Source organism: Paramormyrops kingsleyae, chromosome 9, assembly GCF_048594095.1.
Source record: "Paramormyrops kingsleyae isolate MSU_618 chromosome 9, PKINGS_0.4, whole genome shotgun sequence".
Lineage (NCBI taxonomy): Eukaryota > Metazoa > Chordata > Actinopteri > Osteoglossiformes > Mormyridae > Paramormyrops > Paramormyrops kingsleyae.
Genome location: NC_132805.1, coordinates 2,661,866 through 2,783,733, shown reverse-complemented (window position 1 = coordinate 2,783,733; position 121,868 = coordinate 2,661,866). Strand labels below are relative to the sequence as shown.

At 43.0% G+C, this 121,868-nt stretch overlaps 5 protein-coding genes and 2 long non-coding RNA genes across 14 annotated transcripts; 2 read left to right on the top strand and 5 right to left on the bottom strand.

Annotated features, from left to right (window-relative positions):
- Nucleotides 1–8,296: 8,296 nt before the first annotated feature.
- On the bottom strand, nt 8,297–12,090 carry LOC140592541 (alpha-(1,3)-fucosyltransferase 7-like). Its single transcript, XM_072716035.1, has 2 exons — nt 11,888–12,090; nt 8,297–10,157 (listed from the first exon to the last, which is right to left on the bottom strand). The coding sequence occupies exons 1-2, from the start codon at nt 11,892–11,894 to the stop codon at nt 9,097–9,099; spliced, it is 1,068 nt and encodes a 355-aa protein (XP_072572136.1). The 5' UTR covers nt 11,895–12,090; the 3' UTR covers nt 8,297–9,096.
- Nucleotides 12,091–14,090: 2,000 nt separating this feature from the next.
- LOC111839092 (uncharacterized) lies at nt 14,091–20,587 on the bottom strand. The gene is made up of 4 exons (XR_011992860.1): nt 20,528–20,587; nt 15,720–15,824; nt 15,008–15,052; nt 14,091–14,914 (listed from the first exon to the last, which is right to left on the bottom strand). It is a non-coding gene; the product is annotated as an uncharacterized lncRNA (long non-coding RNA).
- Nucleotides 20,588–22,541: 1,954 nt separating this feature from the next.
- LOC140592539 (alpha-(1,3)-fucosyltransferase 7-like) lies at nt 22,542–28,435 on the bottom strand. Of its 2 annotated transcripts, XM_072716031.1 has the most exons (3): nt 28,148–28,433; nt 27,299–27,903; nt 22,542–25,769 (listed from the first exon to the last, which is right to left on the bottom strand). In XM_072716031.1, the coding sequence occupies exons 2-3, from the start codon at nt 27,303–27,305 to the stop codon at nt 24,706–24,708; spliced, it is 1,071 nt and encodes a 356-aa protein (XP_072572132.1). In that variant the 5' UTR covers nt 27,306–27,903; nt 28,148–28,433; the 3' UTR covers nt 22,542–24,705. The 2 variants fall into 2 exon arrangements, with proteins under 2 accessions (XP_072572132.1, XP_072572133.1); XM_072716032.1 differs by lacking the exon at nt 27,299–27,903 and having other exon boundaries at nt 28,148–28,435.
- A 3,469-nt stretch (nt 28,436–31,904) lies between these two features.
- LOC140592540 (uncharacterized) lies at nt 31,905–40,439 on the top strand. Of its 2 annotated transcripts, none has more exons than XR_011992859.1 (2): nt 31,905–32,260; nt 34,083–40,439. It is a non-coding gene; the product is annotated as an uncharacterized lncRNA (long non-coding RNA). The 2 variants fall into 2 exon arrangements; XR_011992858.1 differs by having other exon boundaries at nt 34,010–40,439.
- A 1,051-nt stretch (nt 40,440–41,490) lies between these two features.
- On the top strand, nt 41,491–58,043 carry ica1 (islet cell autoantigen 1). Of its 3 annotated transcripts, none has more exons than XM_023802716.2 (14): nt 41,491–41,651; nt 44,066–44,113; nt 44,220–44,391; nt 45,543–45,615; nt 45,896–46,019; nt 48,948–49,146; nt 49,571–49,696; nt 49,821–49,919; nt 51,458–51,567; nt 51,888–51,937; nt 52,153–52,227; nt 53,891–54,154; nt 55,249–55,332; nt 55,530–58,043. In XM_023802716.2, the coding sequence occupies exons 2-14, from the start codon at nt 44,097–44,099 to the stop codon at nt 55,649–55,651; spliced, it is 1,515 nt and encodes a 504-aa protein (XP_023658484.1). In that variant the 5' UTR covers nt 41,491–41,651; nt 44,066–44,096; the 3' UTR covers nt 55,652–58,043. The 3 variants fall into 3 exon arrangements, with proteins under 3 accessions (XP_023658484.1, XP_023658485.1, XP_023658486.1); XM_023802717.2 differs by lacking the exon at nt 41,491–41,651 and adding an exon at nt 41,660–41,934; XM_023802718.2 differs by lacking the exon at nt 41,491–41,651 and adding an exon at nt 41,985–42,857.
- A 140-nt stretch (nt 58,044–58,183) lies between these two features.
- Nucleotides 58,184–86,344, bottom strand: glcci1b (glucocorticoid induced 1b). 3 transcript variants are annotated; one of them, XM_023802614.2, is made up of 8 exons: nt 85,640–86,344; nt 76,844–76,995; nt 71,180–71,266; nt 65,684–65,803; nt 63,725–63,871; nt 63,279–63,462; nt 62,715–62,835; nt 58,184–60,588 (listed from the first exon to the last, which is right to left on the bottom strand). In XM_023802614.2, exons 1-8 carry the CDS (start codon nt 85,980–85,982, stop codon nt 60,258–60,260), a joined length of 1,485 nt encoding a protein of 494 aa, XP_023658382.2. In that variant the 5' UTR covers nt 85,983–86,344; the 3' UTR covers nt 58,184–60,257. The 3 variants fall into 3 exon arrangements, with proteins under 3 accessions (XP_023658382.2, XP_023658380.2, XP_023658381.2); XM_023802612.2 differs by having other exon boundaries at nt 76,844–76,998; nt 85,640–86,343; XM_023802613.2 differs by having other exon boundaries at nt 65,684–65,800; nt 76,844–76,998; nt 85,640–86,343.
- Nucleotides 86,345–95,388: 9,044 nt separating this feature from the next.
- mios (missing oocyte, meiosis regulator, homolog (Drosophila)) lies at nt 95,389–105,674 on the bottom strand. 2 transcript variants are annotated; one of them, XM_023802603.2, is made up of 11 exons: nt 105,561–105,674; nt 103,441–104,802; nt 102,198–102,299; nt 100,871–101,125; nt 99,705–99,874; nt 99,148–99,213; nt 98,538–98,696; nt 98,206–98,358; nt 97,652–97,856; nt 97,332–97,461; nt 95,389–96,699 (listed from the first exon to the last, which is right to left on the bottom strand). In XM_023802603.2, exons 2-11 carry the CDS (start codon nt 104,744–104,746, stop codon nt 96,609–96,611), a joined length of 2,637 nt encoding a protein of 878 aa, XP_023658371.2. In that variant the 5' UTR covers nt 104,747–104,802; nt 105,561–105,674; the 3' UTR covers nt 95,389–96,608. The 2 variants fall into 2 exon arrangements, with proteins under 2 accessions (XP_023658371.2, XP_023658372.2); XM_023802604.2 differs by lacking the exon at nt 105,561–105,674 and adding an exon at nt 105,251–105,552.
- Between the last annotated feature and the right edge of the window lie 16,194 nt (nt 105,675–121,868).

Below are 121,868 nucleotides of genomic sequence, written 5' to 3'. Positions count from 1 at the left end.
TTTTCTTTTACTACACTTTTGAACACTGCCAAATGGTGCTGAATGTGCAAGTTGACTTTTAACCTAAATTAAATTACAGGTCTAGTCACCCACAGGGATTATTTGGCACAACATTTTAATGTGATGGGTGTGTCTGCTTACTCGCCCCTAACTGGTGGAAACGAGGACGGCACGCTGACACAGCCACAGCCACTCGGAGCGTGTTTCAGCCTGTTTCTGTACTTTGTTTTCATGGCTGTCAGTTGAGAAAAATTCTCGCACAGATACGTGGAGTGGAAGGGCAAATTTGTTTTAACTGCCATCTCACTCAGCTGGGGATATTCCTCATAACATGACAGCCAGACCTTGGACAGGAACAGCCGGCCGAATCTCGACTGTAACCCAGCATCGCACAAGAGCTCCAAAAGTTTATCCTGGAACCATACCTGTCAAGTTTTGGATTTGAAAATAAGGGAAATTTTCCGCCACCCACCGCGAGCCATCCCACCACCCCAACCAAGCTCCAGTATCCCTTACATTTTAAGACAGGTGTACAAGAAATCTAAAATAACCACTTGTCATTTACATTTTATTTTCATTACACATTTTCTTTTAATTTCTCATGTTCACTCGTGGCTCTCTGGCATTCACTAATGACTTATTATACAGATTTGTTACAGACATTGTATCCTTGTTGAAGTCGTCACAGAAGGTGAAAGTAACGTTGTTTTTGGCACACAGCATTGCCATTTTAACCTCTGCATTTATGACCTGGTTAATGTTGTAAATGCTGTAAATGCTACTGCAGGTGGCAGTTCTCGCGAGGCTACTGACAGTTCAGTTTGGAGATGCAGAGGATTTTTTTTTTAATGATATTATAATACAGGAGATTTACGGGAAAATACTAATACGGGAGGACGGCGGGAAAGAGGGGTAAAATACGGTAGTTTCCCAGCCAAAATGGGAGACTTGACAGCTATGTCTGGACCACAGGTGGCAGATCGCTCATCTCTGGATTGGCTAATTGTGAATGGCTCCTGACATTTGTCTATGTCATGGGAAAGAATGTATGACGGCTTTATAAGTTTTTCATTGTCTGGTAAATTACTTTTCAGCACTGGTGACCAATACATTGCGTTTTCTTTTGAAGAAGTCATCTGATGTATCTTTTGGTAACACTTTATAATACTGTTCCGTAGTTAACAGGTAAATATGCAGGAAGTAAGCAGCAACAAAGGAGTAGCGCTTCATTAACACCTAAATTGGTACTATTAACTACTAAGGAGTTATGCTTAATTACTCAATAGGTAATAGTGAACTAATTATTATAGTAGTTCTCTATTACTTCATTAGGAACTATTGAGTATTGCTGGTCTCATTGGGAATTATGTACTAGCTATGGATTATTTCTAATAACTACTAGTTACCTATCTTTTAGATGTGCATGTTTTGTTTCCAAATGCTGGTGTAATTTAGATGGTTTCAGTTGACTGGCACGGGCCACATCCTGGGACACCGTTCCTCACATCTTTGCTCTTGATTCATTCCCCACTCCAGCTTACAATCACATTTGAAGTTTCCAACTGTATTGTTGCATATTCGGTTGAGACCACAAGATGGCTTACTTCCTTTGCATTCCTCAATGTCCGCACAACTACCAACTCCAATTCCCATGAGGCCTGCAGAGCAGTGACATTGTTCTTGTTCAAGGGAAGTCTTTCAACACGTGGAATTTCCATGGCATGTCATGTTGTAGTCCTTGTACTGAAGGTACACTGTAAAAAAATATTTTTTGTGATTGTAAATAAAGATAGTATAATTTAAGTACATTTTAGGTTTTGATGTAATTCATTGCACTTGAATACATAGTATTCAAATAGAGTAAACTCAAATGGAAATCCCCAAGCATTATTTACTTTGTATTTTGTCATTTAATTAACTAATGCAAAAATGGCAAACTCAAGTAAAGCTTACTCCACGAAGCCAGGCAATCTATGTGCATGCTCCCTTGGGTCAGAAGTGGCGCGCAGAAGCAAAGAAAACCAACGGATCTTTTCTCGAAGAAGGTTTATACACGGTAAGTTATGAAATATTTGTTTATTGGTCAATTTAGTTACGGTTGCATTAAAGTATAGGGCTATTAAGCTGTCCTGGTGGTTAAAGATTTAACCATAGACTGTAAATTAACGCATTGATAGAGTTGACTTTGCTAAACAACCAATTTGCACAAACATAAGTTATTAGCAAATAGCATCTGTGTCGAAAACAATTGTGTTGTATTTTACATGTAATCTATGGAGAACTTTAACCCCCTGGGGCCTGAGGCCTCTTTTCCACTTTCGAGGTAGTCTGTCATGCCTTGACATTTTAAAATATTTCACCTATCTAAAAAACATTTATCCCAAAGTGTTACATTTGCTTTTATTCAGCACAAACTCAGCACCAATAATCTGAGACCTCTTAGAATGTTATTATTCTATTTTTTTATTAAAATCAACTTTAAACATATAGTTTTCAAAAACCTATTTTCAGACATGCTGAGAAATTGTAAAAAATCACATTATAGACATTTCTAGGTAAGACTTTTGAGCTCTGAAGCTTATAGACACAGGGGTTGGCTACACATAGGTGAAAGTGACATTCTGAAATTTTATGTAGTTTGATTACTAAAGTGTTAGTACTTTAGAGTGACTGAAATTAACTTTGCGGAGCGGCGCGTCGTGACAAATGGCAATACAACCCAATTGCTTGTGTGTTCACCTGTGTGAATAAATAATCTATGAATTATAATATTAAGACCTGCTAAGGACCAGATTATTTTCTATGGTGTCCTGATGCATAAAACCTTAGAATTGAGAAACTTTATTTTTCACACGACTGCACCTATAAATAGTAAAACCAGAGAAGCATCATTTTGCAGTTGTCTCTTAATTTTTTCAAGAGCTGTATGTACAGGATTTAAGTGACTCTATACTGAAAAAAACTTGGAGTAGGATTTACTTGAAAAAAGCTTGGAAACAATTTTCACTCAGAAAAGACAAGTAAAATTACAAAAATTTGCAAAGTAAAAACTACAATATAACTTAAGAATTAATTAAAGTTTCTAAAAGTTAAGTTTACTTGGAAATTGTCCCTGATTAGCTCGTGCCACGACTTGACGAAGGACTTAAGAAGAACAAAGAACAAAAGGGACTTTATTAAATCAAAACTAAGCAGGGACTGGAAAATAAACAGGACCGCAAGGGATGCAAAAGGGGAAGACTGGTACAGGGAAGGTGTGACATCAATGATTAGACTGGGAATGACAAGCAAATAACTAAATATGTAGGTAACAGGCGTTTCAAAGGGTAATACGCAACAGGCGTAGCTCATCAGAGCCACGTTAGGGAGGAGACAGGAAAGTGAGGCGGACCTGACGGGCAGGATGTAACAGCGAGTTCTTTAAAGAACTGAACCCACTTCACTGGAACAGTAATTAACTAACAATCAGGCAAAAAGCATAACTGCAAACATTCAAGCCTCTCAAATCTGATGGGATCCAGAATATGTATATATTTATACACATATTTAAAAAATAATAAAATAAAGCAAGTTTCAGATTCATATTAAACAAACACCAATGAATAGCAGTTGATTTTTTTGCCCAAGATTGCTTTTGAGAACACCTGAAGGACATGAATCAGAGCTTCACTTGTACGTCCAAGCTGTTTTGGACGGGCAGCAGAAGGGAACACCAATAGCATCACTTTCGGGATTGCAATGCCCTGTTCAGCTGTCGAAAATAAAAGATTTACGTATTGGGGGTAGATCATGCATTACTGCCTTTTAGAGGTGAGGTGCCACACAATTCCAATTAGTTTATTGCTTATTATGCCCAAAACACGCCCCTATATAATCGAGAAAGGTAGGACAACCTTTTTGTGCCTTGCGCTGGGAGAAGGGTTGAATTGCAGTGTGGGGTGTTCCGGTAAAAACAGGAATGCCCTCGACAGGAACGCCTCTCATCTCTTTCATTGGTTCTAATGCCATTATGGTTAACACGAATGCCCACACCGGGAATCAAATTTTACTGTGGTCTTCCTACTTTGTATGTATTAAAAGCATTTTCTCATGAGAGACAGCGAATATAGATAGTTGTCGTTGGCCTACAATGCAACTTCAACTGGTTAACTTGGTTGAATGCCATTCACATTATGATGCTGCTACTGTTGTTTATACTGCCGTTAGCATGTTTGTTTTAGACAGTGAATATCGTACATCTAGACCAGCGCTACTTGTTCCTGATCCTCATGTTGCCTTGCCCTACACATGTATTTCCTACTTCAACCCACCTGATCAGGTGTTCTGGGGTAGGAAGTACCTGTGCAGGACAGGGGGTCGCAAGGAAAAGGACTATGAACCTGTGTTCTGGACATTTAAAAAAGCGTGGCACACAGGAGGAATGGCACGGTCAGGGCATGACAGAAACCCCCCCCCCCCCCCCCCCCCCAAAGGCGTGCACACCAGGTGCACCCAACAGGACCAGGGGGGCCAGATAGGACACAATGCAGAACCCAGGGGCAGACCGGACAACACCACAAGGGAGACAAGAGCAAGAACATCAACGGGGCAACAGGAACATCACCAACACGCAGAACAAGCACACAACACCAACTGACAAACCACAGGGAACACAGACACACACAGGGGCACCAAAGATGGAAACACAAGACCTGGGGAAACCAAAGGAAAAGAAGACAGAAGTGGAACACAACCAGGGGACAGACCAACAAGAGGGACAAGCCCACCAGGAGGCACAGAACTAGGGGAAACACCCACAGGAGGAACAAAACTAGTAGGGGGCACACCGACTGGGGGAATGAAGGGACCAGGAGGAAACAAAAGCGGAACAGACAGACGTGGAGCTAACACAGGGGGGGACACCGACAGGGGGGTCAGACTAAACTGCAACTAAATGTAAATAAAGACAGCACCGACAGGTTGTCCCAGAAAACCAGGAGGAGCAAAAAGGCAACGGGTGGGGGAGCCAGGGAGTCAGAGGGACCCCAAGCAGGCATGAAGCAGGAGCAGGCAGAAACACTGGTGACCATGAGGCAAGAGCCTCCCATGCTGCAGATGGGAGGCATGGCCAGATCCAGGGTGGGGTCGAAGGAGCGGCTGACGAATGGCCGAGTGGGCGGGACGTCCAAAGAACCTGTAGGGCACGTACCCGAAACTCCTGAACTTACGGCACGTAACACTTACGGTACATATCTGAAACATACTTATAGGACACGCCCCAATACCTTAATGTGATCTTCAAACGTTCGGGCATAGCAGAGGACATCACCTAAATATGAGATGCAGCATTCGTCCCACAGTGTATCCAGCATTTCCTCCATGCTTCTCTGGAATGCTGCAGGAGCATTACAAAGTCCAAAAGGAATGTGCCCCTACTCATAAAGGCCCCATGGGGTGATGAATGCAGTCATGTGTCGTGACCCCTCTGCAACGAAGTCCTGATGGTAGGTCTTCCCCTGATCCAAAATCGAGAACCAGCTGAACCCACCGAGCGTATCAATCAGATCTTGGGTCTGTGGAAGGGGGTGTCTGTCTGGTACAGTCTTCTGGTTTTGAAGTCTGTAATTGATGCATAATCTCAAGCTTCCATCCTTCTTGCGGACACAGACCACTGGAGCAGAGTATGGGGGTTTTGATTTTATTACCCACTTCTATGCCAATAGGTCCTGAATATATTCCTTGACTTCGTTATAGAGAGGTCTGGGTATAGCTGCAAAGGAACACTGTATTGCAATGTCATCCTTCAGATTTATTGTCATTTGGAGGCTTGGAATACACCCAATGTCTTTGTCATCCAGAGCAAATGCATCAGACTCCTCATACAGCATTTTTACCACAATTGCATGTTGCTCAGTATTTAAATGACTCAAATCAACAGGGGGATGCCACAACTGGGACAGCTTCTCTGTTTGATCCACGTCATTTTCACCAACAGGAACAGGTAAGTTGACAGTGTTGACCTCAATGTTTTCTGTTTGACCTGTTTCCATTACCTTCTTGACTGACTGGATGCTGTCCGGCACCATAAAACTGTTCAATGCAACATTGTACTGTGTGTAGTTACATGCTGGGATTTCAACATAAGGTTGTCTGCTGTGGTGCATTTCTACCAGGCCACTAAGATCTAACTGCTGCAGCCTCAGGTCAGAGTGGTTAGCCTCAAAGAAAGCCACAGGCTGGGTGAAATCAGCAGGCACCTTACATCTGATGCAGTGCCATGCAGCCAGGATTAATGATGACTTCATGTCGACCCATCCTAACCAGTGAATGGTCATGAATGGGCTCTTGAGTCTGCAAGTTCACAATTGTCTCAACTCTGTTACTTTCAATCTGCATGGCTTCCTTCAACAATTTAGCAATTACAGCGACAACTTCAATTTCACCCTCTTGTCCCAAAATGAGCTCTTGGATCACGCTGAACCCCAATATCGGTTTCACCAAGCTCACATGGCTGATTAGAAAAGGTACCCTGATGACCAAATTTGGATCTTCATTTCCAGGCAGGTTAAAGGTGAGTTCAAACCATCCCTCATATGGTTTCGGCTCACCATTAGCTGCTGTAAGATCCAGTTCTCCGTCTCCAAGGAACTCACTGAGAGGTCGAATTTCCTGTTGAGGTAAGTATTTTTGTTTCCAGGAGCAGTCTATAATACTAACCTGAGCGGCAGAATCGAGAAGAACAGTCACGCATATCCGCTCAGATTACATTTTAACAAACATTTTTCCCCAATTAGCTTTGCTACCCTCTGTGTTGTGAACATGACATCAGTTGATGTGGAAGAGAGAATGGTAGGATTGTGGTCAAGCTGTGCTGGTTTACTGATATCTAAGTGGGACTGAATTCTACAATCAGCCATAGGCTGCCCCTGGGCTATGACCGAGGTGCGTTTCCTGGTAACTTTAAATCTTTAAGCACCCAACAGCACGGTGTCCCTCTTCACCACAAGCAAAGCAGTGATTACAGTTGGTATGTTTGTTGGCTATGCAGTGAGGGCAGCTGGATGACCTTTCCTTTTTCACTGGTCTGCTTTGTTTGTTAGAATAACGACAGGAACACTGGTGCTGAAGCTCAGGGTTAGGTGGCTTTACCGCTGCTGTAGCATTTGACTATAGAGAGTTTACTACCTGAGTCAGGGCATGTACTTGAGCGCTCAGCTCATGAATCAGCTCATCTTTCACACTGGTTTCAGTGTTACTCTTGTCTTTGTTCACATACCCAGCATTAGTCTCAGTACTTTGTATGTGAGCTGTTTTTTGGGCGAGTGTCACACCCCAAACACCGTTTTCTCTCACTTTCCTCACTAGTTGTTTTGATAACCTGTCTTAGTATTGCATCATCAGGGACAGCAGGGCCAGCGAGAACTCCCACCTCATATAAGAACATAAGAACATAAGAACATATTGTCATGCTTCTCATTTAAACCATGATAAATTGTGCGAAGGAAAACATTTTGTGCCGTTTTAGCCTCGTACTTCACATCGGAATCTGTCTGCTGAGATGTAAAGATCACCTTTTGTTTTGGAACTTTGGGTCTTGGTCAGGTGTCCGTGGAACCTCCGTCGCAAGCTGGAACAACTCATCAGCAAAAAGATGGAAAAGTCTTTTCTTCACAGCCCAAACCAGCTTCTTCCTCTTGTTGTCTGCCATTGTGGATGTTTATCAGATGCCCTTGGTTCTCTAAGTCCCTTAGTGCCCTGGATTCGAACAGCCCCTAGCTAGCACAACACGGTTCCATAATTTAAGATCATGTATGATCTATTTTATATTATATAATATTATTTTCAGAACCACAATGACTGTAATACAATGGGCGCATTACGTGCTCAATTTTGGCATTAGTGCATGAGCTGAAGACCAAATATAACCAAAGTGCTTCAAACAATAATTACCACAGACATTGGCTGTACATTAATTTACACAAACAAATAAAATGAAATGGTTTACAAACATGTCATTCTTTCTCTTTTTTTCCGAGCTTAGTGGAAACTTCTGGAACGTGACGGACGTTAACAAAACGCAGCGCGACTGCACAGTTCACACAATGTTCGCAAATAACAAAACAGCTTATCTAAATCACCTTACAAGAACCTTAAGAACAAAAAAAAAACATGGTACAATGCCACAATGTAGTGTACTGGAACTGAAAACGAAATAAATTCGTACTAACTCAAAAAATTATGGCAGCCGCCATTTTGGTTCCATCAAATGAAGTCAAATATCTCCACTGTGTTGAAATATTCACAAAATACCATAACACAAAGGTGCCACTTTGTCTTTGTTCAACATTTTTAATTTTCTACTGTTTCTAAATTATGAAAAAGTTACAGTATGAGTTTCTATTATTCAAGAAATTGAAATAGATGGTACAGTTGTCAGCTTTGATTTGAGAAATTAGACATAAAAAAATTGGACTAATTCAACATACATATAAATAGTCTACGTAAAAGCAGAACACAGCAACATTACATTACAGCACATTACCCAGGTAGAAAAATATTCATATAGACAGCGTTAATAATTAACATCAACAGTAATATCAACAGCTGTGAAATGTCTACAGATTGTCGTTAACATTCTGTAATGCATTAGTCATAATTATTTAGTAATTAAGGCTTGATTTTTAAATGATTAGATATATAGATTAGCTTATGCTATTTAATAAAACAGGTACGACATTACAATAAGCCTCACTTTTGCCACTTGTAAATGGTAGTAACTTATTAATAAAAAGATACCTGTGTTATAACTTGTTTAAAATTGTCAAAAATTGTGTTACAACCTAATTAATAACCAGATCATAAACCATTTGTAAACCCTTTATATGGGGAGCCTTATTGTAAAGTGGCATCCAAATACACTATTGGCCAGTTTCCCAGTCAAGGATTAAGCCTAAGCCTAGACTAGCTTTGAGTTTCAATGGTGAATCTCCATTGATACTGCAATTTAGTCCAAGACTGGGCTTAATCCTTGTTTGGGAAACTGGCCCTATATCTTGTTTTTTTCTCATGGCTGTAGGAATGCAGCCCAGGTCTCCAGCTTGCTGTCCTGGTTTAAGTTCATGGTTCATGCTTGGACCAGGAATCCAGGTCATCATAGATCTTTCTGGGTGGCAGGCGTTCATATATTTCACATATCTTGCAAAATCGCTCCTGCCAGCTGTAGTACCTTTTAACATCATAATCACTGCGCCAACGGAAGTATGAGTTGTATCGCTCTTTGTCTGAGGCTAACTCGTTTAAGAAAGTGGCCAGTTCTGTAATGGAGGCAAAGTCGTCCACGTGGATGAAGGAGTCTTTAGGAATGTAGGCCTCGTAGTTAGCTCGAGGTGGGCCCAACACCACCGGCACAGTGCCAGCCAGAAAGGCATTGTACCACAGCTTCTCTGTTATGTAGTCTCTATGCAGTGAGTTCTCAAAGGCCAGGTAGAAGTAGCACTGAGAAATAATAGGTAACACCTGGTCGTCATTTAGTGGCTTATTAGCCCATCGTCCATAAACCTCCACAGGGATCAGGCTCTTCAGACTCATGTACACTCCAGATCTTTTGTGACTTGACTGGTAGTTGCTGACCACCCAGCAGGCCATGGTTTTCTTAGCAGGGATAGTATAATTACCTTTGGTTGTTCTGGGAACCAGCTCCCCATAGGGTACGGAGATGTCAGCATCATTCTGGTATGACATGGTCCAGTTGAACACGCCTCCATAACGTCTCAGGTCCCCATTATGGGTTGGAGACTCCAGGGAAAACCACACCCACTTTTGTGCTGGTGGGCGAGGAAGGTCAAGGGGCAGCTTGGTAACTCCATTTTGCAGTTCACGGTTGTAGATCACCACGTCAGCCTGAGAGAAGAGACTGCGGCTGTCCACAAGGTTGCAGTCAGGGACATGGTAACTATCCCAGCACTCGTCCTTCCGCAATGTGGAGGTCTGTCCAAAGGGCCAAGTCCAGATAAGAATGGTGACGTTGCTGCGTACTGTCTCCCGCCATCTTCCACTGATAGACCACTTGTATGAGACGCTGCAACTGATGATAAAGACCAGGGCGAGAACCAAAAAGACATGGAACTTTCTGCATTTCTTGAAATCCATGGATGACACTGCAGAGGCAGCATTTGACACTGTGGGTTAAGCAGGATGTGTTAGGAAGCAGACAGACCTTATTAAGGTCTAGACTTCAGGTAAGAGCATTTCAGTAGAACAATATAATTGGGAAACTTTATCAAGATATAAATATTCTTAAAAGTACATTTTTCATTCTCATAATGGCAATTTGTACCATGGACACAACCTTTAATGGACAAGACTTTTCTGAATTTCAAGACAAATCAGTTCAATAAGTGTTTTGTAATTAAGTTTCCATTATAATAATCAATTCAATTCAGTTTACTTTTATATAGCACTGGTAACACCACAGTCACTCCAAGGCACTTGGTAAGAGTATGTTGTATCCATTACAACAGTACATCAATTGCACAAAATGTTGCGTGTAAGAGGGAAAACCAGAAGACAACTGAGTAGAGGGATCAAAAACTCCCAAGTAGGGAGTAACCCCCCCCCGGGGATGTTAGCATTATATAAAAGAGTGAAGATGGGCCTGCTTTAATAAAAGCAAGGTGTAGCCCGTGGTCACAGTCAGGGTCCATCAGTGAGCCAGCTCTCCATGCAGGTCTGTGTTAGATGATAGGCATCTAAGATGTCATGGTTTTTAAAACACATTCACAATGTCACAGACAATAAGCCACACCCACAATGTCAAGGTTTGTAAGCCACACCCAGTCATGTGTTGTAAGCCACAGTCACGCTTCCCTGATCGTCTCATCGGTTTATCAGATACACCAGTGATCCGTTTCCTGTTTGATCAGTGACATACTAGTTCTTTTCATCACTTCCTTGTGAGGTTTTCTGAGTATCTGCCATAGTGAGTATTTCTGTGATTTCCATTGTTAGCTGCCTTTCTTTATCAGCCTTCTACCTGCTTCTTGCCGTTGTCATTTCAATTCCGATTCTGCTGCTGTTCTGTCCTGTCCTGTTTTTTTGATGATTGCCTGTTTGCAACTTCAAGTTGTGATCCTGTTTTGTCTTTGGTTAATACATGGCCAAGAAACGCTCCAGACGTCGACCTTTATTACTGCATTACGATCATCCATTATGTGTAAACAGAATATTGTGGTTAAGCTTACAGTAGCTGGGTCTAGTTGTATTGAAATGCAGGAATGCACCAGGAAGCCCCAGAATACTCAGAGACACTGCAGACAATTTAGCAACTGAGGTCAGCAGTGCAGAAATTATGAACTTACTAATACTTAAATAATTAAGAATTTCCTGGTTCTTTTATTTTTATGTTAACATGTCATCAAGTAAAACATATTTTAAACAAAACAATAATGATGTGAATAAGAAAAAGGTTGTAACGTGTTTTTCTCAAAAAATGTATATATAACACCAGAAACACCATCATTTCTTTTACTGTAATATATATAATTATATCCTGCTGGTCACGTCCGCCTGACCCTCCTGCTCCTCCCTAATGTGACCCTCATAGGCTGTGCTTGTTGCTTGTTAGTCTTTGTATCTAAGTACCTATGTGTCTCATTATCCCCAGTCCGGTCATTAATGTGCTTCCTCCTGTAAGCCCGTGTCCTTCCCCATACTACAGTAGCCTTCTCGTTTAATATAAATAAAATTCACCTTCTTTTTTGTGCACTAATTCTGTACTTTGTTTTGTTACCTCCATTTCAATCACTTGAAAAGCAGAACTTCAATATAAGTAACTGATCAGCTCTAAGTTGAACATGAAGGTGGCTTCTCCCTGACGAGGTGTGTAATCTGTAGCTTCCTCTCCGCTTACCTGCCATGTCGCCTTTGTGCTGATGACCAGTCTGTAGTCAGTGCCTGGACTCTGGGCTCCTTTATCTATCTCACCTCAGGTTATGGGCTTCCAGAGAGGAGCTGGACATCTCATCACACATGCACAAGTGAAAAGTGTATTCTATGGTGTCTTATGGCGTCTCTCTCTCTCTCTCTCTCTCTCTCTCTCTCTCTCTCTCTCTCTTGCTCTCTCGCTCTCTTTCTTACTCATGATAACTCAAATTCCACAAGTGAAAAACCATACATTCCAGTGGAACTTGCTATAACAGTCAGTTATATGAGTTTATATTTTTATTTGTACTGTATTCTTTTTCTAACGACTTTTAAAGTCTAATAATGGTCTTTCATGTAAAAAAAAAATATTGTAAATCAATATCAGATAAAGTAATTTAATTTCTGAACTTAATAAATAAGTGTAAAAACATCAATAGATATATAGAAATCTTATGGAACCAGTTTCACAGTCACAAAAATGGCAGGGAGTCACACACTTGTGTAAGAGGGGAATGGTGTAGATGTGAGGCAAATATAGGAATCAGTCTTAGATTCATCTGAAGCTATTTTACTAAAAATTCAAATAAATAAAAATAAAATAATAAAAAAAGAATATAAATAGATAGAAGATATAGATAGATAGAGTTAGAAATCTAGCAATCCAGATAGTGATACACCTTACTGGCTGCTACAAGGCCAAATTTATGGGTTAGTACATTATGCCCTTCATCAGAAGAGTGTTGGTTTAAATCCCATGGGCCCTTGAAAAAGGTCCTTAACCCCATTTGCTATAAAGGCCTGGCAGAGCCTATACTTTTTCACTTGTTCATTGCTTTGGATATATGCTCTGTTACTTGTCTTATATGAAGTACTGGCCACTATGGGATTGTATAACCTGTTTGTTCCAGATTCTAATCTGTCTGTCAGTTCTTGTGACTGGTACAGTATGATAAGGTACAGGATGCAATGTGACGTCATCCCTGCTTTGCTTACAGTACAAAGCAGTGTTTATGCTAACGAAAGAACTGCCAGTTTATGCTGATTGACTACTGAGAAATTGAAGGTTTATACTCACTAGCCTCTGCAAAGAGAGAAAAGACTAAGTGCAGTTCCACTGTCGCCAAGTTTCTCCTGTTTCCTATCATAGTCATGGTGCCAACATAAGTATGACTCATATCATAGTTCGCGATTAGCCATCAGGTTCATGAAGTGGGCTGCATGTTTAGTGAATTTGACTCTCTGGGAATGCTTAGTAAGCTCGAGGTGAGCACCTTTTAACTGGCTCGCTGTAGGAATGAAGATGTCTGAGGCAGCTCAAGGGGCGACATGGGCCTGTTTGAAGGGCACCACATTAGCCCAACTCCTCCACATCAGCCAGCTCTGGTTGTCCAAGAAGTGGCAGCATGTTCAGCTCTGCATACACCTCCCTTTATGCTTTGAGTATAAAACGGAGACCAGTGCCATAACATGATGGGGAGGTTGCAAGGGTATCAATCCACATCTCATCCATCAATGATTTTAAATGCCCCTTTGTTCTGGACTCAGACAGGGCCCATGTGTGCCAATCGAGCACCCCCAGCAAGATCTAGCAAACACCGCCTGCTCCTCACCAAGAAAAGTAGGGTTGCAGTGGACCTCTCACTGCAGCATCTACACTAAGCAGTGGGCGTATAATGCTTTTTTGCTGCATAGTTTCCTATCTGGTGAATAATCTGTGTGTATGGTCTTTCCTGTTTTACTGCATTTTTCATGGCCCAGTGAGCTGTTGTCGACTGCAACAACTGCAGTCTTTGTGACAGAGGTAAATTATTCTTTAGAATTTATAAAATTGTAAAAAAATTAAAAAGATGAAGTTTTATTTAGTGAACGCTGTCAAGCATGCTTACACAACATGTCATACTGAGAAGATCCTTAACAGTGCCAGAAGTAAGCTAATGAACTAAAATTGTTTGGTTTTTAAAAAACATACCCTAAATGCCATTCTCATCCTTTCACGTTCAAATCAGCCACTATATATAACAGAGGGACCATTGACTGGGCACCTATAATGAACTTGGGACACAACAGTGTGAAGAGTCTCAGCATCACAGGCATCAAGAGAGGACTGCAATGAGGATTCTCTTATGTGCAATCATAAGATTGTCTTGCACATGGCTAAAGCCAAAACAAAATGGAGCCAGAACATTCAATTCAATTCAATTCAATTTTATTTTATTTATATAGCGCATTATCACAACATTACATTGTCTCAATGCGCTTTACATTTCTGCCTCGTAAGGACCCCCCATTGAGTAAGCCAAAGGCAACGGTGGCAAGGAAAAACTCCCTAAGAGGAAGAAACCTTGGGAGGAACCAGACCCAAAGGGGGAGCCCATCCTCCAGGGGCCGGCAGATGAGTCAAACAAACAAGATGAAATGACTAAGCTAATACAGACAAGATTAAATGACTAAGCTAATACAGGGGTTGAAATATATGTCTCAATGCAGCGGCCGACCGGTGCAGGCACGTGGTGCTTGATGCACGATGGCAGGATTAATAGACACACAGCCGCAGGATGGATGGCGAGGCATCGTGTTGAGCCAAGGGCAGGCAGGTTGGAGGGTAGTTGCCGGAGGTGGAGGTAGTTGTCTTGCAGGCCGCAGAGGCATAAACTCTTCAACGACATTGTGCTCCATGGAGCACACCCCAGAAGGGGTGAGGGAGGAAGTAAGAATAATTGTGTATTAGCCAGAGTTGAGGAAACCAGAGGCAGTGCAAGCAAAATGATCGAGTGCAATATTCGTCTAGGCTCCGGCAGATCTGAGTATAGCAGCATGAGAAAGAGGGAGAGACATCACCTTTGTTCAAACTGAAGTCTTCCTCAGCATTCATTGCTTGGTTCTCCTGCAGAACCTTCCCAACATCTTCCTCTATCATGCTCAGTATCTAGGGCAGCTGGACCAGACCAATGAGTTGTTGTTGATTGTCAATGTACCACTGACTGGCTGTTTTCATGTGTGCAATGACAGATACCTTAGACATGAATAAAGATTTGGTTTATTATTTATGTAAATGTGTTTTATGCAATTATTATTGATATATTAAAACCAGAATGAAAAAACGTACTTCTGCTTTTCCCGGTGTTAATGCATCCTCACATTCATCCTGTACCTGCAAAACATAACACTTAGTTACAGTTATCTGTCACCTGGTTATTTCAGAGCAGTACTCTTAACCTCCCTGGAAAAAACTGAATTGGACCACATTGGATTATTTTCAGACATCCCACATTTTCTGTAGTTCCAGAAGTCTACTGCATACAGCTTCTTGACACCCTCAGATGACACAGAACATCACAAGAATGTGTTTTGTGTGTGCAGGAGTCAGTGTGAGACTGAGGGGGAATTCTGATTGGCCTCTCTTTGTGCTAAGTAAACCTGCATGATTTCTCTGTATGTGGGATAAACAAACACACCTTAGGGTCCCACTTAGATTCACCTAATTTGTGACTACATCCCATAACTTTTATTTGTGCTACCGTCCATTACAATCTTTCCATCACAAAGGAGTTTTCCAAATTTTAGATGTTTAAGTGCTATCAAATACCGTAGTGTTACCTCTCTGAATTGAGTTTTTCTGGGTTGGATGTCTGAATTTGTACCAGCTTCCAAAAAGATGTGAATGAGCCAGATAAGTTGACATGATATATTGAGCATTAATGCTGTTTTTACTTTCTATGAGATTTATAGCAGAGCACTGATGGCACCTCTGCTGGGAGAGTTTCTGAAATTTCCCGCTCGAGTGAAACGTATTCAATAAATTGTAAATGTGTACTTGCGCTGTCTCTTCAAGCTTTCTTTTGCGTAGGCGGAATACAGGCTGCCATTCACCACTCAAAAAAGCCTTGGACTCCTCTGTCCAGTGGGCAAAGAGCTTGCCATGGCTGAAAAAAGGAAATAGATCAAGTAAATAAATAAAATCCAAATGCAACTACTATAAGAAACATGGAAGGTGTAGGATCACACATGCACATATCACAGAGCTTAAATTCCAGGTGGCCTGACACAAGGCCCAGCCCGGTACAAGAGGTACACATTGACCTAGGGACCAAAGGGGGGTTAGTGACCCCCCCCCCCACACACACACACACACAGATAACCAGGGAGGCCAGCACTCCAACTTATATTGCCCAAAGATTTAGGGACCTACAGACAGCAGAGTGGACCTCAAGGACAGGGGTCCCTCGACTTGGCACACAACCCCCTCGTCATGTTTACCATTACATAATGCAAATAAGACAATAGATGAATATATGATGAATATTAAGCATGAAATTTGTACTAGTGCTTACCTATGAATATAGCAAAATATTTAACCCACATGTCCTCTGCAGTTTTTGTATCCACCCATAAATACTCTTTCATTTGCTTCGGTGTTACCCACAACGTTTGAAAAACCAAATAATTAATGATGTCCTCAAGGGACAGTGGGTGGTCACTTTGCTTTCAGTGAGTAAACCATAGACCTACTTGACTTGCTTGCATTCACACTAGGGTGACCACTTGTCTGGATTTCAGATGGACAGTTCAGATTTACAGCCCTCTGACTGCTGTTAGTTGTCCTCTTTTAGCCCCCTTGTCCTCCAGTTCCTCTCCCCCCTACCTGCCTCCTTGTAAATAACTAGGGAAACTATCTCTTAGTCAAGATGGTGCCAGAGGTGGTCACCTTGTCATGTTGCTCCGTTATTTGTTTTTGTTTGTTTGTTTTATAATATTCTTAGTTCCAATCCAAACAGGATCTCTTATACCAGAAATAATTTACATAACATGCAGAACACTTGTCAACAAGAAGTTCCTGCAGATACGGCTACAATTCTTGATTCTTTGGGGATTTTAGTCCGTGAAGTGGAGACCTGGTGAAATGAAGGAAACGAAGAAAGCATGCGAGTGTTCAGCTGGCCTTTCGGAACAAAAGACTACGCTCACTGCTAGTGGTAATTATCTTTGCAAACCTGCAATCTTTGAGTAATAAACTGGACAAGTTATGACTACTGATGAGGATGAAATATGACTTTACAATTTCACTTGTTTTCTGCTTTACAAAAATCTGGGTATCTCAGTAGAAAGGAATATCCCAGACTCTTTACTAATCATCCTAGGGGACTTTCTAAGGAAATAACTACCAAAATACTGGCAGCATGTCACCTGTGCTACCAGATAAGTTAAAATTCCTGGCCATTGCTACAGCGTGATTTAGCCCTTTGGTGTCTGAGGTCTCTCGACATTTGCTTTTATTCAGCACAAACTCGGCACTGATGAGTCTAACACCAGGTTATTTTCAGTCCATAGCGCAGCTGCCCATTCCTAGGCTCTGCTGGTTAGTACAGAGATCATGAAGCACTTTCTGAAAATGCTCCGGGTGTGAATCAATATACTAGTCACATTGCATTAAAGAAAATGAGCAGATGGATGGCCATTTCTGGAGGGTTGGCCTGGACCGCGTGGCATCCTGGGGGATCGCCGGCTGGGATCCCAAGGAGTTTCGCACATGTGCTGGGTGCGGCAACGCGCTGCATCAGCCTGACCTGACCGGATTGCATTAAAAAAGAGCGGCACTGGTTAGGATTCCTTTTGGTGTTGTCTCGGATGATTGGGATACCTGCTGCTGGTCAAGGAGGTGATATGGGAAGGGGAGCTGCTGCCCTGCAGAGGGCAGGAGTAGAAAAGGAAAGCAGGGAACAGGAGACCCAAAGGACTCAGCAAAAACACTGTATGAATGGAAGCAATGCCTCGTACTGGGTGCAAGAGCAGGCAGGGATTTAAAGGGCACAGGACAGATGCAGGCACTAATTGGGGCAATAAGGAGGATACACCTCACGGGGCATGGAAATCACAATGTATTAACAAATAATAACATGATTGAATATGCGATTAATCACACGATTAATCACTCAGTTTATGCGATTAATCGTGAAGAGAAAATTAATCAATCCCAGGCTGCAGCATTTCTAGTTCACAAAACAAGCAGATCTACTTCCCTTCTTCTTACAACTTTCGCTTTTGCTTCTATTGTCACAAACAATGTTAAAGCCATTAATTACAACCATGGAGTTTGGCTAGTAGCACTGGCTTTTGACAGGGGATGCACATCCAGCAGGTCCTGTCATGTGTAAGTGAACAGCAGTGCCTGCTCAAATATACTGCCATCCATGAGTGGAATAAGCATACCAACAATGATAAACAGCAGGACAACATTCCTGTGGCGGAACTAAAGTGTTACAACTCATCCCATCTGTTGGATTACTTGTAATACCTGCTAGGAAGGTATGTTTGAATGCAATTGATTGAAAAACAAGTATGATGAAGAAATTTACTTTAATGCCACGAAAACACGCACTGCTGTAAATCTTCACAGCATATCCAAACTCTGAAAATTTGTGGGAGACCATCTGCTGATAATATGATAAAAAGACTGAAGCAGTGTTATATTTAATCCCACATTAGGACCTGAGTGCAGCCATGTGGCGGGTGGTACCTCAGCACCACACCAGTTCAAATGGACCAGTGAGAGTTTTTTTCCAGTGGATGGAGTGCCAATCCTGCCACCAACGCCCAAGTTTTCCCCTGAAAGTTGGAGGAGCTCCTCATAGGGCTGGATGTAGATTAACGTCACACCCAGGACGAAGAATTTGCAGGTTAAGGGCCTTGCTCAATCACCCAATGGAGTAAAATTACTCTGGGCATTTACGGGATTTAGAAAAAAAGATAACTAATTTTGTCTGTTTGCCCTTAAGATACTTAAAAGTATTACACTTCCATGATAATTTTAGACACACTGTAAAGTCACGTTAATGAAACGTGGTGACAGGGTCAGCACCCATCTGACCCTGTCCTATGTGTTCTGTGACCAGGAGGTGGCTGGCCAGCCTGTTCCCTCCTCCATCTTTTAGTCCCTTAGCCCTAGTGTGTTCTCCCTGTTCAGACTGCCCCATAGCTCAGTGGGTTGAGTGCCTGGCTCAGAAACCATTAACTGTCTGATGGTTAATGGTTTCTGGCTCAGAAACCATTAACTGCTTGAGACTCACCTGTTTATTTGCATTTACTGTTTTTGTTTCTGTTACTTTGTTTCCCAGTTATAGGTTTGCCTGCTTTTTGTCCTGTTCGCTTCCAGTCCTGTTTGTATTTTAGTTCCATGTTACTTATCCTAGTGTAGTATTCCCAGTGCGGTTTGTGTTTACTAGTTCAGTGTTTGTTAGGAATCCCTTGTTCTGTCCTTATTATTGTAAGTGGCCCCATCTGTTGCTTGTTGTTCTGTCTCGGTTGACTGCTCAGTTGTCATGTTCCAGACCTACCCTCTCGTTAGTCAGTAACCTGTTTCCATTTAAGTGCCTGCATCAGTTCTGTTCTTTAGTTAGTTATTGTATGTGATTCTGTGTTTGTTATGCTGCCTGATTTCTGAGTTATGTGGCCTGTACTACGAAGCGGGGTTACTGGCTTATCGGGGTAACTTTGTGAGTAACTTGATGACGTGTGGTGTAACTTCGCGATTAACCCGTACTACGAAAGGTGGGTAGGTTTTAGTCGAGACATGCTGCTATGGCAATTTACACTAAGTCTCATACCTGTTCCGAGCAGTTTTTGTTCTTGGTTAAGTCGAGGTTTCTGCGTAAGCCAGCCCTATATGAGCACCGCCCCTCCAACTACAATTTCTCCAAAGACAATGCCGACGTACCTGATCCATACCACATTGGCGCGCGAATCGTGAGGGGCTCTCTCTGTTAATATGTATGAAATGGAGCAATGGCATATAATATGCATTCAATGTATTAATTAATAACTGTTAGAAAGTTATTCTGAAAACCCAAGGGGCGTGCATTGTTCCCTGTTGTCCACTGATCAAAGCACACTTCATTAGATGTGCCTGTCTTGTCTAGTTTTAAAGTTATTAACCCATTCATGTGTTGTCCTATTGCACAGTATACGGATACATTCGAACATTCAAAAATTAATTAAAATTCGTACGTAAAGCAATATGAAAAACAAAGGGGTGTGCAACAGTTGCCATGAGCACAAAATGCTAAACCACCATGTCATTATAGCTGAAAGGACCTATTATATTAGCTATTAAACTGATTTGGCACAAATCACGAAATGGTTTGAAGTGCAAAAATAATGTGTGCATCGATGTCTGTGTACCGGACATCACGATTCTGTCATTAAAAATGCCCCACCTGACTTCTATTAAAAGTTATTAAAGGCAGAAAACTGAATATGGAATATGAGGCTAACTTAACCGCGGTGACAGGTTCCTAGTCGTTTTCTCACTACACAAATGCATCTGTTTTGTCCTGTTGTAAATCATTTAATTGTTTGTTAAACAATGGCTCACCTTCTATTAAGTGTCATATGAACCGACACCTTTTTATTATTAGCTGTAAAGCATAGAAACACACTATTAAGTGGAGGCTAGACACAACAAACCTTTCATAATGAGTAGAAATATAAACACATAGCCCTACCACTTGACATGATGTTTTTATATTTCATCTTGCTGCCACATACGCTTTCCTCTACTATTGCATTTGAAATCGGATCAGTTAATTTATTGATAACATTAGGTTTACAATATGAGTAACATCACACAAACCCCAATGCAGTTAACACCGATGTAACAAATCAACTTCTTAACTGGCATTGTAGTACTGATTCGGGTTGTCTCAGTCAGTGCTATTTTGTCAACCCCGTGTCCGCAAATTAACTGCAGGGTAAATCTGATTTGGTTAAGCCCCCTTCGTAGTACAGGCCACTGTTCTCTAGGGGGTATTCCATGAAAGTAGCTAAAGAAAGCCAGACTTTCCCGAAAAAGTCACACTCAAACTAGCGCCATCTCTAAAATTAGCCTTATTTCATTCCGCTAATGCAGTTCAGCTTTAATTAATCGAGGCTCATACAAGACAGACTTGCAGTCTCACTTAGTGCGCACACCCGAGATATTTAAGAAGCCCAGATGAATGGATGAACAATAGATCAATCAAATGAGTCGGAAAGTGTATAAAACAAGAGCGTTTTTTTTTCACCGCAGAACAAACGCTGCTGATGGAGCTGTACGAAAAATGCAAAGATGTAATCGCTAAAAAGGCAATACTGTGGCCATAAATACAGCCAGGGAGTTGGCTTGGCAATGAAAGTTTTTAGTTTGATCCCCGTAACCACCGGGGAACCTGCTGGGTTGAGTTCACCTGTCATTCTTACTGTATAATGCTATTCTGTATTATTTGATCTCTAGAAAATACTTTCAATCGCATCCTTGTGAAATGTTCTGCACAAATAAGCGTATCTTGTCTTTGCTATTTTACTCATAAACTTTCAAAGTACACAATGACTAAAAATATAAAAATATCTTCCTGTTCATATTATTTTAACCGATTTTTTTTTCAGTTTCAGTCATTGCATTTCATGTTTGACCTTTGTAATATGGGTATGTTTTTACTTGAATTATTTTGTAATTAATTAGAATGTTGAGAATTTTTTTTATGGGCTTTATTATATCTATTACACGACATAGCCTAAGTAGTGAGAGCGCGGAATTTCGTCCCAACAGAACGATCTTTTGGGAATCTGTTCCCACACGTCGGACGTTCTTTGAGACAACGCTTTACTAAGCGAGACAGTTAACCTGGTCCGGAGCAGACTTGTTCACTCGCCTAAGTTACCATGGTAGCTCAGCAGGGATTCATTTAAGACACGTTGATGGAACGAAATTCCCACTTAAATGAGCCAGACTTGTCGAAATAAGTCAGACTTTCCCTTAAGCCTGCTTCATGGAAAACCCCCCTAGTTCCCTTTGTGGGTCTTCTATGGTTCAGTTAATAGTGTTTTATCCCTGTTTAGTTTTAGACCCTTGTGGTCCCATTGCTTTGTAGTTTACCCCAGTGTGTTCTGTTTTCATTAATAAACCCCATGTTGTCTTGTGAGCCGACAGTAGATTACCTTCTTTCCTGTCTGCTCCATGCTGCACCGTAACAGTGTGCATTGGATGTTATATATTGCAAAAAAAAAAAACTATAAAAGAAAATTGTTGTTTCTGAAACGAAGTTTAAATGTCAAATACTTTACATTATCGTTTTAAAATACTTTTTAGTTAATGTAATGACTTGTTTATCCTTGGTCCTCTTTTGTGCAATGTAGGCCTAAATTTCGACACAGAACCAGCGGCAACCGTGAGGCAAGAGCCAGAGGGACAGATAACCAACGAGGTAGAGCAGGGGGAACTGCAGGCGACTGATGAGCAGGAGCAAGGGGAAGCCGCAGGTGACCAGACTCCAGAAAGACAAACAAGGAAGCTGAAATACACTGAATCATTAGACAGGACTAAAGACAGCTGGTAACCAGGAGGATTCCACACGAGGTAAATGAGGGGGCGTGGCACACAGGAGGAACGGCACAATCAGGGCATGACACTATTGGAGTGCTGGAACATTATAATCAGGTGTGACAGATTACAGTTGGTCCTAAATTGTAAATTATTCATACATCCATAAAACAAACACAACGAATAACTAAGTGTACTGTAGTTAACCAAAAAGGCTACATATACAGTACGATTGTACTGTAAAACAAGGATAGCTAAATGTTCATAAGGCAATTGCATGGCAAACCAGTTGTTTTAGCACTTTATTTGCACATTTTTATTTATACAATCCTAGCATCCATCCTCTGATTCAGGAGCACTGCAAGCACATTACTCAGTGATTTGCTGTTGCTCTCATACTTCCATAATAAATAACTGCATGTCTGACATATAATTACAAACAAATTAAAAGGGAGCCCAAAACCCCTCATCCTCTGATCCACTCTCAAAGATGTGTTCAGTCAAAACAGAATGAAGCGTTATTGCCTCAGCAGCTTCATGATATTCCATGGAATGGAATGAACTTGTCCAAGGAATTTATCACCGTTCTCTGTGTACCAGGAGTATGCAGCACGGACATTACTCATGATCCTTGATTCCTATTTTAAATAGAAAGAAGATGAAATGGAGAAATACATGGTGTGCAAAAAATCAGTCTTTTTTAGAATCATGTTTATAAACACTCTATACTTCTACATATGAATTCAATATTTCTTGAACAATTACAAATTTACCAAACGGCACAAGCTAATATTGTTCATATACACTGTGAGAAAGACAGTGATGGAATACTGTTGTGCAGGTGGGATACCACTTTTGCATAATCCCCCTTGTAATATGGGCAAAAGGGACAATGTAAAAGATGGTAATTAGCTGCAGGTCATCTCGCTGGAAGTGGAATTTCTCATTGACAAGTGATGCTGAAAGAGTTGTTTACAGCAATAAGCAATATGTCATTACTGTAAATAACTAATCGTGCTTACCGTATCATTTACACATCTTGTACTGTTCTGTACATACTGCATTTATATCCCTGTGCTGACACACACTCGTGCACTTTTATACATTTATAAACAACAAATTCACATTGTATATAACAGCTAGACTGTACTGACAAACTGTGTATGTATCTGCTGTGGAGACAAATTCCCTGTATATGGGAACATACTTGGCCAAATAAATCGGATTTTGATTCTGGTGTCTAATGTTAATTGTCAGTTTATATTTTGATTAGCATGCGCATTTGTAATCGGCACATCATCAGTGTCATGATTTAACCTTAGTTTTAGTTTAATTTAAACTGTAGATTGTTGGCTGTAGCAACACAGACAGCTCACAAGAAGTCTTCCTCAAACAAGGACATGAGTAGCTTCTGGTGCAAAACGTAAGTAAAGCTCAAGTAAAGGAAATTCAATAGGGTGGTTGCTTCCACATTACAAAATAAGGTAAATCGAGCTTTGTTGTGGGTATGATTTGGAAAGGTTTGGCACACATTGTGAAAATAAAATATAGATTTTGTTGAAATTTGTATTTTTTCTGAGAAAATATTATGAACCATAATTGATAATTTGTTTAGAAAAATGGGATTGTCCTCTGAAATACTGCCAGTCACATTTTAGCCATTCTGGGTTTGTTTTGGATGGGTTTGGCCCACAGGGACACCGAAGTGCATAATTTCCTCAGTAAAGCTTGTTAGGTTCCATCAAATTAAGTCAAATATCTCCACTGTGTTGAAATATTCTCAAAATACCATAACAGAAAGTTGCCACTTTGTTCAACATTTTCAATTTTCTACTGTTTCTAAATTATGGAAAAGTTATGAGTTTCAATTATTCAAGAAATTGAAATAGATGGTACAGTTGTCAGCTTTGATTTGAGAAATTAGAAATTTGAAAATTGGACTAATTCAACATACACATAAATAGTCTACGTAAAAGCAGAACACAGCAACATTACATTACAGCACATTACCCAGGTAGAAAAATATTAATATAGACAGCGTTAATAATTAACATCAACAGTAATATCAACAGCTGTGAAATGTCTACAGATTGTTGTTAACATTCTGTAATGCATTAGTCATAGTTATTTAGTAATTAAGGCTTGATTTTTAGATGATTAAATATATAGATTAGCTTATGCTATTTAATAAAACAGGTACGACATTACAATAAGCCTCACTTTTGCCACTTGTAAATGGTAGTAACTCATTAATAAAAAGATACCTGTGTTATAACTTGTTTAAAATTGTGTTACAACCTAATTAATAACCAGATCATAAACCATTTGTAAACCCTTTATATGGGGAGCCTTATTGTAAAGTGGTACCCAAATCCACATACACTATATCTTGTTTTTTTCTCACGGCTGTAGGAATGCAGCCCAGGTCTCCAGCTTGCTGTCCTGGTTTAAGTTCATGGTTCATGCTTGGACCAGGAATCCAGGTCATCATAGATCTTTCTGGGTGGCAGGCGTTCATATATTTCACATATCTTGCAAAATTGCTCCTGCCAGCTGTGGTACCTTTTAACATCATAATCACTGCGCCAACGGAAGTATGAGTTGTATCGCTCTTTGTCTGAGGCTAACTCGTTTAAGAAAGTGGCCAGTTCTGTAATGGAGGCAAAGTCGTCCACGTGGATGAAGGAGTCTTTAGGAATGTAGGCCTCGTAGTTAGCTCGAGGTGGGCCCAACACCACCGGCACAGTGCCAGCCAGAAAGGCATTGTACCACAGCTTCTCTGTTATGTAGTCTGTATGCTCTGAGTTCTCAAAGGCCAGGTAGAAGTAGCACTGAGAAATAGTAGGTAACACCTGGTCGTCATTTAGTGGCTTATTAGCCCATCGTCCATAAACCTCCACAGGGATCAAGCTCTTCAGACTCATGTATACTTTAGATCTTTTGTGACTTGACTGGTAGTTGCTGACCACCCAGCAGACCAGGGTTTTCTTAGCAGGGATAGTATAATTACCTTTGGTTGTTCTGGGAACCAGCTCCCCATAGGGTACGGAGATGTCAGCATCATTCCTGTATGTCATGGTCCAGTTGAACAGGCCTCCATAACGTCTCAGGTCCCCATTATGGGCTGGAGACTCCAGGGAAAACCACACCCACTTTTGTGCTGGCAGGCGAGGAAGGTCAAGGGGCAGCTTGGAAACGCCATTTTGCAGTTCACGGTTGTGGTAGATCACCACGTCAGCCTGAGAGAAGACACTGCGGTTGTCCACAAGGTTGCAGCCAGAGACATGGAAACTGTCCCAGCACTCGTCCCTCTGCAATGTGGAGATGTCTCCAAAGGGCCAGTGCCAGATCAGAATGTTCACCTTCCTGCGTACTGCCTCCTGCCATATTCCACTGATCGACCACTTGTATGAGACGCTGCAACTGACGACAAAGACCAGGACGAGAACCAAAAAGACATGGAACTTTCTGCATTTCTTGAAGTCCATGGATGACACTGCAGAGGCATCATTTGACACTGTGGGTTAAGCAGGATGTGTTAGGAAGCAGACAGACCTTTTTAAGGTCTAGACTTCAGGTAAGAGCATTTCAGTAGAACAATATAATTGGGAAACTTTATCAAGATATAAATATTCTTAAACGTACATTCTTCATTCTCATAATGGCAATTTGTAACATGGACACAACTTTAAATGGACAAGACTTTACTGAATTTTAAGACAACTCAGCTAAATACGTTTTTTGTAATTAAGTTTCCATTATAATAATCAATTCAATTCAGTTTACTTTTATATAGCACTGGTAAGAACACAGTCACTCCAAGGCACTTGGTAAGAGTATGTTGTATCCATTACAACAGTACATCAATTGAACAAAATGGTGCATGAAACAGGGGAAAGAGAAAGAGGGAAAACCAGAAGACAACTGAGTAGAGGAATCAAAAACTCATGTTAGCATTATAGAAAAGAGAGAAGATGAACCTGTTTTAAGAAAATAAGGGTGTAACCTGTCAAGGTTTGTAAGCCACACCCATGAATTCATGTGTTGTAAGCCACATTCATGCTTCCCTGATCAGTGACATACTAGTTCTTTCCATCACTTCCTTGTGAGGTTTTCTGAGTCTCTGCCATAGTGAGTATTTCTGTGATTTCCATTGTTAGCTGCCTTTCTTTATCAGCCTTCTACCTGCTTCTTGCCGTTGTCATTTCAATTCCGATTCTGCTGCTGTTCTGTCCTGTCCTGTTTTTTTGATGATTGCCTGTTTGCAACTTCAAGTTGTGATCCTGTTTTGTCTTTGGTTAATAAATGGCCAAGAAACGCTCCAGACGTCGACCTTTATTACTGCATTACGATCATCCATTATGTGTAAACAGAATATTGTGGTTAAGCTTACAGTAGCTGGGTCTAGTTGTATTGAAATGCAGGAATGCACCAGGAAGCCCCAGAATACTCAGAGACACTGCAGACAATTTAGCAACTGAGGTCAGCAGTGCAGAAATTATGAAATTATTTTTATGTTAAAATGTCATCAAGTAAAACATATTTTAAACAAAACAATAATTATGTGAATAAAATTATAAATAAGAAAAAGGTTGTAACGTGTTTTTCTCAAAAAATTTATATATAACACCAGAAAAGAGGCAAATATTACATCATTTCTTTTACTGTAATATATATAATTATATCCTGCTGGTCACGTCCGCCTGACCCTCCTGCTCCTCCCTAATGTGACCCTCATAGGCTGTGCTTGTTGCTTGTTAGTCTTTGTATCTAAGTACCTATGTGTCTCATTATCCCCAGTCCGGTCATTAATGTGCTTCCTCCTGTAAGCCCGTGTCCTTCCCCATACTACAGTAGCCTTCTCGTTTAATATAAAGAAAATTCACCTTCTTTTTTGTGCACTAATTCTGTACTTTGTTTTGTTACCTCCATTTCAATCACTTGAAAAGCAGAACTTCAATATAAGTAACTGATCAGCTCTAAGTTGAACATGAAGGTGGCTTCTCCCTGACGAGGTGTGTAATCTGTAGCTTCCTCTCCGCTTACCTGCCATGTCGCCTTTGTGCTGATGACCAGTCTGTAGTCAGTGCCTGGACTCTGGGCTCCTTTATCTATCTCACCTCAGGTTATGGGCTTCCAGAGAGGAGCTGGACATCTCATCACACATACACAAGTGAAAAGTGTATTCTATGTCTTAGTCTCTCTCTCTCTCTCTCTCTCTCTCTCTTTCTTACTCATGATAACTCAAATTCCACAAGTGAAAAACCATACATACCAGTGGAACTTGCTATACCAGTCAGTTATATGAGTTTATATTTTTATTTGCACTGTATTCTTTTTCTAAAGTCTATTAAAGTCTAATAATGGTATTTAATGTAAAAAAAATTGTACATCAATATCAGACAAAGTAATGTAATTTCTGAACTTAATAAATAAGTGTAAAAACATTGATAAATAAATAGAAATCTTGTGGAACCAGTTTCACAGTCACAAAAAATGGCAGGGAGTCACACACTTGTGTAACCCCTGTTTTACACTGGATGCGTGTCCGCTGCGGTGCGACTGCGCTGCATTCCCATTCTGTCCGAGGCCGTCCGCCAATTCGCACTGGACGCGTTTGTGGTCCGTACAGTATATGATCCGACGCGCCGCTGGTTTGCGAGATCACATGATCACGGGAGAATAACATTTAACATCAACCCATTATGTGGATTTAACATAACATAACAATGTGGATTTAACATAACATTTATCTATGTTTCTATGGATAAAATAATGTGTCCGTACCATGTAGGTTACTTAACACTTTATTAGGAGTTTACAAGTACTTCACAGTACAGGTTACTTTCATTAAAAATCAAGTATATACATAGTTAACTGGAAGATTCAACTTACCGTCAAATCCCAAAACTTCTGAAGTTTCACTCCACGCCTTCTCCTTTCTACTAATATATCCTTCTAAAAAGGATGTCTGGGGTCGTACACAATTCCGTGTTTCTCCACCTCCAAAATTAATTTTTCCTCGTCCATGATGTGACGGAGAATTGGCGCATGCGCTCTGTGTTGCGTTCGTGATCCGTATCCATCAAAAATAGACTTGATGCGCATCTCGACGGACTGCCGGACGTGTGACGGAAGAGAGACGCAACGCAGCGGATCTGGTGTAAACTGATGCATTGACTTAATTGGCGGCGATTGCCTGCGGCTGCCGTGTCGGAAACGCACCGCAGCGGATACGCATCCAGTGGTAATCAGGGGTAAATCAGGGATAAAACGGAGGGGGGGTGCAGATGCCAGACAAATACAGGAATCAGTCTTAGATTCAGCTGAAGCTATTTCACTAAAAATTACATTTTTTACAGAATTTTACTAAGAATTCAAACCAAGGTCCTTAAGCCCAGTTGCTAAAAAGGACTGGCGGAACCCACATTCTCAGTTGTCCATTGCTTTGGATATACACTCTATTGTTTGTCTTATATGAGGTACTGGCAATTATGGGATGTAGAACCTGTTTGTTGCAGATTCTAATCTGTCAAGTTCTTTGTCACTGGTATGATAAGGTACAGGGTGTCGTGGAGTCATACCTGCTTTTCTTACAAAGCATTGTTTATGCTGACGAAAGAACTGCCAGTTCATGCTCACTGACTAGTCAGTATTTGACAGTTTAGAAACTGGTTCGAAAGAAAAGATTATGGATTAAGATTAAGAAGTGGCAGTATGTTCAGCCCTGCATACACCTCCCTTTATGCTTTGAGTATTAAATGCAGGCCAAAGCCATAACATGACGGGGAGGCGCAATGCTATCAATCCACATCTCATCCATCAATGATTTTAAATGCCCCTTTGTTCTGGACTCAGACAGGGCCCATGTGTGCCAATTGAGCACCCCCAGCAAGATCTAGCAAACACCGCCTGCTCCTCACCAAGAAAAGTAGGGTTGCAGGTGACCTCACACTGCAGCATGTACGGTCTGTCCTGTTTTACTGCATTTGTCATGGCCCAGTGTGCTGTTGTCAGCTGCAACAATTGCAGTGTTTGTGACAGAGGTAAATTATTCTTTAGGATTCCTAAAATTGTAAAAATAAAAAAGATGAAGATTTATTTAGTGAGCACTGTCAGCAATGCTTACACGACATGTCAAATGCAACCCATACTGAGAAGAACCTTAACACTGGGAGAGTTTGTGGAGATCACTGTATAATTTTTAAGAATAACATTAAAATTATTACTGTTTCTATGGGTCTGTTACCGTAGATAACAGTACTGGGTTTCATTAGCTGGTGAACATTGGTTTAGTTTTTGTTAGAACGGTGATGCTACTGCATCTCAAAATCCCCAGTCTGTTTATGGTTGTGGCGACTGATTAGACTTGTTTGTACTTTTATGACTTTTTTTGCTACATAACGTATGAGAGGTAAGCTGATTAAATAAAATGGGTTGGTATTAAAAAAAACATGCCTTAAACCCCATTCTCATCCTTTCACACTGGGCTAATCAACCACTATATAGCCTATAAGGGAGAGACCATTGACTGGGCACCAATAATCAACATATAGGACACAGCAGTGTGAAGAGTCTCATCATCATAGGAATCAAGAGACGACTGCAGTGAGGATTCTCATGTGCAATGATACCAGATTTGTTGTATTAACATTATATGACACATGACTGTAACATTAACACTGCAGCACATGGTTATCTTCCAGTCTGTAGTAGAGAAGGGTTGTGATGTTGTAGTATGGAGTAGTCACCCGTTGAGCAGATACTGTAGTACAAAATGAATACAAGTAATAGGAAGTACTCCTGGGGAGTATTTTTCGTACGTGGATTACTCGTTTAGCTGAATGTATTTTTTGACGATTTGGCATGATCCTGGATCTGATTATTTTGGAAATTCTTGGACGCTGGATGTGTTGACATAGCAGCATATCCAAATCCTCAAACCTGCTTGGAGCAGGTTTGTTCTGTGTAAACAAGGATTGATTGGCTCGCACACATAATCAGTGTCCGTGCGTTGAAATCCAGTCAGTCGTGGCCTCCCCATTGATATCAATTGATATCGGTGTGCAAATTATAAGAAGAGGGTTTTGCGTGATCAGAGAGCGTCTTGCGCGATCGGCAAGATCCTTTATTGATCCATAATCTTTTCTTTCTAACAAGTTTCTAAACTGTCAATATATATATGATTTTTTATGTCAACAATTCTTTAAATAGTGATATACCAATATTTACCAGTTTGAAGTATATATACATTACATTAGCCATCTCCTATGCAGTCGAACAATAACTAGCCTAATTGAGGACGGCGATTGGATGGACGTCAATTGGGGTACCGACTGGAGCTTGACACAAGTCCAGGGGGTTTCCTACATAGAGGATCCTGTAGGCAGAAGGTATGGAAGCCCGTTTCCGCCACCGGGGAAAAAAATAATATAACATTTAAGTCGAAATTTCGACTTAGTTATCTTATTGTTATTTAGAGATATTATCTCGAAATTTCGACTTATTATCTCGAAATAACGAGATAACTATCTCGAAATTTCGACTTAGTATCTCGAAACAAGTTTCTAGCTTTAATAACTTTTCACAGAAGGTGGTGCGTTTTTCGATACACACCGATTATTTTTGCGCTTCAAACCATTCCGTGATTTGTGCGAAATCGTGTTAATAGCTATATTATTATAGGTGCTGTCAGCTGTAATGACATGGTGGTTTAGCATTTTAGGCTCTTGGCGACTGATGCAAACCCCTTTGTTTCCCAGATTGCTTTACGTACGAATTTTAATTAATTTTTGAATGTTCGAATGTATTAGCTGTGAAAAAAAATGAGACAGTCATGTCCTATGAAGTGCATGGATCAGGGAGACCTGGTGGACAATGCACACCCCTTGGATTTTCAAGATCACTTTCTGTCTAACAGTTAATTATTATTACATTTTATCCATATTACATGCCATTGCTCCATTTCATACATATTGACAGTTAATTGATAACACAAATTAATCCATAAGTAAGTTGTAAAGTGTGATTTAGGCAGTGCACCGTGGGACAAAGCAAATGTATCACAGCTGAATTGCTTGATTACGTGTTTCGTAATCGGTGTGCATCGTTGTCTGTGAAGTCAACAACACGATTCTGTCATTAAAAACACCCCACCTTCCGTGAAAAGTTCTTAAAGCTAGAAACTTGTTTCGAGATACTAAGTCGAAATTTCGAGATAGTTATCTCGTTATTTCGAGATAACAAGTGGAAATTTCGAGATAGTTATCTCGTTATTTCGAGATAAGAAGTCGAAATTTCTACTTAAATTTTATATTATTTTTCTCCCCGGTGGCGGAAACGGGCTTCCATACAGAAGGGAGCGTCTGCAAATAATAATAATAATATGTGAACACCTTACAATCCATTACATTTATTTATTATTGTCTTTTTAAAGTTACGTTAAGCCTTTTCCTTATCATGGTCGCCAATGGAGGGGAAAACGCTTAACTTAAGATGAAGTCCATATTCCTAATATTTCGGTTTTGATTTTTTGTCAGGTGAAAGTAGTGGCGGCTGGCCTATAGGGGGCGCTCGGGCGCCGCCCTCCCAGATGTGGGGGGAAATATAAAATATATAAAAATAAATATATATATATATATTTTTTTTATCAATGTCAGTTTTACTTAATAGTGTGTGCCTACATGCAATCTGAATTATTTAAACCCTATTTCCACCAACTGACTCATTCAACAGTGAATTTCCACCGACAGATTTCCACCAATCATTTCTCTTCTTGGGCGCTCATCAAAGCGCCCCAGAAGTGGCGAAATAGCCAATCGTGTATGGTTGCTAGGCGAAAATAAAGATTTGGCCTATCAGCATCGCCGAATTAAATGGTTTTGGGGCGCTGGAAATTTAGCCCCTGCTACAGAAAATGCGGGAAAGCTTTGGATTGCTCTCAGGTCAGTCAGTCAGAGAGAGATGATGGTGACGGCGATTGTTGAGGGGCAGCTTCCACCAAATTCGGTGAGCTCGTTATTGAATTATCCTTTTGCGAGAAGGACGATGGTGGAAAAAATCCACGTTAAAGAGCTGGGACCCGACAAGCCCGAAATAACTGTAGCTGTAAATTGTTAATTTACTTTATCTGTGAAACTGCAGTTTTTTAGAAGGAAATTAAATTATGATTGTGAAATTGTTGTAATTTTCTGACTGTTCATTTGAATGCTTATACTGGACTGGGAAGGTAAATCTATTGGTACGCCAGCCCCACCAAGAATTTTTTTCACCAGCCGCCACTGGGTGAAAGTCTTTATGACCAGATAGATGTGTGAGAAATTTGGTGATTATTGGTCGCTATTTTGGTACATTAAACCACATTAAGCTTTTTCACATTAAGCGTTTTAATGTCCCTGGTAAAGTGACTGTATTTCCAGAACAGTGCTGTGATTTGCAGTGTTCATCTTTTCCACAGAATAATTAAACCAGCTCGATTGGGAGTCTTGAGTTGCGGTGCATTTATATAACACAACGAAAGATCACGCCGGTTACACATGCAGCATTAGCTGTATGTTACCTATTGTTTTTGCCTTTCTTACTGAAATTGTTTTATTATTATAAACACTGTACGTTATTTAACTTAACACAACCGCAGCTTATGTGATAGTGTTTCATGTTTTATTGTTCTCTGCTAATTTAAATGGGGTTTTATTTGCTGACAAAATGACACCATCTAGTGGACTTACAAGGAATTTGACTCAGGTAGTTGTACTCTAGCAGAGAAAGTGTACATGTGTACAATAAGTAACTGTGCTGGTAGGGGTGGGCGCTACACCAGTGACGTCATAGTTATTACCTGCGTGATTGTGCGCCACGATATGGATTTGCACTATACCATGCAGTAGCACTGTGAGAAGTCTACAGCCTAATTATACAACAGCCTATTTATAAAAAATAAAGCGTTTTATATTTTCTTCAAAGCATCAGTTGTAATCTGAATACTTGTCCTTATATAGTATATAAGGACTCATATATGTAATTGTCTTATCTAAATTATGTAATTTTTCTATTACACACTGTGATGGGGTGCTGCGATAGCAAATTAAATAAAAAATAAACAGATTTTTTGTAATTATACACATTAAACAAAACAACCTGGTTACATACATATAGTAGCAAATTAAAAAAATAAAACATATTCACTAAATCAGCATGTTGTGCATGATAAAACGTACACAAAGGATGTGACAGCTGGTTCACTGTTCATGGGCATGATAGCAGGTGGATAGAAACTGTTCGCATGTTGGCTTGATTTGGCTCACAGTGATTTGTAGCATCTACAAGATAGAAGCAATTGAAAGAATTTGTGTCCAGGGTGTCAGGGGTTAGCAATGATTTTTCCTGCTTGTTTCTTGACTTGGGAGGCATACAGGTCCTGGAGAGTGGGCAAAGGGTTAGGGTTAGGGTCCTGGAGGGTGTGCAAAGGGTTAGGGTTAGGGTCCTGGAGGGTGGGCATAGGGTTAGGGTCCTGGAGGGTGGGCATAGGGTTAGGGTTAGGGTCCTGGAGGGTGGGCATAGGGTTAGGGTTAGGGTCCTGGAGGGTGTGCATAGGGTTAGGGTTAGGGTCCTGGAGGGTGTGCATAGGGTTAGGGTTAGGGTCCTGGAGGGTGGGCAAAGGGTTAGGGTTAGGGTCCTGGAGGGTGGGCAGAGGGGACCCAGTGATCTTTTCAGCAGTCCCGATTGTCCTTTGAAGCCAGTGATTGTTTCGTTGGATAGGTGATCTAAACCAGACTGTGATGGACATGCAAAGAACAGACTCAATGGTTGCCGTGTACAATTGAATCAACAGCTCCTGTGGCAGGTTGAACTTCCTCAGACAGGACAGAGTGATTTTGGGATGCAGGGCACCATGATGGAGCAGTGGTGTAGCCGGCGACAGTCCACAGGGAAGATGACTTCTGGTGAGATGTTTCTTCATCTTCCTGTGCCTCCCAGGGGAAGTGAAGGTAGCTCTGCTGGGCTCAGTCTTCCAGGTCAGCTGCAAATGGCCCTAGACTTTCAGGAGGGAACTTAGCTGTGGACAGACGCCTGCACTGTGGCTTTCAACCAGATTCACATGGCACTCTCCAATGGACCTGAAGGGGAGCATGTAGTTGCGTATTTCAGCAAAATGCTAAGTAGGCACGACCGCAACTACTACATGACCTGATGGGACCTGCAGGTCTGTAAGAACTTCTGTCCCTACCTCTGCAGTCAGCGGTTCTGGCTGAGGATGGACCACACATCCCTCACGTAACTCCTGAGCTCCCTCAGTCCGGAGGAACAGCTGGCCCGCTGGCTGGAGGTGCTGGCAGAGATTGACTTTGAGGTCCAGCATCATCCCAGGAAACTGCATCAGAATGCAAATGCTGGCCCTGCATCACCATAGACCAGGGGTCACCAACCTTTCTGAAACTGAGAGCTACTTCACGGGTACTGAGCCATACGAAGGGCTACCAGTTTAGGTTTAGGTCCTAAACTTATCTAAACTTCATGTTTAAAACATGTTTTAAATGCTTTTTTTTAAAAAAAGATATTGTCATTTTCAAATCTATATAAATGCAAATGTGATTAAAGAACAATAGCAACAGGATAAAATAAAATTTTAGATGCTGCTCACTGGTGAGTTGTGCTATTTTTAGAACAGGTTCGGGGGCGGCTCATGTGGTCCTGGGGGGCATCCTGGTGCCCCCTGCCATAGATTGTAGCTACTGCTGCCAGGTGGAGGAGTGTGACCAACTCCCCGAGTTGATGGCTGCTGCCTACACAGCACCAGACAGCGGGGGCTGCCAGGATATCGATCCCCAGCAGCTCATCCCAGAGCAGCACAGTGACCCCATGCTGGTCAGGGTGAGGAAGTAGCTGGACGGGGGGGGCGACCTGGCTGGAAGGTGACCGAGGCCTTCCGCTCCCAATGGAGCACGAGGGTCTGCTCTTCCGGCGCCGGCAATCAGCGGGCAGTGCAGGGGAGCTGCTATATCTGCTGGTGCCCCAGACCCTGCACCCCATCTTGCTGAGGCTGGAGCATGAAGCCATCGGGGCCAGGCACTTCGAGGTTAAAAAGGTGACGGGGAAGCTGTGGCAGCACTTCAACTGGCCCCACTGCCAGTCCCAGGCTCCCCTGCAGCCGTACATAGCGGGCACCCCCATGGAGCGCGTAGGGCGGGATGTCCTGAGCCCCTTTCCCTGTACCAAGGCTGGGAACCGCTACATATTCATGACTGTGGGTTACTTAATGATGTGGCTGGAGGCATATGCGGTTTGTGACCAGAATGTCACCACCATGGCAGTGAAACTCCTAGACCCCATAAGGAGCTGCACAGCTACCAGGGGAGAAACTTCAAGGCGCCGGTGTTTGCCAGGGTCTGCCGGCAGTTAGGGATCATGAAGACTCACACCACCCAAGAGAGCAGCAGCTGCACCCCCGCCCCCCTCATGCTTGGCCGTGAGCTGTGGACACCAGTGGAGCTAGGGTTCGGCTCAACCCCTAAACCGGAGCTGCTGGTGACACCAGGACTGCACTGCCAGTTCCAGGAGTGTGTGTGGACTGTACATGAGTTGGCCAGGCAATATATGGACATGGCCACGGTCAGACAGAACCAGGCCTATGACCAAGCCACTGCCATGGACAGGTCTTTAAGCCTGGGAACTCTATTTCAATGTACTGCCCCATCAGGAAGAGGAGGCGGTGGTCCAGGCTGGACAGCCACTGGCAGGGCTCCAGGGAGGTTCTGGAGTGAACCTCCAACGTGGACTTCAGGGTGTTGCATTGCGATTGCCTGGGTCTGTACCAGGCCCAGGCCTCCTCAGAGCAACCTTGTCCAGGACAAGGGGTGAGTATTCCAGCAGCTGGATGTGATTCAGACGGTGGGAGACCTGAGGTCTTGCCGTCCAGGAGGATTCAGCATTGTTCAGAGCACTACTGGGACTCTGTCGGTGACACAGGATGGGGAACCACCAAGGAGGGCAGAGCAGTGTTCGGAATACCCATCAGGCAACGCAGCATGCTGTACTGGTGGCAAATGTAAATGATGTAAATAGCTTTATATATATCACGTATTGTGTTATTTTGCCATATGTAATGTCATGTGTAGTGTTAATGTTAACTGTTGTAAATGGTGGGGTGTGTGTGTGTGTCACGATCCACGGGGAAGCAGGCGACAGATGCCATGAATATAGACAAAAGGGTTTTTATTTCCGGGACGACACACGTAACATCACAATGACCGGACTGGGGAAACAAACGGAAACGCGGACTAAATACAACGGACTAATTGACAACGATCAGGAACAGCTGGTAAACACGGGGAATCCACATGCGGTTAACGAGGGGGCGTGGCACACAAGAGGAGCGGACGATCGGGGCATGACAGTGTGTGTGTGTGTTTGTGTGTGTGCACCCACTGTGTGTAGTATGTGAAGTCAGGACGGTCAGCACAGTGGGCAGTGTGTGTGTGTTAGAATGGATGGCATACATCATTAAATGCCATTTTTGCATTTTCCTGCACTTGAGTCTGGCTTGGTGCTATTCTGCACACATGTCCAACACCTGTGTCACAATATTAATGTTAATTCATTAGTTAAATTGTTAGCACTACTAAAACGTCCTTTATACATGCTTAGTGATATGTTCAGTTTAGCTCAGCATTAACTTAGAAATAATCTACAGCTATTCCTGAGAGGTTGTGTAGCATGCACTGGTGCAGCGTGTTGCCATACCCATCACATGACGAAACACCTACGATCGCGTGGCACATGGAAGGAGCGGACGATCAGGGCAGGACACATTGTTTGGATACATTTATTTTCTTACTTTACAAATTACTGTTTTGATAAATGTGCTTAGATGTGTATAGTACAGTATATGCTCTTCTTATTTTATCCGGTTCATTTTATGTTTAAAAGCTAAAAAAAAACGTGTAATTTTTTGGGGCCAGGAACCAATTAATTGGTTTTCCATTATTTCTTATGGGGAAAATTCAATCACAACTCAAACTTTTTAGGATTCGATCCGGAGTTCTGAACGGATTAAATTTGAGTTCTGATGTACCACTGTACAAGCAGTGCAGTGAAACAGATTAACTTTTATCAACAGGTTTAAAGTAATTAGTCTAGGCTTGGGCGATAGTATACGGTAATATGGCATACCGAAATATATAACAATCCTTACAACAAAATTGGCCGGAAACTCCCACTCGGTGAATTTTATCACCAAGATTTCAAAAAGCTGGATTAGTGCTGCTTTTTAAAATACCATATACCTCGGTATAATGTCTGGACAGTATGAAAAATTAGATATGCGGGTATCTCCTAATCTCTTTATACAACTGCTCACCATAACTTCTACAACAACAACTATTATTCCTGTACGTTTTGGCCATTGAATGCTAATCTGTGTAAGTCCACGCTGCCACCTACGGGAGATACCTAATCAATTACCTTGCACATGCACGGCTGTTGTGCACAGATGCACAAGGTTTCTGCTAGACTTAAAAACTTGGGCTACATGCACACTGAGCACAGCCGTCCACAGCCAATCCATGATGACCAAATTTATGTATGAATTGGCCATTACCATCATGGGTTGAAGCGTCCAACGTTGTTAGACATTTTGAATTGTGTTTTTTTCCCTTGTTAATTATCTTTTGTTCATGTTACTCAGTATTGGTCCTTGTTTCGTGTTTTAGATCCGGGTCATCCCTATTTCTCTTGCGTTAGTATTTCCTGGTGTTTCAGTGCCTTACGATTGTTGTTATGATGACCCTAACCTGTTCCTTGTTGCCCCTAGTCTTTAGTGTTTAGTTAATTAGTTACAGCTCACACATGTCCCTTGTTCAAAGACGATTCTGCCGTGCTTCCAGTGAGCCTCCCATTCTGCAATGTTAATCCTTCTGACTATCACCAGCTCCAGGTTACCTGGCCTGAGACTCGTCCCCCCTCCAAAGCAGGTATGAAGAACTGCTCAAAGACCCTGGCACTCGAAGGTCTCCTGAGGCGATGAGCACACCCAAATAGTTAGGGGATTGGGTGATGGAGCTTTCCCCAAGAGTTGGAAGCCTGGGAGGTAGGATGACACGGAGGGTTGTTTGCTTGCCATGGAGGATATGGTAAGAGCCCCAGCCACCAGGCATCCCTCACACCCTGAGAGTGTCTGGGTCTGACTGCACCTGAGAACTTCCAGTCCTGCTCCTTGCCAGATGAGGTGGCCTGTCCTCACTCAGTCCTTCATCAAAGTACCCCAAGACAAGGAAGAACTGGGAATCTCTGACGATATGATGCATTCCCTATAACTTGGAACTTGAAATTTTCTGACGTCCTTTTTTTGTTATTTAAATATCTATTGTTTTCAAAAATAGGTACACAGCAGCTCCATGGCTAATACCAGTGAGGGAACACAGGGAAGGTAAAGCATCCTAATGACACTGCCCCATTGCTAACAGAAATACGGGATTCACTTACAAAGTCCATATTGTTTTTCAGCTGCCTCTTAATAAAAATCTTACTGACAATTTATATGGTTCACAACAGTTTGACAAACTTCTATTACAGTTGATCCTCTATCCCCCATCCTAGCTAACATCAGCTCATAGCAGGCAGTCTCCATCATAAATGCTATTGTGATTGTGATAGGGCTACTTTTATGGCTGTATGAAGTGCTCTTTCACCATGGTACACAAAACCACAATTAAATTATTTATTCTATAGGCAACACTTCAAATGTGGCATTAATTATGAATAACAGTGACATGCACAGACTGTTCAGGCAGGTGCTGGAACAGGGGGGAGCGGGAGGATGGGGGTATGGTCTATTGGTACTTTTTGCTGCCGTAAATATCCGTGATCGCTTGGGGGGTAGGGCCAGGATTCCAGTATATTCTGTTTATGTTAACATGCTGGGTAATTCATACTGAAATATTAAGTTGTATTGTTAAGGCTTACGCTATGTATATGAATTTATGTGAATTCAATTCCATTTTCATTCAAGTTTCATCTATTCAAAGTCGAATTGCGATTCTGCACCGTGTGTTCAATCAATTTATGAATTGAATTTGATTTTCAAGGTCATTCTCAGGTCAGTTCTGAGTGGTACAGTAGATATCCCTGTTATGTACTCAAATGCCACACAGGTGTTACAACAACGAGCCCCATTTGCGCTAATTTATAGTTGACTTTATAGTTTTGTAGGTGCTTTACAACGACAGCCTACAGAACAAAACAGATATAAGAAAACCCTGAAAAATAAACTGAAATATTAAACTCACTCAAAGTAGATGTTAAATCCCCCAGCAGTAAGACAAAACGTGTTGGAAAATAATCAAAGAATGAACATCCATTTCGGTCTGTGGAATGTCAAAGACATCAGCCATAGCTACAGCTACTGTACACAGGAGTTACCCAGCCCACATTACCTGAGTTGTCTTTCTCCATATGTCGTACTGTACTTTATATAGGTCCCCTTTAAGCATCACTGCCGCTGATCTCTTGGGTGAACCTTACCGCCTGTGGTGATGGCAAACTTTGTTCACTCCCTTCCACGTGAAGCAGAGTGTTGCAGGATAAGCCAGGGTGTATTTTGCATTCATCTCTTGCAGTAGTTTTCTTTTCTCTGCCAATTGTTTTGACATGTCCAGAAAGACAGAGGTTCTACGGCCCATCCACTTCATCGCTCCTTCTCTCTTGCAGCCTTTAAGACCTTCTCCTGAGCTGACGATTGTAGAAATTTAATCAGGATTATTCTGGGTGGACAGTTGATGATTATTGAGCTGTGGACCAGGAGAGCGGTGTGCTCTCTCAATCTCAGATTCACCATTTACCTCGATGCTGAGCCCTGTAGACAAAATTCTTTGTATGCAGCCAGTTATACAGTATTTCCAGCTTCAATGCCCACTCTCACTCCAAGTCTCACATTATTACGGCGGCTCCAATTCTCCATTTCTCCAAAGAATGTGCATACATTGTTTTGTTCTGTTTTCCTGCTCCGACCAACTGTTGAGTGACATCTTCCATGGTACAAACGCAGCCTTCGCTGTCCATGAGACGCTCTTGAATAGCGCTTATTCTGTTATTTATATTCCATTTGTTTCTCTAATGGTTGAAATGTCTGAAGCTTTGGTATGTAATGTCACATTAATTTTACTGACTTTGACGAATAAATTTTCCATACCTACGTGTTGGTCTCCATTGTTGGCCTGCTAGATCCCACAATTTAGGTCAGGTGTGTTGTTCAAAAAAATTTGATGTATTTGTTGACATTTTAGTGTGGGTCCTGGATGTTTCTGGTAATTTAGACAAGACTTAAATACAACCAGAGAATAACTAAAAGAAAAACCGTGCATAAGAATATTTTGATTTATTGGCGGTGTAATGGAGAACTCCTACTGTAAATGCAGCCATCCTGCATCGTGACCCCACATGACTCTTCAACCTCCTACTTGAAAAAATACATTAGAACGACTGCATAGATTGCATTTGTAGTGCAAATTTATGCAAGCTAATCCATAAGTGTATGCAATGTATCAACAGTGCTCACACTGAAAGTGAGTGGTGGATAGAGTATATGTGTGTATCCTGCACTGGACTGGTTCAGGGTGTTCTCCTGCCGTATGCCCTATACTGCCTGGGAAAGGCTCCAGCCTTCTCACACCCTTGTTCTGGATAAGCCATTGGACGACTGAAGGACAGAACACTAATAAATAAACTGAATATAATGTAGTGAGGGCGGAGTAGCGGGAGCATATTAGCATTTCCCCGCTTGCTCGCGAGCCTTGTAAACAGTCCATGTGCATGTCTTGCTGTAAACAGCTGGTCTGCGGACCCGATTGTCACGTGCGCCCTTACAGTATCTGTGTTTGTATATTACCCACCTTGTGTGTCACCGTCCGGCGTCGATCCCCCCCACCCCCCGGCTTTCCCTGTAACATGTTTGAGTTGTGGATGTGATGTGTGTGCAGTCCTTGAAAATACTGTAATTACAGAGTACTTTTCTCAACTGGTGTCCTATCCTTCGTTTATGCCCCCGCGACGCCTGGGTCTGCCGGTTGTTATACAGTTACATTGCTCAGATATGCACTCCTTCAACTGTCTTTCGAATTTTCCATCAGTTACGTTAAACAGTATAACTGTATAGCAGTAGTTTGCTGAGCAGAAGGGTGTACTTGCAGTGTTTGCTTACCCCAGGTGCACCATGCACCCACCCCATGGACGCGCTCGGCTGCACGCATGACGTCAGCTGATTCCCGCGGCATTGCTGTAACGTTACTGTACGTACTCCGACAACCGGCGTTACCGAATATAGCCTGTCAAAGGCAAATTTAATGATGATGGCCGAACGCTAATCGGAAACAATAATTTCACGTTAAAGTGGCGTGAACGTCATCGGGTGAGTAGGTGTTGTGTACGTAGGCTTGGCAGTCGTGAGCTCTTTAACAGCCCGCAGCGATCGGTGTGTATGCGGTGAGGGGAGCAGGTCCTGTTTATTTTGGTGCGGCTGAATGGGCAAACGTGGCCGCTGCGGATGGAGTAAATGAAAGCCACGGTGAATATCTAGGAAAAATATGCCGCACGATCGTTAATTGCGGGAGAAGAAACGGCGAGCGTGAGAAGATGCCCGCAGGAGGGGTCTGCTGGTCGGTGTAGGGGGATGACAGCAGGCCTGTATATATGTATGTGTTTTATTTTTCCGCTTTTTTGCGCGCACACGCCCTCTTTCTGCAGCCTCATTGCCGTTCACGAAACGTCCATTGTGCTTCTGTTGGCAGCCCGATTTTCTTGAAGTCATCATATCAATTGGGAAGTATTTATTTTAAGTCGTTGAATCGTTTGACGTGTTATTCAACGTTGCAGTGTTATAAAATGTATATTTTAGAATATGCGGCCTGCTAGATGCCACGATTCAGTTTCAGTTACAAACAGCATATCATGGCTTTACTGGAAAGACTGGAAAAGACTTGGCCCAGACGTTCTGTTTTTCCAAGGTTACGTTGGGAACATTAAATATGTTAAATCAGTCCTGTAGTTTACAGACAGATAAAGTCGGTCATTATTAGGGGCTCAGCTGTACTCACTCTTTTAAAGGTCTTGTAAATAATACCATATTTTGTTCGCGATTAATCAAGAGGCTGAAAGCCTAGCATCATGTTTAAATACTGGGAAGCTATATATATTTACTGGACTACAGTAAATAACATCTACACTGTAGGCTGTTGGACAGGCCCGCATGTTCTGGACTTATTAAGCTTAAGGCGTATGGCCCTGAAGACACAGCTTACAGTATTTTCATGCAGAATGAATTAGAAATTGAGCTGAATTAAATGAAGGAGTGTATGATATCTCACAGGCTTAGTGATCGTAACAAAGGCAGAAATAATATTAGAGGAACATTCCTAATGATATAGTTTACTACTACTATTTAAATGTAAGGAATTGCTGAAGTCTTCTTCCTCATATGAATCTGAAGTATAGTGTTTAATAGGTAGGTGTAGAATGAGCAAGGCAGTATTTGTTTAGAGAAGGCGTGGTGAGCATACAGTACACGGAAATGTCATTTCACCGGGATGGGATGGTGTTGCTCGCTACAAAAGACGTGGTAAGATATGTGTTAAGATAAATATTTTCAATATTTAACGTACCACCGACAAGCAAGCTGTTAGAATGCTTTGGAGGATATAACTAATATGTTAGTATAATTAACCATGTACGTCATATTAATTAGACTAATAAGTGTAGAACAATACTTTTAAAGGTTTGTATTAAGAGAAAATGAAATTCATTTGACTCAATCGGTAGTAATACTTTCTACAATCAGGCACATTCAGGTACTGAATGATTTACGGTGGAGAAATTGAATAAAAATGATTACCTCAGATAGATCCTTAATCACTACCCTTGTGAAAAAATAGTGTACTAACAGTGCTTTGATCACTAGAAGTGTAATAAAAATGCATTCTCTTTACACATTTTTTTATACACTGACATTATACTTCTGTGTACTTTTAGAAAATATATTTTGCATTTAAACATAATTAAGTACACTGAAGCACACTTGAATAAAAGTATATCTATAATTAAATACACTTTAGTACAGGATATAACACACTTAATAGACTTTGCTGAAAGTATATTTTCTGTGCTAAGTGTATTTTTTTAGTAAATACTTTAATACACTATTTTTTCACAAGGGTATCCTACAGTACAGTATGTAATGTACGTGTCACTAAACTGGGATTATTAGTATTTTTGCCCCTATCTCTATGTCGATGTAGCCAAAGTTATCAGACTTTATGAAGCAGGCCTAGTACTGAAACTCTTGAAAGGCTATTTGGATGCGCGATAGCCGCATTCCTGCGAAATTCCGTCCCCAGTAGATCGTATCCCAGTAACGGGGCTGCTGTGGCTTCCCAGCAGTCAGCCTTGTCATTGGGGTTTCTGCCCAGGTGGGCAGTTGACCTTGCAAGTGTTGTCTGCACATTTATATCTACTGCAAACTGGGGGCGTGACCAAAAGCGCACGAGAAAAGCCTTTTGGGAATAACGTCACGTTTTGTTCATTCGCGCACTTCACGGGCTGCTGCGGATTCTCATAAAATGTTGCTTTATGAATAATTTACTTAATGTTTGTTGATTTTTTATTGAATTGCTAGCAAAGTAATTTCGATGTTATTTATGCAAATTCGGCTAAATCGAATACATTACATCAGATTTTCAGTTCATTGTGACAAGCTTTCGAATGTGTCCCCACTCCGAAAATATTTGGCAGGTGGATTGATCTTGCACTGTTTTTTTTTTTATTTGACAGAATCAACTCATCTTCCAGATCTTGTGAAAACATGGAGGGATGGAATTAGTGAGTGCACCGCAATGCCCTGAAAACAACTTCATTTAGATGCACGGCAGAAGTTGCATCAGTGGCTGTTGGCTATAACAGTGTCCACTTTCTGGTGTGTTTGCAGCGGACATTCCCGCGAGTACTATGACCGCTTCGTCCAAAGCCAGGACTCCTCGGTTGTGAACAAGTTTCAGCAGAAGTACTGGAAGACCAAGCAGACGCTCATCAGAGTGACAGGGAAGAAGGAAGATGAGCACGTCGTGGCCTCAGATGCTGACCTCGATGCAAAGCTCGAGGTGAGCACCTTCCAACTGCTGTGTGCCCCTACTGACATCTGTAATCGCAAGATGCAAACTGTAATCATCACTGACTCCGCGATATTTTACACATTTATAAATCGGAGCAGAACGCTCTGTCTTCTTTTAAATCTTAAACAACTAGTGCCAGTTTTATTCAATTGACAACACGTGACAAACCACCTCAGGGATGAGAACCCGAGTGCAGCCGTGTGGCAGGTGATACCTCAGCACCATACTAGTCTGAATGGACCAGTGTGAGGTTTTTTTTCCAGTGACTGGAGTGCCAATCCTACCACCAACCCCGAAGTTATTCCCTGTAAGTTGGAGGACCTCCTTACAGAGCTGAATGTAGAGTAACGTCATACCCAGGATGAAGCAATTGCAGGTTAAGGGCCCAACATAGTATTAACACTCCAGGCATTTATGGGATTTGAACTAGCAACCTTCCAGTTGCTGGCACAGATCCCTAGCCTCAGAGCCACCACTCTGCCCTCTGTATATAGATGTCTGTATTGTGTTAGTAGTAGATAGCAGGAGGTACAAATGGACAAGGGGCTCAGGTTAGATTTAATAAGTCAGGATATGTTATGTTGATACCATCAATGGGATTGTAATCAGTCACTAGGCACATATATACACACTTGCACACTATGGACCGTTTTAGAGATGTCACTTAGCTTAACTGCTGTTATGGGATGTGATTCCTGTCGCTCTCCGTTGTGGAGGTCTGAGAAAACCCAACGTGCCACCTGTAACATAGGTTTGAATTTCATTACTGTTGTCTAGTAAGGTCATCATTTTGGGATTAGAGTTTTCCCCATAGAAATGAATGGAGAGTCCCCACATAGATATAATTACAAACTTGTGTGTGTGTGTATACACTACTGAAAAAAACACTTTAGAGCAAAAGTTCTTAAAACAGTTTAGACGAACCACTGAAGTTGCGCAGTGTTTTCATGAGCTTCATGCATGTGTTCATTATTACAAACCATTGTATTTATCTCCTATTTTTAATAGGCTTTGTGGCAGTCCATTCTTAAGTACAAGTTCTCCGTGACCCAGGGACTTATTGTATTTCATTAGCGTCACACAGGTACAGTTCATGTCAGATTTTACATCTGAGGGATGCTTCGGTGTCTCCGGATTAGGTGTTCCACTCGATCCAGAGAACATGCATGGAGCTTCTCAAGGTCATTGAGCAATACCAGAGGAGGATCTGCTGTGAGTATTACATCCCCCATGCATCCACAGGAGGGGGCTTCACAAATACGTATCGTGAAGAAATCCGTAACGGTCATTAGGATGTTTTCCCTCCAAGAGCTTGCTGAGAAACATTGCAGTATAAGTGCTCTCGAAGAGTCTTAATGACCTGAATATATCGGAACCACCTCAGATGTTTCCTGATTCCAACTTTACATTAAAACCCTCGACCTGTTCTGCTTCATCATTTTCTTTTTCTTGTTCATAACTGACCGTTTTTTTCCTCTCGCACCATCTCAAGTTTTGTCCCAGGAGGAAAATGAACTGGGACGCTTTCTCCGATCTCAGGGGTCCCAGGATCGAACCCGAGCAGGGAAGATCATGCAGGCCACGGGGAAGGCCCTTTGCTTTTCATCTCAGCAAAGGTAGAACCCTGTTGTACTCATGTGGATCCACTGCGGAGGCTCAGAACTCGTCATGTAGCTTCCCGAGTCTTTCACTTCGGTCACGAGACATTATTCCATGTTTTAATTCGGGTATCACTTCCCCTCGGACCTTACTTTGAGACTGGAGACAACAGAGGCCTTTATTTTTTAATTTGAACTGTTGTTTAATGCTCTGAAGTAAAGCAACTTCCTAGATAGGCACACTAACATCCATGTTTGCAATCCTCCTCAGCCCTTAAGCGCACAGTACTGCCCAGAAGTACCCAGCTATGTAAATATACAATCATGAATATTTTAAAAGTGTATGAATAACACATGATCTTCTGATTGGAATCACCTGTTAAGCACGGTTACATAGTGTTTTATATACAATTTTTCTATAGCTTTATGGAGCTTTATTACCAAAAATTAAGTTTGGTAATTGTTAATAGGTCTGTACTCGTGATTAGGGTTTCATTTTAAATGTAATGTGTAAGTTTATTTGCAAGGACTGAAGGATTGTATTGGGATTTTTGAATGCCAGTTATATAAGAACATAAGAACTATACAAACGAGAGGAGGCCATTCGGCCCATCGAGCTCGCTTGGGGAGAACTTAACTAATAGCTCAGAGTTGTTAAAATCTTATCTAGCTCTGATTTAAAGGAACCCAAGGATTCAGCTTGCACTACGTTATCAGGAAGACTATTCCATACTCTGACTACACGCTGTGTAAAGAAGTGCTTCCTTAAATCCAGTTTGAAATGTTCTCCCGCTAATTTCCACCTATGGCCACGAGTTCTTGTATTTGAACTAATGCTGAAGTAACTATTCGGTTGAACAGCATCCAAACCTGTTAGAATCTTATAGACCTGGATCATGTCCCCCCTCAGTCTCCTTTGCTTGAGGCTGAACAGATTTAGCTCAAATAACCTTTCCTCGTATGACATTCCTCTAAGACCAGGAATCATTCTTGTGGCCCTACGCTGCACCTTTTCTAAGGCCGCTATGTCCTTTTTAAGATATGGTGACCAAACCTGTACACAATATTCTAGGTGAGGTCTCACCAAGGAATTGTATAATCTTAGCATTACCTCCCTTGACTTAAACTCCACACACCTGGAGATGTACCCCAACATCCTATTGGCCTTTTTTATTGCTTCCCCACACTGGCGAGAATGAGACATGGAAGCATCAACATACACACCAAGGTCTTTCTCATAATCAGCTACCTTTATTTCAGTAGGTCCCATAAAATACCTGTACTTTATATTTCTGCTCCCTACATGGAGTACCTTACATTTGTCTATGTTAAATTTCATCTGCCAGGTGTCAGCCCAGTCACTAATTAAATTAAGATCCCGCTGTAGCTGCTGAGCCGCTAGTTCAGTATCTGCTACACCACCCACCTTGGTGTCATCTGCAAATTTCACCAGTTTACTGTATATATTGGTGTCTATATCATTTATGTAAATTAGGAACAAAAGTGGTCCTAAAATTGAACCCTGCGGTACCCCACTATGAACGCAGGCCCACTGTGACATCGAGCCTCTTATAACTACTCGCTGCTTCCTATCCGTTAACCAGTTATCAATCCAAGTCGCTACAGTTCCTAAAATACCTGTCGCTTTGAGTTTAAGTGAGAGCCTCTTGTGGGGAACAACATCAAAAGCCTTTTGGAAATCTAAATAGATGACATCATAGGCCTTCTTATCATCAACTTCCTGAGTAGCTTCCTCAAAAAACTCCAACAGATTTGTTAAACAGGATCTACCTCTCCTAAATCCATGCTGGCTATCCCTCAAAATGTTATTTGAGTCCAGGTAATCTACCATTTTCTCTTTGATTATAGCCTCCATAACTTTACCAGTTATACAAGTTAGACTGATTGGCCTATAGTTTGACAAATTACTTCTATCCCCTTTTTTGAAAATGGGCGTTATGTTGGCATGCTTCCAATCAGAAGGTACCACACCTTCAGATAAGGATTTTTGAAACAGTAATGTTAAGGGTCGGCAAATAATATCCCTCATCTCTTTTAACACTATAGGTAAGATGCCATCAGGGCCCTGTGATTTATTTATTTTGAGCTTAGCTAGGCTTTGCAAAACATCAGCTTCAGTTATATATATATTAGTTATAGACGATGTTGAATTAGTAATAAGAACTGGTAAGTTACTAGTGTCCTCGACAGTGAATACCCGTGCAAAACTATCATTGAACTCATTTACTATGTCAATGTCGTTTTCAATTATAAGACCCTTACTATCCTGCAGATTAGTAATTTCAGCTTTTAGAGCTCTTTTAGAGTTAAAATACTGGAAGAAACTTTTAACGTCATCCTTAGCCTCCAATGCGATCTTCCTTTCGACATTCCTTTTAGCTCGTCTAATGTCATTTTTTAATTCAGCCTGTAGATTTAGATACTCTTGCTTTATTATGTCATCATCAGTTATTTTCCATCTCTGGAACAAAGCCCTTTTCCTCCTTACTTTATACTTTATGTCCCTATTAAACCACCTAGGTTGCAATTTCCTAGATTTATTCTTGCTAGAAACAGGTATGAAGTCCTCTTGTACTTGCAATAATGTGCTTTTAAAAAATTCCCATGCCTCTTCAACAGTTTTGTTATTTAACTCCATCCAGTTCACGGTTTCTAGTTTTAATCTCATACAATTGAAGTTAGCCTTCCTAACATTATATATTTTTGATTTGGACTTTGCTCTTCGGGCACTAAACTTAACCTCAAATTTAACCATGTTATGATCGCTACTGTCAAGTGGTTCTAAAACATCTAATTTACCAATCCTGTCCTGGTTATTAGACAAAATGTTCAGTAGACCTATCTCAAGGCTACCTCTGAGTCTGCATCCAGTTTAAGCGTAATTTCACGTGGAAAGCCATTGTTTTTAACCACCACATTCTCTAGGTTGTCCCTGCGTAGCCCGCTGTGCCGGCTCTACCAGGAGGTGGAGACCTTCCGGTACCGAGCCATATCGGACACCTGGCTCACGGTGAACCGGATGGAACAGTCCAGAACCGAGTATCGGGGAGCCCTGCTCTGGATGAAGGATGTGTCCCAAGAGCTGGACCCCGACACGTACAAGCAGATGGAGAAGTTCCGCAAGGTCTGGTATTAATGGGCTCTCATCCATCCATCCATCCATGTGTTAATTTAAAACGTCTTATTTAAAGCGGAAACCCAAAGATGATGTCTTGTGATTGTCATTGGTCGACTACAGAGTATAAATTTTAAAACTAGGCCACCAAATCTTTAGTAAATTAATTGTAGCTCTTTGGGTCGTTAAAGGGGGAAGCTGTGTGTTTCCTCTCTGCAAAGTAAATAAATTTTAGACCAAACGTATGTGAGAGAATTTTGCCACTAGGTGGAGCCAGATCCTAGGAGATGAGTATAATATCAGAAAGTTGAGAACAGTGCTATTTCACTTACATTAATCAGTTCTTAAGGTATATAATGTTTAGAACAAAGTAATCAGTGATAGATCTATATATATGTGTATGTATGTATATTATATGTACATTTTGGGTTAGGTCCAAGCACAAGTGCGTCTCACGAAAACAGGCTTTGACAAACTGAAGAATGATGTCTGCCAGAAAGTGGACTTACTGGGCGCAAGTCGGTGTAACCTTCTCTCCCATGTCCTGACCACTTACCAGGTACAGTATACAAGCACAGCGGACGCAGCTTGGGTTTACCTTTCCTGATGTGTCGTGATTGGCCATTACGTTGAGTTCTATGTGTGAATCGTACACATTGTACGATATTGTCTCCTGATTGTAGACAACCCTCCTGCATTTCTGGGAGAAGACTTCCCACACTATGGCAGCTATTCACGAGAGCTTCAAGGGCTACCAGCCATACGAGTTCACAACTCTCAAGGTACAGTAAATATGTTGTTCAAAGATTCAGATGGCCGGTCATCAGATGTAAAATTTTTATTGTCAGATACTGTATGATCTGAGGAACACAGTGAATTTCTTATGCTACAGTTGCAGAGCAGGGGACAGGTACTTGGGGGGGGGGGGCAGTGGAACAAACAACAGTGCAATACAGGACAACAGCAGTGCAAGAAGAAACAAGACAGTGCAATATCAGAAGTGACTATAAACATGTAATAAATAGGTGATGCATCAGGGAGTGTGCAAATAGCCACAGAGCTGGTACAGTAATCATAACAAGACACAGAAAGTACGATGAATTATATCTGTGTTACAATAGTTCAAACCGGTTTATAACAGTACTGCGAGTCTCTGAGTTTGGCAACTAACTATTGTAATTGTCTAATGTGAACTTTTACCTGATTTCTCATTGGACCAGTTAGGATTTTTTGATTCCGAATATAAATGATCAAATGGGTTCTTCATTCTGAAGGAAGTGCTTGCTGATCTAATGCAGGTGTGTACAGCTGAACTGAAGAGTTACATGGCAGAGGAACAGTGTTTTATTTTATATTTCACCTCCAGGAGCCCTGAAACATCACACTCGGTCCATCAGCTAGGAAATAATACATTTCTCTTTTTTCCACTTCAGAATTTTTTGCTCTTTTAACTTTCTTTTTTCCCTCTGCCTTGGTCCTTCACTTTTTATCGACCTGAAATTTGCATTGATAACTCATGTTTATTTGGGAATTTGTGCGTTTTGTATTATTCTCTTATTACCATGGTTACACTTACCAAGTCCGTTGGCGGGGTCTTTGGGGTACCCCAAGGCTCTGTTTTGGAACCACTTCTCTTTTCTCCTTGCTCGCTCTTCAGGTCATCCCCAGGCTCTGTATGATCACGGTTGACGATGCCTAAAGATCCATTGTGATACTCAGGATTCTTCCTAGACTGTCAGCTTGACATCTTTATACGTTCATTAAAGCCATAAACTAATTAGGCCTCAGACAAACTTCAGCTACAATGAGCAGGAATGATCAGTTTAAACTTCCTGCCTATCTTGTTTATTTGTGATTTATTCAAGCCAGTCTTGTCTGATTATATTCCAAGAATTTGTCAGTCTCCAGTAATTTTTAACTCATTTTCTGAATTTGGCTCTTTGACCATGGAAAATCAGACACATGTGTTATTACTTACTAATGCAACTCAAGCTTATCTTACCTTTTTACCAAATCAGCATGTGACCAAATTATTGCACTTGTAATATGACTGTTCTACACTACATGAGCTGCATGACATACTTCATTGTACTTCAGTAATACTAATGTATAATTACTGATATTGTAATGTATTAATGTAGCCAGTTTCTTTACAGAGTTAAAGACAGTTCTTTTTCTTAACTCTCCTCATTAGACTTGACTACTTTGAAATCCTAGTTTCTAGGTTAGAATGAAAGACAGATGGAAACAGGAGTGGAGAGACCGAATGGCATGTATGTATAATTCATAAAATGTCAGCCACTTTGCTGTTGTTCTTCAGACATTACAGGATCCCATAAACAAACTCATGGATCAGGAAGCAAGGAAAAAGGGAAAGAAAAAAACGAAGGGAAAGCCGGAAGAGGAAAAACCATCAGATCTGAATGAGGAGTAAGTTCAAATATTTGTGTGTTTACCCCTTGTCATAACATTTAGTAATTTAATTTTCAATGTGTAATTCAACCAAGTAATTCTAAATGAAGGCAGAATTAAACAGAAACCCACTTGCTGAAACACATAATAAAAGTTTTGACCATATAAACACAGATTTCACAAGTATGTAATGTATATTTGAGTATATGCTATCCCTGTGTGTTTATACCAAGCATGCTGAGATTAGAAGCTTAGTTTTTATTAGGCTTTTTACAACCAATGTAATCCATAAATTTTCACCACTAAGAACTAAAATGCATTCCTCTTTTTTTCTACAGACTTGTTTCGATAGATGATGAAAATCACAATAAAGGGTCAGATCAAGCCGGTACTATAAATTATGCTGTGTTTGTCATGACTATTTTTTATGTGGCTTTTTTTACTGTAAATATGTCTTTTCATGCATTAATTTTAATTCTCATTGAATTCTCAGAGATGTACTTTAGCAGCATGGGGTTCCATCTTTTTGGTTTTCGTTGGTTTAGTTTTCAGGAGTAAAGAGCATGTGTGTATAAAGTACCTTTTCTTTTTGTATTAATCCAGGTGAAGTTGGTGCTGAGGACAGTTTGGAGCAGAATTTTTTCGAAGATGTAAACACAAGTCAGAAGCAAAACGCAGGTAACAACAGTCTCTGTGCTGAATTTCTGTACTGGGCGCCTCTGTGCTTTGATTGTATATCTGAAATCAGAGGTGGATGAATAACAGGAAAGCTGTGTAGAGCACAGTACCACATCAGACGTTACTGAGCGGCATTTGCCATCAGTGTGACTGATTCTGCTAATGCTGTTATGAGTTAGCGCTTCCTGTTTTCACGTCTTATACGGCGTGTAAAGAGATTTACGGATCATGTCAATGTGTGGCATTGCGTCGGCCCCTCTGCCCATAAACGCACCATCTCTCTTCTGAACAGCAGGGTGTTTCACGTTACTGTTGCATTGTTAAGTTTGAATCACTGCTTTTCAGGCCAGTGTGGCTGCACCATGGCAACCAGATTAAATTAAGCTCCGCTTTTTTGATGTCTTATTGTTTCCATTAATTGCTGCCTAATTAAAGAGTGTGGTCAATTTTCATTCAGGGCTGCAATCATGAGGATAATTCAGGCATGGGTTACAGGAATTGAGCTAATCATGGCAAATCTTTCAAAGGCATGAAGACATGTTGCACTGTCTGTTTCTGAAGATTACTGGATATTTCATTCAAGTAAATGCAGCCTTCAATCTGTGAAATGCGGCTGTTAAAATTCTATGTTATAGAAATACAAATGTGTAAATATATTCACTTGATGCATAATAATGAGTATTTGATTCACTAAAAGTATTCTCTCTGTTTTGGAAAAAATCCAGGCATCATATCTGGTCGAATACAGTTTGCTTACTACAGGTTTACTGTTAAGTACTGTTAAGTAAATCCAGTTATTGTCTAGTTATTTCCAGTACATGATTATGTACAATGCACTAATTTTCAGCTCTGTACTCCATAATTTTAAAAGCAAATGAAAATTTTTTATGAGGCTTTATTTGCCATTTGCACAACTATGACTAGAGCTACATGAGAATGCTGCTTTTTCATATACCCCATCTTACTCTCCTTTGAAACACACAGACACACACACATGCACACATGCACATGCACACACACACACAGACACACGCATACAGACACACACACATGCACACACACACGCACACACAGACACACACAGACGCACACACACACACACACATAGCTCTGGAAAAAATTAAGTGACCACTGGTAAATTTTTAGTTTTATCCATTTCTCAATTTGTGGGTGTGCTTCTGTGTAAAGTCTAAAAATTTTTTGCAAACTCCAGCCTGGCATTTTTTTGCTTCTCACTGATGAACTTCTTCCTTGCTTTTTGGGTCTTCATGTCTGGCATTACAAAGTTGCTCCTGCCCTTTACCTGGTTGGTTTCTGGTCGTTCCCAGTGTCTCCTGCTTCACCTGCTTCTCGTGTCCTACTGTCTTAGAAACGTTGAGCCTGGAAGCATCCTGCTGCTCAGCGCAGCCTCTGCCTGCAGAACCACAATTCAACCAGGATTTAAAAATGCTGATTTAAAAAAAAAAAAAATAGTGACCTTTTAATTTTTTCCAGAGCTTTATAAACAAATCAGAGCGAAGCCTGGGCTCCGAGCACGGGGTAATTTATCCGGCAGTCCTGGAGCACTTTGGGGGGGTTAAGGGCCTCGCTCAAGGGCCCAACACATAAATATTGCTGAGGAACCTCGACTGGTCTGACCCACACGCCACATTATCTTCTCTAGGGACAAAAGACCTGTTATCAGACTACCTGGAGGCAGAGGGTGGCCAAAGGGACAGGATGGCATTCCTGAACGAGATCCTTAACAGCTCCACGCTGGACGAGGGCGACTTCTCTAAGGAGTGGCAGGAGGTGTTCGGGGAGGAGGAGCCCACAGGCAGCAGCATGACAGGGGCAGCGGGGGCTCCGCCTGAGGAGTCGTCCTCCTGCTTCCTCCCCTCCCAGCTGCTGGACCAGAACATGAACAACCTCCAGTCGTCATTCGCTGGTGTGTTTCTTCATACGTTTTCCATTACATCCATGCAGAATTTCATTCAATGGTTGTCTGTTATTATCATTGTTATTTTCTTTACTTATTTATGGTATTTGACTTGTAAGCACTGTGAACCGCAGTAGCTGACTGTTCTGTGAACATTAATTTTTAAGGTGGGTGGCATAAGAGGGGCCATAATTCATACAGAAGGGCCAAGCTTATCATTAGCCAATGATATGTTTTGAATCAGTAAGCGACAGGGGAGGGGGCACTCCAGGGGCCAATCAGATTTCAGCTGGTTCCAGGGCCTCGTGGCCACGCCCCTGAAGTATGACAAAGACTCGGAGAATACATTTTTTTTTTATTGTAATGTTTTCAGGCAGCAATACTTAATAATTTAATAATAGTATCTAATACTTTCATCATAAAAATGTAAGTTGCATGGAGAGGGTGTGGATATTTCAGACGAGAGGACAAGATTGGGGAATAAGCCTCTGTACTTTGCCATACTTTGTCGTATTTTCAGAGTATAATACAAATTCGTGGAAGGGTCCAGAATACAGGATGTAACAAGTTAACTGGTTTAAGATGGTTCAAGCCAAACGGTTTGTCTGCTTGTTCACCTTCCCAGACGATCTTGAGGATGCCAGTAAACATGGATTTCATCACAGTCCCAAAGAACAAGATTTCTGAAGGAATTTCTGAGCAAACAGGATGTATTTTCCACGCTGTTAGGCACCGTGTTGGAAATGGCATTCCAGTTTTTATTCGTTGTGCTCCAAAACGGTTGTTTAGGTTTGAATTCTCCCCCAAATGATGACTTTTCTCAGCCCCATCAGAGAACCTTCTGTGACTGCTGGTTTAAACCTGGCTCTCAATTATGTTTGATGGAGCTGTCTCCTAAATATTTGCCCTATTTGCACATTATTTCACAGCTGTTACTAGTTTGTAGAAGAAATGGGTTTTTGAGAATGCACAGATATCAGTTTCATTTACGTAGCTGCTTTGCATTGAGATATATGTAACGTTTTTTTTCCCTTTTCAGTGTACTGCTTTTAAAATACATGAATGCCACTTTAGAGCTGTCTAAATATTAACTCCAATTACAGACTGGTCCCGGAATGTTCCACAAGCTGCCAGAACACCAAATGAGCAGTCACTTGAGGGCAGTCAGAACTCCAGCAGGCCGACAGGTATTGTGGGTAACCTTAATAACAGATCACACTAACAAGACCATATTACAGTTACTCTGATAATGTAATGGTAAGTGTGATATCAATGCCTGTTGGACAATGCTGTTATGCGCTCGCCATTAAATCCACAGATTAGTTGAATCATTTGTCTGAGATCACCGCTAATTGGACTTTTTCCTCTGTTCGGAATTCCACAGGATCCTTGGAGACCTCTAAAGATCTCACTGCATGGTTCAGCCTCTTTGCTGACCTGGACCCTCTGGCGAACCCAGACGCAGTCGGGAAAACTGACAACGAGCACGAGCTTCTGAATGCATAAAGCCGCGTGGCTCTTTTGCGTTAAATGCTGCAGCGCGATGGATTTAGACGTGTTTGTACACAATTTCGATAACAAACTCCATATATGCATACGTGTCGTTATTACTGCCAGAAGAAGATGAATAGAGTTGGTTAGCCAAAGGACGTTTGTAAGCTTTCCTAATATAATATTGCCTTTAATCATATGAAACTGCACCGTATTTTACAAATGTGTGCCATTTACTGACTTTCAGTTTATATGAATTTGAAACACCACTATTTAACATAAAAGGTGTTGGTCTCCTATCAAAAGTAACCAACTGTCTTAAAGATCTAAGAGTCCTGTCCCAGTATTAGTAAGAGGTCGACACCTATGCAGATGTGCCTGGTACCTGTCTGATAGGCAGAGAAGATCCATAGGTTCCATGTTTTTTACCAGGTAGCTGCCATGAAAAAAAGATACATACATACGGATGTGTAGTTTTAATTCTTTTTCTAGAATACTTATCCCCATGATTTTCTCCTTATTTTAGCTTCAGCAACTTGGACAAGTAATAATTGAATGGTAAGAATAATTACTGTTATAATTCTTATAGCTTATGATTCCTTTCTTAGGCACTTAGTGTAAGAGGAATCCCTTGTGATTTCCCTTTCTGTGACTAATAAGTTGCTATTAATTAACAGAAGTAAGAATTGGACATAGTTGTTGGATCAAACCACAGTGATAGTGATAGTGACAGCTGCCCCTTTAAATGCAGAGAACACATTTCGTTGTTGTGCACTGTGTGCTGTGGTGTGTCAACAATGACAATCACTAAATTCTAAATTCTAATAATGCAGAGGGTCAATGAAATGCTGCATTGTTAAATAAATGACAAATTATGTTTTAACTTGATAAATATTGTCTACTGATAGGTGTGATTGATTATTGTGAGATGTCACTAATATTAGACAGCCAGTCCACTTACTTTAACCAAATTCGATGTAGATCTTACATCTGAATACCAAAGCAACTGGAAAGTATGTTTATATGCAGCGTGTGTTGTTTTGTCATGCAGAGCTGTTCCACTCTGCGTCATTTCAGTTCAATTTGAGGTCATAAGTTTCAGCACTTGCATGTCCGGTGTATCTGACTAATCACTAAATATTGGTTGCATTGGTTATAAAAAAAAAAAAAAAAGTAATATTTGATATGTCAGATTCCAGAGATGTTTATTCCAGTTTGAGGTGATCATTCGTCTTCTAGAAACATCAGCATCCCTGTGCTATATATCCTTCCAGTGTAACATAATTATTTCTGTAATATTCTGATGTACATTTGAATCCATCCATTGTGTAACTGCTAATGTCAGGGTTGTTGAGGGGGCTCTAGTCCGGGCTACATCCTAGACAGTCCATCACAGCTTATATACATGTGTACAATTACACACACACCAGGACAATTTAAGGGCACTAGTTAGTCTAACTATGTTTGTAGACCCCAGTGAGGAAACTGGCATACCTGGAGGAATCCCACACACCAGGAGAAGATGCAGACTCGACACACCCCCCCAACCTTGCAGCAGTGAGGCACGAGTGTCGTCTTACATTTTTAATGTTAAATGTGTTTGAAGGACCTCCAGTACACAACATAGCACAACAATTTTAATGATACAAGGTCACATAATTCTTTTTGTGACTGACTTTTTTCACCTGGTCAGTATGAACCAGTTACACTATAATTTCACTTTAAATGGGACAGATTATGATGGTCCATCGTACAGGGCCACTGCGGGAAGGTCAGTGAAATATATGTAGAACATGTTATTTGCCTTATTCTGAATAGCTAATAACTTTGCAGAATAAAAACATATTCATGGCAAATGTTAAAGCAACAAATCATTTTGAGGTCTAATACAATTATTTATATATATATATATATATATATATATATAAAATTTTAAACAGGGTTGCCAACTTCGGCCAGCTGGCTGGCATGAGATTTTCAGTTTGACATCTGCACACACATACACACGCATTTACATGTAACAGTTTTATTACTTTGTAAATAGTCTTTAACGTTTGCCAACCACCCCAACACTTTCAACGTAGCAAATTTTAAATATATAATGGAATAATATAAATTTGTCATAAGATTTCTTGCATGCGTGAGTCTAAAAGCATGTCACACCAGATGAATGAGTTGGCATCCCTGTTTAAATGATTTTAGCTTATCATACAATAAATATACAAATGCTTTTTGATCATTTATGAATTGTGTTCTTTGTAATCTAGCCCCAAGTGTTGCATTTTTACCAATATAAAAATGTTATGCTGTACTGGCTTTTTCTCCTGTCTACACTTAACAGGTTATCAATATTATTTTTGGTCATAACAAATGCAACTATTATCAATAAAGCGTGACTTGAATTTTTGCTTTTGTTCCACTGTTTCTGTCTTATTACTATTGAATGTGCTGCTTCAGAGAAATCAACAATAATGATAAAAAAATTCAAAATATTCAAGAAGTGCTAGTTATTTGATCACAACACAGAAGGAAACAGGGGACACACGGTTTCTTGTTTTGTTGAAACTTTATTTGACTGAAGACACAAAAGCTCTCTATTAAAATACAAAACAAAATTTGAATATGTGTGGCAACTGGCAAAACAGCTTTGAATGTGGCGCCTGATCGTTACCAAGTAACTATGCAGAAAAGTGCTTTACTATGCTTCTTAGATGAATATACAAAAATGAAGAATAAGAAAAATAACTTATGTCAATATTTTACAAACTAGTTGAGCTTTTATTTTATTACATTACCATATCCTGCTACATTCATCTCTGCAAACACTAGGCTGGGGGACTATAGCAGGTTCTAACCTCGAGTGACTGTGGATGATGACAGAAATTTGTGCTATTTGTGTGGTTTCCTCTGTTTTCTAAACATTCGTGTCTGTGGATGTACAACCAGTTTGTCTCTCGTATGAAAGCCTCTTCACTGGCTGTGTAAAGACAGACGCTACGGTAATAATACGCAGTTTGCTTTTCCCTTTACATTTGTCCCCTTCAGCAAGGTGTTTGAGGTTTTTTTTTTTAAGAGCTTTACTTTATGGTAAGTCTTTATTATTAAAAGCCCAGGACTTTCATATTTTTTCATGAAAATATTTCAATTTTAGATTTAGAATAACAATAAAAGGTTGCCTATAAATAGACACTCAGTCAGTGGCTATACATTTGAAAAAAATAAGTGGGACTAGATAAAATTGCATCAACTATCTATTGTAAGGCCATGACTAGGTCTGAACCCCAAAAGGTGCACATGCCACTAATGCAAGTGGGAACGTGGCTGTTAGAGTCAGGGCAACCAAATTTGTCACCATTTTCCAGATATCCTACTAATTCCATTCAGCAACAGCGACATGCAAATGGAATGCATTTGGTGTCATTAAAACACATCCGTGACTGATAATCGCACGGGGATGTGCGCTGTGCCATTTCACAAGCGCATCAATAGTGCAGGTAACAAATACCACTCTTTAGGGCCCGGAATGTTTTAATTTGCAGTTTGGGCTAAGAACTCCATTTCCAGGAATGCGAGGAGTGTCTCTCAGGTACAGCCTCACACTAAAACGTCCCGAACATAACTTGGCGACGCCTCATCAGTCAAGGCAGGGAGGGTCCGTACTGTCCGTTAAGGATCTCCCACAGACAACTGGACAATGACGATACTGTGATACTGACGCTGTTCCCCAGCGCTGCTGGTTGCCGGGATTCCACCACGTTCCGGGAAATAAATCCCGGAGCAGAAAGCACAACGTCCAACAACATGGAATGTCATGAGGAAAAAGGTCAATGTACAAAATGGAAAGGCAATACAGTGATGCTTTTTTTTTTCTCTGCTTCAAAAAAATTTTGCAGATTGGGATCAATCCATGCATGGTACATTCCAAATCACCTGAGTTTAGACAGAAGTGAGAAACCTGAAGCGGCCAATGGGCAACAATGAGGCCTCACGTCTGTGTTCTTTGTCTTTCGTTTTTTTTTTGCATTATAGAAAGTTTGCGTACATAACCTGGATTCACTGTAAACAGTGGGAATTTTTTTTTGTTGAAAATGACACAGCAATATAGATCTTTCAGTTTTAACAGGCATTTTTTTTGTTTGGATAAACAGCTTATTCAAACTGTGAATATTGAAACAACACAGGACATCAAGGTACCAAATTAAATAATCTAGTTGTAGGTGCTTATCTCTCCCCCCCCATTCACCCCCCACCCACCCACTCACTCACTCACTATTCCACAACTCTGTTTTAACACTGTTCAACGACAAGCGCTAATTCCACTTTCATAGTTGCAAGCATCTGCTTATTACAGAGTAAACATGAGATTATTCCAATCCCTGCCAAAACATCATTGATGGATGTGCTAGATTATGCTAGAACATCGATGGATGTGCTAGATTATGCTAGAACATCATTGATGGATGTGCTAGATTATGCTAGCCTTTTTTTGTTCTAAAGATTGTAGGTACTCCATGCAGAAAGTGGGGGATCATCAGACAGCCGGGACGACTTCGGAAAGGGGGGAGGGCTTTGCTGTCAGCTATGGGTGGGTGAGAGAAGCAGATACCAGCTCTGCTAATGACTAACTAATGATAAAGCTCTGAGGCCAGGAGTGAGGATCAGCTGACCCCCCCTGGAGGCGTGGGGGGGGCATTGCAGGGCCCTCAGGGGACTCATCTGTGCTGGTGCTAGCAGAGACCTGAGTTACAGATGGAGCGAGTGACTCGACGCTCATAGAGTATGGCGAGGCAAAGCCAGATCCAGTGTCATGACTTGGGCCCAGCGCACGTCCAGGATTCGAAGGAGAGGAGCCTGGGAGTTTGACGGGACAGAAGGCAGAGCCAGTTGGGGTGAAGTTCACTTTGTTTTTGTCAGGGCATGAGAAGAGAGGAATGGAGCCTGACTGGCGAGACCTGGTGAGAGGAAGATGGGAGGGGGGCAAATATTCAGACAAAAATATCATGACACACCTTTCATGACAGCCCACTTTGGCTAGGCTGCTGTAGTTGAGTCACTCAAGTTAGCTAACAAAACATGACGGGACTAAGAAAGACCTGTGAAGGCTAATTTAATCCCACCCTATCTGCTTGATTTATACACAAATGACATTAATATTCAAAATCAATAGACCTATATGTAAGTTTAGACAGAAACGAAAACCAGTCAAAGCTAGCAGGTTGGGTTAGGTGCAGCAAGAGGAATTCCAGTGAAATCTTACGTTACTTTAAGATATTAATTCTCACTGTAGCTGGAATTGGCGCAAAACACCTTTGATAAGTATTAATACGAGTACTCTCTTGTTTCATTCCTTGGTGAGTGTGTTAGTATGATGGTCCAGAGGTACAACAAAACATGACAATGACAGTTCAGAATGAACCACAAACGCATTTCAGAGAACACTGACTAAAATGAAAAAGGAAAAAAAAATTAAAAATCACCGTCAGTGTATTAAAGCAGCACTGGTCTAGCCAAAACATTTCAGGGAACTTTTTAACACTGACAGCAAACACAGAAACTTTCTTTCCGAAACGGAAACGGCAGGAACACTGACGAAAATAGATTCTCACTGTGTCATTATTTGGTGGGAGTAGGAAGCGGAGAGATGTTCCTGTCAGAACAGCCACATTATGGAAGACTACAATGGCGCCATAACGAAATGCAGCAAACAGGGGCGTTTTACTGGGGGAGGGATGGGTGTTAAATAGCTTTTCCTTTGAAGTACAGTGGAACTGTCTGAATGACTGGAACCCGTCAGACCAGTGAGCTGTCGGGCTGCTTCAGAGTCACTGGTCCACCCTGTTCAGAGTGTACCCCAGTCTTCAGACCCATACTGCCAGGGATTTGGTCCAGGCCCCACCCACATACCTAGGTATAGCTCTATGACGGGCCGGTGTGTGGCTTAGCAGCTTAGGATGCTATCCCTGTGATAAGAAGGTTACTGGTTCAAGTCCCACGGCTAGCAGACTGACGTCACTGTTGGGTCCTTGAGGAAGGCCCTCGATGCAACCCTGCTTTCTCACTTTGGATGAAACGTCTGCCCGATTAACGTAACCAGGACACAGAGTGCTTATATGATGGATGAACAGATTATACATAGGACAGGTTCTGATAGCTTGAAGAAGTCGGCTGCACTTTAAACGTTCTGCAGTAAAATCAGGTAGGTCCCGGTTTCATCCCTACGTCAGATTCGACCTCAAATAATTAGCTGGAATGTAAAGGTCACTCCGAGAAGAACGGTGGTGCCCCACTACTCTTTAAACAAGCACAACACAGACACATGGATAGATTGGTTCAGTTTCCATAACAATCACTTCTGTGGAGTGTTTAAATACTGCATCAGATAGAAACCCAGATGAGAAACAACCCACCTGGCCTAAAGTTTATAAGCATTTGGTTAAACCAGCATCGTCCTCATATGTTTTTCTGTTTTCATAAAACAGCATTCGACACCTGGCTTCTTCAATCAATAGCGAGGACTTATCTGTCCTCGTTGCACCTGTCTACTTCACTGTGGAAAGTCTGTGTTTGCTGTCAACACAATGTTGAAATGCTTCTTCGTGATGTTAGTGATTTCATCCATAGTAAAGGCTTCTCTGAAATGTTTGCAGTCCGTTAAGTTCTAAAATGTTCTTTGAATTTTTTTTTCTTTCTGTTTTTGGTATTTTAGATTTTTAATGGTATTTATTTTGTGACGTTTTTATTTTCTGCTGATTTGATTTCTGAATATAATTTTGTTTTTGATTTTCTATTTACACTAGAAATGACTCGGATAAGCAGTCCTAATATGGATGCATTTTTAAATTAGTTTTAAATTTTTTTTTTTTGTGCTTGAGGACCACTATAGATTATTGCCAACAGGCCATCAGCTAGCATCAAGGAATCTCATAAGGCAGGGGAATTAGCAGCCATAAATCACCAGGGATGATTCTCATGGTCAAACACTAACTCCACTAGGTGAAACAAAGAACATTGTAAAGGGTCCTCGGTTGGGTCCTCACACGGCTAAATGTGTAGCATACGATAAAGCGGAGCTACTTACGCCATTTCCTCGAACACCTTGATCCTTTCACAGCCCTCTGGGGGCTCTCTCTTGAACATGTAGCTGTTGTTTGGCTTGGGAGAAGAGGCAAACTTGAGCAAAGGGGACCCACTCCCACCGTCTGCAGAGGAGAAATGTCAGAGAGATGGAAACTCTATGGCTGGATGCCATCTCCACTTCCGTGAGCGCCACTCTGATCACGGACCGGCTGCGTCACTCAGCCGTCTGCCTGCTGACTCTCAGTCTGTTCGGAGCTTTACTGTTTTTTCAGGAGAAACTTTGCTCTGGTTTTTTACGTCAAAGCTGTTAAACTGAAGGAGCTACAGTCGGAAAATGGCTGGTGAAAGACATCCCCACAACTACCGTACACATAAACAAGTGTTTTCCTCCAATAGGCCCTTAATCTAATCTTATTCATCATCATCATCATCATCATCATCATCATCATCATCATCATCATCACCATTATGGATTCCTTTTTAGGACCCGAGACCAAATGGCTTCTGTAACCATGACTACGAAGTAAGCGCTCTGCAGGTACCTCCCCAGGGGTGGCCTCACTACCTTTGTCCCGCTCGTACAGCAGGTCCTCGGCAGAACAGGGGCTCCCATCCCGGAAGCCTGGATGGTAGGGGGGCGAGGGGCAGGGCGAAGGGCTGGAGGGCGTCTGGGTGTCGATGCTGCGCGTGCTGCTGCTGCGCTGCTGGGGGGGGCAGGGGGCACGCCGCCCGTCCGGGACCTCTAGGACCTGGGGGCGATGTGGGAATAACGGGTGCATGAAGCACAAGAGTTCGGCCATCAGAGAGTAACTTAGGGAAAAATCATTACAACAGTCTGTGTTGATCTGTGGCTACGCTACGGACAATCAAGTTCACTGAATTTGGACTAAAGAAAATAGAAGTGTCTTTGAAATGAAACAGAGACGTGCTTCTATAACTTAAAGCAAGAGAGAGAGCATACATCCCCCCCCCCCGTTCTGAAGTACAAGTGGGACACAGGTGTAGACGCACCTTCAGCTCCTCCTTGTCCCCGTTGTCATTGATGAACACCCTCTCCAGCTCGTGGTTTATGCCTTCGACGCTGTTGGGAACCCGGACGACGGAGGATTTCGTCACAAAGGAGCTGTAGAGCGGCACTGGGATCGACTTCGACGCAGGCTGAGGACACAGGAGCATTCTATTCATCGACAGATAGCATGGCAATGTAACATCCATAATCCCGAATACAAGGTTCCACGAACCGCGATACAATGATGATTAAATGATTTACAGGATAACTGTACAGTACAAGTACTTTATTTTTAACATTTGTTCTACTTAATACTAATTTTTATACTTAGAAACTCCAGCAACTAATGGCAAATGGCTCCTGTCACCCTCCACACCAGTCACCCTCCACACCCGTCACACACTTCATTCTGCCACGGAGGACAACAGGCCATGTGCAAACTCGCCCCCCTCCTCTCTCTCTCTCTCTGCTGTCCCTCCCGTTTTCCAGTTCTTAAATGCAAGCGGCCCGTTTGCAATCGAGAGCAGCTGTTACCTGGGGGGGGTGACCTGCTAATGTCTGTGGCCCCAAAGAAGAAAATAGTATATGCATGTGTGTGTGTGTGTATGTGTGTATGTGCGTATGCATATATGCGTATGCATATGTGTGTGTATGTGCGCGTGTGTGCGCATATGTGTGCGTATGCATATGAGTGCGTATGTGTGTGTGTGCGTGTGTATGCATATGGGTGCGTATGTATGTGTGTACGTGCGTATGCATATGTGTGCGTATGTGCGCGTGTGTATGTGTGTACGTGCGTATGTGTGTGCGTATGCATATGTGTGCGTATGTGCGCGTGTATATGTGTGTATGTGCGTATGCATATATGTGCGTATGTGCGCGTGTGTATGTGTGTACGTGCGTATGCGTATGTGTGCGTGTGTGTATGCGTGTGTGCGCGTGTGTACGTGCGTATGCATATGTGTGCGTATGCGTGTGTGTGTACGTGCGTATGCATATGTGTGCGTATGTGCGCGTGTGTGTGTACGTGCGTATGCATATGTGTGCGTATGTGCGCGTGTGTGTGTACGTGCGTATGCATATGTGTGCGTATGTGCGCGTGTGTATGTGTGTACGTGCGTATGCGTATGCGTGTGTGTGCGTGTGTATGTGCGTATGCGTGTGTATGTGCGTATGCGTGTGTATGTGCGTATGCGTGTGTATGTGTGTATGCATATGTGTGCGTATGTGCGCGTGTGTATGTGCGTATGCATATGTGTGCGTATGTGCGCGTGTGTATGTGCGTATGCATATGTGTGCGTATGTGCGCGTGTGTATGTGTGTACGTGCGTATGCGTATGTGTGCGTGTGTATGCATATGTGTGCGTATGTGCGTGTGTGCATGTGTATGCATATGTGTGCGTATGTGCGTGTGTGCATGTGTGTACGTGTGTATGCGTATGTGTGTGTATGTGCGCATGTGCGCGTATGTATGTGTGTACGTGCGTATGCATGTGTGCGTATGTGCGCGTGTGTATGTGTGTACGTGCGTATGCATATGTGTGCGTATGTGAACGTGTGTATGTGTGTACGTGCGTATGCGTATGTGTGCGTGCATGTGTGTACGTGCGTATGCGTATGTGTGCGTATGCGTGTGTATGTATATGTGTGCGTATGTGCGCGTGTGCGTATGCATATGTGCGTATGCATATGTGTGCGTATGTGCGCGTGTGTATGTGTGTACGTGCGTATGCGTATGTGTGTGTGTGCGCGTGTGTATGTGTGTACGTGCGTATGCGTATGTGCGCGTGTGTATGTGCGTATGCATATGTGTGCGTATGTGCGCGTGTATGTGCGTATGCATATGTGTGCGTATGTATGTGTGTACGTGCGTATGCGTATGTGTGCATGTGTGTGTGTGTGTGTGTGTCTGTGCGTGCATGCGGGCGCTCCCTCGCTGGCGACAGCCGGCAGAGTCTCACCTGAGCCGGGCTCCCGGTGCCCTGGGTCCCGCTCTGCTGGGGCGACAGCCGGTCCTTCTCCCTCCCCTGCCTGCCAGCCTGCTTGCCGCGCTGAAGCTGCTGCCTCAGCTTTGCGATCTGCTGGGGGACACAGGATATGCATGGATGGGCGGCAGGCATGACAGCTCAAAAATCTGCTGGTCCCACTGCGTTCCATGTCCCGCACTGTGGGTACGTGGTAAGTGTACCGTTACATTCCTAGTTTTAGGCGTACTACTAATCTGTTTACCAAATTGTGGTCGCAAGTAAACGTCCATATACTTCTTTGGAGTCGGCGTTTGGACAAATGTTTGCACCCATCATTCTAAAGCCCTGGTGATTATTGCGCATGCAATGATGTGACATCGTGCAGCCCTGATGGATGGACGGACACCCAGACTGCCTCACTTACATGTTACTCACTCACTCGTGTCAGTCAGTATATGCGCCATACAATCGTAATTATATTGCAAAGTGATATCGTCCAACCCCATCTACCTACTGTACCTACCTACCTAGGTAGCTAACTGTCTACGTGAAGCAAGGGGGGAGTGCACATTTTCTCTGCTTTGGATAGGGGCTGCATTTTTACGGGTTGTATAATGCAGATGGCTTCACATACTGGTGCAGCTCTCGCAGAATCCTGTTTTCAGCCAGCATGTTAAACACCCTTTCTCAGACGAGCAGGCATGCAGATGTGAGTAAGAGCCCAAACCTCGCTGAGCACACTAACTACAGGGCAACAGGTGTGCCGTCCCCTGGGGCTGTCATTTCCGAACGCGCCGCAAAGCTAACACCTGCTGCGTAACGCCCAGAAAAGCAGCACAAAAGACAAAAATATACCAATTTACAGATTTACAGAAGATAACGCTCACAAATTTGACAATTATATGCCAATCAATAAACAACGTCGCCATAAGTTACAGAAAAAACATTCTATTGGTCCAGAGTACACAACTAACCATCCCCATTGGCTGGTTCATCTCATGCGATGCCATGTTCAGTTCTACAAGGCACATGAACCCACCCATGGATAAGAATCGTGCTGATTAAACACTGGGATCACTTTACTGTTGACTTTCTATAAAAATGTGCTTCTACCAGCCCGGTGAGGCCATCATCTTCTGGCTGTTTTCAGCATACTCGTTGTTCTAATTAGTCTAAGGCGTATATCCAGTGTCTGTAAATATTTGCATCTTTCCTTTTCTAGAGGAAAGCATTCTCCCCGTGTTTGGTTTAGTTTGTATTTGTGCACGATCATCGCTATCCTCCTCCACGGGGTGCGGGCTATTCGGGGGCCACCCGGGGGGTCCGGACACCTGTGCAAAGTGCACAGACAGCAACCTTATTACGGCAGCATGGCTGCTCACGCTCGCGATAACGCGGAGGCACACAGAGACCGGGTTTGTGTGGATTCCTCCACTGGTTTCAGCCATAGGGAAGAATCAATAGTTTCAAGCCCAGACTTGCTCTTCTTGTGCAAGAGGAAATGAAGTATTCAGGCTGCTGACGACATTGATAACGTTCAGTTTCATGACAAATACATGCTTAATTTAATTCTGATGCCTGTGACATGTTCAAAAATGTCAGGTCAGGAGCATGTTTACCGCTGTGTTGCATCACCTCTTCTTTTAACAACCCTCTGTAAATGTTTGGGAACTGAGGAGACCAGTAGCTGGAGTTCTGAAAGTTAAATGTTGTCCCATTCTTGCCTGATATAAGATTTCAACTGCTCAACGGTCCAGGGTCTCCTTTGTCGTAGTTTTTGTTTCATGTGTTTTCAGTGGTTGACAGGTCTGGACTGCAGGAAGCTGCTCTAGCAGCCAGACTCTTCTACAACAGAGCCATGGTGTTGTAATGCATGCACAATGCGGTTTGGCATTATCTTGCAGAGACATACAAGGCCTTCTATGAAAAAAACATTATCTGGACGACAGCATATGTTGCTCCAAAACCTGTATATCGTTCAGCATTGATAGTGCCTTCCCAGATGTGCAAGCTACCCAAGCCATGGGCACTAAGGCACCCCCACACCATCACGGACGCTGGCTTTTAAACTGTCCACTGATACCAAGCTGGATGGTCCCTCTCCTCTTTTCTCCAGATTCTCTGAATCTTTTAATAATATCATATACCACAGATGTTGAAATTCCTACATTTTTTTTACAATATTACGTTGAGGAACATTATTCTTAAAATTGTTGCACTATTTGCCCACAGTCTTTCACAGAGTAGTGAACCTCTCCCCATCTTCACTGCACAGAGATTCTGCAGTCTCACTATTCCACCCATAGTCAGTGAAGCAGCAGAAGGAAATAAGAGTTCTGTTCAATCTATACTTACATTTCTATGGGGACCATCCACCCATTTGCTAACATATTATTCTGGTGAGGGTCTTGGGGGGGGGGGGGCTGGGTAGGGTGTTTATGAGATGCAGTAACCAGTATAATGAGACAAACGCAGAAACCCTAACCCAGCTTCACTGCGTCAGAAGCATTGTCCAATCTGACGACCACAAAGGCTTTTTCACTCGGACGGAAAAGGGGATCATCTCTCTAATCCTGCACCCAAGTCGAAACCATAAACAAACACTTGGCAAATATTATGTCAATTCTTTTTGTTTTATTAAAAACAGGGCTGCTGCTGCTACTTGTCAGAGACGCAAGCGGGAGGGGCGGCGTGCTGATGGAGGATGTGGTGGCAGGAAGCTGCCGGTGGTGCACCTACAGTGCATGGAGGCCTGTGCATTAACCGCACTCCAGTGCAGACTTTTACAGCGACATGACTGCATGACTGTCATTTGCGCCTAACATACTTAGAACGCGTCTTCGGTTGTTCTTCTTCTGTACTTCCTGTCTGGAGAATGCGAGTCATACAGTCCTAGTCAGATGGTCAACAGAGCAGTGCTGTGGAGACTCGTGTTCAGAGCGGGACACACATTGGCACGTCAGACACACCTTTAAAATATTTAGCGGGAGCTGGAACTGAGGGGCGAGACACTGAGGGGGGAGGAGGAGCCAGGCTGAAATCTCAGTGAGACACCCGTGACGGTTATTGTTATGTAAAACATTCTTAATAAAGATATAAATAAAATCATATAATTGTGAATGCTGACGAGTTGGACTTGCCCAAAGAACAGAGTATGTGCATAAAGTGCTTGTGTGGGAGGACAGTCAAGGTCATAAGTAAGCAACATCGAGCTGGCTTGTTGAATATGGTTTATAGTGTGAGAGGTACCTTGTGGTTATTGCAGATTAGAAGTCAGCAGATCTGCATTGTGTATTCTTTCCCTTAACGGGGGAGACCACCATCTCAATAAACTATATTCAAGTCCTCAAATTAAAAGGCAAAGGTCATAGTTTTGCATATAATCACACAGAGCAAATCTTCAGTGCTTTTACCCCCCACGATGGTACTTGCATGCATTATGAACGGAATAAACATAGGATTTTAGCAAAGGTACACAAATGAGGGTGAGAACATCATGAGACTTATTTCCTTAGTAGATTCCCTCCCCCTTACACAACATACAAAATCTGGTCCCCTTTTGCAAATTAAAAGGATCCTTGACTTCACTAGAATGGTTTCAATAAATCCTTTTTGTCGGGTATATTATCTGATAAGAAGAGAAAACCGTCTCATCATGACAACGAAGCCTTCTGCAAAATGACTGGTGATTAGAGATAATGCTCAACTTTCATCTTAGCCCGCCTGCATGCCAGCGGGTTGACCAACAAATGAGGGACCAATAATGGCTACCAGACTCCAGTTTTCAGGGACTACATGTTCAGAGCATTTCAGTAAGGACTGCTGCCAATGGAGCTCACCTGACACGGAGACCGAGGTCTACAGCAAACGTAGCGATTGCGATTATGACCGAGATGAATTTTGCTTCGCTGTTTGTATGAGAGTACTTGGGTTTTAAGGTTCCGGCAGGATTTTAAGTGTGATCATGCCTGATCACTAATGATCCATGTGTCACTTACCCCTAAAAGCATCGGTGTGATAAGAAGCAGCTCAGAAGAAAAGAGACTGAGGGTGAGTTTGTCGGTAATAATGTTACATGATTGTCGGATATGGCTCGTATTTTTATACACTGTTTATTTTTGCAAAAATAAGGAGAAACGGTTTATGTGTAGTACTTTAAATCATCTGCTATTTATTCGTCTTGTAACAAATATGTTTTATCAGATGTAACAAATTATCAAACAAATGTAACTAATTACTTCTTCCTGCTTCTTAAGATAGTTTCCAGGCTCCCTGCTGTCGTATACAGAAAAAGCAGAACAGACGACGAATGGATATAACAAATTACATAAACTACATCCTCCAGAGGATACACGAATCCAAAGGAATTGTTTTGTGTTTGTCAGTGACAAGTGTTTAATAATTCATTCCAAAATCACGCATCAAAGATCTGAAACAGATCCGATACGGCAGACATGACGGCGCACAGTAAAATAATGAGTATGGACCCCCTGCCACCCCCAAATTCTTTTGTTAGCAATCAGGCATGTAGACAGATTGTAAAAATATGATTTCGAATCCCCCTCAAATTTTGCTTCAGTCCCCTGGGTGGCACAATCTACCGAGCCCCCCCCCCCCAATGAAAATTATTTCTGGTTACAGGCCAGCGATACATTGGAAAGAAGGAAAGAAAAAAAAAACCTTACAGACATTAATTAAAGGAGGCCCAAGCTGAAGCACATTAATAGCGAAGGATGATGTCCAGACGGACCCAAAGGCATCGTGATGCGGGGGCTTCCCCGTGGCCTCTTCTGCACTGTCCCAAAGGATATGGGCTTATAAATGGCGGGCGACAGCGGGTGGTCCTGAAGGAGATAATGCAATCACCGTTTGGCCCGCTGCTGGCATGACAGCTGTGTGACAGCGCGGAGGGCTGATAAGCCCAGCGCTCGCCAAATACGCCGTCTCCCCCCCGTTCCTTACGTAAAATAGCAGCCCACAAAAAAATGGAGGCGCAGCAGGAAGTTATAAATAGAACAGGGTGAAGGGTATGAGAAAACGGAAAGGATGATGTGGCAACAGCCAGCGAAACACGTAGCGTTCCGGCATAAAAAAGCAGGGTTTATGGTTCCCATCTATAAATTGCAGGGGGTCGGTCTATTCTGTCGTTTCACCGATAGAGATATTGTCATTATTGTTTTCAAACCTCTTATTCTACTTAAATATGTTCAATATTTTTACAATTCAAATGAGACAAATCAGAGGAGGACACAGATAGCCAGCATCAAGCTTGCATGTGACTTTGTACGCAGGTCAGGCTACTGACTCAGGCTTATGAAGGTGAGATATGCCAGTCAGCCCCTTGAGGTTCCAGGCAGAAGATCCCCAGGACAGGATAACCCCTGCCCCCCACCGCCCCTGCCCATCCAAGAGGGGGCAGTATACGAGATACCCACCCCAAACAAACATGCTGTAGCAATCAGCATCCTCGCAGGCATCTTCATTGCGTACCTCTTTGAGCTGGTCGGTGCTGCCCCATGACGCTGAACGCTGGTGGAGGATTCTCTCCCCGCCCTCCTCACTCCAGCCTCCGGGAGTCTGAGGAATGAGCCAATCACAAATGAACATCAAAGTGATGCGTAAAGACGCCCACATCTTCCCTTTCGTGCAGAATGTGGTGGGGCGAAGAGAAAAGGCAGGAATTTTTGAGTAGACAAGAGGCCAGGTGATAGGAGCACAACACTGAGGGCGTCCCACAACCCGTAATGTCGACAAAGCACCGCATTTCATACCAGGAGAACCGTGGGGCCATCTATGCATGCAGACTGCCCATTCAAAAAAGTCAAAAAACCAAGCCACGATATGGATGGAGAGCACTGTTCAAAGGGTTAAAAAAAAATAAAAAATGGTACCTGAAAATGAAGAACTCCAAACTAGAAGATCTAAAACTTACAGGAGCCTTATGCCATGTAATCTGACCAGAAATTCCATGCACAGAGATTTAGAGGCAAAGGCCCCAAAAAAGGGCATCTGCCAAATGGATAAACTACTATCTCAACCAGAAGGCCTCTTAAAAGTATCGTGTATCAAATTTCAGAAGTTTTATCGCTGTTTACATACAGCAAAATGGCAAAAAAATAATGCTGTAGTTTGGAACCTGAAGCAGAAATATAGCTCTGCTAGAACCAGCTTCTGTTTTTGGAGACACTCCTTTCATTTTTGATTCTGATGTAGTACACCAGTAGGTCTATAATTACATAATTACTGGGACAATGAAGCATTTTTTTATTACTAGACTTACACATAATTATATAGAAATATATACATACATCCCCCACCAGCTTGAATGTTGCATAACGATTGACAGTTATAAAAGAACACACCATACAACCATATTTGGGAGGAATAATGAAATCAAAATAAAGCGTAAGAACCTGAACAATGTCAAGGACCTGCAGGCTCACTGCAGCCCTGGAACCAACTGCTGAGTGTGGTAGCATTTGCCTGTGCCCAGTCCCTGGTGGGCATTATTTAGCCTTCCACAATGTGAAACGCCGCGGGCTGGATTATCCAGCTATTAATAATGCACGTATAACGAGCACAAGAACAATACAGGTTTAACTAAAGTTAGCTGGTCTCACACACTTCACATTTCGATTACCGTGCGTTGCATAATGCTAACCAAGTAATTAAAACAACTAGGAAGTCGGGCTGGTTTTGTTTGCATAAAAATAGAATATGGGTTCACACAGCAATGCTCTTGGCTTGGAGCGCACCGTCTGCAAAAGTTCGACAGTCCACCTTGACAGCAAACGCTTCCAGGGAGCGGTGCTGCTCCCACCAGTTGCTAGGGAACTCAATAAACGCTCTCAGGTGTTATGCTGTCAGCTATTATTTAGCTAGCTAGCTCACAAGCTAGCGACCTATAATTATGTTAGCTACTTTAAAAGATATAGCAAAGTGCTGCGTTACCATCTCAGATTGTTTAGGCTCTTAAAATCACTTAATCAGCAAGATATACATCTACTGCATTGATTGATCCACTTACTCCAAGTCAACTTTGTTTCATGAATACCTGCTTGTGTCAGAGTAAATTCCGCCGACTCGCCTATTTCATGAGGACAGTGATTTGGAAACAAATTGGATACTCACCTGTGAGCTTGGCTGCCAAGGTAGCATTTGATTCATTTTAAATGTTTAAGATATTGCAAAAAAAAATCACATTGTGTGTTCCTGTAATTTAGATTTAATGAATACTAGGACTTACAGTGGCTAAAAAGCTAATTGGCCATCTCTTTTCCCCTTATATTCATTCCTTAGAAGCCTTGTGATCCTTGCTTTTTAAACGAAAAATTGTTTGCAATTGTTTGTTTGGTTTTTCATCAGCAGAACAGTAGCAAAGGTAAGAGGAAATACTTCAGCCAATGAGGGCAGAGAGGCACTGGCTGTCACCCACTGGGCACACTGCTCCGCACGCCCTTACTGACCAGGTCAACCAAATGTCAGCAAGTTACAAAGTCTTCATTATCTCTGCATTTGTCACTAGTCAGGCAGCCAAGTTTAGGCAGCTGCTCAGCATACCACAAAGAGATATATATGATGCATAGTATGTGTTTTTCTCCCAGTAGAAAGCAATGTAATTCCACACAAGCAGTGGCAGAGCTTAGGCAAACAGAGAGCTGTTTCAGCTCAGAGAGACAGCCTTCGCATAGAACAATGCAGCCCAGAGACGCACAGGGTTCTGCTTTTGGTGCATGTGCTCAGAGAAGCTGCCATTTCAGCATGCAAGCAGGGGAACCGTAAATGAGACAGACGCCCGTTCTCTCGTGTCTGTTAATCACTCTTATCTGATGATTATGTCTAAAAACAAGAAGCTACAGCTGACTTTGGCTTCTAACAGCATGTCGCTGTCTGTTTACAGTGTCAAAGCTTTAATAAGCAGGTAGCACTGTGTTGTGTTGCTAGCTATATAACACCTGTTGCCCTTGATAACATGGCATGATAAAAAAGCAGGACAGCACAGGTGACGGGTCTACAGCAGATCATGGAGCAGCTGGTACACACACACACACACATACATACTGTACACACACACACGCACACTGTACACACACAAGTTGGTCTTCCTATCTAAATGGAGACGTTCATTCATTTCTATGGGAAAAACCTTAATCCCAATCATGACACCCTTAACCTCTACCCATCCCTAACCTTAACCATAAGCAACCAACTAAAATACAAGACTTTTGGCATTTTTACTGTCTTGATTGTATTCAAAATTTTTATAAAACTGAGGTTAACCTCAAAAGATAACCCCAAAAGTAGGGAAATTTCAGGTTTTACTACACTTTGGGGACAATTTGGTCCTCAAATGTGATCTATGCAAACCCACACACACCCACACCCACACACACACACACACACACACACACACACACACACACACACACACACACACACACACACACACACACACACACACACACACACGTGTATTCATGTCTTTGTGGGGACCGTCCATTCATTTCTATGGTGAAAAACTCTAATCCTCCCAGGAATGGTAACCTTAACCCGTACCCAGCCCTAACCTTAATCATTAGTAACCAAACAAAAAACTAGACTTTCGCCTATCTTGGTTTCTTGACTGCAATTACCTTGTGTCCCCACAAGGTCAAAATAACAGGTTTTTATCACACTGCAGGGATATTTAATCCCCACAATGTAATACATACATGCCCTCAACCTCCCCACACAGATACATAGGGAAAGATATACTCTCTTATAGCAGGGGTGGCTATGGGCACGCACACACACACGCACACGCACAGTGAGAGACTACACATAAACATAAGCACAAATTTACACCCCAATGCACAGACTAAACTAGGGGTGTAAATCACAGCTTTCCTCGCGATACGATACAGTATCGATTCCTTAAGCCAACGGTTCGATTTTTTTTGATACCTCAGAAATTCCTACGATACGATGCGATATGATTCAATTCAGTTCGATACTGGGGATAGTAGTCGAAATGATGAAATTTCACACAATCCTTTACATTTCAATGGATTAAAAGGCAAATATAATTAGCATTTTATCATATTTTATTGGGAACTGTAAACAAAATCTAGTGCAGTCAAGTATGTCCCATAAATCAAGCAAAATAAAGTGCAATAAGGCAAAAATAAAAACTTTGGATGGATGTAGATTAACATGGTGAATAATTTTTTATTTTGAATCAAGTCTTCTCCAGACAAATACAAAAGTGTAACAAAAAGTATGTCCATAACGGTCATGACCTCCTCGTATGACCGTCTCGTGTGCTAGAGGCTTCTTACTTGGTCCAGCTCCCCTATTCATTTTTATACCCTTTCTTAAGTTTAGTAGAAAGAAATTGGAGGCTAACGAGGCGACTCGGTAGCTTGCAGCAGCTGGCGCGGTTGAACGCGTCATCCTCTATTTTTTATGCCAAAAGATCTACCCACACTACCTTTGCGATGGACCAGTAGATCGCGATCGACCTATTGGGCACCCCTGGTGTAGACCATGTATATGTCGGAGTAGATCATGAAAACAATACTGGAACCGGCGAGAAAATAAAAACGCATGTATCGATATTTATGCGGTCACATTGATGCATCGGATCGTTTGCCGTTGAATCGATATATCGATACAAATCGATGTATTGTTACACCCCTAGACTAAACTCAATTTGATAGAACAAGAACTTTAAAACACAACTGCTGCCAAAATCGTCTATAGTCTATAAGATATGGATTTAAAAGGCGAAGTGACGTGTGGCACAGGGTGACGGTACCCCATCTAGCCGCTTCATCACACTAAAACCACCCACTTCCACTTACAGCAAAGGGCATGTACTGCGCTCCCCGGTGGACGGGAGGGCAAAGGGCAAACCCACGTACTGCGCTCCCCGGTGGACGGGAGGGCAAAGGGCAAACCCACGTACTGCGCTCCCCGGTGGTCGGGAGGGCAAAGGGCAAACCCACGTACTGCGCTCCCCGGTGGACGGGAGGGCAAAGGGCAAACCCACGTACTGCGCTCCCCGGTGGACGGGAGGGCAAAGGGCAAACCCACGTACTGTGCTCCCCAGTGGACGGGAGGGCAAAGGGCAAACCCACACACTGCCTTTCCCCTGTACCCAGAAGCCCTGGGTGACACTGACACTTGTCACCGACGGCAGCAATTGGCTGCTCTGATAAGCCGTCCACCGCGATCTGGCTGGAAGGCAGGAACGCCCCCAGCGACATACGGCGTGAGCGATGACGGTAAACAGAGCCCCCCCCCGGAGCTTAAACAGCACGCCAGGCCCACAGTGCCTCCTTTGATTATGCCCCCACCTACTCTGTGCCCTCAATATCAAGGGGGATCCCACTGAAGCACTGCGGCATGCAGGTGCTGGGCGGATTAGCATGTCTATGGGATTTCGCTGCGGGCCCCTCCCTCACCGCACAAAGGCCAGGTGGCAAATGGAGGTGCCGGGGCTGGCACTGCCGCGGGCCACGAACTCCGCCTCGCAAGGCACGTCTCCAGCGACGGCTGCGTAATTACTCCAGGGTAACTCACACAGGCTGGTATACTTGTCCTGTCCCCTATTTTCCTGCTTTTATATACGTCGGTATAAGTGTCTCACACAGGAATCGTCAACCTGTCCATACACAGACAAATGTGTTCATGGCAAAATTTATCTTTTGCCGTAATTGGGAAAAAAAATATTTAGGCTACGTTTTTTAATACCATGCGTGTGGTCAAAACTGCATTTTGATCCATATGTCTGTCAGGAGTCACGACTGCGTACCTCGGATGACCGGGCTCAACACAATGTCCTGCCGGTGCCCTGCCTTTCTGGACTACGGGGATTATAAGGGAGGGTGGTGAGCCGGCCGACTCCCTGTAGGCTAAGCAGGCAGGTGAAACATCACAGTGACGGAATGATATTACCATGCAGTGCCGTTACATCTGCAGTGCCATCAGAAACAGTGAGTTTTAAAGAGTACGTCAAAACCTATGGTTCCCCTCAGAACCCTGTTCTCCAATATTTGGTGACACGATCTACAAGCTGACTGCCCTTGGGAGGGCGGGTGTCGTGGGGACACACGAGGTGGATGGTAACTGGGGACTGGAAAGATGGAGAGCAGGACAGGGAGGTCGTCCTACCTGCGTGGCTTTGTCCTTCATGCAGGATGGCCGGTGCTGCATGTGGGGCTCTCTGGGCCACTGCCCAGTGAGGTAGGGCCCCGTGATGGTGTCGAGGGACGAGGTCCGGCGGATGGAGCTGGAGCCACGCACCTGCTGGGGCTTCTGACGCTCTGCTGTGGGACAGGGGAGGACGGGAAGGGCATGAGGCCACAGAGAGCTAACATCGGGAACACGGAGACACAGGGTGTAATGGTGAACAAGCAGGAAGGGCAAACCAAATAGACAAGTAGAGCCAAAGTGCGATAGCTTAACACTGCTGTATGCTTAGAATTTTTCTGGACCATCATGTCTTACCATAAAGAGCCCCCCCCCCCCGACTGAAATGGGAAGAAAGCGAGCGTAGGAGCTTTACACCATACTACAGAAAACCAGTTTAACTCGCCGGCCTTAAATCCGTAGGTGTCGACGGCAAACTTGCCTCCCCATTCATCTGAAATTTCAGTTAACAGTCTGCTGCTGATGACGAGAGCGATAAAAGAAAAACTAATTAATTAAGCAGGCTCTCTTACCTACAGTCATTATAAATCATACAGCAGATGCAATCTCCTGGAACGGTAAACGAGGCACTAAACCAAAATCAGATATCTAAAAATATCTGTCAATTAAAATAACCATCAGGAACCATGGCATGAAGTAAACAGCCTGCCAACTAGCATACTTGCTACATATTACACAGATATCAAACCACTCAAAGAAAAGGTTTATGTTAAAGATCGGGATCTATAGAATTTCTTTATGGAGAACAGGGGACGTAATTCATTTTTGAGGTGCCTTTCATACACAGAGTTGGTAAAACACAGTTATGATTGAATGGCAGATCCTCATTTTATACTTAAAAACATGCATTCAGCAAGACAGGTGCAGTCCTTTCTGCACAAAACTCCACCTCCACCTACTTACCATTTTTTTGGTTATCACATTTCCCATCTTGCTCTCCTTAGAGACACACAGACATGCATATACAGGCGAAAGCACAGCATGGGATCAAAGCACAGGGCTTATCCCGCATCCCTGGGGCGGTTTTCAGGGTTACAGACTCTAGGGTCCAACAGTAATATGATTACTCTGCCAGCTATGGGACTTAAACCTGCAACCTTCCAAACACAGCAACAGACTTCAAACCCACAAAGCCTGACACCACGCATGAAACGGAGTGGGATGGGGTCCACACTACTGGGCATTCTCACAAACTAAGCAGACCATAAAGAGAAAATGAGACATACAGGCCAGAGTAGCAATCACATTACACTCCTCACACTTTCTCAATCCATTTAAATTCTGAGAAAGGGTTGAGAGTCTCATTAAAACTGAAAGAGACTGAACTGCACGTGTGATTGCAGGAGAACTCTAAGAAGCCAGGAATGTATTTGTTAAGCGGTTATGGCTTATTAACTTAGGCGAGTTTAACCAAGCTTCTCACCGACTAGTCACACAACATTTCGTTTCGAGTTTGTCTACAAGATAAGGGGCTTTCCCCACACCAACTTTCCATCATACCTTGACAGAAGGACAGACAAAAAGTATGTATAATAAAAATTATAACAATTAACCCTTTTCTGACATGATAAACTGTCACGTGTGGGCAGTATGCAGATAAAATACCATGCCAGGGATTCTGTGCAAACAAAATACCTGCATATCTGCATAAAGCAATCAGCTGTGTTTTGTTCTTAATTTTTGGAATAACATTTAAATACAAAAAGGAAAAATATGAATCGTCTGTGTTAGATAATTTGGTGTTACTGGTAGCACACAGAAATTAAGTGTCATTTTCTGGTATCTGTTATACTGCAAAACATGATGTGACATGACGTACATCAGAAAAACGCAAGCACCCTCGATGTGGCATGCTGGTGGGGGCGGGCGGGGGGGGGGGTGTAAAAAAAGAAAACACCACCACAAAAAGCAAGGCTGCAAAGGCAGCACGTCCATGCGGAGTGTGGGACACCCAGGCCTGTAACCCTAAGCCACAACAGTTTGATTTATCGAGCCGTGGCTCTAGTCCAGCGTTACTGACCAGGACGACCACACCGGAAGACAAGGCAGCTGTGAACAGAACGTAATTACTGGAGTGCGTCAAGCAGCCCTTTCAGTGACAATGGCAGTGAAAACTACCAACACGCTATGAAGAATTATCCACCTTCGGAAAGGGCATCTTTATCAGAGCACTACACTGGTTCAGATGGATTTTCAGTGTCAGTTACATGAGGGAACTTTAATGGATGAGCCAGATCTCTGCACACAAATCGCCTGCATCATCTGGCAACACCACTACGCTGGGTCTAATGACGATATATATCCCAGTGAATCATCCCTCAATCTGTTCTCCACGAATGGAGACAAGGCGAATGCCCAAGAACTCCGCACCTCCTAGTAACGGATGCTGACAGTCATACGAGCAGGAGGTGCCGTGCCGCATGCACGGGCTTGTGCTGCGGCTCTGCTTCATTCATGTAATTAGAAAGCCAGCCTGATTAACGTGGCAAAAACGCGATGAACAGCTGCACCTCCGTTGGGACAAAAGCATGTTCCAGGGATCCCCTTCTCAGACCCCATCATCCAGCGACCAATCGAACCGCGATCATATCTGTCGGAGTTTCAGCCATCAAACCCACAAGTGTTACTGCGTTCGTCATGTGAAATGTTCGCATTTCTAACAGAAGAGTACAAATCCAGAGACAGCACGCGATGCAGTGGTCAGCGCCATTGCCTCACGCCTCTCGAGAGCATGATGACCAGGAAAAGGAGGGACAGTAGCGGCAGACCCTCCAGAACATTTCCCAACGGCAAAAACAAATGAACACAGCATTGCAACAGCCCAGGCTGCAACGGGCGGCCTAGAAGTAAAGGTGACGGAGCAAAGCAGGAGCCAAGCTATGGGTGACATGCTGACATCGGTTTATGCTCTCAAAAGAGACCCGTCAACTCAATGCTCCTGCCTTGCAAGAATGACTCGCCTGGTAGTGTCGCCTCCAATACCTTCCACAAGATACAGGTCAAATTTAATAATGTGTTTCATTAACTGATGCTGAGTTCAGCTCTCGATTTTATGTAAACAAACAAAAAAAATACTTACTACGTGTAAGATTTTGTAACCAGTCAAGCATTATAGTGCCAATATGGGAGGTTTCCAATGTTCCATAACTGATAAAAATCTGAGTCAGCTGCTTCTGCTGCAACTGGTCACATTACTCAGTAACCCATTATAGCTAATGACCACTAACAGCAACCTGACGTTACTCCAGTGCTAAAAAAAAAATTGAAAACAGTAAATAAAAAATAAAAAACTGAACTGGTTTGCATGAATGCATGATTGTTTTCTTCAAATACTATGGGAAAAGCAAGCGGTAATTCTGGCATAATATGAGTGCGGCAGGAAAGAGAAAAGTAAAACTCAGTTTGGCAAAGGCTCTCTGACCGTATTCCCTGCAATATGGCCAGGCACTCTCTCTGTGGCAGACCCCGGTTTATAAGCGGGGGTCCTTCGCGTGCTGTCGTTGGGGTTAAACGGATCAGCCAGACGGCACAGATTGCAGCGCTGCTGCCCAGGCCACTCCCTCCCCTTTTATTAGTCCCCAGTTAGGCAGATGGAAGGAGTCAGTTGATAGGTGCCACCGACATTGATGCCAAAAGCAGCCTTCAGAAGAGCTGAATGACAGAGGCTCAGTGGGCGCCAGGCGATGTGAGCGCAGAGTATGTCGCCAGGACAAGCCATATTAAAAATGTAAAAAAAAAAATAATTTCCCATGTTTTTTTTTCCCTGATTTGGTGAGATCTGAAGTAAGCATGCCTGTGGTTCTTCTCAAAGTCCACAGATAGTGGATCTGCTGACAATGGGTGACACGATTGGTTAGGGTAGCACAGGCGCTCAAATATACACACGCATGCGCACTCACACACACACACACACACACACACACACACACACAGACTCATACAAAGAGGAGGCTCCATATTCTTCTCCTTCAAAAGCAGGACACGGCTCCAAGCTCTAGCTAGCGGGGAGGAGACTCCCAGCACTGCAGGTTGCTGGTCCCTTTACAAAAACGACAGCTGATAATTATATTCATGCTTTCATTGAACTGGGGGGGGGGGGGGGGGGACGCTTCTAGGTTTAATGAGTCACTTCTCATCAGAACATAACCATTTGTCATGCACTAGAGTTATATAAAGTTCACACATTTATACAAATTTTAAGTTTTGGACCAATGCACAATTAATTATACACGATTGTTTGTCAGGCCTGGAGGTGCACTGTGACCCTTGTTTGTGAGTTGAATTGCATTCGAGAGTTTGAATATCACGGGTTGCAATCAACCGCTTTCATGCTTTTAAATTATATTTATAATGAGCAAAGCTAGCTGACCAGGTGGTCACCCACAGTTATTCCCCATGCAAACAATTTCACAAAAAAATAAAAAGAAAAAATACTCTAAATCAATTTTGGAGATTAAAATAAGGTTTAAAAATCTTATATGCCCAAAAACATTGCTACTCTGGTCAGAAAAACCTAATCATATGAAATAATGCATATTATTACAGCTACATTACATATGTAATACAGTGACTTCTACTTTCCCAATTTCCTTCTTAACTGTAGTGATAAACGTATAATAAACAGCGTTAATGTAACAAGGAGCAGGGCAGATTTCAATACCATTTACGACCAAATGTGCTTTGTGAGATTCTGTTTTCATTGGCTCTGGGAAGAATAGGTAAAACACGCCAGCCCAGCTTGGAAGGGCGGTATTCACAGGCCGGGTGTACAGTGTACACCTCTGAATTAATCTCAGAGCACTGCATTCATTTGCAGATCACCATGAGCGCTGAACCAGACTGCTTTGTGTTCAAGAGGATTGTTTCAAATGCAAATAACCAACAGCTTCTGATGTTCAGCTGTGTAGCAGGGAGAACAAAACCGCTGAAAGATATCCCAACTTTGTACCCCAGGTGAAACTGGATTACTGGCCTGTAACAGCTTCAGTGCACATGCTGAATGAACAGCCTGTTCCATTTCTACAGGGCCACATATAGGGAACTTATACAGCAGAGGCAGTCTATTTCCCCTTAAAAAAAACACAACAACAACAAAACGAAAAACTCTTCCTTCTCGTTTACAACAAAAGTCACTGGCAAAAATGATCAAATAAAATCCTCTCAAAAGTGGTACGATGAATTCTCAGACTAATAATAATCTAACGAGGAAGTAGGAGAAGGCTGGTTAAAAACCATAGAAAAGATCTCTCGTCGGGAAACATATGGTAATCATTGTGCAGAATCTAGAAAATAGATTTCTGTAATGTTTTTAACATCTCAGGCTAATGTAAATGTGAAGCAGGCATGAAACCAAGATTTGAGTATTTGTCATCATGTCCTCCTATGGGCTACGGACAAGATTGAACAAGTTGTTTCAGAGACAATGAAAGGCTTGTAAGAAACACTGTAGCACAGACAATAGAGGCTTGTAAAAACACCCTGCATTGTGTGTCCAACTAAGCAAATGTGAAGATAAAAACAAACACAAATATTTGACCACGTCTATGTTTCTCACCATTACTGCTCTCATTACCATCTGTGGTTACTCCTGCTGTTCTGTTAGCATTAGCATTTACATCACTGCCACGCCAGCAACGGCCAGACGCGCTCTCCACACACTGAGCGAAAGACAGGTGCTGAGAGTTCACTGAATGCCGTCTGAACGTCGCAGATTTTCAGCTCATGCGTAACCAGTGGGACTGACACATTTCTAATGTATTTGCTTTTTTTTTTTAACATTTAAGAAGCATCAAAACACATTCAATTGGACAAGCGAGAACACTGTAGTGAAATTGCATGGCCTGTATTTGTACTTAGGTTTGGCTGTAACTATCAAGCCTGAATATTCAATTTCAATGGGTTCAAAAAAAAAAAGACTGATATTACCAGGACATGCACTACATTTATATTGTGATTTATGACAAAGGAATGAGTATTTTCATTTCCTGGTTATTTTCCAATAATTACTCATCTCTGGGCAATATACTCCAACTGTATTTTTTTAAAAAACCCTTGCCATCACAAGATATTTAAGTACCTCAATTTGCATGGCTTGTCTTGTTAAATACCACGAATTACTAAGCAAGTATTTTAATAATATATAGACAAAGGATGAAGACATAAAAATGTCAAGGTAGTAAATGCTTCAGATAAAGGCAATACATTCAGCAAAGATCCATGATGTATTTCCATGCTTATAATACCCTAACAACCAAGAGATATGCAATAACCTAACATGACAGTAAGTTTTAGCAGGAGAAGCTGGAAAAAAAATACTGCACGCCAATTACATGCAAGAACAAACTCAGAAGCCACATCATTGTTCTGTTGTTTTTTTAATTATTATTTGTCAAGCTTAATTAAATAGATGTGAGAGTACACACTACATGTTAAGCACCAACTGGACCAGTGAAAAGAAGGGACACCGCTGACCGCATTCTCTGAGGGTTATGTTATAATTAGTTGTTCTAATCCCTGTCATAATGCTACTCTGAGCCTAAGGAGACTCCAGGGGGTTACAATTACAGGTCAGAATAGGGATTAAGGTCAATTTTTACAGACCGACGCGTAAATAAATGCACATTACATAAAGCAGGAGTCAAAACTACTTTGTGAGGCTTAAGCGCATCTTAAGCGGAAGTATTTTTTCCTTAATTTTTGGTGTAATTCCTAAATTTTAATTACCTGTTCTTTCTCTTGTTACCACCAGTGAATCAGACAGTCCATCTGTGACTTTATTTATTTTTATTTTTTTTGTTTTCATGCAGCTATTCATACCTTAATCACCAATTTGGGAGTAAACTACCAGGTTTGGCCTGTGGACGGTTCAGTTATTGAGGGGTTTCTCTAATGGAGAATAACTAATATAGAGGTGATGTCATCATTCCAGAGCCTAAAAGTCACACTTTGGAATGTCACCTCTGTCCCTTGACTTCAAGTGTATTCTCATTTGCCTGAGGATTCTTTCAGTGCCAGTCAAGTGAGATGAGAGATGCCTACTTAAAAGGACTGATTTAAAGTAAATATCTTTTAGTGTTTTCAAATAACTCAGAGTTCCAATTTACATGTCAGGATTTAAGATTTAAAGATCAAGAGTATTATTATGCTGCATTAATGATTTGAGTACAAAGACGTTATGGGATTTTGTACACCTGTCAGCTGATAATTATCAGCTGTTCTCTTATACACCTCAAATGTATTGAAATGTATCAATAGAAAATGTATGCGTTGGAGCCAACATATAGATATATCACCCCACATGCATGTATTTTTTTTTTTTTAACAAGTATCCAATGTTTTTCGTTTGCCTGTTTCAGTTTTTCATTGTGTTGCACTCCAGAGGGAATTTGACTTGGTCTTTGGGCTTAAATGTGAATGCAACTGCAGTCAATGGCACTGGTGAAGTTTTCCGTCACCTCTTGTGTCGGCTTGCACAGGGTTGAAGGTTATTGCTTTTAGGGACACAGGAATGCGAGGCATGACACCCCACAGAAGCCGCACTGCACCAAAAAGACGAGGGCTACCATTTTGTGAAAAAGTATGGGTGGTCGCCATTATGCCCCGCCAACAGCAGAAGATGCTCTTGACAGGGAGGATGAGAACAATCTCCAACAAGATTCATCACCTGTGCTTGCATCGCTGTAGTGAAGGTCATTCTTGTAAAGAAAAGAAAATTCTCACAGCCTTCCAGAAGGCAGCCCTAAACAACGCAAGACTGTTGGCCAAATTCATTGCACTGTTGTGGTCTCAGTGTCACAACGGTGGAAGTTCACCACCTTTCTGTGGTCCATATACCACTTAAAAATTGTGTAATGTTAACTTCCGCCAGATTGTGGTTGATAAACATGCAGGGCGATCTGTGCTAAGCTCTTCTAGATCTCTTGGGACAAAGAAGGCTCTGGGATACAAGAGTTTCCTTAAGGTCTACAACAGTAAATGTCCCAAAACAACATGTATTACTAGAGGCCCAGCAGTTAGGTATGCCTCAATAATGCTCACAGAAACTCTTCACTTGCACTCACAGAGCTCAAATGCCAAACCTCTCATCTCACCGCTGCTTCTGTTAATATGTAAAGCCCCATTTTGGCTTCAGAAGCCTGGTAATTTACGTTGACAATACTTGTTTTCAAAGATCCACGGCACAATAGGTTTCGCAAATGTATCTCAGGTGCTGCAACTAGACCATTAGATGGGTATGCAGCCGTTTAGGGGCTCATTGTTTCCCTTCTACTTCCTGGATACGGTGCATTAACGGTACCCATAGGGGTGCACGAACCTACAGTATAACGTAAGAAGTTCATAACTTTCATATTTCTTCAGCCATTTTTTTGCTCAGTGGTTTAGCATCAACAGCATGACAAACTGCGAGCCGATCCATGCTACATAAGAGCGCCGCAGAGCGACTTGAAACTGGCCAAAAAAAAATGAAAATTAAAGAAAAAGAAAACAGGTTATGTCTCCAGCCGAGAAATCCACGAGGAGAGTGTTTCGGATAGACAGCCGTAGCTGAGGGCCCAGGCGTTTCGCAGCTTAGTAAACTAATGGAAGAATACAGCACCGCTGATCACGTTAGGTTACTCAAAAACATGAGTGTGCCTAACTCTCGCCGACTTCTCTTAAAGAATTGTACCGCGACAGTATATTTCCAATACAGACGCGAAATTAAACTCTTTATTTCTACAGAAAGCGCCGGAGGGGGGTTGCAGTGCGATACCGTACCTCTGCAGACGGGCGAGTTGGGACTCCGCTCCGGCGAGTCCCTGTTGTCCGGTGACAGTCTCTGTCTGGTTACTAGTCTCGGCTCCGCCGAGCCGTTCGCCGCCGGGCTCGACAGCGGCTGTGTCGGGCTGGGGGGACTGGAGCCGCGGCTCGCCACCGAGTGCGATGAGGGAGGGCACGTCGGGCTGTGCTGGCTCGCCCGCAGCAGCTGGTAGGGCACCGTGGCGCGGATGGGCTGCAGCCGGGGGGCGCCGCTGCCGCCGGCTGAGTTGGGGGAAGCGGCGTTGCTGAGCCGCACTCGCGGCTGCTGCTGGTGAGAGGAGTTTGTCGCTGACGCGGACATGATTCGCACCAGCGCGACACTTCTAGTTTTGAGGAAAAAGAGAAAGGAGGTTCCCGTTTCTTCAAAATAAGTTAACGCCAGCGCGCGATAAACATTAAACTTCCTTTGATGACAGTGCCAAGTTTTATGAGTAGTTTAGCTTGTTCTCTCTAGACGTTTAGCTAGCTAAGCAATAAGAATGTTTAATGGCACTAATATATCCTTCACATTAATCGAATCGCCTCATGTTTAACGGTTACTTTAAATGTAATTCTGGTAAAAACAATAACGTGAGTCGAAAAAGTCAATATTCCAGCGTTTCCTCAAGCGCATTCAGCTTTTTCCCAAGCTTTCTCCGAATGACAGCTGCATTAGTACAGCCACTCAATGACGCGAGGGGGCGGGCTACAATCCCGAGCTGCGATCGTCTGATTGGCAGTTCACAGGCAGGGTGCCAGCAGCCATTGGACAAAAGTATTCCGCTGACCAATAACTCCATTGAGGTTTTCCCAAGGTGGGGCGTGGGCTTTTCTCGAAGGCCTATTGGCTTTGGGATTTAATTGACAGGACACACTGTAAGCCGTGAACTTCATACATTGTGAGTGAGCAGGCGGCAGTTGTACTGACTAGACTTTAATTGTCCTGAGGAAAACGATTTCTATCCTCCGGCTAAACATTGACATAGAGAAAATATTCCTCTACACACACGCGGGTATGTATAGTGTAGCCAAACGTTCAGGTGCTTATCTACAGTATCTATAAATATCTCTATATCAAATAATTGAAAATGACAGATCGCCTTAAATTTGTTACATTAAGCGTTAACAAGAAATACATAAGAATAACTTTATGGAACGTGAATCTCATATATTTAATTTTTACACTAATAAAATATGTACGTATCTGGGAAATCACAGACAAATCCCCTTCCATAAGAAGTATACCGCCGCACCCTGTGAAAATAATCCGAAGCAGATAATGTATTCAGTCTGTAATGCATCATTAAGGTTCCTGCTCAGTTTACACTATTTATTAGGCGGTAGGCCACTGAATGTTTACTGTCTATTACATATGGGTCATTTGCAATTATTAAATGGCCACAATCGTATGTGGAGAACTTGGTTGTGCAGATCTTTCAGCGAAGACCCATCTTTCTCGCAGTGGGTCTGTCCTGAAGTGTTAAAGGATATGCTGGTTTTTGATCAATGTCAGTGCTTAATTGCTTTGTTGAAGTAATTATTTGTACAGGGAGTCACCTCACCTAGTCTTTCAAATGTCAGTCAAGAGCTGATTAAAATATGTTCTCTAAAAGCTATAAGGCTCTGGCCCTCGGGGCCCAAGGATCTCCACCCCTCCTACCATGAGCTGTGCAGCGCATAACACACACTCGCTAGACATGATTCCAGAGCTGGGTATGTCCGTAAATGGCACTTTGTAAATATTTATCTTAGACAAAAGCAGAGATTTAAAGGACAAGTTTCCTGAGGGACACTGACTGGGTCCGACTGATGGTTGAAGTACTGATTTTATATTTCGCTCTCAAGGTACCTTTAATATAGTTTTTTTGTTGCTAAGGAAGAATCTCTAGCTGGTAGATGTTAAAAGCCTGTATCCTATTTTTGCCCCCCCCCCCTCACTCCAAAGCCACCTAACCTTAAAAGTCCTTCCTGTCAAGCAAAATGTATAATTTATGTTAACATTTCCCCCCCACACACATAAATATGAAGAACAAGAATGTGCATTTTATGAATAGTTTGAAGTTTAGCAGATATGCTTTTATACAGTGCTTTTTATTACTTATACATGAATATTTTGCTGAGATATTTCTGATTTACCGGTTTGATCAGGTTTACTACATTGGCCTCCAGCTTGGATCTGAAGTAACAGATTGTGGCATCATCTGCATTGGATTTGACCCTTATTGAACACATTTCACCAACACCGCATTAGAGGGGTGATCCGATCAAAAAGGTGGAACAGCTAAGGCTCAGTATTACAAATTTTTAAATTACTCAAAATTCATTTTGTAATAAAATGTGCTTTAATGTGTACCTTGTTGGCCTGGAATTGAGTTTGGATTTTCATTAAGTCTGTCTATAAGACATTATTCTTCCAAAGTTGACTACAAGCATAAGTGTCTGCTTAAGGTGTGAAGGTTTAATTAATGTCACACCCTAAATACTAAAAAGGTATTAGCAAAATATTACTCTGTGTTACACAGCTACTTGTGGAAATTCTATCCCAGGTACTTGTCAGGTTATGACCACAGTTTTATTGTCATAACTAATTGGCAGAACTCCAGCCAAAAGGAAAGAGAGCAGTCTTTAAATATTTACACTGTCCATAGACTACAAAACTGAAGTCTGGCAGGACAGGCATCGTGGCCGGAATCACTGGGAAGAAATAGTAATTTGCCCCCCAAGGAACCTACAGCCGCACTGCTTTAGGAGGCCTTGGGTATGTCACTGGATAAGCTGTCCAAATATAGCCATTGAAAGGCAGGGAACTAAACACTAACAATCTGTCAGTGCTTCTGCAGTCAATTCAAGAAGCGATGGGCCTCGCATGGGGTGTCATTCTGTATTTAAGTGTATTTAAGTTTGTCCCCACATTCTGACTACCGGACTTGATAGACGCTCATTTTTCAGTTCGGGTGGCTATTCTTGCAAAGTTTAGGGGTGACTTTCCTAAATAGTGAATTTCACTAAATAAAATAGTTATATTGAATTGTTATATTGAATCTCGGCCAGATGAAATATTAATAATTCATTTGACGTGAGAAGGAGATGCACAACCGACACACACAGAGCGGAAGTGGGATTTGAACCCATAACCATGGAGGAGCGGGGCCTATCTGCCGCCCCTATTTCTAATATGTGCCTTTTTCCTATAATATAATCAGTGTGCTTGGTGCTACCTGCTGATAAATATCTGCTGATTCTTCAAGGTATAAACATGGCTTTACTATTAAACATACACTGAATACTTACATGAGCTTAACCAGAAGATGTAGAAATACAAGCTTAAGTATATTAGGCACATACAGTATCCACCCTCACTGACATGATGTGAATTCTTTTCTTTATCTGTATTATCCAAAGATAGATTGTTGTTACGGTTAGAAACATAACACCTATCCTCTCTGGGATTTAAACAGATGCTCTGGGGTTAAGTAGAGTGATTTTACACAAAGTTACAGTACTCAATTACTGTGCAATTACAGTACTGTGTGAAGCATTTACCATTGCAGGTCCCCTTACACTACAGACTTTGTGCAGACTTTTTACACTACACTATGTACAGACTTTGTTGTTGACTAGAATAATCTGACTTAACTGCTGTTAAGACAAGGCCTGCTGCTAATTTCTGAATCATGATATACATTTCCACACAATATCAGTCACCAAACCAAATAACATCTCATTCAAAATGAGAAATTAATAAGCATTGTAATATTTTTTACGTTTTGACTGCAATCCCATGTCTGTGTTTATTTTGGAGGAAAAAATTGTATCCCACTGGCAGCCTTGTGTACTGTATATCCCAGCCGTGTGCTCTAGCCCCCCCCCCCCCCCCCACCACCAACCAACCACACACACACACACACACACACACACACACACATATATATATCCCAGATCAGCATAAGCAGCAAGATGATGGATGGTTGGATGGATAGATGATTTGTATAGCAGATATTGCTGGCAACCAAAAAAGTACTGTTACATTTTTAGATTTGTATCTGTAACCCAGGCATAAAAATAGTTGGTATTCTGTATTTGGTATACTTCAGGTTTTGTCAGTTGCTGATTGTAGCAGTATGGAAAATGTAACTTTGAAATCGGACAAATAGGAAGGAGAACCTTATTTTTTATTATGGGATTTGTTTTTCAAAAATATAACGAATAAAATCTAAAAAGTAGTAGATCCAGCCATCCATCCATTTTCTGAAACCTCTTAATCCCAACTGGGGTCGGGGGGGGGGGGGCGGAGCCCATGCCGGGAACAATGAAAGCAGGCGGGAACCAACCCTGGGCATTCGAGTAGTAGATCAAAAATTAAAGATCAAATACACCTGTCTAATTTCCCTCAAACATATACTATCCCCATCACACTATACCAGGGGGGGGCAATCTTATCCGCAAAGGGCCGCTGTGTATGTAGGTTTTCGCCGCAACTCCCTAATTAGGTCACTAATTAGAGGACTGATTGGCTGAAGAGTCCTCACACCTGGGTTTGAACAGCTGACCTACTGGTTACACACAGCGGCCCTTTGCGGGTAAGATTGCTCACCCCTGCACTATACGGTATAAGGAGTTTGGATGGATGGATATTTCACATTATGATTTATAAAAGGGACTGGACTTGGGTATGTACATGGCTAAAAGGCAGAAAGTGCACATGATTGACATAATGCAAAATACACTTGGTGTGACTCATAGTGCAAATGACTTTTCTCCCAGATCAGCACAGTCTGTGTTCTGCTTCTGTTTTTCAGTTTCAGTGAACCAAAGTTGAAAGAGCTGGACTTATTACATCTACAAATTGAAGAGAACAGTACCTAGGCAACTGTTCCCGTAAAACACCTTCTGAGAGCAAACAGTGGTAGGCATTTGGGGCAATCGCATAGCCAAACGTAGCATTTCAGATTAATTATTGTTGCACATTATTCTGGCATGTTTCTGACTGCAGGTAAGGCAGGTGATGCTACCTTTGTCATATCTGCAAACTGCCACTAGTTACCAGACATTCATCAAAACATCTTCTTCATAACAAAATTAACAGTACATTGAATTTTCAGTAGAATAAAATGTTTTTATGCCTGATAGAACAGAAACCCTTTGTCTCAGGAATACCAGTGTAAGCCATATGCATACAAATTAGTGACATCCCCTTTTATACAGTGAGATCATAATAAAGTCTTAATTAAAGTCTTTATTTTCCTTTTCTTATGCCAGTTGGATAATGATGTGGATTATCCACAATTAAGAACCGGTTCACTGATAACATGGATTAGTCTGCAGTGAAGTTCACCAAGAACTGTTAATATGACAGTCCATCCAGGTTGGGCGAAAAAAAGAACTTCCCTGGCTTTCCTAGTTCATTTCACTGCGCCATATGCCCATCATAATGTGATTATGCTGAAGATAGATAATTACAGCAGCACTGTATGCAGATACGCTGCCTGCTAATCTTATTGCCCACTTCCTAATGCAGTTTGCAAAACATTCAGAACAAAATCTAAAAACCAACTGAAACCAAAATGTATTTGTGACCAAAATGACATGGAAAATAAAAGTAAAAAAGAATGTCTGATTTAACATATTAATTTACTAGTTTAAATAATTAATCTACTTTTTATCTGAATCAAGCATGTATTTATATATCTGCAATTGAACAAAGGATTAAAGATTGTAAACAGTTAAACTGTAAATATGCCAGAGTAAACCAAACTTTATAATTCTTTAATTTGTTTGGTACCAGATTTAGATAATTTTAATCACTTACATATTCAAGAAGGCAATAATATATGTATTTTATTACCATAATCAACATTCGACGTCTAGCAGGTAGGCTATCAGCTGTGGATAGGGAATTTATGGTTATTTTGGTAAAATTTCACTTCTCCCTGTTGCTCTGCACATCCACGGTGCCACACGTACATCATGCACAGAAGGGTGGTGGCTCACTGTCAGAGCACTGAGCCCCCCCCCCCCCATGCCAGCACTGACCCAGGGGGAGAGTATAACCACCCCCCCCCTCCATCACCCCCCCACTCACCCCAACTGAATCAATAGTGCTCTGGTATCTGGTTTTTCCTTGCTCTCTTTCTTTCCTGCTTTGACCTGGAGGGTCTGTCAGACGGCCGAGCAGCTGGCACATTCAGGAGCGCCACAACGGCTGCGCTCTGCCCGCGAACGCGCAAAGCGGCCCGGGCCGTAAATCTGCTCTGACTCTGCATCACATTAGGGCAGCACCCCACCCCCTGCTGCTGGGCTTCTAACGCGTTTGCTGCTCTTTGTTCCCAGCTGATGTTATAACTAATTAAGATTAGCAGAGGCTTCGATTGCATTCTGACTGTGGTCTGATGAATGTGGAAAGTGGTGACAAATCAAGGATCGCATTTCTTATGTTTGCATCCCCTAATAATAATAATAATAATGAAGTTTATGTCACTGACGTGGTTTATTAATTTGACACTACTTCCAAACATGTATCCCGAATGCACCATTGAGTTACTTTTATGCACAATATGATTTATGTGTTGCTTGAGTTGCAATTTGATTTCAAATGCCTCTTACATGTAGCTATATGGTACAGTATAAACAGTATAAAGAGGAACTAACTAGCAATTGCTGATAAAAATATGTATCAGAAACCAATGCAGGATCCTCAAACCTGCTATTTTAAATTAGTCACTTTGAAATACACAACCCTTAAAACATAATGTGGAGTGTTCTTCTAATGCAGCGTTCATATTTCCACCAATGAACTTCGGCATATAACTGCAAAGCTGTAAGAGCAGAGAAGGATCAGACAGTTACTACCTGACCGCCTGTTGACTCATGTCTCTACTGCAGCGCTTCACAGAAAGTTTTGCTTTTGGTCTCTTGCAGGATGTGATTTAGAAACGAATGAAGTGTAAATTGAAGTTGCTGTGAACAGTAACAAATGTTATATGTGTGACAAGAACTCCGGGGACTGGATTCTCTCGTGGTGTGTGTGTGTGTGTGTGTGTGTGTGACAGAGATGGGCAGTATTTCTGATATATGTATTTAAAATATGTATTTTAAGTACAAAATAGTATTTTGTAATTTGCATTTGGTCAGCTTCAAAAAATTATGTAATTTGTATCAAAATACATCCGTGTTCAGTATTCTTGTATTATAAAGATACAGAAAATACTTTCCCCCAAACTGTGTAAGTAACAAGCTGGGATATAAACTGATCAGCCATAACATTAAAACCACCTGCCTAATATTCTGTAGGCCCCCCCATGCTGCCAAAACAGCTCTGGCCCGTCTAGGCATGGACTCCACATGACCTCTGAAGGTGTCCTGTGGTATCAGGCACCAAGACGCTAGCAGCAGATCCTTTACATCCTGTAAGTTGTGAGGTTGGGCCTTCATGGATCGGACTTTGGCTCTTGTCAAAGTCGCTCAGATCCTTACACTTGCCCATTTTTCCTGCTTCCAACACATCAAATTCAAGAACTGACTTCCACAGATGCCATTGTATGATGATAATGGATGATATTCACATCACCCGTCAGGTATGGCTGATTAGTGTATCTTAGATAGTTAAGTATCTTTGATCTTTTGTCTAATGTCACATTTGCATTGTGCCTCGTTAAGCAGCTAAATACTGCTGTGTCCATGCTTGGCCGGTGGAGTTGGTGCGCTGGAGAAGGAACAGATTAAACAGGCTGATTTACAGTGGAATGTCTGTGAAACATATTTTTATATTTTTTTAAATACAAAATACTGTAGTCTATTTTGATACACTTACAATTAAAATATATTTTGATGTATTTTTGCTCATCTGTATGTCTTTTGTAATTATTACATTGCAAGCATCAGTTTCCCCTCGATGTGATATAAACATGTAACTTTATACCTTTTGGGGACATTTTTCCGGTCCCCACAAGGGAAAACAACAATTGCATTCAAAAAAATAAAAATGCCACACGTGTTGGTAGTTTGATTACTTATGGCTAAGGTTGTTATATACTGTACTTAGGCTCAGGGCTATGCCCATAGAAATGAATGGACAGTCCCCAGGAATCCTACAAATACAAACCTGTGTGTCTCAACCAGCATGTGTAGTACAGCGGACCGGCCAGTGGAATCACCATGCCAGTGTAGTACAGCGGACCGGCCAGTGGAATCACCATGCCAGTGTAGTACAGCGGACCGGCCAGTGGAATCACCATGCCAGTGTAGTACAGCGGACCGGCCAGTGGAATCACCATGCCAGTGTAGTACAGCGGACCGGCCAGTGGAATCACCATGCCAGTGTAGTACAGCGGACGGGCCAGTGGATTCACCATGCCAGTGTAGTACAGCGGACGGGCCAGTGGATTCACCATGCCAGTGTAGTACAGCGGACGGGCCAGTGGATTCACCATGCCAGTGTAGTACAGCGGACGGGCCAGTGGAATCACCATGCCAGTGTAGTACAGCGGACGGGCCAGTGGAATCACCATGCCAGTGTAGTACAGCGGACGGGCCAGTGGATTCACCATGCTAGTGTAGTACAGCGGACGGGCCAGTGGAATCACCATGGCAGTGTAGTACAGCGGACGGGCCAGTGGAATCACCATGGCAGTGTAGTACAGCGGACGGGCCAGTGGAATCACCATGCCAGTAATCTCTCCCACATCGTTATTACTTTGCTCCATAATGTGTTAGAAAACTAATTTGATTTCATTTACAAAACTATCTATGAGGGTAAAAGGACTAATCTGCTTGGACGCTGGCTGTGCTGTTTTAGCTGAAGCAGTTTAGTTTAAAAAGAAAAGGATGCACGAAAGGAAAATCAGGCACGACGATCGCATCTCATCTCACAATTTGTTAATAAAACACAACTTTTTGGGGGAAAGTGAAAATTAGGAAGTTGAAACACCATGCTATTTAAGTGCATAGAATCTTTAATACAGGTCCTTAGAGAATTCATACATTTATGAATCTTGCTACAGAAATCTAGAGTCAGTTTCTGATACAGGGCACAACAGCAAGTTGATCGCCCTACCTTAACCTGATAGCAACCCCCTATGCCTTGTTACCCATAATCCCCAGTTACGCACTCAACGGTAACTCTTTAAGGACATATGGAACACTGCAAAATTATGTTAGGACCATTGAAAAAGCAAACAACACAAAGTGCATGTTGGGATATCTCAGTTTAAAAAAAAAAATCCCTAGGCAAAGTTAAACGTGAAAAAACAATGTTGGTCAGACTGATGCCTCGATACAAAGCACTGCTGCAACAGGCAGGCTTTACACGCGGCGTTAGCATTAACCATACGCTCACCACACCCTCCACTGGGCGTCTTGGACACTCTCCAGCGTTCCCAGAAGGAAGGGCGCTGATGTTATTACCGTGCGGGTCGGCTGGGCGGTGAGACCGTCTCACAGAAACATTCCTCTGCCCAATCCAGAAGACGCAGAGCCGGCTCTGACACACCGTCACCTCTGAACCGCCAGCAGCCACCAAAAGAAACATACAACACCTGACCATCTGTGCGTCCTCCTCCAGAAGCCATGAAGAAAAAGCGAAATATGCCTCTTTCTGGACAAGTGTCCTGCCTCTTATAATAATTCAGACATTTATCCTGTAATAGTCTTAGTTGCAGGAATTATTATCAATCTTTATACAACCTTAGCCTTCGGAAAGTCATCGCAGTTTAACTACAGGAGCGCTGAAGAACTTGTAATTACTAGTTTATTCACACATACAGCACTAATTGCAATACAATGTCACAAATCTGGATTTTATTTCAGTTTAAGGAATCCCCAATCTGGAGCTGTGGAAGCTTTTATTGCAACAAGACGCTTTTCCAACAGATGCATCCATAAGCAGTGTGTGATATTCCTTCACAAAAAGCAGTGCTATAATCACTCTGTGGTCTTTCCATTAGAAATTAACATCCATTACCAGTAACTGTTCATACATAGCTGTGAAAATGCAGACGTATCAGTGTAAGACAGAAATTCTTGGCAAGTGTGTAACAGCGTTTGTGTATGAATATACTGTATATTTTATAAAAGATGTTGGTACCTGTCTTTATATATATATTACATCTGTCAGATTTGTCTATATAATGCCCTAATGGGCAGAGATATCTGCTTATTCATGATCTGCATTAATGGGATAATGCATGACCCACTTAGATTAATCTTACAGTCATTATTAGAGTGCGGTTGCCCAAATCTGTATCATTAGAGTCAGTTAAATTACCTTAAAATGGGGTGGAAAAGGACTTGGGTCTAGCTGAATCAGGGATGGGAAGGGCCATTTCAGGATGGCCCCATGCAGGGGGCCACGATGGCAGCGTAGAGTCAAACCTCAATATGCAAAAACACCAGGCCACAGCATTACGTGGCACTTACAGTGCGGCACTCTGTCCAAATTTCTGGAACACTTTTCCACTTCTTTGAAAGTGGAGTTAATTCCCAACAACGCTGAAGGCTGCATGACATAAAGCAAAATATTATGAAAAGGCATTTATTTCAGAGGTAGCCATAGAAACCGTGTCAGTACTTCACACTATCTGTTCTCTCTTCCGTTTGCAAACTCCCAGCAGTGTGTCACTCCAAGCTGCTTAGTCGCTATCAGCCCGTTAAATAATCCCTGGTCAGCCGTACTCTGCCGGGCAAGTCCGTCATGTTCCACAGTCCGCAATTCAGAAATTTTCTTACATTTATTTTTAAGTGTGTAAGCGTTGTCCTTCAGCACCTACCTCACTGAGAGACAAACCACAGGTTTGAGAGCTTCCTTCCAATTAAAACAAAATTCTCCAGATGACTGCAGGGATTTTCAATAAGTCCATGATGGGACGGACACGTGTTCCGTCACGGCCTCGCAGTTTGGCCTCTGGACAATCAAGGCAGGGGGGCTGGGGGGGGTGAGGGGGCAGGGCGCCCCCTAGCTGCTGTCTGATGGAACCAAATTCCCAGTCGTATCCAGCTGCATGCACCTACAGGTGCAAGCTGACACTGGGCACTCGCTGTGATCGCTGGGGGGGGGGGGGGGTGGGGGTTACGACATTTGTGAACAAAGCAGCTATTGCTAGAAGAGCCTGCAGCTTTGCAGCAATGTGTCGCATGTCTGTTTATTTAAATACAGTACCGTGGAGAAGTCTTAGGCAACCACATTTTTAAAGCTATTTTTCTGGTAGTAAGTGTACATTTGCTTAGAAAAAAAAGCACAATGTTACACGAGAACATAAATTAACAGTAACACAATAAAAACGAACAAGTTCCGTTCTCCAAAAAGTCACTGATATCTTGTTTGGGGGCTAGATAAACCCCATTTTGGTTGCCAAACCTTCTCCCAGGACCACCCCAGCTATTCCACGTATTTGACGGTTTTCACCACCAGTTAAATTAAAGTCACTGAGGTACCGATTAATTAGTGGTCAACTCAAAAAATACGTGGGTTCGCTGGACGGTTACTGCACATACTGGGGTGACTTAAAGAGAGGTTTTGAAATGGCTAAGCTGACACTGACAGACATAAACATGAACATCATATAAATATCATTTTATCTAACTGCCTAAGACTTCTGCACAGTATTGTATGTACAAACAAGTTTAGCTCCTTTTCAGTCAAGACTCAGTCAAAACAGAATCAAGAGCCAGTGCTCACCTGAACCAGTTCAGCATGTGACCTGCGTGTCCCCCATGGCGACAGTTGTGGCACCATGTGAACCAGTTATTAAACTGGGCCAGCTTCTTATCCTTGCTGAGATCGACCTTTTCGTCTGATTTCCCAGTACCTAATAAACAATGATTTTGTTTTTATTACAAGCGAGTTCACTCTGTGTTTACACTCAGCATCCAGGATCTAAGATAATCACTGTTCTTGCTTTGTTCTGCTATCGTCCAGATTCCAGTTCAGGACATTCAGAGCATCCAGTGTGCCGGAAAGCGGCCGGACCCCCACCCACCCCTCCGTCCCGCTGTCACCTGGGCAGCTGGACACCGGCGTGCCCATGTTCATGAGGCAGAGGGCACAGCGGGGCAGCGGCTTGCGGCAGCCGGGACAGCTGGTGACTTTGGACTTGGTGGGCGAGCCGCTGACCCCGTACTGGCTGAAGCCACGGCCCTGGTGGGGCATGGAGGAGCAGCTGTAGGAGATGGACTTCCCGCAGAAGTTACAGCTGACAAAGACCTAGGTATGCGGGGGAGGGGAAAGTTAGGGCACTGACCACCTCATTCAACCCACATGTGATTCCCAGGTCATGTGATATAACAACCCAGGTCATGTGATGTAACAACCCAGGTCATGTGATGTAACAACCCAGGTCATGTGATGTAAATCCACCAATCACCACCATATATACGTCACTGATTTATCAGTATACTGTCACTGCTAAAGGCGAATTAACCTTTCACTATAGAAATGTTTACATTCATCAGATTTATTTAAACATATCCCGAATATATCCAAAAAAAGAAAGCATACAGCTCGGGGGTCACTTCAGCAGTCACGCTGTGGAAGGATTAACGGCACACGGCACCTGTGCCAGCGGCTTCGAGCTGGGGTCCAGCTTGCTACGGTGGATGTCAAATTCAGCCCTCTTGTGCCAGAAGCTCCAGGCGTCCAGGAGGTTGCGGTAGTTCTCAATCCAGCACTGGACGCGGGGGTCCTTCAGCACCTCCCCCGAAGACCCCTGTCAGGGAAGACCGGCATCAGCCTGAATCCCCACACGGACCGTCCTCGTCCACTTCTAAATGAGAACACCTAGTGCTATTGGCCCACCCAAACAGTAATATAATGGTTAGCCAATCAGAAGACACAGCAATCCCACCAATGCTCTGAATGTTCATCCAACCCGATGAACCTCCACACCTTCAGCATGCAGAAGCTGGCAGTCTGAACATCTCCTGTTCGGTCCACGTAGCTCTCCATCAAGTCCACACCGTCTTTCGTGAGTCCCGTCAGCAAAATCCCCTCCAGGTTCCCCGCCTCCTTCATTTCATTGGTCAGCTTATCAATGTAGCGTGGCAACTGAGGAACCAATCAACAGTATTAAACATCTGTAACAAACCAAGAACTACAGGCTCAATCACCTGCCCAAAAGGCAAAAGTGTGCAAATTATATCCAGTCCTGCAGTTTAAATCCACCTTTAAAAAGATCCTCATAAAATTGTTTGAAACACAGCTGGTCACTACAGAATATTTTTTTATACATGAAAAAAACTAGTATGACTAGTATGACTAGCACATTAACTTCAAAGATGTTGTATGGCAGTCTCTTGAGCCAAAGTAGGGAAAAATACCACTAGCGTAAATCTTTTTCATTCTATAATTCATTCTGCAATTCTGCAAGGACCACCCCTCCCACACAGCACTCTTCCCCCAGCTTACACTCATCCTCGCCCCCCCTCCCCGAACCCCTAAGCCCTTACAGACAGGAAGCCAGGGCCGGTCTGCAGGAGAGCTCAGCACCCACGCTCACCTGGGAGTCACTGAGAAACATGCAGGCGAAGGCCACTCGATCCCGGACAGCCACACGGCTCTCGTACTGCGGAGGACAGAGAGGGAAGGGGACACGTCCTCAACACCATCTCCCGATTCATCGCCATTCCCACACAGGGCCGGATTTACCCCAAGACCTAACATGCCTGTGGCCCTTCAGGTTGTGAGGTCTTAGACAAGACAGACGCCAGGCCACATCACATAACCTTAGAAAATTCTCCTAATTCAGCTCCAAAAGGGGAAATATCACACAAACAGAACATGGCAACCTTGAAAAGATCCATTACATGCTGCTTATGAAATATGACAAGTACTTATGCAACGGGTTAAATAATAACAAGGCAGTAACAATTCTTATGCCCCATGACTCTCCCTCATCCATCTTATTATGTAAGTAGCTGGTTACACAATAGCTTGTTTGAATAATAAACGATGAAGTAAAGTCCTACGCTGACGATCAACAGCCTCCAGTTAGCATGAAGGGAAGGGCAGGACAGGTGCCCCCCCCCCCCCCGCCCCGCCCCGGGGACGACGTACCAGCACTCCATCGTAAGCCCCTGGCTCACTGGTGAGGAAGGCGAACATCACGCAGAGGTAGGGGTTGCTGAGCTGGAGCCGGAGCGAGCTGCACATCTCCCTCCAGAGGGAGCTCTTCTCGTCCGTGTAGCCCGACAGCGCCATGGCGACCACGTTCAGATTCAGGTCTCCTGAAGGGTCAAGGGAGCGTCGCCGTGGGAACCGCACAGGCCGCATCTTTGTGTCGAAGCTCAGCCGGAATCGTACATAAGCTCGGGGATTCTCCCCATTTATTTGGGGTGATCGCAAATCCCTAAAGCGTAAGACTCTAGATCTGTGTTTCTCAACCAAGTACCCTGGGACCCTTGGACAGTCCATGTCTTTCTTCCCTCCCAGCTCCCAGTACAGCAATACCAGGTGTTCTTGATTGCTTGGTTCGTTCCTGATTGCTTGGTTCAAGTGTACTGAGAGCTGGGAAAGAGCAAAAACGCAAAAACGTGGCCCTGACTGGGGGATCCCTGAGGACTGGGTGGAGAAGCACTGCTCTAGATCAAACTAAAAATAAACACCCTCACCGTAACATCTGGGACAGCCCCAGCGGCGGCACCCCAGGCGTGCGGCGAAATACTGCCAGCTAATTTACCACAGGCAGGCCAGCAGGCAGGCAGCTCTGTTTACACACCATCCTGTGCCATTCATCACCAGGCAACGCCGGCGGGGCAGGTAACCATGGGAGCGAGGAGCGCCACAGCGGCTCGAGAGAGTGCAGAGGAAGCGATCGGGGCTGATATCTGGCAGCTCGCCTGGGGCAACGGCCTTATGCCTGCACTGGGGACGTAAGAGCCCACATTCGCTGCTATGGTCCACAGCAGGGTTAGCGTAGACACCACAGAACCCGGTATGCCGTCCGGGAGATCAGCGGGTACAGACAGCACATGGGAGCCACAACATGGGCAGCAAATGGTGACTAGGAGCCCGCATGATTAATCCAAAGGGTGCCAATTCAAATCCCACTGTGGCACCGTCTGTTGGACCCATGAGGTTAAACAATACTTTACCCAAATGGCTCCGTTAAGATATAAAACCGTTTCTTTGGATAACAATGTCAATCCAGCACAACAATACTGAGCAGAAATTAGCCAGACTTCAGGAGACAGAATCTGGCCGACCGGACGGGACCCGCCTACCTTTATCGAAGGACGCCCCCTTGTGGAGGATCTGGATGGCTCGCCGGATGTCCAGGTTGAAGAGCGCTACGGCAGCGGCACGTTCCCACTCGCCCTCCTGCTCCAGGGACTTGAGGAAGGGTTCCACGTTGATGTCGGGCCCGCATCGGATCCAGCCACACAGCTGCAGCGCCAGACCACGCTCCTCGCTGAGGTACCGTACCACCTCGGCCGGCCGCTCCGAGCCGCTCCAGCAGCGCCGGCTCTCCGTCGTACCTGATGGGGCAGGGAGGCCAAAGGCACACAGATCTCATCTTGGGATAAAGGATGAATGCGGCTCCACTTCTTTTAACTTTTTGTGAACACTTATTTTTAGAGACGCAGATATGTAAAAAACATGCAAACCCCCTCCACACAGAGTGGGGGCAGCATTCGAACCTGAAGATGTTTTTTTGCAAGGTGGCTAAGCTGCTTTAACACATCTGAGCTTATATTTCTGTTAGTGAGTGATGTTTGAGATTTTATCATTCTCAGAATGTATCATTTCATCCAATGTTCTGCCGGATGAGCTTTTGATTTTACCAATAAGAGTAAACATAGGGGCCAGCAGGCTTTCAGTCAAATCATTAGCCATCCGTGATGAGGGGGCCCAGCAGTCATGACTGGGCTCATGTCGTTTCAGGCCAGCTGGTCGCTTGGACTCCAACTGGCCCTTACTGCTCTACTGCGCCATCTGGTGTCAGCTGCGTGCCTGCAGGGCCGTGGGGGGAATCATGCGGATGGCACTGCCCCCCCAAAGGAGCTGCACAGCTACTCACTTCCCAGACGAGGAGGAGTATGTTAAACTCACCCCTCTGGCGGAGAAAAGTGATAATTACATTATTTACTATTTATTAAGTTATTGAGATTTATTGAGAAGAAGGCCGGCCAGTCCCTGGGGCAGTTAGGTTTAGGGTGGGGCTATTCATATCACAGCCCTCAAGGTCCAAGCCGTGCTGGTTTTCCAGCCTCCCTTTACCCACGAACCAGGTGAGAAGCCTCTGGCCAATCAGAATCAGTAAGTATTAAACTAACTACCTGGGAGAACGGAAAACAAGGCCTGGATTTGGAATCGAGGTCCAGAATTGAAGAGCCCTGGTTTAGGGTCTCCCTCAAGGACACAACCACTCTGCAGACCACAAGATTTGAACCAGAGACTTTCTGGTTCCTAACTCGTTGAGCTGATCACTGTTCCAAAAAGTTTATAAAAAAATCAAGAAAGATATTTTAAAAGCAGATGATGATGGATCATCTCCGATGGGAACAGGAAGCGCTGGTCTCAGAGCGCCGATCAGCGGTGGGGACTCACCGGAGGTGCTGGACTTGACGATGTTCTTGATGCCCGAGTAAAGCAGCGGCTGCTTGTTCCCCTGCTGCTTGTGCTCCTGGTCCTCAGTGTACTGCTTCATAAGTGATGCATGCATAGGAACCTCAAACCACAGGATTATACAACACACAGCTGACTGGAAGCCGGACAAGCACCTCAAACGGCAGCAGGGAAATGACTAACCCACATTTGGCCCCCAGAAGAGCACACACTCATTGTCCATATTAAAATGGCAGTCCGTCACAGGGCAAGCAAACACACCCACACACAAACGCAATCACAGTGCAGTTCCAGCATTATGGATGTGACATTTAGACTCATACTGGCAAACAAAATGAATAAGCGTGGCCAAGCTGAGAATCAACCAGTCAGTTTGATTATCTTCTCATGTAACCTCTTGGGTTGAATATAGACAAATCCTTAAAATTCATATATTAATTTACAAGTTACAAATAAATAGTATTTTAGTAGCATGACGATTGAGACATTAATGGGTAAATTTGAGAAACTGATTCAAATAACCCCATATTTTTAGATTAAGGGAAGAAACCGGAATACCTGCAGGAAACGCACCTACTGTAAGAGCCCCAACCCCGGGGGTGTGGGGCTACAAGGCGACTGGGAATTACATTTACATTTTATTCATTTCTCTGATGCTTTGAGTTAAAGTGACTTATAGCAGTGGGAAGGGTTGCAATGCATGTATGCTCCCGGGGACTCGAACCCATGACCTTAGCATTATTAGCCCAGTGTAAGAAAAAGCACTGCAACGTGATGATATAATAATGATCCACGTGGGGTGGGGGCCTGTTACAGCTTCACATTCACACTGGAGCTGTCAGAAAGTTAGCGCTAATATTACTAGGTAGCCAGGGGATGGAGTAATGGGTAAATTTCACAGTTTTTCTCCCTTTCCCACATGACACCATAATGGTAAATTGGCGATATATAAGTGGGTGTCAACTGGTGTGTGTAAATGGGGTATGAGAGAGCGAAGAGAGAAATGCGTCATTGCCCCCCACCTACCTAAATGCTGCTCTGTTTACCTACCTAGCCTGTTTTCCTTGGAAAATACTGAATTCCATTATGCATGCGGTGGGGGGCGGCGATCATCAAATTAGACGACTGATTGGCTAGATTGATTTTTTTTTGCCATGGCGACCCGCCACAAAGAAATATGGAAAACACTGAATGATGTAATAACGATGATGATCATGAAGGATATAATGCAGTGTGTACCAGAGGGATTTCAGCTGCGGGTCGTTGCCCCCAGCTAACACGTGGTTCTTCCACACCTGCACGGTGTCGTGGCCGTAGCGGGACTGAGCGCGCTCCCGCATCTTGGTGGCGACGTCGCGCTCGGCTGCCGCCGCGGCCCCGGCGCCGCACTCCTCAGAGCATTCGTACAGATGCCGGCCGCAAGCCCACACCAGCGACGTGCCAGAGCTCCAGGCCAGCGAGATGCGCTCGAACACCGTGAAGTCCGTCATGCCCCGGTTCGGCGATACCACCACCATGCGGTTCTGGGCAGAGGGGTGCCAGGCGAAGCTGCCGATTATGGTCTCGCAGGGCTGCACGCAGCGCTCGATGATGGTGGGCTCCGTCTCGTCACCGATGGGCGTGGGCGTGTGCTGCATGTCGTAGAGGCGCACCACGTCGCTGTCCCGCGTCAGCGTGGCCAGCAGGCCCGTGCGGGTGGGGCACCACGCCACTTTGGTCAGCGGCTTGGGCTGCTCGCTCAGCGTCAGCACCGGCTTCTCGAACTTCCGTAGGTCCCATATCGCCACCTGGCCCTCGAAGAAGGAGGCCACACGGTCGTGGAAGTACGGGTCCACTGTCACTCCCTGGATGGCTTTGGTGTTGACGAACATCTTCTGGCTGGTGTTGCGCAGGTCGAAGATGGCTAGGTTGCGGTGCATGCCGGCCAGCAGCAGCTTCTGGTCGCGCGGAAGCCAGCAGAGGGACAGGCAGGCGTCGTTCTGGCCTAGTTCATACAGCGGCTTGGTCACCACCACACCCGAGTCCGTGTCCCCAGACGACAGGCGGATCTTCTCAGCTGGCACTGAGGCCTCAGGGGTGAACTTGCTGCTGATGTCCCATATCAAGACTGAAAAATCGGCTCGGTGCTTATCCAGACCCGCAGCCAACCAGTTGCTGTCCACGGGGTTCCAGGCGAGCGTGTTGCACTGCCGCGCATGTTTGGGCACAAATTCCTTCCCCATCAGCTCCTTGCACTTGGAGTTGTGACTCTGCCCCAGGCTGGTGAGGACCACGCGGCCGTTGGCCTGACCCACGGCCAGCAGGCACTCAGGCTCGTGTTTGGGGTACCACGCCACGCACTTCATGTAGGGTGTGTCGGAGTTAATGGCCAGCAGCGTGGCTGCTGTCTCCTCTGACAGCGGGACGGCACCGGCCTTGGCCTCGGTGCTCCCCAGGGACTCGATGCGGTACAGGCTGAGCTCCGAGTCACAGATCACATAGCGATCCACGTGGTGAGGAGACCACAGGATGTCTGGCTTGGGACCACTCATTCTGCAGGAAAGCTGCTATTCGGGATGGAAAATTCATGCAGGCAACAGACGCATGACTGAAAAGAAAAAAAAAAAGCAACCATTTATACAAACTAGATAGAGCTTAAACGATGGCCTACACAAATAGGCTGGATGTTGTTCTATACAACAATATTCCATTCATTTTATAGGAATTTTGCACAGATGTTTTTAATATTTAACTTTACACAAAATACATTTATAATTCTAATATTCTCACAAATTTATCTTAATGATGTAGTTCATTTACACAGGCAAAAATTAACAAGACAACAGAGAACGCCTGATATGTGCAAAGTGGGTTGTTCCTGCATAAAGTATTCCGAAGGCATCTCCCTGCAGCCTAACTGGCATGTACGCAAATCACACGGACTGGTCTATGCGGGAAACAATACACAAACAAGTAGCATTCGTATTACATTATTATGTAATATTAATGAACTGATTCACACCTGCTCAGGCAAAGAATCTAAAAGAAAAGCATACCGAAGACCGCTTGCTTTTCAGGTAGCCAGCTTTAAAAATAACGATGACATTAAAAGACGATGGACAGAAATACGAACACAGAGTTGGTAAAATACTAGATATTACAGGGATATTACAGTACATCGATATGTAAAGATAATGCACATTTTTATACATGTTAATCAAATTCAAAGAAATTCATAGACAACTTGTTGTTAGCGAACAGAAGCGTCACATTTCTGAAGCTTCAGATAAACTTCCTATAAACACATAAAACTGGCTGCTAGTTAAGTAAACGATTAACGAAGGAAACGGTGCTTATTATACTCACGCGTTTGTGTTGATATGTCACCTGCCCTGTGCAACATCAAAATAACTCCCCGGAAAATGTCACTCTGTAAGTAACTCAACGCGGTTTGTACTAAAGCGCCCCCTGTCGTCATGGAGGACCGCGCGTATTATTTAATTTAGGATGGAACTGTACTTCTAGTTATATATGTCACATGTTTCGTTATCTTCTTTATTTGTTGGCTGGTGAATTTGTATATTCAGTTGGTTATTCCTGAACGCAATCAACTCTTATAAAGGTCTAAAGTATAACAAGATAATTCTTAAAAATTGTATGTAATTCTCTCCTATCAAATGTGTTTTGGAGGGTGATGCCGTTGTGATGTAGCTAACTAACTGATGTAGCTGCTATTTGGACAACGACCTTCAAGAATAAGTTGGTTCGATGGTGAATTCTCATCACGATGTCAAGTGCAATTCCCTGTTGAAGGCATTTCTTACATAAAGTGTCGAAAGCGCTTCTATGAATTGATTTTGATAGAATTAGTCTGAGAAATGGAGCGTTTACTTTGCACAATTTAGTCATTGTGGTCACAGCTGTCAGATCGGATAGAGCGCCGCAGAGAGGACGTCTGGCCACTGGCCGTGAGCAGGCTGGCGGCCGGGGACAGAGCCGGGGCGATAGGCTCTCCGCCCCGAATGGCACAGAGCTGCATGGACAAAAAGCCTGTCGGTTTTGTGACTTAAAGACCTGCGAGTGGTAGAAAACACTTTTCATCGGAGAGGAAGCCTCAGGGAGTGCGCCTCGCTAGTCTTGCAAGACTCCACGCAAAAATTAAGCTTTAACGCCACTCACTTTTGACACCATGCAGCTTTCAGAGTAACACGTTCTTTGTTATAAATAAACGATGTTTCCTTTGAAGTTTCTGAATAAGCCGAGAAATATTCGTGCAATCGAGAATGGATTACACTTTAGTCTGCTGGGTGATGGACTGGCATCTCGACCCTGTGTTTCCCTTCAAGCCCAACATAACCATCGCACCAATGTGTGGCTCTTTGAAAGCATGTCTGAGATAAAACTTAAATCTTTCACATAACCTACAGTGAGCTTTTTTTTTGCAAACCCCAGAATCATGAGAATGTTATTGCATATTTTCCCATTATGGAGATAACTTTCAATCTAATACAATTAAACCCCGTATTTAAAACATCTTTATAGTTATTTCCAGGTGATTTTGATCACTATTGACAACTTAAACAGCAGTGTTTAATAACAGCGTCTGTTTCGTGTTCACGGTCGACTAGACCCCTGATTCAAAGATCTGAACAAAAAATGCCGCGTCAGCCGGATTCATTCCCAGAGAAGCGCAGCCGCCTGTGCCCGCTTACCGGTTTGCAACGTAAATCAAACTACCTGTAGATGAGAGGGCTCATTTTCTCTTCATTAACTCACATATTTACTAATTTTAGATATTTTTAAATTTATGGTGGGTGGCACTATAGCTTCTGGCATTTCATGGTTTTATGCTACAGTAGTTCCATGGTACTTGTGACAGTGTGTGGCAGAGAAGGTTACCACCTGGCCTCTTGTGCGAGGAAAAGCACAGTCGCTGCCGAGGCTCAGCTGCCCCGGTTTGTCACCAATGTGACCAGCAACGCCAGCTCCTGTGGTAACACATGTTCCATCCAATCACCTCATTGCACTTTCGTGGTCTACACAACACTATGGTCTCTGATTTTCTGTGAACAGCGTGGGTCTCCCGTGTTCAAAAGGGGGGAGTGTGGAAGTAAAATTGGACATTAGTAGGCCCGGGAGGGGAGGCATATTGGGTCTGTTATGTCTTAGGCCTTAGGCAAGAAGAGATTGTTTTGAATACTGTGTGACCTCGCTTTGTGATAGCTGCCTGCAGTTGGCTCCGCAGAAGCTCGGACCTTGGAGAGGCAGACAATGGAGCAAAGGGGGGGAGAAACCACTTGCAGGAAGAGACTCGAGCCGCCCCAACTGGTGCACAAAGAGTTATAGCTTAATAAAGTAGCCGCAGTAGACAATATACAATATGTTACACAGTAGTGCAAATGTGTAAGTAATTATCATATTAATCATATGTTTACCATGCAGTGATTCAATAACAATATGTCAATGTGTTAATCATTAATCAATGGAACATCCAAACATTAACAGTGATTCAATGTCATATAATCAATATCTATATACATATCTCAAGTAGAGTCTAGAAGTCGAGACAGATTCCGGTAAATGGAGCAAGATGGGTGGATTTTACCTCACTACCAAGGTGAAACAATAGAGCAGGAGAATTGTGTTTGTTATACGTATAAGCTTAGTTTGTTGGTGTTTTGTGACCAATCAGGACTTAGAGGTCCTTATAGGGAATTGGGAGTTATGGTTTATTAACTGGTTGCTCTTTGTGCCGGGGGTGACTTGGTACCGAGTGCCAGAGTGTGACGGGAGTGCTTTGCTGAACTCGCTCGAATAAAAGAGATTACTTTACTCATCAAACTGAGAGGTGCAGAGTTTTATTCTAAGTGGCTCAACTAGAGTTATCAGAGAGGTTGATTTATAATTTTTCTACCACACTGGGAAGGCAGCGTGTCCACATGCATGCAGTCACCTTCCTGCAGCGATGCTGCATAATTCAGATGAATATGACAACAGCCCATATCTCGCTCTCAACTGCAGGGCGGACACCTGTGACCAAGGGCAGCATGGGAAGGTACACATCTTTGTGCCTCATACTGCTCGTACTGTACTTTCAGATGTTTCCAGATGCCAGATGAAAAGGAGGCAGGGATTTACATCAAGCAGCTATAATACAGAGGTGATGCTCATGGTAAAATACTTGACTCAGGTTTCGTGATACTTGTATTTCATCGGTTCTGCCACATTCCATTGTTTCTTTGCATTTATCAAGGCATATCTCTGCTAAGCCTATACTCATATTTCTGCTAAGCCTATACTCATGATGGCTACACCAAGACAGAATGGCATTCAGCTTGATTTAAGTACATTAGTTGAAAACTTTATTTCATTAAGAAATACATTAAGAAAGTGTGATTCAATGGAAACCTACCCAATGGAAACCTATTTATGCTGGAAGCTGGTTTTAGCTGGTCTATGCTGGTCTAAAATGGTCTTAGACAGTCATGTCCCAGCTCTTGCTGTTCTTTGATGGTTTAGCTGGGTGGGTCACCAGCTGGTCATGCTGGTATGACCAGCCAAACCAGCTAGAATGACCATCATAAACTGGTATGACCAGTTAAACCATCAAACCATCATAAGAAAACATACCTTAGCTGGTCAACTATCATAAGTTGGTGAACTAGCTGGATTTTTCAACAGGGTTCATTTTTGGGTAATTTCATCTCAAAAGGACATCAGATCTGAAATTGAATCCATGCGCTCAGCATCTTCTTTTAAGGTGAAAAAATGCCTAGTTTGACATCATGGAAAATATCACAGTCTGCACCATACTGCTTACAGGGCTTTGAATCATGCACCTCCTTCACCTTTTGAATTCACCCACCTCCTCAGCTGGAACGTGTCAGTGGGACCAGGGGTGTTGGGCAGTGATAGCACACAAAGAAAGGCGAAGGAGTACCTGCGAGAGCATGTTTTTGTCATGGGGTGCAGGCCTGGTATCATTAACAAAAACGAACTTTATGTTTAATGGGACCTGTAAAAGATCCAATTGTTTATGTATTTTAGCTAATTAAATGGATTGTTACGACTTTTTTTTTTTAATAACTGTACTGGGGACTGTTTTCTCTCCAGGTTTGAAAGGAGAAAAGGTGAGACGCACGTTAATCACTAATTAAATTTGATCTGATCTTAATAAAGGTATTTGGGTTATTAAGTTACAGAAAAGTGGGTCTCACTGAACACACTGTTTGCCAGGACTATGTGATCCAGCACCTGTCTTTGCTTGGAGCCATAATGAGGATCAATGGTTTTCTCACTGAACACATATGTCCACATAAAACCCGTTGGTGCTTGCAGCTATAGCACTGTGGCTCCTGAAGCTGTGAGCTCCCACATTCTCTGTGCTTGTGGGGGGGTGAGAGGGGTAGACTCTGGACTGGCAGGACTATCCGGAACCCCAGGCATGCCAGGGGAAGAAGGAATTATGGGTCCCAAAGTGGGGTTGTAAGCAATGACACCACATAGCTCCCCCATGCCCTTACACACAGTGTCAGTCGATTTCATACACATGCAAAATGTCTGAATCGTAACTGAGAATTCTTACTTTACATGTAAATGTTCCCCTCAGTTATAGCTATACAATAAGTCGCTTATCTGTGACACTAAGTGTATAAACAGGAGGGACGGAGTTCCGTAATATATTGTTTTCTTATGGAATTAGGGGGAAACAGGGTTACCTGGTCCGGATGGTGCCCCAGGAAAGATATTCCAGGAGAAAAGGTATGGATTCCAGATGCAGAAAAGGCTGCCTGCTTAGATTACTACTATGTATTGTTGTATAAGGGGGAGAACTGACTGATGTTACCTTGATAAGTAACTAAATCTGTTGATTTAATACGTAACTATAATTGCAAGAATCCCATTCCTGCTGAACCATTTGATATGATAAAGGAATCCAGTTCAGGTGTTCTTCATTTGTTGTTTCCAATTTGTTTTCCTATCTAAAGGAACTTGAATATGCTTATTGTATTTGACTAGCTAGTTAATTTAAGTGAGGTTGTGTAGCTTGCTGTTTTCTAACCCACTGTAGTTTACTATACATTATATTCTTATTTGTGCATATTAAACAATTTATTTTATTTATTTGGAATGACTGTGGTATATTAGCCCTCCAAACAGAGTCAGGAGGATTACTAGATAGACAGACAAACATACAGACAGACAAAAACTCTGCATATATGACACGGTGTTTCTCCTGATTGGACCTCCCGGGGGGGAGGAGAGCGTGGTTCCAGGGGAATGCCTGGAGATGATGACCTCGGATCCAGAACAGCAAGTTCCAAGATGTGTGAGCTGCATTATACTTCACAGTATTTTTATTTGTGTTTACGGAAGAATTGGGAGAGACGGACTTGCGGCTCCACCTGGGCGGGTCTTACCTGGGCCCAAGGTGAGTCTATACCCAGAGGACGACTGATCCATTCACAGCTTAATGGTGGTTTTATATTGTAGGATTTAAGTCAAGACGGGCTTCACCAGTCAGCATTCTGTAAAAAAAATATAAAAATATCATGTTACATATGGCTTTGGTGACATGATATCTGCAGGTAGGATTCAGCTAATATATGTATTTGCTTGCCTCATTGAACCTCCTAGGGACTGAAAGAAGAGGAGAGATTACTTTTTCCATGTAAGGAATCAGCCATGAATAGTTATTACTAAACCTGGACAGGAGAGGACACGTGCAATCAAATCACAGGGTAGTCACGATTCCAGTGTATCAGAGAGCAGTGAATTGTACAGTAGTACATTTACAGTGCAAAGGGGGGGGGGATGCTTGCCCCTAAATATCTGCTTTCTTTGGTGTGTTAGGTGCTTTACTGGGGGAAGAAAACTTTCCTCATCCTTGTTTTTGAAAATATTTTAAATAATAAATTAAATACAGTCCTTATCACAAAGTATGTACTAAACAAGAGGCATCATTTCACTGTAAGCACAGAACTGACTGCAGCATTTATCATCTACAAGAACTGCATAAAGATGCATTGATACTTGCAGGGTTCAACTGCTCAGCCTGGGCTGCCTGGTCCACCAGGGTTACCTGGAGAGGGTATCCAAGGGGTTACCTGGAGAGGGTATCCAAGGGGTTACCTGGAGAGGGTATCCAAGGGGTTACCTAGAGAGGGTATCCAAGGGGTTACCTGGAGATTGTACCCAAGGGGTTACCTGGAGATGGTATCCAAGTGGTTACCTGGAGAGGGAATCAAAGGGGTTACCTGGAGAGGGTACCCAAGGGGTTACCTGGAGAGGGTATCCAAGGGGTTACCTGGAGATTGTACCCAAGGGGTTACCTGGAGAGGGTATCCAAGGGGTTACCTGGAGATTGTACCCAAGGGGTTACCTGGAGAGGGTATCCAAGGGGTTACCTGGAGATTGTACCCAAGGGGTTACCTGGAGAGGGTATCCAAGGGGTTACCTGGAGAGGGTACCCAAGGACTGAAGGTACTTTCCAGCGGAATCCTCATAGACTGAGTTCTATATTGCACAGCGCATATCAGTTCACCAGCTGCTAGTGTAGTGTCACACAGCTGTATCTGGTCTACAGGGGGAGCCTGGATTTCAGGGATTACCAGGTCTAAGGGGACCACCTGCAAACTGTCTCCCTGGAGATAAGGTAAAAGCTTTTAAAATAAAGAGTTTCACTTTTCACATTACTGTGATTTTATTGTATAACTCCTGTTGAATTTCATGGAAAAAAATTAATCTACACCATTTTCTAAGAGTAGCAAAATCCCATTTCTACCAAAATATTCTGCTTTTAAAAACAACCGTATTGTAGCACCAGGTAGACCGAGAGTGGCAAATGACGAGGACACTTGCTTGCCGGGGAGAACGCGTTCTTTTATTACAGTCCTTACCAGGACTATAACAGGCACCCAAGGAACATCGAACCACACATACCAGGGAAACGCAGGGAGATGAAAGGTACAGTGGGAGATTTATACAAACCTAAGGACACATGAGGATCGGATAGGGCACACATAAGTCCCCGCAGTACATTCCTCTGGGCTCCTGAGTGATGATGTAACATTTTGAACAGTGTTTATCAATCCGGTCCTTCGGGGACCCACAGCTGGTCCACGTTTTTACTCCCTCTGAGCTCCCTACCAGATAGTTCACATTTTTGGGAGCAAAAACGTGGCCTGTCTGTGGGTCTCCGAGGACCAGATTGGGAAACACTGATTTAGAATAAATGTGGCTGATTCTGCTCCCAAGACCCGCTGCAGCTCATGTTGTACGTCTGAGAAAGGGGCTAAAACCTGTAGCCTTGGTGGTTAGCCGGCTGCGTCAACAGCATTCCAGATGGCAAACTCTGCCTACACTGAAAGGTATGGTGTGAAGAACAACGGATATGTGTCCCCCTCTAATTATAGGGCAGAGCTGGACAAAAAGGAGAACCCGGTTTAATGATAAGTATCATCTATACAGAAAAAGCATTTGTCTCTGCACAGTTACATCATGTGTTCACAGAACATTTAACTGACAAGTGTGTCATTTGGTGTTACTTATGGTGCGATGATTGCTTTTACACAGCAGGGAGAAGTCATCAAGATCATCGAAGCAGTCTGTGGTATATACACAATACCTCCTTTGGAGCTGTTACATGCCGTAATCACTCCACATCCTGCAAATACATATGAGGATGCAGCCAAGCCTGGTAGTATATATCTTTATATGACATCTATATGACAGCATACAGTATCAGTCAAAAGTCTGCACACACCTACTGAAAATCTTTTTATATAACAAGATAATGACCCAAAACGCATTTTGAGGTTTTGCAATAAGTATTGTCCTGTTAACAAGGAAATAGATGGAGTTCTGTGACAGATGACATGGCCCCACAATCCCCCGACCTAAACCTTATTCAGCATGTTTGGGATGAGCTGGACAAAGAGTAAAAACAGTAAGGTAGCCAACTTGTGCCTAGAACTTGTGGAAATTCCTTCGGGACTGTTGGAGAAGCCTTCCAGGTGTCTAGATGGTTGAAAGAATGCCAGGAGTCAGCAATGCTGTCATGGAAGCAAAAGGGGACTATTTTGAGGGGTCAAAAATCTGAGAACATTTTGAGATGTTGATCACTTCTCTTGGTTGGTGCAATATTTGATATTATTACTTCATAGCCTTTTGCTATAAGGTGAATAACAGCTAAAATAGAGATAAATGCAGCAGAAGCAGGTGTACCCAGACTTTTGACTGGTACTGTTTATCTTCATATGATAGCATATATCATTATAGTCAGAGATTGACATAGCTGGTACGCAGGTACACATTTGCCAAATAAAACTTAAAATGCACTATAATTTCTTTGTCATGAGAGTGCAAATGTACAGAAAATAAGTACATATTTGTGCTGTGATGGCAAGAAATGACAATTTAACCTCTATATGGTGAATGCATTCTGGTGATGCCAGTTCCTGATTATATTACATTTAATTATTTAGCAAATGCTTTTACCTGAAGCAATGTACAGTTGAGAAAGTAGGGCCAACCAGTTGCTGGTACAGCTGGGGCCTTGAAATCACTCTACTGACCTTCTGATCTCAGACACAACATCCTAACCAATTAAGCTATACACCACTCTCCATTATAGAGCCATCCAATAGTAACCACTAGTCCAATTCATGGTCATGGGGGGCCCATAGCCTATGGGTGCAAGGCAGGGAACAACCCAGAAAGGGGCACTAACCCATCATAAGGCAGACTCACTCACACGCCGTTTGCAATGTGGTGCTGACAGCATTGGATAAACACACAAATTCCACATACAGGGAGCCATTGCATAGACTCGAACCCTGGTCCCAGAGGTGCGACGCAACAATGCTAACCACTGCAGCACCTTGCCACCCCCAATATATATCATATATGATTACATGATTTATATGATCTATATAATAGCATGGAATACACAGAAACATCATTCTAGGGATGGGCCCCCAGCTGCATGAGGCCTGGTTGTGTTTCTCAGGCTGTGGGTTAAGATGCTCGGAGGGCCCCCTTGAGCTCACCTTCCCCATCCATAGCTGAGCAAGCAAGAGACCCAACAACCTCAACCTGGCCAAGGACTTTGTAAAGAGAGTAATTGACAGGGTGTCGGTGAGCTGGGAGGCCAAGCGCTTTGCCGTGTTGGTCTACAGCAACACCAACTCCGTTCTGGTCAGTCTGGAGGAGCAGCCAAGCTGAGATGACATCAAGGCCGCCATGCGTGGGACGTCCTACCTTGGGGAGGGCATCTTCACCGGGAGTAATTTGCTTACTAATTTAAAAAATGTCTCATATACTGTATATAGTTGGAGGTACGCATTTAATAGCAAGACACATGTAGGTTTATAAACCAATACTATGGTTTTGCCACATGGTGGCAGCACATCACACTGTTGTTTTCTCAATAGACAAAATTTGTTAAAATGTAATCTATGCATCGCATCCACCTTCATACCACTTACCCTGGTCAAGGTTGTAACGTACCCATAAGTAACCAAACAAAATACGAGACTTTTGGCATTTTTAGTTCTTTGACTGCATTCACAGATTTTTGTACCAGAAAAATGGTCCCCACAGCGTCAAAATAACAGGTTGTTATTACATTATGCGGCACATTTGGTCCCCACAATGTAATATAATCCACACACACACACACATGCACACACACTCACTCACTCACTCACTCACATGCATGTTAGAGGCAATTTAGAGATGATAAACCTAACAGCATGGCTTTGGATTGCAGGAAGACACTGGAACCACAAGCGTAAAACATGCAAACTGCACACAGAGAGCAGAAGTGTGAGCTAACAGCACACCTCGAGCTAACAGCACACCTCGAGCTAACAGCACACCTCGAGCTAACAGCAGACCTCACTGGGCCACCGTGTCACCCTATTACAATATAACAAAGGCCAAAACTGAGACCAGGGCTTTCAACTGGGGGTCCGCAGAGGCATGTCGTAAACATCCATATGCCAGCATACATCACGAAATAGTCCAGGAACTAAATGGATTTACACTGACGTCAGACACTACTGGTTAAAAAAAGGCTCATACTGAGTACCTCATCCCAGCTCCACATCTTACTTCATTTCTGACTCTTACTTACGTGGAAGGGTAGAAGAAGAAGGTCTAGCCAAGAAGCAAGCTCCCAAATACGATTACAAGCCCTGAGAGTTCACACTAATCCCGTTAGAGAAGAGGCTTCTGGGAATTTCTAATTCTATTTTTTAGGTAGCACATCAACCACGAAGCAAGGCTGAAAGGCAGCCTCCAGGGAGCTGTGGGTCACACGTCTTTCTTCCTACAGACTAGAAACATGAATTTAACTGATCTGGCCTCTGCCAGTTCTGCATGTCAGTGTGTGCCTTGCGATGGCCTGGCATGCAGCCGTAGGTGTTGTGCCAGTTCTGCATGTCAGTGTGTGCCTTGCGATGGCCTGGCATGCAGCTGTAGGTGTTCCCCTGCCTTGTACCTGCTCTTCCTGGGATAAGCTTTCAGGTTCCCATGACCCAGTACTGGAGAAGCAGTTATGGGAGATGGATGGGTAAAAATGTTGGGCGTTATCTAAGTAACTCTAGATCAATTGGGTAACTAAATATTGTTAGCTGTGCGCTGTGAGCTACCTGCAGTATGATATCCTCATGGAGGAAACTTATGGAGACAATAAACGCAGTGATAGACTGAAACACACACGCCGCTGTTGTCTTACACTCAGTAAATGAAAAGTAAATTGCAACATGTGGTCAGTTTTGTTTACAGAAACTCAGCATTTACTGCAAGCCAATTAAGGAAAGCAATAATAGCATTATATTGATATCTGCAATTACGAGATAACTATGGGAGAGATACATGAAGAATTGAAAATGGAGCTGTTGGGGATGACAGGATTGTATTCCCCAGACATTTCCGTCTCCCACTTAGCCCATCTAATCCTTAGACCTCCCATACTGCCCAACTCTACAATTTCTAGATTTACTGAATGGTTCAACTGTACGTGTGATAGCCAGTAAATGTGTTTTTACCTGAATGCTCTGAGTCTTAATTGTGTCATGTAACTTTCAGACTACACCTATTCATTCATTGTACATTCCAAGTGATAATGGAGGTTTACTGTACTTCATTGTATGTCTAAATGTCCCTGTCTTAAAATATCATTTATATTTGCCTAAAAAAGATCCATAAAATCATAGGTAGACCTTGATGTTTGCCCTTGGAGAACGCATCTTGTGTACCTGACGTGTTAATGCAAGTATCTGATGCACACATTACCTATTCTTCTGTCTACAGGTACCAACGTTGTGATGCTTAGTAATCTCAATTTTCATCTTCATCCATATAACGTTTTTGTGAAGCAGTAATAAAATCCATGAAATACTTTTTGACTTATCACATTCGCAAGGTCAAATGTCATCTGTTTCACCCTCCCTTTGTGCCACTAAGTGGCATTGCTTCAATTTTGGAATGATCTGTGTCAAAGTTTAATCATTTCCCGTTCCTCACCCATTCAATGCCTTTGAAGAGTTTGAAAAAGATCCGTCAAATGCTTTTTGAGTCTTAACGAGCATAGCATTGGCAAACAGACCAGTGCTAAAACCTGAAAAAACCTGAAATCTGGGGAATATAACTGAGCCACACACACACACACACACACGCACACACACACAATATTATATATCTAAAAAGTGGAACATTGAGTACGTCTTAGTTTTCTTTAGCAAACCCACACTCTGGTCCCCTGCATGCCCTCAGCTGCCTGCCTACCGCAGCACGTATACATTTGTATCAGGTCAAACATCAACCTGGTTCTGCTTTATTCCATTCCTTGGAAATCAGAGCATCCTTGAACAAACCACAGCGAGAAAGGCCAAGACCTGAAATGCGTGGCTGTTTTACACAACACCATCTCATCCGTCTACCAAGTGTGGTTTCCCAATCCGTTCTCTAAGACCTCATAGACCTCAACTTCTCATGTTTCAGCGCCTGCAGGTTATATGGATCCAAATGAAATTCTAGAATTTTCCACAAGATGATTTTCACAATGTTTAATAACGCGAAAAAATATTTTAATATTTCTATTTTAAATGTAATCGCAACAGGTTGATTGAGATAAATGTACTGAGGGGAACTCCACCCTAGCAGGCGCCAAAATGGGAGTCACAAGTCCATGGCACTGTTATTTTGGGGGTCATGGGCAGAAAAGTTTGGGAACCCCCGGTGTAATACAGATGTCAGCCCTCAAGAAATACAGGCCAAAAGCACTAAATAGATTTAGAATAATCCGAGACAAACACAAGGCCAACTGCAGCCACCATAATTAGGGTGAAGAATAATCTATGACCTGTGGCATGAACTGGTAGCCTTTCTCCCAAGGCTGCTGTGAGCCTCATGCTATATTCATTTCAGAATGACTGTGCAACTCTGAGTTTGAGTTCATCTATGCTTTTATTAGTCATGGTGCATTAAAAAGAGAGTAGAGATACAACCATCCATCCATCCATCTGCCATCCATCCATTACCTGCCGTTTATCCAGGGTCGGCTCGTGGGGCCAGCAGTCTAAGTAGGGATGCCCTAACCTCACCCTCACCAGTCGCCTCCTCCACCTCCTCTGGGGAGTACCAAAGCGTTCCCAGGCCAGCTGAGAGATATAATCTCTCCAGCATGTCCTGGGTCTGCCCCGGGGCCTCCTCCCAGTTGGACATGCCAGAAATATCTTCCCAAGGAGGCATCCTAGACAGATGCCAAAACGACCTCAACTGGCTCCTTTCCATGCAGAAGAGCAGTGGCTCTACTTTGAGCTCCTGCAGAATGTCTGAGCTCCTCACTCTATCACTAAGGCTGAGCCCAGACACCCTGCGTAGGAAACTCATTGGTATCCGCAATCGCAATCTCATTCTACTGGCATTACCCAAATCACCTTGTGATCATAGGTGAGGGAAGGAACATAGATTGACCAGTAAATCAACAGCTATGTCTTTCGTCTTAGCTCTTGCCTGACCATGACAGAATGGTACGGGATCCACATTACTGCCAATGCTGCACCGATCCGTCTGTCAATCTCCTGTTGCCTTCTTCCCTCACTCGTGAACAAGACCCTGAGATACTTAAACTGCACCCCTTGAGGCAGTAACTCATCCCCCACCAGGAGGTGCTGATCCTCATTTCGGCCGCCTCACACTCAGCTGCAAACCGCCCCAGTGCCTGCTACAGGTCACAGCCTAACAATGCCAACAGGACCACATCATCTGCAAAAAGCAACGACACAATTCTTAGGTCACTGAACCCCATCCACTCCTCGGCTGTGCCGGGAAATCTGTCCATAAAAGTAATGAACAGACTCTGTGACAAAGGGCAGCTCTGGCAGAGTCCAGCACCAATTGGAATGAGTTTGAATTACTGATGGCAATACAAATCAAACTTTTGCTCCAGTTATACAGGGACCTGATGGCCTGCAACAGCGAACCCCCCAGAGGACCCCCCTAGGGACATGATTGTATACCTTTTCCAAGTTCACAAAACACGTAGGCAAACTCTCATGAACCCTCCAGTGTCAGGGTCAGTGCCCGTCTGACCCTGCCCTTTGTGTCTCTCCCCCATTTGGCCAGCAGGTGTCACTGGCCATCCCACCTTTTCACTCCCTGTCTGATAACCCTTGTGTGTTTCCCCTGCTCCCCGGACCGGCACATAGCTTGGTAAATTGAGCGTGCAGCTCACAGACTGGTAACCCTTCGGTCATGGGTTCTTTTTATTAGTAATTTGTGATTTTCTGTTCCCTGTGTTTATTTTCTCTCTCTATTTCCCTGTGAACTATTGCCCTGCTTGTACAAAAAAACTAGAACATAATACATCTGTTTCGTGTTAATTATCTTATCATTGAATTCCCAGTTAGTGGTTATGTTCCCTAGTTTCGTGCCTGTTTAGTTCTGTTTGTTAGTGTTGGTAATTTCACCTGTGCCTTGTAACTAGTGCCTGTTCTATTTGGTTAATTGTCTGTTTCACACCTGCCCCTCGTTAGCCTATTTGCCTATTGCATTTAAGTGCATGACCCTGCTCAGTGCTTTAGTCTGTCATTGTTAATATTACCTTGTGGTCTTATTATGACTGTTTCCAAAGATCTGTTGCCTGGTTCCCATTGTAGGTTTATTTATAATTCTGTCTGTAGTGTTACCCCTGTTTAGTTTTGACCCCTTCTGATCTTCCTAGTGTGCGTTCACCCCGCCACCATGACACTCCAGTATCCTTGTGAAAGTGATGAGCTATCATCCCCAATTAGGTAGTGTGATAAAGCTTATTTTTGCCTTGGTCAAGCTTTGGTATTTTTTTATTCACAATAAGAATTGTTCAGTTATATACTTTTAAAGGAGAACCACCCATCATTTGTCAGTTTCTAGCTGACTGCCTGAAAGCTTTGGCACATTTTCTCTAAATTAAGTTCTCTTATTAAATGACAAACAATGCATTTCAAACACATGGCTTTGCATGTCCCCCAGTCCTGAGTATTAGGAGCTTTGTGGTGTGGGACACAGGGGAATGAGGACATCCCCGCTGGCTTCGAATTGAGTTAGGAAGCAATTGTTAGCCTTCACAATCACATCACCTTCATATAACACACTCCTGCTTATTGCATCCCAGTTCACATAGAGGAGATTGACGCCCCAATTAGGGTCAGCACCCGAAAGTGCAATTTTTCCCATCCGATTACACAACAAAAGATTACATTCAGAATCTAAATTTACCAGCCCGGAGCACCTGTAATTAAGCCATCAGAAGTTTGATTCTGCAGTTTCATCCATACTGTAATCTCTACTCCTTCACCGTCATTCATTACAAAAGATATTCCTAAATGCTGAAATTATTTGCATATTTGATTTTCATCCCTTCGCTTGTTTTTATGACATCATAGTCAATTGCTTTTGCTCTTTACATTTCTAACCAGCGAGTGATTTTGGGCTGGCTTTAAGCTACTGTGCCCAACACCAGCTGCGTGACGCATTCACCTTTCCAATGGAGTCAGGTCCCTCCGGTGCAGACTTAACCCGGTCCAGAGTGAACAGATCCGATCTCTTCTAAAACGTCTCTACTGCTACAGTCAGTTAGGGGCCACATGAGCAGCAGGTACATTAAATTAGAGAAAAAGAGAGTTTTCATGCCAGGGGTAGAAGTATAACAGATTCTAGATAATTCTGTTCCAGAGACTGTTACACAATCTCACCCTGATCAACTTTTACAGGGAAAGCAGAGAAAAACACATTTGTGGGAATCAGAAGCATAGTGTCAATAATTTACTCGGCATGGCCTGCAGAAGGGGCAGTGCGTGGCTCAGTGGGCTAAGCCTCGCTGCCTGTGATCAGAAGGTTGCTGGTTCAAGCCCAGCCTTGGTGTTTCTGCAGGTCCTTAAGCAAGGTTCTTAACCCCCAGCTCCCTGGCTGATGCTATGGGGAGCTTGGTGTCACCCGAGCAGAAACACATTGACAGAGCCCTGAAGAGAGCTTTCCCCCTGGGAATCAATAGAAGTATCAATTATTACTGTTAGAAAGATGGTAATGAAATACAAACATACATCTCTCCTGGGGCTTAGTGTACAAGAGACTTGTGATATTATGTTTTTCTGTCTGCCTAAACTTATAGAAATATGTAAAAAAAAAAAAAAATTTGTGACATGTTCACAAGACCAAAGGAAATGACATATAGTCTTAGAGATCAGGAATGTCTTTGTGCTCTTAATTCTACTTCAAATCATGATTTAATAAAAGGTTCTCTCATATATTATTCTCTGTATTCTATATCAAGATCACTGTTTTCCTGACCCGAACCTCTCCTCTGACTAGGTATATCATGGGAAATCATGGGAGATCATGGGAGATCATGGGAAATCATGGGAGATCATGGGAAAGCTGAAAGCCTCCAGCCATTATTAAAACTGCGGTTTTCCTGTATACTGTACATACTCAGGGAATGAGGTTCCACCTCAGATAGAAAAATTCATGTGACCAACCAAACAGGTACATGACCTCCTTGTTTACTGTTACAGGAACGTTAGAGAACATGTGCAGAAGGCAAAGTGACTGTGCACAGAGAACTTCTAATACACACTAGCCGAGTGCACAACGGACTACAGAAATTCAAAAGCAATTCAGCAAAGGTGAAAATATCGTTCTGAAAACCAATAAGGCACTATTACCCTGACCATCAGACTTCCAGTCAGCCATATTCAATAAAATTCCTCCAGCTGGGTTACTGGGTTAACGTCCAGAGAAGCATGGACAAGGCATAGAGACACAAGGCTGTCACAGGCTGCCCATATTCAACAATAGAAGGAAACAAGAGATTATCCACCAGTTACTGTTTTTCAAGGATACAGAAAACCAAAGCAGTGTCCATTTCAAAATAAATGTACAACAATGTAAACAAGCAAGCAAACATATAAGCACTCTTTCTTCTAAAATCGGGTCACATGCTCTCTTTGCATCAATGCAAGCTATTTAAATAGCAAAAGTAGTAGGAAGGAAACTGAGTTAAATTTAAGTCACAAATCCTGCATAGACACCTGCATTAAAATGAGGGGGACTTCCAGCTGATTTTCATACATTTCAAACCTTCCGTGCAGAATGAATCATTTAGAGGTGACACGCCCACTCGTGGTT

Excerpts from the sequence above, each read along its gene's own strand:
- ica1 (XM_023802716.2), top strand. Across the intron at positions 49,697-49,820 it reads ATGTCCTGACCACTTACCAG|ACAACCCTCCTGCATTTCTG; the intron begins GTACAGTATACA and ends TCCTGATTGTAG. Across the intron at positions 54,155-55,248 it reads CCTCCAGTCGTCATTCGCTG|ACTGGTCCCGGAATGTTCCA; the intron begins GTGTGTTTCTTC and ends CTCCAATTACAG.
- mios (XM_023802603.2), bottom strand. The coding sequence starts at position 104,746 with ATGAGTGGTCCCAAGCCAGACATCCTGTGGTCTCCTCACCACGTGGAT. Across the intron at positions 99,875-100,870 it reads GGGGGCGTCCTTCGATAAAG|GAGACCTGAATCTGAACGTG; the intron begins GTAGGCGGGTCC and ends TTGACCCTTCAG. Across the intron at positions 99,214-99,704 it reads GGGCTTACGATGGAGTGCTG|TACGAGAGCCGTGTGGCTGT; the intron begins GTACGTCGTCCC and ends TGTCCTCCGCAG.
- glcci1b (XM_023802612.2), bottom strand. The coding sequence starts at position 85,982 with ATGTCCGCGTCAGCGACAAACTCCTCTCACCAGCAGCAGCCGCGAGTG. Across the intron at positions 76,999-85,639 it reads CAACTCGCCCGTCTGCAGAG|CAGAGCGTCAGAAGCCCCAG; the intron begins GTACGGTATCGC and ends CCTGTCCCACAG. Across the intron at positions 63,463-63,724 it reads GGGACAAGGAGGAGCTGAAG|GTCCTAGAGGTCCCGGACGG; the intron begins GTGCGTCTACAC and ends CATCGCCCCCAG.